General features: G+C 50.9%; 8 protein-coding genes across 19 annotated transcripts; 4 read left to right on the forward strand and 4 right to left on the reverse strand.

Annotated features, from left to right (window-relative positions):
* Nucleotides 1-5137: 5137 nt before the first annotated feature.
* MAGIX (MAGI family member, X-linked) lies at nt 5138-8929 on the forward strand. 5 transcript variants are annotated; one of them, XM_027054069.2, is made up of 6 exons: nt 5138-5276; nt 6124-6270; nt 7052-7134; nt 7211-7447; nt 7557-7728; nt 8372-8929. In XM_027054069.2, the coding sequence occupies exons 1-6, from the start codon at nt 5228-5230 to the stop codon at nt 8677-8679; spliced, it is 996 nt and encodes a 331-aa protein (XP_026909870.1). In that variant the 5' UTR covers nt 5138-5227; the 3' UTR covers nt 8680-8929. The 5 variants fall into 5 exon arrangements, with proteins under 5 accessions (XP_026909870.1, XP_053058283.1, XP_053058282.1 ...); XM_053202310.1 differs by lacking the exons at nt 5138-5276; nt 6124-6270 and adding an exon at nt 6493-6517; XM_053202308.1 differs by lacking the exons at nt 5138-5276; nt 6124-6270 and adding an exon at nt 6375-6496 and having other exon boundaries at nt 7052-7447.
* Nucleotides 8930-12436: 3507 nt separating this feature from the next.
* PLP2 (proteolipid protein 2) lies at nt 12437-15387 on the forward strand. Its single transcript, XM_027053895.2, has 5 exons — nt 12437-12714; nt 13802-13954; nt 14060-14155; nt 14692-14782; nt 14982-15387. The coding sequence occupies exons 1-5, from the start codon at nt 12619-12621 to the stop codon at nt 15002-15004; spliced, it is 459 nt and encodes a 152-aa protein (XP_026909696.1). The 5' UTR covers nt 12437-12618; the 3' UTR covers nt 15005-15387.
* A 2-nt stretch (nt 15388-15389) lies between these two features.
* Nucleotides 15390-24421, reverse strand: PRICKLE3 (prickle planar cell polarity protein 3). Of its 3 annotated transcripts, none has more exons than XM_053202306.1 (9): nt 24165-24421; nt 22934-23019; nt 21911-22094; nt 19869-19982; nt 19159-19296; nt 18179-18403; nt 17892-18078; nt 16824-17123; nt 15390-16235 (listed from the first exon to the last, which is right to left on the reverse strand). In XM_053202306.1, the coding sequence occupies exons 1-9, from the start codon at nt 24204-24206 to the stop codon at nt 15631-15633; spliced, it is 1881 nt and encodes a 626-aa protein (XP_053058281.1). In that variant the 5' UTR covers nt 24207-24421; the 3' UTR covers nt 15390-15630. The 3 variants fall into 3 exon arrangements, with proteins under 3 accessions (XP_053058281.1, XP_026909691.1, XP_026909693.1); XM_027053890.2 differs by having other exon boundaries at nt 15390-16241; nt 24165-24418; XM_027053892.2 differs by having other exon boundaries at nt 15390-16241; nt 18179-18382; nt 24165-24413.
* Nucleotides 24422-25822: 1401 nt separating this feature from the next.
* Nucleotides 25823-37849, reverse strand: SYP (synaptophysin). Its single transcript, XM_027053894.2, has 7 exons — nt 37734-37849; nt 36498-36563; nt 35250-35374; nt 32097-32292; nt 31167-31358; nt 29679-30006; nt 25823-27364 (listed from the first exon to the last, which is right to left on the reverse strand). The coding sequence occupies exons 1-6, from the start codon at nt 37767-37769 to the stop codon at nt 29683-29685; spliced, it is 939 nt and encodes a 312-aa protein (XP_026909695.1). The 5' UTR covers nt 37770-37849; the 3' UTR covers nt 25823-27364; nt 29679-29682.
* Nucleotides 37850-41265: 3416 nt separating this feature from the next.
* On the reverse strand, nt 41266-66254 carry CACNA1F (calcium voltage-gated channel subunit alpha1 F). The gene is made up of 48 exons (XM_053202312.1): nt 66230-66254; nt 64276-64528; nt 63550-63655; nt 63187-63326; nt 62801-62943; nt 62565-62717; nt 61732-61928; nt 61529-61632; nt 60633-60823; nt 60274-60366; nt 60067-60160; nt 59869-59895; nt 59570-59730; nt 58216-58441; nt 57113-57320; nt 56901-57021; nt 56702-56783; nt 55744-55789; nt 55490-55559; nt 54937-55090; nt 54622-54751; nt 54090-54149; nt 53835-53941; nt 53656-53743; nt 53099-53206; nt 52959-53011; nt 51834-51980; nt 50854-51055; nt 50602-50760; nt 49680-49790; nt 49347-49430; nt 48513-48533; nt 48178-48306; nt 47783-47848; nt 47432-47523; nt 46589-46748; nt 46234-46361; nt 45858-45954; nt 45568-45670; nt 45203-45304; nt 44906-45036; nt 44527-44661; nt 44067-44236; nt 42953-43056; nt 42702-42833; nt 42483-42595; nt 41890-42087; nt 41266-41610 (listed from the first exon to the last, which is right to left on the reverse strand). The coding sequence occupies exons 1-48, from the start codon at nt 66252-66254 to the stop codon at nt 41380-41382; spliced, it is 5955 nt and encodes a 1984-aa protein (XP_053058287.1). The 3' UTR covers nt 41266-41379.
* Nucleotides 66255-67657: 1403 nt separating this feature from the next.
* On the forward strand, nt 67658-81018 carry CCDC22 (coiled-coil domain containing 22). Its single transcript, XM_027054140.2, has 17 exons — nt 67658-67860; nt 68966-69143; nt 74037-74169; nt 74936-75042; nt 75187-75253; nt 75362-75540; nt 77128-77322; nt 77861-77923; nt 78008-78127; nt 78662-78781; nt 78872-78988; nt 79096-79197; nt 79283-79390; nt 79668-79763; nt 80010-80069; nt 80149-80223; nt 80660-81018. The coding sequence occupies exons 1-17, from the start codon at nt 67811-67813 to the stop codon at nt 80771-80773; spliced, it is 1884 nt and encodes a 627-aa protein (XP_026909941.1). The 5' UTR covers nt 67658-67810; the 3' UTR covers nt 80774-81018.
* A 134-nt stretch (nt 81019-81152) lies between these two features.
* On the reverse strand, nt 81153-95965 carry FOXP3 (forkhead box P3). 6 transcript variants are annotated; one of them, XM_027054143.2, is made up of 12 exons: nt 94368-95965; nt 87438-87666; nt 86802-86906; nt 86576-86714; nt 86101-86188; nt 85926-86030; nt 84946-85033; nt 84677-84757; nt 83799-83949; nt 83049-83125; nt 82208-82309; nt 81153-81998 (listed from the first exon to the last, which is right to left on the reverse strand). In XM_027054143.2, the coding sequence occupies exons 2-12, from the start codon at nt 87642-87644 to the stop codon at nt 81849-81851; spliced, it is 1293 nt and encodes a 430-aa protein (XP_026909944.1). In that variant the 5' UTR covers nt 87645-87666; nt 94368-95965; the 3' UTR covers nt 81153-81848. The 6 variants fall into 6 exon arrangements, with proteins under 6 accessions (XP_026909944.1, XP_053058292.1, XP_053058291.1 ...); XM_053202317.1 differs by having other exon boundaries at nt 81153-82309; nt 95329-95965; XM_053202316.1 differs by having other exon boundaries at nt 81153-82309.
* A 3563-nt stretch (nt 95966-99528) lies between these two features.
* Nucleotides 99529-116070, forward strand: PPP1R3F (protein phosphatase 1 regulatory subunit 3F). The gene is made up of 4 exons (XM_027054139.2): nt 99529-100620; nt 110110-110165; nt 110613-110692; nt 113769-116070. The coding sequence occupies exons 1-4, from the start codon at nt 99614-99616 to the stop codon at nt 115062-115064; spliced, it is 2439 nt and encodes an 812-aa protein (XP_026909940.1). The 5' UTR covers nt 99529-99613; the 3' UTR covers nt 115065-116070.
* Nucleotides 116071-122991: the final 6921 nt, after the last annotated feature.

Raw genomic sequence — 122991 nt, forward strand, 5'->3', positions numbered from 1 at the left:
CTGTGTACAGTTAAAAAGTCTGATCATACCAACTGTTGGAGAATATATGGAGGAAATGGAGCTCTCATATGTTGCTGATAGAAATGTAAAATGATATAGCATCTCTAGAAAACAGTTTGGCAGTATCTTAAGTTAAACATATACATGACCCAGCCATTCTCTTTGCAGATATTTACCTAAAAGAAATGGAAGAATGTATCTATACAAAGACTTGTATATGAATATTCAAAGCAGCTTTATTTGTTGTCTTAAGTCATCTCAGGCTGGCATAACAAAATACTATACACTAGGTGGCTTAAACTACAGATACTAATTTCTTGAAGTTCTGGAGGCTCTGAAGTCCAAGATCAAAGTGCTAGCCAATAAAAGCTCTCTTCCTGGCTTGCAAATGACCACCTTCTACCTATATCTTCACATGGAGAGTGGGGGGGGGGGGAGGGAGAGACAGGGAAAGAGAGAGAGAGAGGCTCTCTCCCTCTTCTTTTTAAAAAAATTTTAATGTTTATTTTTGAGAGAGACAGAGAGCAAGCAAGGAAAGGTCAGAGATAGAGGGAGACACAGAATCTGAAGCAGGTTCCAGGCTCTGAGCTGTCAGCACAGAGCCTGACAAGGGGCTCAAACTCACGAACCACGAGATCATGACCTGAGCTGAAGTTGGATGCTCAACCAACTGAGCCACCCAGGCTCCCCTCTCTCCCTCTTCTTATAAGGCCTCAATCCTATCATATTAGAACCTCACTGTTATGATATCATTTAACCTTAATCACCTCCTAAAGACTATCTCCAGATACAATCACATTGGGGGGTTAAGGCTTCAACATATGAATTTTGGGGCAATACGATTCAGCCCATAATATTCATTAATAGCCAAAAACTGAAAACAACCCAAATATCCATCAACAGATGAGTGGATCAACAAACTGTGGAATATTTACGTAGTGGAATATTACTCTGCAATAAAAAAGAATGAAAAATTTTGATGGATCTGTTAGAATAAAAACCAAACAGGGAACAGCTTAGAAAATTTGCAGAGGAAACAAAACCAGTTTGGTCATACAAACAAAGTTTAACTTTTCTTGCAAGGCTAATTTGACTTGGGTCATTTCTTGCTTATGCTTCTGGAAATCATAAACAAAAAAAATTGTTTCCCAAGGTTGATATGCAGTAACCACTGACCAATTCCCTATCACTGAAGAAAATTCTAATATTATAGCAAATCGTTGTGAAGAATAAACAGTCACCACTTTCTTACTGTATAAACTGCTTTATAACTATATACCCCTGAGCTTCATTCCATGTTTTGATCTGAGTGCTCCTTGTTTACCAATTATTTTCTTGGTGTGTGCACAATAAGATTTTACTAGGGGCACCTGGGTGGCTCAGTTGGTTAAGCCGCCAACTGCGGCTCAGTTCATGATCTTTTGGTTCTTGAATTCAAGCCCCATATCGGGCTCTGTACTGACAGCTCAGAGCCTGGAGCCTGCTTCAGATTCTGTGTCTCCCTCTCTTTCTGCCCCTCCCCCCCCCCTCTCTCTCTCAAAAAATAAATAAACATTACATTTTTAAAAAATAAAGTTTTACGGGGCGCCTGGGTGGCTCAGTCGGTTGGGCGGCTGACTTCGGCTCAGGTCATGATCTCACGGTCCGTGAGTTCGAGCCCCGCGTCGGGCTCTGTGCTGACAGCTCGGAGCCTGGAGCCTGTTTCAGATTCTGTGTCTCCCTCTCTCTGACCCTCCCCCGTTCATGCTCTGTCTCTCCCTGTCTCAAAAATAAATAAACGTTAAAAAAATTAAAAAAAATAAAGTTTTACTAATTACTACTTTCGTGATTGGTTTTACTTGTTATTTCTGAACTTAAAAAATTAATGTTTATTTATTTTTGAGAGAGAGACAGTGAAAGAGAGAGAGTGCAAGTGGGGGAAGGGCAGAGAGAGGGGGACAGAGGATCCCAAGCAGGCTCTGCACTGACATCAGTGAGCCCAATGCAGAGCTCCAACTCACCAACCAGGAGATCATGACCTGAACTGAAGTCGGATGCTCAACTGACTGAGCCGCCCAGGTGCCTCTATTTCTGCACTTTTGAAATATCTCAAAGTAACCCAGCTAAGTGAAAGAAGCCAGATATACTCCCAAAAAAGAGTACATACTATATTATTTCATTATATAGAAATCTAGATTCCAGTTATATGTGGAATCTAAAAAACAAAACAAAACAAATGAACAAACACAAAAAGCAGAAACAGACCCATAAAAACAGAGAACAAGCTGGTGGTTGCTTGAGGGGATGGGGTGGGGGGATGGGCAAAATAGGCGAAGGGCAGTGGAAGATACAGGCTTCCAGTTACGGAACAAAGTCATGGGGTGAAAGGTACAGCATAGGGAATACAGTCAATGGTGTTGTAATAGTGTTCTATGGTGACAGATGGTTGCTACTCTTGTGGTAAGCAATCACTATGTTGTATACCTGAAACTAATGGAATATTGTATGTCAGCTATTCTTTAATTTAAAAAATCTAGGGCTGCCTGGGTGCCTCCATCAGTCAAGCATTTGACTTTTGATCTCAGCTCAGGTCTTGATCTCAGGGTAATGAGTTCAAGTCCCACGTTGGGCTCCATGCTGTACACGAAGCCTACTTAAAAAGAAAAAAAAAATAAAGAAAACTCTAGAAAAAATGCAAACTGATGTACAGCGATAGAATAAATCAGTGGCTGGAAGAGCAGGACACAGGAAAGAGAATTACTAGGCAGCAAGAGATAACTTTTGGCAGTGAGGATTATGTTTACTATCTTGATTGTAATAGTATCAGAGATGTAAACATAGTTAAAAACTAATCACATTTTGTCAGTTAAACCTCAATCCACTAAAAAAAGAAAAAAAAGGCTTGATTAAATTGTTGAGAATTGGGTGGGGCTATGAGAAGAATTGACTTAAATCCATGAATGAGATGAGGTGAAAAGGGGCAATAGGTTTATATTCATGAGTGGACAAGGCTAGGAAAAGCATTGGTTTAAACCACATTGAAGCAGGACTGAGAAGGGGTTTGGCTCTGTCCACTCTGATTGATTAGGAGTGCCTGGGTGGCTCAGTTGGTTAAGCATCTGACTTTTGCTCAGGTCATGACCTCGTGGTTCCTGGGTTCGAGTCCCACATCGGGTGAGCTGATGAGCCCTCCCTCTCTCTCTCTCTCTCTCAAAAAAATCAATTTTGATTAAAGATAAGCACCAGGACTGCTACCACATAGCTTAGCTTGACACAGTGCAGGTGATTTGGAAGCTTTATTCCTAATCCCTTGAAAATGTTGCAATGCACATCTCATTACCCTCACTTCCCAGAGGGGTAAACTGAGGCTCTGGATGAAGCAGTCACTAGGGTTCCACCTTGTGTAACTAGGGTCAGCCTTCTGTCTGGATGCCCCCACCCCACAACCCTGCCAACATCCTCAATGACCTAAGAACTGTTGCTTCAACTCAATCTTTGACTGTGTCCCCAGATTTGTGGCCCTGCTGGCTTCAGCTCTCAGTGAACCCCCACTCAACACCCAGGGCCCCTGCCATTACAGTTAATCCCGGAGGCCTCCATGGACACCCATTCTTTTTTTAATGTTTACTTATTTATTTTGATTAGGGGAGGGGCAGAGAGAAGGACAGAATCTCAAGCAGACTCTGTACCATCAGCCCAGAGCTGGACGCCAGGCTCAAACTCCCGAACCGTGAGATCATGACCTGGATGCCCCTAGACATCCCATACTTTCCCACAGTCACCCAAAACTGAGCAACTCCTACTCTGGAAGCTTTTCTCATTTCTAGACCCTGGAACCCCCATCCACTTGGCAAGTTCCATGACCCATTTCCAAAGCATTGAGGCTATCAATGCCTGAAAGCCTCCCCTCATCACCCCCGCCCCCAGCATCGCCTTACAAGAGTGCACAAACCCTGAAAAACCTCCTGTCCACCAATCCACACAGCCTGAAGCTCTCTTTTTGCAGAATGTAATCACCCCTCTACACCAATCACCAGTTCCCAGAGCCATGAGCCCCATATTGAAAGCTGTGCTTTCTTTACTGCTTGAAGTTTCAACTAGAGCAGGGAAAGTCATTCAACAAGGTCCAGTGTATTTCCCTTCAGACAAGGTCAGATCAGAGGTGGGAGGGCCACAACATTCCAGGAGGAAGGAAAGCAGGGACCATTCCGCCCCTCTCACCTATGACACCACAGAGACCCTGAAAGCTGGCCCAGAGAGGCTGCCCGGCCACCCAGAATGAGCATCAGGACACAGTGTGTCCACAGCTTACAGTGAAAGTCACAGAAACAGTGCATGTTGGGGGTAAGCTTCTTGAGACTGGCCGGCTGTAGGGCCCTGGACAGGTGTCTGAGCCCCTGTGCCCCTCAGTTTCTTCCTCCACAAAGTGGTTGTCACAGACTGTCTCTCATTGCACCCCATTCCTCCTTCCACTACAGTAGCACTGTGCCCAAGTCCCCCCCCCCGCCGGGACCTCTGTCCCCAGGCTGCCCCCACTTTTAATACCTAAGAGAGGCCTCATTTCTCACCTCTCATTGGCTGGTGTCCCCTCCCAACAGGGGGGCCTTCAAAGCCTCCTCAAGTTCAGGCCCCTACCACCCCTCCACTCTCCAGGGCACCTGCCCTTCCCGGCTTCTTGAGTCTCCCAGCCCTATCATGCTCAGGGCCCCAAACCCTCCCGTGGTACCCAAGTCTCCTCAAGGGCTACCCCCTGCCCAGCTCAACAGACTCTTCCAGTTCCTAAGTAGGTCCTGGCTCAGGCCAACGTTCACTGCAAATGTACCGAGTAACTACCAGGAGCAAAGCTCTGCTGGAGGCTGCAGAGGTCCCTGGTAAACGTGGGTTCCACTTCTGCACCCCCGTGTTTAGTTGTCAGAGCTGGGGCGGGGACCTTAACTTTTCTGGGCCTCGACTTCCCCTTCTCGCTCACGGAATAAAGGCTCTCCTGGGTGGGAAAAGGAGCACAGCCCAGGGTCCTGGGAGAGCAGAGGGGGCGCCTGAGGTAGAGGGAGGCCAAGCGCTCACGCTGCCTCCCACAGCCAGGCCTCCTTGCCTGTCGCCAGGTAGGTGACTGCGCGGGTCAGGTCGCCGGGCACGGGACCAGCCGGCTACAGCGGCGCCCAGGCTCGGGCAGGCCGCCAGGTGAGCGCGCCCAGGAGCTCCAAACGCGTCGCTGGCGGCCGTGCGTCCACCCGACAGACTTCGGGTCATGGAGCCGCACGCGGGGGGCGTCACGGACCCTAGGGGGAGCAGAGGAGGTACGGGAGGGTGAGGAGGGACTGGGCGCGTCCTGCCACCCCTCGCCCCGCCTGTCTGCTCCTCACCTTTTCCTTCCGACAGGTAGTAAACAAAGCAGCCCAGGCGCCCTAGTAGCGGTGGCGGTGGCGGTGGCGGTGGCGGCGAACAGGGGGGCCCGGCGACCCGGGCTGGGCTCCAGGTCTCCGACCTGCACCCGTACCCGCACCCGCATCCGCACCGCGGGGCCGTGTACCAGACCCGGGGGCTCTCAGGAGTCTCCGGGGAGTTGTGCCACTGGGGTCTGCCCGGGTCACTGGGGACACCTGGGCCCTCAGGGTCTGTAGTGAATTGCGGGGGTGGGGGCGTTAGGCGGGAAGCCTCTGGGATAAATGGAGGGGCAATTTGGGACTACGTGGGCCATCAGGGTATCTGGATACCTGGATATCTGGAAGGGGAATCGGGGGTGCCGGGGCCGCAGCGGCGGCCGACCCTGTTCTGTCGGGGCACCTGGAGAAATCGGGGTCCCTCTCGATATCGTGCGGAAAGAGTTTGGAATCTGGGCTTATGAAGGGGCAGTCGGAGACCTCCAGAGATAGTCCCAAGATGTTCGGAAGGGTCCGGGAATAATTCGGCCAAATAGCTGTCTCCAGGATTATGGTGGGGGCAGGCGGGGGTCCACCCGCATACTCGCGATGGTCTGGGGGTCGCGGGAGTTGAGAGGGGCAGTGGGCGACCTTCGGAACTATCGAGCGAGTGGTCGGGGGGCTCTGAAGATCTTGAGGGGCATTCTAGGTCTTCGGACGTCGGGGAGCGTGGGGGTTGGCCGAGGCTCCGGCGGGCGCTGACCTGTTCCTTTCACCCGCGCAGGCCGGGGCCTTTCCCTGCCCGCGGGACCCAGAGCCCGGCAGCTCTTGGCGCGGCTGGACGCGCGCCCCCTGGCGGCCCGAGCTGCGGCCGACGTGGCGGCGCTGGTACGCAGGACGGGCGCCACATTGCGCCTGCGCCCCAAGGCCGGTGCGTGTCGGGGGCGGGGCGGGGCCTCTCAGGGGGCGGGGTCTGACTGGAGCCGGATTCTGACGTAGCGGACCCGGGATGGTTGGTTGCTCCCCTGGGTGGGGCCAATGCTCCCCTGGGGGGGACTGGTGGGGCGGGGCTCGGAGGGAGCTGCGAGACGGGGGAGCCCTGACGTGATCCTAGAATATTCCTCCAGGAGGTGACACTGGGAAGGTTACTGCTATAGGTGAATGTTGCATGGCTAGTTGTGAGTGCGGGCCGGATTGGTTATCCCTGTCGGTGGGGCTTTGAATGGCATTTCTGAGAAGGTGGGTCCTGGAGAGCGTTGGGGGCGGGCACTTGGCTAAGGGGCGGTCCTGGAAGGCCACTCTAGGGGGTGGAGCCTACAAGCGCGAAGGGGCGGGACTCGAAATGTCAGGAATGGGTTGAAGTTTATAGGCCAGTTAGAGGGCGGAGCCTGGAAAGTTCAGGAGCCCAATCTTGGAATTGCACCCTCCAGGGAGGGCGTGAGGGTGTTAATATGAGGAGCGAGATCTTCGTGTGTATTAGAGGGCCGTAGGAAAGTCTGGAGGCTTATTCTGTTAGCTGGGCCCAGATTTATTACTTAAAAAGGCTGGGTCAAGTCAGTTATTCAGGTGTGCTGAGTTCAGTTAAATGAGTGCGTGTGTCTCTCTGCATTCCACAGGCAAGGAAATGAGGTGAGGCTAGAATGTTAAGTCAGGGGGTAGATCCTTGGTGGTTTCCATGGAGTACCCCTCTGATTGCCTTTTTCATCTTCCAGCCATTAGTGTGCTAGATTCTGCCGACATAGAGGTTACAGACAGTCGCCTGCCTAATGCCACTTTTGTGGATCACCGGCCCCAGGTACCATTTTGTCCTCTTAAAGAATGCCACCTGTTTTTATACTGGAAATGTATGTACACTTGTGTCTTTACTCCAGCATCACCGGTCAGAGACCTTGGGTACAGGTACCGCACCGCCCCAAGTGACCCAGAATAAGGCACGTTCTGCTTCGAAGCCGCTCCAGGCCTCTGGACGGTTCTATGTGGAACTGGTTCGCGGTTCCGCGGGCTTTGGCCTCACATTAAGCGGAGGCCAAGATTCAGCCGGGGATACTCCTCTGGCAGTGCGTGGGCTGCTGAAGGATGGGCCGGCACAGCGCTGTGGTCGCTTGCAGGTAAGGTATAAGACACCCGTCATTAAACAAGGCTAGCCCAATCCTTACCCTTTGTTGGGGTGTTCTCCATCTGTTCTTTTACAACACCCCTCACCTTGTACTCTTGCAGGCCGGGGACCTCGTGCTCCACATCAACGGAGAGCCAACGCAGGGCCTCACCCATGCGCAAGTGGTGGAGCGGATTCGCGCAGGCGGACCCCGTCTCCGCCTTGTATTAAGCAGGCCCCTTGAAACCCACCCCGGCAAGCCTGAGGGGATGGGAGGGCCTCAGAAAGGAGATGGTGGGTTTCCCAAAGGAGAGGTGTCAGAGATTTGTGAGAGGAAGGAGAGGGTGGCAGAGTGGAGAGGCTGGGGTCCAGGGCATGAAGAGGTGGTGGTCTCAGTGGGCAGGGTCAGAATTCACTGCCTGTGACGGGTCATGGTATTACCAAAAGCAGGGTTGGGAAGGGCAGGGTCCCAGGATAGGAATAAAAGTAGATCTTAGAGTGGAGGCTTTTGAGGTACTGGGAGAGGAGTGGGGAGAACGGGTCTGGGGTAAAAGTGGATGTTCGGAAGGAAGAGTTGTGGTCCTCGCATGAGAAGGCAGAATGGGTCTCAGCAGGGAGAGCATGGGATGGTGTAGTGAGGGGGATACAGAGGGTAGGGGGTCTAGTTCCAAAGCTGAGGGATCCATTAGGGAAAAGGTTGGGAGTAGAGGGAGGTGGGTTAAGGAACGGGGGAGTCTAGGGTACTAGATAGGAGGGGTTTGGCATCTTGAGGTCAAGGTCAGGGTTTGATTTCCTTTGGGGATTGTAGGAAATTATAAGGATTGGGGTCTCTGTCTCCTTCAGCCCCTGGAGCCTCCCTGCCACGCTCCATTATGGGGCTCGGCTCTCAGTTCCCCATCCTATCGCCCAATCTAACCCACAGTTCTGCCATCCCCAGATCGCAGGCCAGATCCTGGTGGACCAGAGGTGATGAAGTCTCGCAGCGCCAGCGCTTCCCCACGTCAGCACCCGCTATCCCGTACTACGGCCCAAACCCAGGGCAGCCCAGAACCTAGCCCAGAGGGGCCAGCCGACTGCCCCGCGGTTCCTCCACCTGAGCGCCGCACAGAGGACCCTGATGACCGAACCCCAGGTTCCCCGGGACCCTGGCTGGTGCCGAGTGAGGAACGGCTCTCCCGGGCCCTAGGGGTCCCAGGGGCTGTGCAGCTTGCTCTCGAGATGGCAGCTGGGAGGCGGAGGCACTGAGCATGTAACAGAGGGTTCAGTGCTCCCTTGGTACAGCCCAACCTGTATCTGGCGTGCCCCGCCGGCCGCACACTAGCATCGCTATCATGGGCGGGGAGAGCTTCCTCTCTGTGTTGTCTCACCCTGCCTCCTGCTGAGCAGCAGACCAGCTCATGCTCCCCTCGAGGTGTCAGTGGTACAGCCCTCCGGACGGGCCAGACCAGCGCTTCTGGTTTCGAGCGGGGGTGGTAATAAAATGGTTCGACCCAGTCTTGACTTGCCAGGTGCTGTAGGCCGGGTGGGGCTCCTGAGTTCACCTGGTAAATGAGGGGGTGGGTCGATCTGGTTTCAAGGAGGGCTTCTTCTTGCAGCCTTTGACAAACTTACTTCGTGTTGTTTCACTCGTGCCTCTAGCGGGGTCTGCTTTTGCTGATCCTCAGCCGGGCGTGCTTTCTCCCCACTCGGTTTCTCTTCCCCAACTCTTGCTTCTCTCCGCATTCGTTTCTCTTTTGGGGAGGTGTGCAGGGCTCACAGATAATCTTTGCTTGTGGCACGGGGAATGCAGAGGTGGGCCCGTTGTAGCAGGAGTGCACCTATAAACCCACAGCTCCAGGCAGGAATCCTCCAGACCCTCAGCTGATGAGCAGATAGCAAGGCTAGAACCTGGGTGGCTTCTTTCGCCAGGAGCCTGTGGTCTCTCACTTCCGGCCTGGTTGACCAGCTTTTGCTGGCACGTAGACTGCCACCCTTAGGGCATTGGTTGGGGCCCTGGAGCCCCCTTTGGGGTGGAGTCGGGAAGGCGTGAGTCAGCGGGCTGGGCTAAAAAAAGGCTGTTAGAACCTTTGAGCCGTGCCCCCCTCTTCCATAGATGGTGAGGAACTGCAGCCAGGCTTGTATGCACACGCCACATGCTGGGCGTTCCGGTCCTGGGAGAGGCCAGAGTTTCCTCCATCCTGGGAGCAGAGCCCCAAAGCCAGGGCTTACATGGCCAGCGGGACTCCAACCGGGATAGCCCCAAAGCCAGCACTGGCTGAAGCCAGAAATGTCCAGTCACCTCCGCTTGTCACCACATCCTGAACACTTGGCCCCATACCCCAAATGAAGGAAGCTGTGGTCAGGCAGGAGTGGGCAACTCCCACCTCTACAGGGAGGGGTTGGAGAGGGGCGACAAATTGAAAGACCAGAGGTGAGTTTCCAGAGTGACACTGAGAGGAGAGAAGGACTGCAAATCCAGGCTGGGAGCCAGGGTATAAAGAGGTGACCCCTTGAATGGTCAGCACTGTGGACATTGTGGGAGAGTGCGCTGGGGCTTCCAGCTACCCTTGACTCAGAGCCTGGTGGAGGTGTGGCTCTATGGAAGTCAGGAGCCCCAGTCCTATAAACACAGTCACACCCAGGAGACTAATAATAGTAACCCAGCCACCATTTACTTAGCCTTGCCCCCCGCCCCCCCCCCCCCCCCCCGTTGGCTTTACTTGCACTATCTATTTTCATCTACTTACTCCTCTACTCAACAATCCTGTTATGTCCATTTCATGGGGGAGGGAAGTGAGCCCAGACAGTATAAATGACTTGAGGGAGGGTGTTGAAGCAAGATTTAATCAAAGCCAGAATGGGGTACCTGGATGGCTCAGTAGGTGAAGTATGCAACTCTTGATCTGGGGGTTTTATTCAGCCCAGCCCGCTGACTCACGCCTGTGAGTTTGAGCCCTATGTTGGGTGTAGAGATTACTTTTAAAAAATCTTTTTAAAAAAATCTTTTTGGGGGCACCTGGGTGGCTCAGTTGGTTAAGCATCCGACTTCGGCTCAGGTCATGTTCTCATAGTTGGTGAGTTCAAACCCTGGATAAGGCTCTCTGCTGTCATCAGGGAGCCCGCTTTGGATCTTTTGTACCCCCCTCCCCTGCCCTTCCCCTGCTTGCTCTCTCTCTTGCTCTCAAAAACAAACATTAAAAAATCTTTTTTTTTTTTGAGAGAGAGAGAAAAAAAAGAGTGCAAGTGGGAGAGAGGGAGAGAGAGAATCTTAAGCAGGCTCCATGAGATCATGGAGATCATGGAGATCCATGAGATCAACCGTGGGATCAGGACCTGAGCCAAAAATTAAGAGTCAGACACTTGACTGACTGAGCCACCCAGGTGCCCCCTAAAAAATCTTAAGGCCAGATTCCCAAGACTGTCCTCTTAATCTCACCTGCATCTGACAAAATAATTGCACTAGGGAGACGCCGGTGGAATGAAAAACATAAAGATTTCTAACCTTGTGTAGATTTATGTCAGAAAAGAAAAGACAAGAAAATGAATAAATAAAGGATAGCTTCAGAGCCCAGAATCATAAAAATAGCAAAAGGAGGTTATGTTGGTGGGGGTGATGATGGTGGGCTGCTGGTCTCTTTGGAGACATAACATTTCAGCTGGGACCTGAATGACCAGAAGCCAAATGTATGAAGAGCTTGAGGAAGGGCATTGACAGCCATGGGAACAGCAAGTGCAAAGGCCCTGAGGTGGAGCAGAGTTTGTTTTGTTCTAGAATCTCAGACATGTCCTCACAAAGTTGAAAGCACACACTCAGGGGTGGGAGAAATGTGCTTCATTCCTTCCACCACCCAACCACTCTCAGCAATTTGGGCTGGCAGAGGGGTGCCCCTTCCTTGGTTTTGAGGGGCCCCAGGTTGGGGGTACAGGCAGGTCCTTGTGTTGAACTGTCCTGGCCTTCCAGCCACAACTCTTCCCTCCTAAAATGAGGTGAGAATAAAACCAAGTCCAGTCTGGATAGTGTGATCCTCAGCACATCTCCATGGATATCCAGATTCCTGTGACCAGGTGCATGTCTCAGATGCAGAAATCAAGGCTGAGTCAGGAGAAATTGCTCACTTAGGATGACACACTTCAAATGTCATCAGCATTGTCACCCAGACTGGCACCCCAGGAGCCTTCCTCTCATCTTGTCAAACTTCCAGCAATAAAGAAATCCATGCTCCTTCCCCATTCCTCATCAAGGGCTGTGCTGGTGGCTGCTCTCCTTAGAACCAGGAAATGGAGGCCCAGCACTTAGGGCCAGGGCTTCCCTAGGATTGCAGAACAGAGAATCAGACCCTGGGCTGTGACACTGTTAATAATATCTGTCCCGATTTACTGAGCAGCTTGATGCTCACCAAGCCCTGTTCTCTTTTAGCCGGTGCGCTAGCACAGTCTCATTTCCATCACTGCTAAGAGGTTTATTGCACCAACCATGATCTTTTATCCGAAATTCCGAAGTCCAAAAAGCACATGTTGGGAACCATTTGGTTACAAAACCTGACCTGACTTAATGAGGCACAATTTTCAGTTCTGACTTATCCCACTTACTGTAAACGACATCCACACCTTTTCTTGAAGAAATATTAAGGTGTTGTTTTTTTTTTTTAACGGAGCAGCCTCAAACCTCGCTGAGAGTGTCAAGAAACACAACTAAGATCCGAAATATTCAGAATTCTGGAAACACACATGGGTTTAACCATGCCCTCAGTCATTTTTACAGCTAAGGAAACGGAGTCATACCTCCCCCTCCCCTCCTCCCACCAAAACCAGATCCCCGCGGTTCCGAATTGAGTCAGCACCGAAAGCATTCCTATTCTGAAAGCGCGAAAGGTCTCGCCATTACCTCCATTACCGCACTTGGTACCCCGCACTGCCAAGTCTCAAAGGCTGGCGCCTCTGGAGGTGGGGCGCCCTGGGGGCTATGAGCCAGGCGAGGAGTATCCTTGGCAGGCGGGGCAAAGGGGCTTCCGGGGCGGCAGCCACCTGGCCCGGCCCCCTCCGGCCCCGCCCGCTTCTGCTCTGCGAGGTGATTCACTCCCTCCTTCGCCTCGGGGGCCCCCTTCCCGTCCAGACGGCGGGCAAGACGGCAGGGTGTGCAGCGTCCCCCAATCCACGGGCAAGCAAGTAGATACTCTGCGCCCCTAGGGACTCCAGCGAACCCCCATGGCGGATTCCGAGCGCCTCTCGGCTCCCGGCTGCTGGGCCGCCTGCACCAACTTTTCGCGCACCCGAAAAGGAATTCTCCTGTTGGCTGAGATTGTGAGCGTCCCGGGATAGGCGGGTGGGCAAAGGCGGGGTGGGGTGGCTGGACCACGCGTAGCCCGGCGACCCCAGGTGAGGCAGACGTGGGCCCGGAGGCGCTCCCCAGTGAGGCGAGGGTGGGTGACTTAGTGGCAGAGGCCCGAAACTGGGGGCTCTGGGCGAGTCCGTGGGGTTTGGAGAAGGTGGTCAGGAGCTGCTGGGCCACGGGGTGACGCAGGGGGTCCATAGAGCATATGTGGGGCCCTGTGGAGGGAGACCGCGTGGACACATCGGTGGGCTCAACCGAGGGATCCTAGGGGGCTGGGAGGTGGGGGGCCTCCCGTGGCAGGGCGTGGCGCGGCCTGGGCACAGGCGGGCGGGCTGGCCGGGAGCCCAGGGGCGGGGCCTGTTGGGGTGGGGCCCTGAGAGCTGGTCCTTTGGGGTAGGGCGGTCCGCCTTTTACCAGTTCTTCCTCACCCTTCTGTGGTCGGGTCGGAGGTCTTTAGCTATTCCGGCCGCTCAGGAGCCTGGGTTTCCTACCTCCCTCAAAGTGGGCGCCGCCTTTGATTCACTTGTAAAAGGGGTGCGACGCCTTTAACACAGCCCTGCCCCTCCGGTGTCATTCTCACCGCTTCCCAAAAGGGTTGCCGAGGGAACCGCAGGTCCCGCCCCTGTCAAGGCCCTGAAGCTGGCGCCAGCAGTACTCACAAAACACCTGGCTGCACCACTCCCAGCAGCCCGCCCCTATGCTGGAAGGGAAAAGGGGCGAAATTGAGGCACCCAACGCTACCCCTTACTAGCTAGGTGACCCTGGGCAAGTCACTTAACCTCTCTGGAGCTCACTTTTCTCACCTGTAAAATAAAGATACTAATAGTACCCAGCTCATTAGGTTGTCGTGATAATTAAGTAAATTAATATTTGTACAGCTCTTAGAAGAAGAACCTTTGAGACACAATGAGCACACAATAAATGTTTAGCGATTATTATTTGTCATCTTTCCAGTCCTGGTAGGCATCTGAGTTTGAGACCTTCAGTTTAAATCAATCCCCTCAGCCCTGATGGGCACTGATCATATAGGCCCCCTTTCCCCTGTCATCCTTCCAGATATTTTGCCTGGTGATTCTGATCTGCTTCAGTGCCTCCACACCGGGATACTCCTCCCTGTCGGTGGTTGAAATGATCCTTGCTACTATCTTCTTTGTCATCTACATGTGTGACCTGCACACTAAGATACAGATCATCAACTGGCCTTGGAGTGTGAGAAGGGGGCTGAAAATGGCGTGGTTAGGGAGGGACCTGGGCAGGTGGGATGGTCCCAGTAACTCTGGATGCTGACTTCCCTCTTCTCGTTACACCTCACAGGATTTCTTCCGAACCCTCATAGCGGCCATCCTCTACCTGATCACCTCCATTGTTGTCCTGGTTGAGAGAGGAAATGCCTCCAAAATCATCGCAGGGGTAAAAGCTGCAGGGGCAGCTCTAAAGTAAAGAGAGAGGGGTTTGAGAATCCAGGGGCCATTTCTGCCCCTGTTTTTGCTAGAAAGCGTGTGACCCCTGGCAGGCCACACTTGTCCTCAGAGCCTACAGGAAAGTCTGGCCAGGCCCTGGTTTTCCTCCCAAGATCACCATTTGCTGTGAGAGGCCATACTTTGTCCAACACAGGGACCTTTGTGGGAAGAGCAAAGAGGAGGCCCCTTTGTCAATACATTAGACTATCATCTGCTAGAACTTTGTCTCAAATGTACAGTGTGAATGGTGCCACCAACATGTGGGGCCACCATGTGGTTTCCCTGTGTTGGGATGGTCTAGGAGGAGGGAGGGTAGGGTAGATTCCAGTCTCCTGGTCTTTCCCTGGGGCTCTCTGGCTTCCTGATCTGGGTTTTAGTCACCATCCCTGTGTTGGGCAGTCATTGGAGGTGGTGGACAAAGAAGCAAAAGCCTGAGTAGGCTGACCAACCTAATCCAACCTCACTTACTCCCATCTCCACCCTCAGGTACTGGGCCTAATTGTCTCATGCCTCTTTGGCTATGATGCCTACATCACTTTCCCCTTGCAGCAGCAAAGACATACAGCAGCCCCTACTGGTAAGTGTGTGTGTGTGTGTCGGGGGGAGTGTTGCTTAGGGGGCTGAGGAGAGAAGGAAAGGGGTCTCCCAAGGGCATGAATGCTCCTTATTGGTACTGATGGCTTTAGTGCCAGTAAGTACCATAAGCTTCAGTATTCTTGTCTGTAAATAGGTGTATGAATCCAGCCAATGCTTTCCTCTCTTTTCCTCACTTGCAGACCCTGCAGATGGCCCGGTGTAGGTGAACTCCCTTCATTTCTCTCTGCAACCTGCAAATAACACTTCCATGGAAATAACTCCCTCCTGCTCCTACAGCACTCCCAGCCAACTCCCAGTCCCTTATTTGAAGTAAAAGTGCCTTTATCGGGAGAATCTATTTTCCTACCTGCCAATCCCTCCTGGGTGTGGCCATTTTTATGGGTGTGCCTATGTCCCCCTTCCTTCTGCAGTATCCAAAAGGAGACACCTGTTCTGCCTGGACTATGGACCCACTTAAGCCACAAAATGAGGGAGGAGGGAGCCTCAGATTTGAGATTTTAGGTCCCAGGTTGTGACCCACACCAAAAAAACTCCTCAGTGTGGGTGGTTCTGTGGAGGGATAAATAAAGAGATTGTTAGAACATATGGTAATGAATAAATTAATCCTTTGATCAAATGTGGATAAATCTCAAGCATCAGGAGGGGCAAAATTGGGGAGGAGGACAGCTGGAGCAAGGAGGTAAAGAAGCCACACCTGTTTTACAACAAATATTAAATTACTCCATTAACAAAAAACAGATGAAGGAGGAAGGGGATTTATGATTTAGGTTGGGGGATGGGATCATCTACTTGGACTTGAGAATGGAGTCCTCCAGGACTACACTGCCTTCAAGCCACGATGCAGTTCTTGTCTCTGGCCTGGCGAGGCATCCCTGGGCGCGAGTTCCCGGAGAGCTGTGGAGATGGGGATTTAGGGGTTCCAGTTGCATTGTCCTGAGCAGGCTGGGGCCTGCACAGATGCGGGGGCAGCGGGATGCGTTCCCCTAGGAAGAAGCCATCCTCCTCTGAGGACTCAGAACTGGGGCTAGAAGGTGAGCTGGAACAAGATCCTGAGTCCGATCTTGATCCCAAGTCACATTGGTGGTGGCGATATCTGCCAGATTGGCGGCGGTGATAGTGGTGGTTGTGGTGGTGGTGGTGGTGGTGGTGGTGGCGGCGGCGACGACGGGTGGGGGCCCTGGGTGGGGGACTGCGTGGCCTGCGACGCTGGGCTGGGGGCGCACTCAGGGTCCGCCGCGGGCCTCCCTCGGACACCAGAGGGTCACGGAAGCTGACACGAGGGGTGCTCTGGCGACCAAAGGCACCATCTTCCGGGCTCGGGTCTGGCTGTCTGGGGGGTCCTGGGGATGGCTCGGGGGGACTGCGGAGCCCCAGCTCTGGCATGGAGTGGCGGTGGGGGGCCCCTCTCAGAAAGCGGGCTGGCTCCTCGGGGCCTGTAACTGAAAAGAGAGATGGAGCAACTCCCTGTTATCTCCCCCGCCCCCAACCACCCAGGGGAGGCCTGTGGAAAGGCTTTCTCTGCTTTCCCCCATCGGGACTGGGAAAGTGGGGACAGGGGTCGGAGAGGGGCAGCATGGTGGGGAATTTGGGCAATATGAGGCCTAGGGCAGGCTATGGGTGGAGGGAATGGGAGCTAGGCTTCTGATAGAAGGGGCGTGGCATGGGCTAAAGCCGACCAAATTTGCCTTAGGATAGGGGCGGGGCCTGGGCGTGGAGGGTGGAGGGTCGAGGGTTTGGAAGGAAGGAGGAACAACTCGGGCTCGAGAAGGAACAAGTTGAGGCTAGGGGACTGGCCTTGTAACTGAGCGGGGAGGAACCAGGGTTCACGAGGGGGTGTAGTTTGGGCTGGAGACGAGACCTAGTTTGGGGATGGAACAAGGGTTGATATGGGGGCGGTGCTGGGGATGCCCCAGGTGAAGGGCCTGGGTGAATCGAGCTCAGGGGGCCAGGGTTGAGGCGGAGGGACGAGTAGAGGCTGGGCGTGGCTCTAGAGGCTGGGCGTGGCTCGAGGGTTAGCTCACCAGGCTCCGGCTCCGTGCTGGTGCCTTTGGTGGAGGTCTCGGACGCCTCCTCCGCAGCAGAGAAAGAGGCCGTGGATGCTGCAAGAGGCGCGGGGACCGTGCCCGCGCTCCAGCTACGGCGGCCGGACCCAGAAGCCGTGGGCTCCGACCCCAGGCTGCAGGCTCTGGAGCAGAAGATTAGGCCGCGGCGTGGCAGGAAGGGGCGGCCCAGCAGGGCTCGCCCGCAGCGACTACAGCAGAAGCAGCGGTCTGAGGCGTGCCAGTGCTGGCCCTCATAAGCCATCTGCCCCTGGTCCAGGCCTGCAGAGACCGAAGAAGGGGGAAGCTGAGGCAGGGTCATCAGGCATATCCCCACCCGTTCTGAATGGGCCCTTCTTGGGAAGAGGCAGGGAATCTGAGGCAGGGTGTCCCAAGACTCCCTCCTTCTCCCAACTCTTCAGAATGGGGCTCTTCTCTGGAGAAAGCGGGAAACCCGAGCTTTGGGCTTTGCTCTGAGTTTCGTCATCCCTTCTTTTCTGGAAACTGTTTCCTCCTTCCCTTGCTTTCCTAGGGTGCTCCCTCCCAGAGTTGGGGCTTGGCATTGGACTCTTAAGATGTGGGTCAGGCTTCAACTTTAAGAAGTGGCTTCTGGTGCATGGAGTGCAGAAGGCAGACCTGATGAAAAGACCAGGGTGGTGGGCTTTGAAGGTAGGGCGGGGCCTTGGTAGGAAAGGAGTGGGTCTTAGACGGTAGGGTGTGGTTTAGAAGGTAGGAGGAATCTTTACAGAATAGGGCACAGCTTGGGGGAGTTGGGCTTTGGATGAGGGACTAAAGGAGGGGGGAGGGGCTGGGAATTAGAGGGACCTCTGGAAGTGGGCCTAGATGTGTCGTGATGCCTAGTGTTGTGCAGGTGGGGTTTAGAAAGTACGGCATAACGGGGGATACCGGTGAGAGATTTGCAGTGAAGGGTATAGGGCTTTGGTCCTGGCACTAGACTGAAAGCATGGAATATTAACGGAGGATCCTGCTGGGGTGGTGCTGTGGCCCAGCTGTCCATCTGTCCCCTTGTTCAATGTCACGTTCACCCACCAATGTGCTCCCCACAGCCATCACAGTACTCCGCGTGGCGGGCCTCGTAGCAGGCACAGCAGTGGGGGCGGCTCTGACGCATGACGTAGCGCTGCCCTCCTAGCGATGCTTCACATTCAAAGCAGCAGAAGTGACCCATGTGCCAGTGCCGGCCCTCAGCCTCGGTGCACTCAGGGGAGAAGATGATCTGGGGGGGGGGGGGAACACAGGCCACCTTGGCCATCAGAGGGGCCTGCCCGTGGCCCTGCCCACTCTCCACTCCCACCCCTGGGTAGAGAGGCACGAACCTCATCACAGGCTTGGCAGCGCGGGCGCAGGCGTTCAGCATGGTGACGACCACAGTAGACTTTGCCAGCATGATAGAAGTAGATGAGGTCCACCAGCAGCTCCCGGCACGTGGAGCACACAAAACACTGTGGGTGCCAGCAGGCACCCAGGCCTGCCCTGCTGGCAAACACTGCGATGTCCCCACCTCTAATCTGCTTCCCGCACTGCCAAATGACAGATAGACACTGCCACCAAGATGGTCAGATGGATGGGGTCAGCCAAGTCATGCAGGTCGCACTTGGGCCATCCCCATGGCAGACCTCTGTGACTGGTTCCACCAGTGGGGTAACTTTGAAACAGGTCCTGCCTACAGGGGAGGGTACCTTAGAGACTGACCCTGCTCCTGGGGGAAACCATAGAGACAGGCCCTTCTAATCATGGGTGGCCTTAAAGGCAAATCTTGGCTTTAGGGAGCTGGGGAAATCAAAGAGATAGGCCTGGCCCAGTGGGGGAAATTTAGTGACAAACCTCACTTTAGATCCTAACAGTAGGATTTAGGGTCAGGCTCTACCTACCAGGAGGGGCCTTGAAGATAAATTTGACCCACCACTGGGCCCTACAGACAGGTCCTGCTACTGGGGGTCAGTTCTTAAGGACATGTTGCAACCACAAGAGGACCAGAGAGTCAGCCCACACCTCACATCCACTGCGCGGAGGGAACTAATAGAGAAGGTCCACTAGAGCCTCCCGAGAGACAGACCACACTCAACAGTGAGATGGGAGGAACAGGCCCTGTCCACCAGGGGGTCCTACAGACAGACCTTGCTGGCCAGGGAGGTGGCAAGGGATGGTCCATGCCTAACAGTGGGATAGGAGGAAAAGACCCCATCCACCAGAGGGGACATTAGAGACAGACCACTAGGGCTTAAGTGGCAGGCCTCATCTTACCAGGGCCTGGAACAAAGGCACTACTCACTCACCCAGGCCCTCCCTTGCTCACCTCCTCACAGATGGCTCCAGTGATGGTCACGGGGAAGATGCGCACAGTGCCACGCCCCAGATTCTCTCGTTTCCGCTGCTGGCTGAAGGCTCTGAGCTCTTTCTTCTCTTCCTCTTCCAGTGCTGTGCAGTACTGTGCCTGGGGTAGGAAGGTCTTCCAGGCACCTCCCACGATGCCTGCCCCTCCCCACCTTCCAGAATTCATCCCAGCTCAGAGTTCACTTCTAGGTCTTTCTATAGATGTTACTTCCTGCCTGAAATTCCCACCCCTTACCTCTTCTCCCGAGGCTCAGCTGTGGTTTTGCCAAGGAATGTCCTGATTGTCCCTGTCTGTCCAGACCTCAGATCAGCTTACCTTTCCTCCTCTGACCCTGTCCATTTCTTTTTTAAAAAATGTTTTATTATTTATTTATTTTGAGAGAGACAGAGACAGTGTGAGCAGGGAAGGGATAGAGAGACAGGGAGAGAGGGAGAGAGAGAGAGAGAGAATCCCAGGCAGGCTCCGCAGTGTCAGCGCAGAGCCCAACACGGGGCTGGAACTCACAAAATTGTGAGATCATGACCTGAGTTGAAGTTAGATACTTAACCGGCTGAGCCACTCAGGTGCCCCTGGCCCTGTCCATTTCTTTCTAGCTGCTTAGCATTTGCTCAGGCTGTGCCCCCCACCCCCACCCCGACCTGGCATGCCCTTCCTGTCTTTTCTCTCCTCACCTCACTGTCGTGTGGGGGCAGCTGGTGCAGCAGCTGCTTGATCCTGTATTTCTCCCCAGGACTGTTGACATAGGGGACCTTGTCCTCTGGGAGGCAGCTGAAAAACTGGTATACCTGGGAGGACACGGGGAATGGGAGACAATGATTGAGACTAGGGGTGAGTTGTGATACAGTGAGATGGTGGGACCCTACTTCTCTGAGAAAATTAAAGTCATCACAAGGGAATGTCTAGTGACACTTTCCATCTCCCCTTCCTACAGTCTGGATCATTTCCATCACCCCCCAAATACACTGTAAGTTCTTTCAGGTCTTGACCCCACTTTCCTTTCCACCATTCTCTTTCTTTTTACAGCTGTTGGGTGCATTCACTGTGTCCACTTCCTCTCCTCCCATTGTCTCCAGAGCCGACCTCAGTCAGGCTTCCCCACCCCTTCCATCCCTGCCCCTCTTCCAAAGCTGTTCCTGTCATGGTCATTGACAAGGTGCACACCATTAAAATCATTGTTCAGGTCTCAGGCCCTATAACAACTGGACTCTTCAGTAGCACTGGACACAGTTGATCGCTCCCTTATCCTGGAAACACTTTGTTCCCTTGGCTTCTAGAACACCACACTGTCTTGGGTTTCCTCTACCTTATTGGCTGATCCTTCTCTGTCTCCCTTTTGGTTCCTCCTCAAATAGCTGAGCCCCAAATGTGGGAGGGTTCTCAGGCTCATCCTTGGGTTTCTTGACTCTCTCTACATTCAGTCCCTTGGGAATCATGTCCAACCTCATGGCTATGAATACCACGTCATGGCTAATGCCTCACAAATGCATACCTCCAGCCCTGTGACTTCTCCCCTGAGATCCCAGCAACATGGCCACTCAAACCTTTAACAGGCACCTCAAACTCCAGATGGCCAAACCCAAATTTATGTTCTTACTCCTCAACTTGCTCTGGCCTTGGCCGGTCCCACATTAGTCAATCCATCCATCCTTGAGGTCATTTTTGACTCCTCTCGCTCACATATTCACAAGCAAATCCTCTTAGCTCTGCTTGTGAAACATCTGCAATCTGATCACCACTTGCTACTTATATTGCCAATATTGTCATCAGTCACAGGACTACTCCAGTAGCCTCTCCCTCACTGCACCCCCCCCCCCACTTCCAGCCTTACTCCTTGTTTGTTCTACACGCAGCAGTCAGAGGGATCCTGCTAATCCTAAAACAAACCACATCCCTTTCTGCTCACAACACTTTTGTGGCTTCCCCCTCACTCAGAGTAGAGGTCCAAGTCTTCTCCATGACCCCCCTCTACCTCTTGGACTTCACCTCCCCCCCACTTTCCCAGTCACTCACTGTTCTAGCTACACTTGTCTCCTCACTGTTCCTCACACGTGCCAAGAATGCTGCTGTCTCAGGGCCTTTGCATCAACTCTTCCTTTTGCCTGGATAGCTCTACCCTTGGGTATCTGCATGGCTTACTTCTTTACCTCCTTCAGGAAGCCCAAACATCATATTCTCACAGAGGTTGACTTGGGCACCCTATTTACAGTTCTAACTTTCTCTCTACTCCTTCCCTGCTTTTTTTATTGCATAGTCCTTACACCATCTGACATATTTTTATAGGTTTGTTTATATTGGCTGTTGTTCACTTTAGGAATCTAACTTCCATGTGGGTGGATGTATTTTTTTTGTGTTTTGTTCACTGCTGTGTCCTCAGTGCCTAGAACAGTGTCTGGGATGCAGTAGGTGTTCAATAACTATTTGTTGAATGAATTAATTAATGGTGATGTGGTGAATGAAGTGCTGGGATAAGACCTGAGTTAAGAGATAGAATAGGAGTGGGGTGAACATGCCCTAATTAACCCACTCAATGATCACTCAGGGTTCCCTGAGAATTGTGGGGGGCCGACCACTGTGAGATTACATAGGGGTCAGAAGGATACATGCAATTTGACCACACACCCTAGTGTGGTCCCACAAATAGGTTTGTATATGTGTGTGCCTGCATGTGTGTGCATCCACCGGAGAACAGGAGCAGGTGGCAGCCTCTGGTCACCTGCTCTGGCTTGAGACCAGGGGGCACCCAGGCATACTCCTCCGAGGCACAGCCAGAGTCATCATCGGAGATGGAGTGGTGCTGGAAGTCTGAGATTAGCCGACACATGATGCGTTCCAGATCCACAGGCACCATGTGCACAGCATGCTCTTCCCTCGGGCATTTGCAGTGCTGACAGATCTTTCTGAGGGAGAGGCAAGGGTGTCAATTACTAAGGCGTAGTAGCTCACTTGGACCCTTTGGCAGCCCCAAGGAAGTACAAATAAGGGGCAGGGACATACAGATTATCGTTACCCAAGGACTCTAAGCCAGGACAGGGCTCTGGGCCCAGGGGTGGGACTGCTGTGGGTGAGAGAGGAGCAGAGGGAGTGGCTGTGAACTGCAGGTGGGGCTGTGGCCCCTGACTATCATCTCTGGGACTCGGTCAGACTGTCCTGGCAGTGAGCCTGAATAAAGGTGGGGCTCTGAGTCTGAGATTGGAGTTACATATTCAGAGGTTTCTTTCCAGGACTGGCTTTGGATATTGTGGGGGAACTTTTCCTAGAGGCAGGCTCTAGCCTGTGCTGGGTCTGAACTTGTGGGCGGGCGGGGTCTCTGAGCCTGTGGGTAGGGCCTGAGTGTGCCGGCTGTGGGTTCTGAGGGATTTCACGAGACGTTTTGGGTACAGGGCTCCAGGTGGAGGATAGGACACTGGGTCTGGGAGAAAAGTTCTGAGTCTGAGAGGGGCTGGATGTCAGTGGATGCTGCTCAGCCCCTGGGACTGAGGACTTCCCTAGGGATGGACTGGCAGCCAGGCGAGAACACTTCTGGGGGGCGGGGCTATGTAGTGGGTGGAGTTTTCCTGGGAACTGGACAATTGGGAATGAGTCAGGGGGTGGGGCCCTGAGTCTGAGCGTACGGCTATTGCCCCAACTGAGCTGCTTCCATGGACTAAGCTCAAGCCTACGGGTGTGGCCTGAGCTTCTGGGGGTTCCCCTGAGGACGGGGCCCTGACAAAGACAAGGCCCTCAGATGGTCACCTACCTCCAGCCGTGCAGCAGGAAGCCGGGGCACTGTTCCCTGCAGGAGTTGCAGGGCTGGCCGCGGTCTGGGTCCTCCGCCTCCGGAGGCTGAAGTGGGTGAGGGCAGATGCGGTACCAGACGAGGTGCGGGGGCGGGGAGAGAGAAGTCAATGCCCGCCTCTCCACTCCCAGGCCCGCGCGACCGCACGCCAGGGCCTGTCCCACCAGGGCAGCGGTGGGCAGGCTGGGACAGCGCCGGGAGTGCAGGAGAGGAGGACATAACTGAGGTAGAGGAGGGGAAGTTGAGGCCACCTTCCTATATACCCCTTTTCAGGGAATTCCCTTCCCCCTCACCCAGCCTTGGACACCTCCCACCAGCCTCTGACTCCTGCAGGCCTCAAACACCTCCCCCAGAACTCAGAACACTCTCCACACCACAGCACCGAGACTCTAATCTGGGTGTCCCTCCCAGGCCTCATCTTGGCCCCTTCTCCATCCAGGAGGCCAGCAGCACTCCAATTCCACAGGGTAGGAGTCTGAGGCCCCATCCTCACTTGGGATCCCCACATGAACCCTGTCCCTCTTTTCCGAAGCCCTTCCCCCAAACCCTGGCTTCCCCCCTTTCATACCTAAGGAACTGGATCAGGATCTCAGGAGGCCCATGATCCATTCAATAATCCCCACCCCAAGAAGTCTTGGCCTTTGGTCCTTTGGACCACCAAACCCAGACCCCACTTAAAGACCCCCTCCAAAGGAAGAGCAGTCCAACTATCTAGGAGGTCAAAAAAGCTCCTGGCTCAGGTAGAAGCCTGGAAGCCCTCTAACTCCAAATCCCAATCCCTGGACCCTTAGTATTTAGGCACCTCAGGAGTGTAGGACCTCACCCCTAAGATCACTTTCTGCCAAGGTACAAGATTCCCTCAGATGCTCAGGAGGTCCTTACTCAATTCAGGACTCCATGATCCAGTCTTTTGGCCCTCAGAATCCCCTCCCAGAATTCACACGAGAGGACCACCAGGTCCTGGGGTGCTGATGGAAGTGTGCAGAGAGGCGATTAGGGAGCATCTGCCACCAGATCTCCACGTTCCTTCATCCACACGTTTCCAGCAACCCCAGCCTGTCTGTTCTGGGAATCTGGAGATGGGGATTCCCAAACCCTCAGTGGCGCGCCTCCTCGCTATCCCTATCCTCTGCCCCCTCTCCTGGGCCTCAGTTTACCCCTGACTCCCACCGCTGCCCCGAGTATCGCTCACCGCGCGACCGGAGCGGCGCCTCCGGGACCCACGCGCGAACATGGCGCGCCCGGGCAGGGTCAAGCCGGGCAGGGTCAGGCCGATGGAATCCTCACGGGCCGTCAGGCCACCGCGCGTCCGGCCTGGGAGATCTGTTCCGTATATCTGACACCGGCATGGGAGGAGCGCGCCAAGCACCGCCCGCTCCTGGGCCTGCACTCACTCCTGGGCCAAGGCGCCCCCTGCCTAGAGGTGAGGGGCACGCAGCCCAGGAGCGCCGTACAGGAGAGCTCCCCAGCTTTCCCGCCCCGAGCCAAAACCAGGCCTCAGAAGGCACGCCTCCCAGAACCTCAGGGTAACACATGGCCTCTCACGGAATATTTTAGGGCCTGAAGAGGCGGGGGGGGGGGGGGGGGGGGGGGGGGGGGGGGGAATGCGGGGGAGGGGAACTTGGAAGTGGCCACCTGGCTGCAAGGAGTGGTGCGCTAGGGTACTTGTACTGGCGTTTCAAGTTCATTTATCTTGGATGTTATTGGGAGGAGGGGTTAAAGCCACCTCTTGGCCCCCTCCCCACTGGTGATCTTCTGAGGGTCTCTTTCTCCCCAGTGAATGCTGCAAGTGTGATCCCCAAGCCCATCGCAGTCCCAGCTGGTGCTCCCTCACCACCATCAGAGAACTAACTCTTATTCACCCCCATATCCCCCACACCAAAACTCTATCAGAGCCAGGACCATTTGATATTTATGGGGAGAAGGTTAAAGTCACAGGCCAGGTTTGGAGGCCCTACTCCCCGCTCCCTCCCCTTCCTTACAGGCCCAGCTGTCTTGTCCCCTAAATCCTGAGAAATAGATACTAAAGCCTTCCCTCCCTGGCTCCCATTTTTCTCTCCCCAGTTAGATATCCCTTTCCCTGAGTTCAGTCCATAGCTGGGAGTCTCTCCTTCACATGTCAGGCTTCACGGCCCCTCAGGGCTGGGAGGAGGGGGTCCCTGACCCGGCAGTCAGGACTCAGGTACCAGGCAGGGGTTTCTAATTAGGCAAGGTGGCGGTGGCAGCTGGGTCTTTTATTATGGGCACAGGGGACCTCATCCATACCCAGCTCCAATATGCACATCCCAGTCACTTCCCGTCCCTCCCTGCCCCATGGAGTAGCCAGGGAATGAGTGAATGAATGAACTAATGAGTCACCCCAGTGCCCTGCCTCCTGGCCTTGCAGCCCATTGGGTCTCCCAGTTCTCCATCTGGGGCAGAGGAAGAAAATGTCAAGAAAGCAGAGTCTGAAGAATATGAGGTGGGTTAGGTAGAGAGAAGTCTCCCTATTAAGTGTAGGGGTTCTATTCAGACCATTTGGGGTTTGAAGACAGGGTTCCACAGAGTCTGGGAAGGAGAGTGGCTAGTGGACCAGAATTAGAACTGAACCATAGAAAGAGCATTCAGCCGGTTGCCAGTAGTGGGACATTGGGCAGGACTACTTAGAGTGTGACTTAAAGTGATCAACAGGAGAGGCTTCACAGAGGATGTGGCTTGGCATAGCACTGCTGGAGGGACCTAAAATGATGGGGTGACTTGAATGGCAGGTCCAGCAGGTCAGGGGCGGAGCTTCCTCTTTCTACCTCTCCCCCATCTGTCCTTCTCATCCCCCACCACTGCCCCCCCAAAAAGACACACTGAGAAATCAGAGCCGGGTGGACTAGGTGGTTGAGGAGTTTATTTAGGGGAGGAGAATTAATCCTATTTGTTCTTCCTTGGGGAGGTCTTCAAACAATACTGAAGGGCAAGGAAAAGGGTGGGTGTCTGGAGGAGAGGGGGAGGGACCACAGCCAGACAAAGTGGCAACACACAATCACAGGCACTACCAACGTCACAGACACAGCAGTGGGTGCAGGATAGGGACTCCAGACCGGGTCTCCAACCACCCCAGGATGGGTGGGGGTATGGAAGGAGGGAGGAGGCAAGGAAAGGGGAAGAAGGGTGGGCTGGCCCCACAGACCTGTTGGCTCTGTCCTCTGATTACCTAGCTGTCCCATCATGGGGGTGGGCAAGGGTGTGGAGGATGCTTCTCTCTGGGTCCCACCCCTTACCCTCCAAGCTATACCTCTTAGCTCCTCCCAGGCCAGTTCAGTCCCCAGCTTTGGCCAGGGATATTCCTGCCCCCCCCCAACTGCCAAACTTGCCCACTCTAAAACATATTTTTTCACTGCTCCATTAGGGTGGGCTGCCCCTTCTGAAACCACCATGAACACCCACTCTAAGCCCTGCCCTGCCTAGAACCCAGACCATGACCTCACCTCAAGCTTAGCCCATTCCTGAATCCCACTTCTTCCCTTGCACAAGATCTATCCCCTTTAGAATCAAACTCATTCTCTTGAATGTTCCTAGTTACACCCCTTCCATAGACCGGTCCCAACACAAGACCTGCCCACTTTGGAGCCTTCCCCATTACCTGATTCAGGCCCCACCCCTCTAGAACCATGCCCTCAATGATCTTCCAAATGCAGTCTCCAGGTTCCAAGTCACACCCCTTACACAAAATCCTGTCCTACTCCAAACCCTGCCCACTCTTGGGGCCCAACCCCTGCCTCACTCAAGGCTCCACCCATTCTAGAACAGTGCCCTCAGCCTCCTTCCAAGACCCACTCCAGAATGCCCTAGGGCATCCCTCTTCTGACTCCAGATCCAGTATGGCTGACTAGTCCTCTCCACCCCAGAGCTCCTCTCCAAGTCCACCTTGCATCTCAAGTCCACCAGTCTACCTTTATCCCCTCTCAGGTTTGAATTTCCCCTAATGGCCCCTGTCCAGGCATTGCTGGAGGAATCCAGGCCAAGTTGGGAGAAGGGAAGGGAGAGAGGGGAGAGAATCTGAAGTCACACCCACCCTCCCCACATAGCTGAGATCTGTTTTTTCCCTGTCCCCCTTTCAGAGTCCCCCAACCTCAGGGCACAGGGCCAGAGAACAGAGAGGGGCCAAGGGATGCAAGGGAAGCAGTGGGGGTAGGAGAGGGGCCCACTCAAGGTCAGGCCCCTAATGCATGAGGGGTGTGGAGTGGGGGCAGGGCTCAGACAGATAAATAGATATTTATATATAATATATATATATATAAACAGCAAAGAGAGTTAGAGTCTCCTGGCTTGAGGGGCGGAGACCTGGGGTGTAGGGGTGGGAAGGGGGGCAGGGCTTCTGAGCTCTTGCCCACCCATGGGGTCCTCCCGGGCTGCACTGACCTGTGGAGACAAAAGACACAGAAAGAAGAGGGGGTCCAGACTTAGGTTGTACCCTTAGGGAGGGGGGCTGGGCTTCTATGCCTCCACCTTGGCTTTACTCTCTGTCTGCCATGCTTTTTCTTCCTTCTTCCTTCACTCATAGTCCCCTAGCTGCTCCTATTGGGAAGATATACCTTGCGCCCACTAGGTTAAGTATCAAAGACATTATGGTCACCCCTCCCCCAACCCCCAAAAGTCCATTTACAGGTAATGTTCTAGCCATTGGTGATCAACTGTATTGGGCAAAACAAAAATCCTTATCTTTGTGGTGCTTGCATTGTGGCAGAGGAGACAGACTTCAAACAATAACGAAAATGTATAAGTGAGTTGTAGGATGACATAAGGAGATAATAAGGGAAATGTAAAAACAAAAAGTAGACCAGGGTGAGGGGGATTAGGAGTACCAACAGGGGAAGAAATGTTGCTGTAGTAAGTAGGGTAGTCAGAGAAGACTTCATTTAAGAAGTGATATTGGAATAAAGAATTAAGGAGGTGAAGGAATTTGCCATGCAGATAACTGGAATGAAGAGCATTTCAGGCAGGGGGAACACCCAGTGCAAAGTCCCTGGAGTGGAACCATGTCTAGTGTGTTTGAGGAACAGCAAGGAGGTCCGTGGGGCTCGAGTGGTATGAGCATGGGAGGAGGTGATGTCAGAGAGGTAGGTAATGGGGTCATATAGGGCCTTGTGGACTAGGTTGGGAGGACATTAGTTTTGACTCTGGATGAGGTGTAAGTCATGGGAAGATTTTGAGCAGAGAAGCATAAAATGAGAGTAAAATATCTCATGTCGTTTCTATTATTTCCTCAATAAATGTTTCTTAACATTAGTAGGGCTCTGATATATGTACAGCATAAATAAGTCATGGTGACATCCCCTAGTTTAGTGGAAGAGATAGTCAATAAACATATTAACTAATAATCATGGACTGTGATAAAGAAAAGCACGGGATACTAAAACAGAGATAAGAAAGGGGACTTGGGGCGCCTGGGTGGCTCAGTTGGTTAAGTGTCCGGCTTCGGCTCAGGTCATGATCTCCCGGTTTGTGAGTCTGAGCCCCTCATTGGGCTCTGTGCTGACAGCTCAGAGCCTGGAGCCTGCTTTGGATTCTGTGTCTCATTCTCTCTCTGCCCCTCCCCTACTTGTGCTCTGTCTCTCTCTGTCTCTCAAAAATAAATAAATGTAAAAAAACTTAGAAAGGGGACTAGTAAGCCGCTGGCCAGGTAAGGTTATCAGGGTATGTGGGTGCAAAACTCCAGGGGGAGAGCAAGTACCACGGTCCTGAAGTTGGATTGTGCCTGGAACAGAGTTGGGGGTGGGGAGTGGTAGGAAGCAGGAGGTCAGAGAAGTGATGGGTAAGGCTTTGTGTAGACCCTGGTGAGGGCATTGGCTTTTAATGTGAGATGGGAGCCCAGGCAGAGCTCTGAGCACAGGAGGGCAGTGTCCTGATTTAGAATTTAACAGGATCCCTCCCAATGCTGTGAGTAGAACAGAATGGGAATGTGGGTGGAAAGCTATGAAGATGTCCAGGCTCGGAGAGGACAGTGAGAAGTGGAAGATTATGGATATATTTTGAAGGTAGAGTCAACAGGGTTTTTTGATGAATTAGATGTGAGGTATCTAATAAACTCTTCCCTATCCTTTCCATACTGGCCAAGTGCAAGAAGCTACCTCCACCCACGTGTTGCCATCCCCCTGCCTCTTCTCCCCATTTCCTTCCCTCCTACGTGAGGAAATCACACTTCCCTTTTCAGGCCCAGCAAAAAGGCCCGCAAGCTTTCGCATTGCCTTCGCCGCCCCCTTTTCCTTCTGTGAAATTCCACACCACCTCCCTCACCACTAGGGTTGGGGAGAAGTGGCAGATCTGTCACTTCCTCTGGGATTGGTGGGCTTGTCTGACCTTCATGACCCAAGCCTGTTTACCGTCACCATCTACCTGCCTTATCCTAACATATTGGCTTATCAAGTAGTTCTAAGGCCCACCTCCTCTTTCCACCGTAGCTCCTACACTATGCAAATCTCCCTGCCATTCCCTTCAGAGAGGCACTTCTACTTCTCTCCCATTGGTTCTTCATTCTGCCCATCTTCAAGCACCACTCTCTTGCTCTTCATTTATTGGCTAGTTTTTCGTCCTTAGCATGTAGCTCCGCCTCTCTGTTGGCTCTTCCAACTCCCCTGCATCTACGAATCACTTATTCTTGACTCTTATTGGTTTACTGACCCGCCCGTCTCCTTTCCTATACCCTCCTTGGCCGCACCGCCCGCCAGTCACTCACCAGACTACATCTGATTGGAGAAGGAGGTGGGCGCACCCTGAGGGCCATAGCCTTGCTGCCCGTAGTCTCCCTGTGGGTAGCCGCCGCCACCGCCGCCGGTGGGCTGCCCGTAGTCGGGCTGGTAGCCACCCTGGGGTCCGTAGGAGTCCTGGGGCCCGTACCCGCCGGGGCCCTGCCCGTAGCCCGCCTCGCCATAGGCGTCCCCGGGCGCTGGCTGCTTCTCAGGGGCGCCAGGGGGTGCGCGCATGAATGGGGCGGCCCAGCCTGTCTCCTTGAACACGAACCACAGGTTGCCGACCCAGAGCACCAGATTCAGGAAGCCGAATACCTACGGGGAGACAAAGCCCTGCTGTCGCACCGCGCGTCCGTTGACTTGGCCCTGGGGAACATCGAGACTGCGCGTGTTGGGCCTCCCGAAGGGTGGTGGTTTCTAAAACTCGGACCCTGTAGAGTCCTGGGGCATGAACGTAAATGTGGAGAAAAGTCACCTGGGGTGCGGGGGCATGAGACGTGTTAGAATTCAGATTCTCGGGGATGTTGACATCACTGTTACATATATATATTTATACATGTATAAAATATGGTAAACAATATAAATTTGTAATATGGTAAAATGCTAAGTATAAATTTTTATTAAATATGTAGGTATACCACTAATAGATACATATACACACATAGGTATGTATATGCAAATATATGTATATACACATACAACATATATAAATATGTACTTTTATATTAAAACACATATATAGAACTTAAATATATGTAATATAATTCAATTTTGGGGCAGGAAGTAATATCTCCTCCTTATAGTTGAAACTGGGGCCCAGCTCTAGAGGCTAAGATGCTCAAGGTCTCACACCCAGCAAGCAACAGAAAAAAGTTGGAATCTTAGCATCTGTAACACTTGTACACAACTTACCACGTGCCAGGCCCTTTTCTAAACACTTTGTTATTAGTTCGCTAAATACTCAACTTTGGAGCAGGACCTCGTACTAGTTTTCAATTTACATGCTCAGACTGAGGCTGAGATGCTGAGTAACTAGTTTTGAGCTCACAGGTGGCAGAGCTGGGATTGAAACTCAGACAGTTTGACTCCGGCCAGTAGGGGGCGTCGAAGTGCGAAACATTTCAAGTTACTCTCATTCTGCATACTGTGTAAGGACACTGAGGTCCCAAGGCCGTCTTGAGTCGTCAGAGATTCTACATGACTAGGCTGGGCCTGGGATCCAGATCTCCCTAACTAATCGGTCAGAAGGTCTTATAGTCCCCTCTTGGGGATTATTTGGGGTATCGCAGTGGTTAAAATTTCTATCTCATCCTTTAAGGCACTGTTGTTGGCATGCTTCCTCCAGGGAGCCCTCTTGGATCTCCTCTGAATTCTCCTCTCATACTCTCTCTCCACCACTCCCCATGCCAGACAGTGGGTTTCCCAGCCTCCTTCCCCAGCTGGCCCACCATCCCAGTAACCTTCCCAGGGCTTACCACTGAAGTGTTGAGGCCAGAGGTCACAGGGTCCCTCAGCTCCTTGCATGTATTCCCTGTCTGATGGCAGACAGACATCCCCTTAATAATGTTCTCTGGGTCAGTGGCCATCTTCACATCTGACAGCCCCTTGGCCCATGCTGATGAGCTAACCAGCCACATGAAGGCGAACACTGCCGTGGCCAGAAAGTCCTAGGACAGACAGAGGAGAGGCAGACAACGCTGTGAGTGGGCTGCTTCATGTCATGCTGTGGGGCCTCCTCAGATCACAGGCTTTCTTGGGGAGGGGGAGGTGTCCTTCAGAAAAGCCCTGTCTCTCCTCTACCTTTTGAGCTCTGAAGCCACCAATACTCACTTGAAGGTGAGCATTCCTAGCTTGGGCTTGTGTGTGTGTGTGTGTGTGTGTGTGTGTGTGTGTGTGTGTGACACAGAGGATGTGGGAGTGTAATTGTGATGTGTGGGTGTGGGTGTAGGGGGATTTTGTGGGATGGTTTCCGAATCTGTGGAAAGTAGTGTGTCTTCATGCTTTTGTCTGAATGTGGGAATCTGTGTCATTTTGTGTCTGGGATGAGGGTGTATGAGTACAGCTGTGTAGGAATCAGTGTGTCTGGTGGCACAGTGACAGGCATGACTGTCACAGTGAACCTCTGTGCACCTTTCTTTGATCTAGACTGTGTGGTTGTGTGTGAGGTGGCGGGTTTCCAGGTGTAGGCCTGTCTGGGATTTTGTGTGGGCTATGAGTGTGTCCCTGTCACTCTATGATTTGGTTTCTTTTATGCTCACAGCCTCAGCAGCAGTAACATCTGTGGCTGTTATGGTGACTGCTTGCATGTGGGACTGTCTGGGTTCGGTGTGGCCTGTGAACATGGTGGTGTCCCTGAGCCTTCATGTCCCCCTGGCCCCTGCATTTGAGTGGCGGTGTGGGCTTACCATCATGGGTCCTTTGTTATTCTCTCGGTACTTGTTCTGCAGGAAGATGTAGGTGGCCAGAGCCCCCATGGAGTAGAGGAAGGCAAACACGGCCACTGTGACAAAGAATTCGGCTGATGAGGAGTAGTCTCCCACCAGGAAGACTTTGTCAGTGTCCCCTCGGCAGGTGGGTGCATCAAAGTACACTTGGTGCAGCCTGTGGAGAGATGGCAGGTGTGGCCCAGACCCTAAGAACACTCTCATTCCCCCTACCCAGCCATGGGTTCCCCAGATTCTGACAAGGTCCCAGGAAGGAAGAGGAGGAAGTAACCAGTCACAGAGCACCTACTGTATTCCAGTCACATTTTACTGATTACTCACAGCATCCTGGTGAAATGGGTCTTACTCATCCCCTCCTCCAACCCAGGCACTTTGACCTCTTAATTATTTGTAAAACATACCAGGCACCCTTCCACCCCAGGATCTTTGCACTGGAATGTCCTTCTCCTAGATATCTTCATGTATTACTCCCTTCATGTCCTTCAGGTTTTGCTCAACTGTCACCTCAGTGAGGACTTCCCTGCTCTCACTAGTAAAATGAAATGGAGCCATTCCCTCCCAGTACTCCTTAGCCCCCTTCCTAGCTCCATTTTTCTCCATAGTAGGTGCTCAGTAAATGTGTATCAAATGAAACGTACAGAGGCTCAGAGAAGCGCATTAACTTGCCTAAAGTCACACAGCTGGAGAGAGAATGGTGCAGTTGGGATCTGAACGCTGTATTTTTCCCTACATCGTGTTGACTCTTCTCCCTACCTCACTTCAGGTCCCCAAGAGAAGAGGAACATGCATAGCAGAGGAAAGCTCAGAGACTACAAAGCAGGAGACAGACAGAAAGACAGGAGGGTGGAAGAGATCCTGGAACAAACAGAATGTATGTATGTGAGGTGGGGAGAGGCAGATTGGGAAGGTATCCTCTGGGACCTTTCCTGCGGTGTAATGGAGGAGGGGTCATAGGGAGAAAACGTGTTTAGGGAGAAGGTCTGAGGTATGGTTCCAGATCCTTGGTCTCAGACTGGGGGGCAGGATCCTGAGACTGAGCAAATGGTACTAGGCTCCTTGTGTAGCAAAGGTTCTGAGTGAAGGGGCTTGCACTTATTGATCACCTACAAGGCACTTTAGATAATTGACTCATTTAATGACCCTCCCCGCCCTCAATTCTCTAAAGCAGGCATTATTATACCCATTTTACAGATGAACAGAGGCTTAGCAAGGTTATGTTAAGTTGCCCAAGGTTGTATAATTGCTAAGTGACAGAGCTAAGAGTTGAATCTGGGTTGAGTTTCTGGGTTCCTAGTAGGCTGGGTTGGTAGAGGGGGGGTGTCCTGAGGGGTTCTTGGGGGATTATAAGGGAAGTGGGGGTCGGTTAGGGGGACCAGGGCAAAGACTTTTTTTCCAGGAGTCTTGTGGGTAAAAGGCATATCTTCAGGACTGGAGGTCCTAGGTGTGGGAGCAATCGGGGGGGGGGGGCACCAGTTTTTGTGGCCTTCTGGATTCCCAAAGGGCCTGCCCCCAGCAGTATCCCATGCTGCCAACTCCTCTTTCCCAAAACTCTCTTGCCTGGCTTCTGTGAACCAGTGGATTCCTGTTGCTCCCCTTTGCCCCTCGGGCTGCACCTCCCTGGTGCCTCTTTTTCTTTCAACCATTCCTCACAGCCTGTGCTGGGTTTCCTCTCTCCACTCTTCCCTCTCACCCTGGGTGATCCCCTGAGCCTACATTTATCCTTAGTGCTCAAAAAATGCCCAATTTCCAACTCAATCCCTGACCTCTGTCCTGAGTTCCTAATAAATAAATGTATTTATTTTCTTTATTTTAACAAACACTCATGGAGCAGGACACCTGGGTGACTCAGTCAGTTGAGCGTCTGACTCTTGGTTTCTGTTCAGATCATGATCCCAGAGTTGTAGGATCCAGCTCCGTATTGCGCACTGTGCTTAGCATGGAGCCTGCTTAAGATTCTCTCTCCCTCTCCCTCTCTCTCTCTTTCTCTGTGCATATCCCCTGCTCACGCACACACACACTCTCTCTCTCTCTCAAATAAAAAAATAAAAATAAAAAACACTCATGGAGCACTTATTGTATTCCCAGCACTGTGCTAAGCACTTTACAAGTATTAACTTACTTAATATTCATCATAACTTTGTAAGGTGGGTATTATTATCTGCTTTTGCAGACAAGGAAATTGAGACCCAAAGCAGTTATGTGATTTGTCTAAGTAGTAGAGGAGCCTCAAAAGTCTCTATTAAAGTTGTGTCTGTGGGTCTCTGTCTTCCCACCCACCCAGGAGGTAAGCAGCATCGCGAGGGCAGTGACTTTGCCTGCTTATGCTTGCCCTCATGTACCTAGCACCTGGTGCACACAACTCAGTAAATATCAGAATTGCTTAATTGGATTTAGTCATTTCCTATAGCTAATTAGCACCCACTCATCATTCTCTGTTATAAAACCCAGCACAAGGATTCCCTTCTTTGAATTTCTCCCAATCTGCAATCATCCCTTTCTAGCAATTTATTTGTTATAATTTGGCTCCATAAGGGTAGGAGGCTAGGTCTGTTTTTTCCCGTTAGGTCCCCAGCACTTTGAGCAGAAACTGGCATACAATAGGTTCTCAAAAATGTGTATGGAAAAAACGAATGGGAATTAAATAAGATTGGCTGACATTAATTGAGCACCTACTGCGTTAAGGCCATATATATATATGTATATATATATATATACATGTATATATATATATATACACATGTATATATATATATACATATATATATATGTATATATATATATGTATATATATATGTATATATATATATATATATATATATATATATATATATATATATGGGATCTTGTTTATTACCGGTCTCCTGCCCCTCCCTATTCACTAGAACATAGCCAGAGGGCAACAGTCTAGGCCTGTCTGGCTCACCACACATCTAGATGTCCAGAGCAGTGCCAGGCACAAAGTAGGTGCTCAGTGCATGCACAGTGACGTTAGCCAGTGTGGTACCCTGAGGTGGGGGCTGAACAGGAGCCACTGGGGAGGTGGTGTTGGCCAGTCCCACCCCACCCCCACCCTCTCTCTCGGGATTCCAGGGGTGGGGTAGGGTGGGGGCGCACCTGAAGGGGTATTCGAAGTCAACCTCGATGCTGAGATCACTCTCGGACTTGTTGGCACACTCTACGCTCAGCCGGAGCTTCCCGGTGTAACTGCCGCATGTGGCAAAGGCGAAGATGGCAAAGACCTTGGGCAGCAGGGATGGAGATGGCCATGGTTATCCTGTGTACACGTGGGATAGGGATGCCCTCCTCTGGACAGATCAGGGCCCAGCACAAGCAGCACCAGATGGACCAGTCTCCATCCCCACCCCCACCCCTTAATCAGGGCTCATCGGCTCCAAGGACAAGCTGATTACAGGGGTGTGGCCATCTCTTCCGTCTTTTTCTCAATGTCTCTCTCAGTCTCTACCTCTCCGTGCCCTGACCCCCCCCCTTCTGTTTCAGTCTATTTCTGTGTCTCTCTGTGTATTTCTGCCTGTCTCTTGTTCTCTATGTCTCTAGTTCTCTTGGTATCTGTCTGTTTCTCTTTCTCAGATGTCTCTGTATCTCTGTTTCTCTCTCTGCCTCTGACTTTCTAGCATCAATGTGTGTCTTTTTATGTCTCTTTTTTCTCTATCTCTGTGTAAATGTATGTCTCTCTCTATGTGTCTTTATGTCCTTGGTCTGTTTGTCTCTATCTTCCTGTTCCGTCTCTGACTTGGTCTCGGTATCATGCTCTCTCTGTCTCCCTTGTGGTATCTCTCTCTTTTCAGTTCCTCCTCTTCTCTTTCCTCTGAGTATCTCTTTTTCTCTGTTTCTATCTCTCCCCCATTCCATTTTTCTGCCACTTTCCCTGTGTCTATTTCTCTTTGCATCTCTGTCTCCCTTTTCTTTGTCTCTTTCTGTTTGTCTCCACTTTCTCTCATCTCTGTATCTTTTTTTTTTCTTGGTATTTCCACCTCTGTCTCCATCATTTCCTGCCTCTCATTCTCTTTCACTGTCCCTGGATTTCTCTGGCTTTGCATCTTTTCCGCAGCAACCAGCTTCAGGCTCCACCTCCCCTGCCCCTCTCTCACCTCAAGGGAGGAGGTAGGACGTCACATTCTTCCACTTTACAACGGGGGTACCCTTGGTCTTACATGACGTCACATCACAGCCCATTGATTCTCTAGCCCCAACCCCTTGGGACTTCACCCTGGAGCCCAATTCTTTTGTCCTTTTCCACCCCCCACCTACTCATCCATTCTGTGCTCACCACCCCTACTCCACCCTTGCTCTTCCAGACCCCATCACCTCCTTCTTTCTCCTCATGGCCCAGTCCACACTCACCCATTGCAGCACCTTCACAAAGCCAAGGGGCTCCTTGACCACCCGGAACTGACCCCCGGCCACCAGCTGAGGAGAGAAACGGTGGGGAGGGGGTGGGGTTGTTGGGCATGGAGAGGGAGGTGAGGGGCAAGGCCACCAGGCAATGACCCTTGGGGATAGGGCATGTGACCTCCAGGAGGGAGTGATGTTCGGAGAGGGAGTGAGAAGGAGAAAGTGACACTTAAGGGAAGGTTTGAGCACAGGGTCTCTAAGAGAAGACCCCTGGGGTTCAGGACTGGTGGGGGGGGGTTAGGGGAGATAGTGAGGTAGGTTGCAGAGGGTTGTCAGGGTGAGGAAGATGGGGATGGGGTCAGGACTAACTGGGGAAGGGGAAAAGGTCTGAAACGGTAAAGGTGAGTCAGATGGTGAAGAGGATCAGGTGGAGAGAGTGAGGAAGGAGTTGGGGTTCATTATGGTGGGGGATGGGGTCTTGGATGGTGAAGGTGAGTCATAACAGGGAGGGAATCAGGTTGGCTAGGGTGGGGGAGGGGTCTGCAGTGGTAAAGGTGAGTCAGATGGTGGTTGGGGGGTCTGAAGTGATGAGGATGGGGAGGGGTTGGTACTGGTTAGAGAGGGGGTGAGGTTCTGAGGTGGTGAAGAAGAGTGAGATGGCAGAGAGGGTCCCGGCTGATTAAGGTGGGGAGGGCTGGGACATGGCTTCACTGGATATGTGCTGGGGGAGGGGAAAGTAGGAGCTTTGGAGAGGCAAAATTGGATCGTCCCCCTTGGTCTGTTCTGGGGGAAAGGGTGGTCATTCACTGGGGTACCTTCTCTGGGAGGGGCAGGTGTCAGCTCCCCCCCCCAACCCCCGCCCCAACGCCTTCTGTCGCTCTATTTCCTAGCTCATCTACAGCAACCCCCATCTTCTTCCACTCCTCCTCCCCTCGCCCCCCTCCGCCCCTACCCTAGCCCCAAGACCCCTCTTCCTCTCCTCTCCTCACGGTTGCCAATAAGGAACCCAGCTTCTGGCGGACCCCGCTGCGGCTGAGAGGACGGCCCTCGCTGCGGCAAAGGGCTCACTCCTTTTCTCCACCTCCCCTTTCCTCCCTCGCCTGCCGCAGACCCCAGCCCCAGCTCCGGGACCGGGTGTCTGCTGCCAGGACCCTGGCCACCACCTCTCAGAGTCGCCTGATCCGCTGCATCCGGACGGGGAAGCCGGACAGCGGCGGGCTCTGTCCTCGGTGCTGGAACGCGTACCTGATTCACCACGTCCATGTCTGCCAGCAGCAGCATCAGCAATGCGGGGGGCGGGAGGCGCCTGCTAACAAGGGCGGGCGCGGGGCGCGGCGGGGGCGGCGCGCGATCGTCGGAACAGCCTAGGCGGTCGCGGCTCCGCCCCTCGCGCCCCCGCCCCACTCGTCGCGCGCGCCTGCATACAGCCGGCCGAACCTCAATCTCGCCAGGCGCCATTCCAGTCCTAAGGCTGGGGCCGCGAGAGCGCTCCGGGAAGATCGGTGTCTCTGAAAACACAGCCCAAGGTCTGGGGCGAGGAGGACCGGTCGGTCCTACGGTATGACGTTTTTGCCAGGCCTTTTACTGAGTTTGTTGAATGTGTTCACTCATTTAATCATTACAGCAGCCCTATGTGGTAGGAACTATTAGCCCCATTTTTACGGATGAGGAAAATGAGTCCCCAGAGAGGTGAAGCTATTTGCACAAGGTCGCCCAGCTAGTAATTGGCAGTGCCCAAAGTCCCTGCGATTTAAACATAGTGCAAGGTCTTAAAAACCACTCCCTCCCCCTCCAACCATCTCCCCTATTAATCTCTTTCCTTTTAGTCATATTTTTGTCTGCTCCTACTCTACCCTTTATATCCTGTTTATTCCTCAGCCCTCTTAATTGGACTATCCCTCTTTCATGCTACTAAAACTAGGCCTACAAGGTCAATGGCGATTGCCATGTTGCAAAATCCAGTGGATAAAATACAACTGCAATTTAAGATGTTCAGCCTCATTTATACTTAAAGAAATGCCTACAAAAACTACTAAGATACTGTTTTTTGTCTTTGAGGGTGGTGAATATAAAAAAAAAAGTTTGCTGAAGCTCAATATTGGCAGGTTGGCCAGAAACAGGCATTCCCATAAATTACCAGTGGAAGTTAAGTTGGTATAACCTCTAGAGTGGGCAATTTGGCAAAATCTAGCAAACTAACAAATCCATATATTGTTTGGCTCAGTATTTCTACTTCTAGGAATTTAGCTTACAGGTAGATTCATGCATGTGCTAAAAGGTGTATGTACAAGATGATTCACTGCAGCACTGTTTATAATATGAAAGAATGGACACTCCCTAAGTGCTCAATACTGGTGACTTGTTTAAGTAAACTCTGATACAACCACAAAATGGAGTACTATGTAGCTGTCATTAATAATAATATGGAGATATGGAATGATCACCAAGATAGTTAAAGAAGAAATGTAAGATGCCAAACTGTGTGGGAATAGTGTAGAAAGAAAAGGAAAGAATTATATCATAATTATATAGAGAATAGCTAACATCTTAAATTGTGGCTATTCTATGTCAAGCACTGTTGGGATAGCTTCAATATATCACTCATTCAAATACTTACAGCAACCCTATAAGGCAGGTACTAGTATCATCCTCATTTTACATCTTTATAGCTGAATAAACTAAGGTGTAGAGAAGTGAAGGAATTTTCCTAAACTCACACAACTAGTAAGTAATGGAATCAGGATCTGAACTGGGAAGCCTGGCTCTAGCACCTGTTATTCTTAACCACTGTGCTAAGTTAACAGTAAAGCATCCTATACCTGTATAAAACATCTGATAACACAGGTTGCCAATAGAGGGAAGGGAAATTTTCCACTTTGTACCCCTTTGTGCCTTTTGAATTTTTAAAAAATGTTTATTTTTGAGAGAGAGAGTGAGCCGGGGAGGGGCAGAAAGGGTGGGAGATAGGATCTAAACTGGGCTCTGAGCTGACAGTAGAGAGCCCCACTTGGGGCACAAACTCAAGAACCTTGAGATCATGACCTGAGCCAAGATAGGATGTTTAATCGACTGAGCCACCCAGGCGCCCCTGTGCCTTTTGATTTTCGAACCATCTGAATGTGTACCTATCTTTTAAACATCCTCCTCTCACAGTCAAATTCACACAAATATGTAATAGATACTTCCCATTTAGTGCCTTTTTTGGGGGAAAGAGCATGGGTTTTGGCATTTAATCGCTTCAATTTGAAGACCACTTTTAATATTTATTCCTGTATGACTTCAGACATGTGAAATAGTTTAAAATGGTACTTATAGTGTTGTTGCACTGATTAAACAAGGTAATCACTGTTATGCACTTAGCCCAGGGCCAAATAAATGGTTCATTCTGCTTCCTACACATCTCTGGAATCCACTAATTTCTCACCATCTCCTCTGCCACCTCCCCTGGCTAAGGCAACCATGGTTCCTGCCAATTTTAGCATCTCCAGTCTCTTCCCCCTCCCTTCTGTTTTCAGCACAGCCGTCAGAGCATCCATCTAAAATGCAGTTAACTATGTCACTACCCTGCTCATATCTCTCCCATGGCTCCTCACTGCTTTTAGGAAAACTCCCAGGGTTTAGAGATAGGCATTGAAGGGTCTGCATCGTCTGGCCTCAGGTGACCTCTTCCACCTTACCCCTCAACAGTCTCCTTTCACTCTCTATGTTCTGCCCATGACTTGCTGTGCCCACAATACCCCAGCCTAACCACTCCAAGCCTTGGTTTCAAGGCCTGGTGCAATCCTATATTCTGAGTCCCAGTCTCCAATTCTGGCTTCCCTCAAATTTCAGTCCTGGCTGGATTGACACAAATTATACAAATGAGAAATTACTGCTCTGAGAGCTGGGATGAAACCCTAGGTCAGATCCTCCCCAGTGGTGGCCCCATCCAGGACCTTTCCCACCACTGCCTCCAATTCCTTTGGAGTAGGGCTGACTACCACCTTGGACAAGCCCTGTGTCATGTCTAGGCCAGCTCAGTTTGGTCTGAGGGAAACCCAGAACAGTGAGTGCCTGGCACAAAGTAAATGTCTGATATAGCTTCACTTAGTTAATGAGACCCCAAAGGGTGGGTAATGACTACAGGCAGGGCAAGAAGCAGAAATAGGAGCTCTGGGATCCGGGTGGGAGGAGAGTGGGATACTCTTAGGTGGTCTCAGGAATACCTGGTGGGCCCTGAGTGGGTTCCCCCAGGGTAGGAGCCTCGCCATTTGCTGTCATCCATGTCTTCTGTTAGGGACTTAGATTTTCTTTCTCTTAGGCAGAAGGTAGGAAGTGGGAGACAGGGTAATCCTGATTTAGCTTCCCGGAAATTCCTGATGCTGTCAGAGGACCCCTCTGCCTGACATATTACATACCACACTAATTCCAACCTCCTGGCCTTTCTACTGGCAGGACTCCATTCTGAGTATTCTTATCCTTTCCATCCCATATGTCTGTCCTTCCTCAGTTTGACCTGCCTGACCCCTTGTGGCATCTCTGACTTCCCCCCACTCCTCATCTAAGCCCCCACACATCCTCTCTCCTCCTTCCTCCATCTCTGTCTGGTCCCCTTCCCCTCCCCCACCACCTCCACTCAGTCTCCAGCTTTTTTTGGCTTCTGTCTCTTCTTCCTCCTCCTCCCTCCTTCCCTGACGCTGAATAATCAGGCCTGGCTGTCCTGGTTTCTGGAAATACTCGTGTGTGGGCAGTGGCTCGGGGCTGAAGCAGGGGATGGATAGCTGGGGGGCCGCTGGATAGCCCCAGGCCCCCAGTGCAAAGACATCAAAATCCAGGGGTGTAGTCCATGCCTGTCTCCCTCTGGGGAAGGGAGAGCAGGAGGTTTATTGAGCAGTGGAGGACAGATGGGAATTCAGAGGGCATGGACACAGGCCATTTCGTCTCCCAGGTCCTCCTCATCTAAGCGAGAGAGGATGGATTCCTCATCACTATAGAGTGAGCTGGTCCCCTGTGCCAGCAGATCACTGGCAGCACTGTCCATCTCGTCCAGTGTCAGGCGACACGCATCTGCAATCTCCTGCTTGGCCAGGGCCACAAAGCGTGGGTCTCGGGCAAAGAGGCCCAGGCCCTCAGAGATGAGCACCTGGGGGCACAGATGGGATCAGAGTTGACAGAGAGCACAACATGGAGCCAAAGCAGTGTGCACAGAGGGGTCAGTGTAGATAGATGATGCATGCATGAAGGTGTGCAGGGTAGTCACTGGGGACGGTCACACACACATCATGCTGAGCAGTCACAGAGCAAGGGGATAGACAGTTACATGCATAACACAGAGACTGAGGGCCTCTATTCCCTCCTTCCCAAGCTCCCACTTCCTCCCCTTCTCCCCCATCCCTCTTGCCCACAGCCCTGCTGGACTCACAGCCTCCACCAGGCTGTCGGCACTGCCCCTCTTGCCATGGCTGGAGTCTGAGTGGGTTCCAGGCACATGCAGACAGGTGAAGGTGCGCAGTGGACCACTGGATTTGCCGAGGTACCCCTCCCCCGCTGCACCCTCCTCCACCAATAACAGTGGGGCATATAGGAGCCGACCCCGCTGAGGAGGGGTTGCCCAGGAACCCTGGACCAGAATAAACATCAGGGGGATAATTATAGATGGGTGACGTGTGAAAGTTTAGGACTCAGCCCTGTGCCTACATCTTACCACCCCCACCCCTGCAAATACAGCTGGAGTCAAACTGAATGCATATAAATCAGACTTGAGTTTATTTAAGAGCATAGAAGACCTGGGTTTAAATATGAGCTTTGCCACTTACTAGCTGTGTGATCTGGGGTAAACTTCTCTGAGCCTCAGTTTCCTCATCTTTAAACTGGAACTAACCTATGTCACAGGTACAGTGAGGGTTTTGTGAATTCATACATGCCCCATTCCTCAGAAGATGTAGTGTGTTTGATAAATTCAGCCTAGGATGACTCTACCCTTCCAGACCTTAGCACCCTATTCCCCCATCTCACCTGCGCCCTGCTGGGGCCCGAGTTGCGCCCACGATGATAGGTGCCTGGGATGGGTAAATCTTCACAACTGCCCTGGCGCCGCAGACACTGGATAGTGAAGGAAGGCTTCCGACCTGGGGGTAGGGGAAGGCAGAGGGGGCGAAGAAGAATTTCAATGCTACCCCAGCCCTCTGCCCTGCTGGCCCTTGTGGGGCCCCCAGCACCCATGCCCGCTCTCACCTGCAGGTGTGGGGGGCAGCAGACGGCGGCGTGGTGCGTTGTGGCCATCCACATATCTCTGGGGTCTGTGAGGTGGCAAAAGGATGGGGCGCAGGGGAGTCCCTGCCTGCTCATCTAGGTAGGAGAGCCTGTGCGGGAAAGAGGGCTGGGGGTGAGCTCAGGCTTAGGAATGGGTGATGAGGTTCCATTAGTTCTGCCCTCCTGCACATGGCTAATGGGCTCATCCTACATGTCATGGCCAGAGTCCTTGGCGGGGACTTCCTCTTCCTCGTTCTGATTCTCTTGCTCTTTGGTTCCCTTGGGCTGAGAACTTTCTTCTTCTGGAATGGTGAAAATGAACCCCCCAGAGCTTCTCCTGGGGAAAGTGAAGCAAGTTAGACCAGATCCACCACCCCCCCACCCCCCAGTATGTGGCCCTGCACTGCTGGTTCCTTCTTGTTCTGTACCCCATCCCTACAGTAGGATTTTATTTATTTATTTATTTATTTATTTATTTATTTAACGTTTATTTATTTTTGAGACAGAGAGAGACAGAGCATGAACGGGGGAGGGTCAGAGAGAGGGAGACACAGAATCTGAAACAGGCTCCGGGCTCTGAGCTGTCAGCACAGAGCCTGACGCGGGGCTTGAACTCACTGACTGCGAGATCATGACCTGAGCCAAAGTCGGCTGCTTAACCGACTGAGCCACCCAGGCGCCCCAGTTTTTTTTTTTTTTTTAATTGGGAAAACTCACATACCAGAAAATTAACCTGTCATCATTTTAAAATGACATGGGCTTTCTTTTAATACATATTTCTCATGGGAAGGACACAACATTTAAAAAAAAAATCAAAGTTGGCCTGTTGAAGAGACACCTTCAACACAAGAACTGGGGGTGTGTTGGGAGAGGTGAGGAGGAGGCTGTCAAAGTGACAGCTAGGTGTGACTTCATTTCATTCTTTCATTATCCCCATGAGATAAGTGCTATTATTATCCCCCTTTTACAGGTGACAAAACTGAGGACCATGGAAGTTCCACATTATGTGCTTCTTTTGTTTGTTTTTGTTTTTTTTTTAAGTAGGCTTTATGCCCAGTGTGAAGTCCAATGTGGGGCTTGAACTCATGACCCTGAGATCAAGACCCTAGCTGAGATCAAGAGTCAGATGCTGAACCACCCAGGCGCCCCTATGTGTTCTTTGTATTAAACCTTTGCATTGCCTTTCTCATATGAATCTCTTCTTATCCTCTATTCCCATCTGAGCCCTTGAGTCCCTTCCATCCTTCCCAAATTTCCATTCAAAGGCCCTCTTGCTCCTGAATTATCTCCATGTATTGGCTAGTCCCTGCCTTCCCTTACAATATCCCACCAGACCCTTGACCATACCTGTGGCCATGGGATCCAGCCTGGGGCACACTGGACTGTCTGGAATTGGGAGTCCCCCCATCATCGTCACTGGGCCCAAGGGAGAGTGAATCTGGAAGTCTGTCCCCGACAGGCAGAGATACAGAAATCACAGAACTCCGGTGAGATGGGGGCTGGGAGCCCGTTGGGGCCTGTGGAAGTCACAGGATTGAATGTTGCCATTCATGTTATCATATCTAAGTCACTTGGTCAGTGACACAAGTCACTTGGAGTTTATCTCCAATGACCTTACTAGGGGCTGAATCTGGGTCTCACCCTCCAACAGTGGATGGTAGGTATCAAATAATACCTGTTTGCCTGTTTCGGGGGGAGTACTTCTCTGGGGGCCTCCCTTCCCCCAGAGGCAGTGTCAAAGTTACCTAAGGAATTGAAGAACTATTTCTACAATCAAATTCCCAGGGGAGTGAAAACTTGTCCTCACTGTGTATGTTTCTGGATCCTTCTTATCTTCCTCTTCCTCTCCCTCCTGCCCCTCTTCCTCCTCCTCTTCATCTGTGTCACAGGTGAGGGCCTGCCGGATCTCAGGACCCAGGTTCTGTAGGCTCCTTAGACCAGCCTGTGGGGGTGAAAAAATGGGGAAGGAAGGCAGCCCAGGGTCTAAATTTCCCTGTCCATGAGCCTGCTTCCTGTGCAGGAGTGTGGGGTGGGGGAAGGGGTCCCTCAGCCACCACTGACCCTCTGAGACCTGGAGCCTCAGTTTCCTCATCTGTGACATGGGTTCCGCGAGATCAAGAGGGCAGTCATCCTTATCCACAGTCCTCCACATACTCCCACCCACGCACCCAGGCCCCTCTAAAGACCTGAAGAGCAGAGGAAGTGCTTGAGGGGGCCTCGCTCCCTAGTAGCCCCTTCTCCTTCCTCCGCCTGAATTTGCGGAAATAGTCCTGGATCAGAAATGTGGCGTAGAATTTGCCTACGGTGACCTCTTCCTCTGGGGGCAAGGGAGAAAAGTCAAGGTCACACAGGGGTCTCCTGTTACCCCCCTACCCAGAGCATAGGCTCCCCTTCGCCCCCCTCCATCCAGTGCTAGTTTTGTGATGGTGAGCAATCCTTTGACATTTGGGCGGGCTCAAGGAATTGGTGTGGAGCTAGCTCACCGTCAGCAGGGGGGATGACTTCATCTAGCAGCTTCTGCTTCATCCGCTTCCAGATCTTTTTGATGACAATCCGCAGCTCCTGATTGGCTTGTTCCAGGTTCCCTGCATTGGGAGAGGATGTGGGGCCTGAGCCAATAGGAAGAGCCCTTCACAGCCACTCCCTCCCTGTTGGAAGGGGCTTCACCAGCTTCTACCGCAGTCACACACCGCCCCCATTGAACTGGTGGGAAAACAGGCCTGGAGAAGCCAAAGTCACTCATTTCGAGGTTCAGAGACAGGAGCCAGGCCCATCACTCAATGAGTGATCCCTGCACCCTCCCCAGGGACTCTCCTGCTCTTGTCCTTTCTCCATCCCTCCCATGCACCTTCTGTCTTGATCTTCAAGGATGTCCGAACCAGGGCAAAGAGTGTGGCATTGAATGTCACTGTCCCATCTGAGTTGAGGGGCATGTTCATCGCCACAAGTCTCTACACACACCAGGGACGTAGAACTCACTTTGAGCAAATGCCAGGGATGAAGGCACTGGATGCCCAGGGGCAGAAACCTTTAAGGATAAAGCAAAACACACCCTCCCCACCCAAGGCACACCCCTGCCCACCCTTGCCATGTGATGGACAGCCCTCTCAGAGGTGGGGGGTGGGTGGGTACACAGACCTTGCAGGCCACTCGGTGTGGGCACAGCTTCCCAAATCCCAAGGGGGGCTGGATCCGTCTCAGCAGGGCAACCACGTCCAGGTGCTTGATGCGGCCCCTGGGGCAGGTGGGGTGGGTAGGAGGCACCGCTGGATTGGAGATAACCCCTCCAGCCCTTTCTGAAGACTCCACCAGCTTATAAATACCTCCCCCACCAACACCCCAGAGCCAACCCTATCTATGGTAGTTGGGGAAGACAGAGAACAGAGGCAGTGGAAACTTGGGGCATCTATTGACTAGGTAATGGGAGGTACAGGTCAGAGGTTCTGTGTCTGGGGGAATGGGTGGGGCAGCGCACTGTCCCCTGCAATCCCAGTTATGTGGATACATGTCATACTTGGCTCCAGGGTCATATTCAGACCAGATCCTCTTGAATTCATCGAGGTGATGTGGGCCCAGGATGGACCAATCTCTGGTTAGATAATCAAAGTTGTCCATGATGACAGCCACAAAGAGATTTATGATCTGTGGGCCAGTGAATAGTGGGGGTTAGGTGAAGGGCAGAGTAGGGTGTTGGGGGTTGGTGGGATGCTGAGGTAAACTTATGGTTACTGGGTCACGAGTTCCTGGGTTGATCTTGTCAGACCAGCCCTTTCACCTACTCTGAAGATCTGGGCTCCCCACCTCCTCCCCAGACCCCTCAGGGACAGCCCCCATGGCAATGGTGGTGGTTGTGGGGAAACAGTCCTCACCAGGAAGGCACAGAGCATGAAGAAACTGATAAAATAGGCGATGGCAAAATTGCTGCCACAGGTAAACTCCTCACCAGGGCTGATGTCAGACTCAGGGTCACACCGACTCCCAGGAAGGCTGGCAAGCATTATCTCCTGCCATGCCTCACCGGTGGCACACCTGGGGGGTCACACAAGGGGCCATCCTTGAGGGGAAGCTATGAAGTCATGGCAAGTGGCATTGTGGGGGCTGGAGGGGTGAGGAGATGATCCACTTCTTGCCAGGGGCTGTATCTGGCACAGATAGCATTTCAGTATTTTATTTTATTTTTTTAAGTTTTAAAAAAAAATTTATTTTTGAGAGAAAGAGCGAGAGAGATGAAAGAAAGAGAGCAAGTGCACGAAGCAGGGGATGGGCAGAGAGATAGAGAGGAAGAGAACAAATCCCAAGCAGGCTCTGCATTGTTAGCACGGAGCCCAATGTGGGGCTCAAACCCATGAACCATGAGATCATGACCTGAGCTGATGTCAGACACTTAACCGACTGAGACACCCAAGGGCCCCAGCATTTAGATATTTTAGAAGCTGGTGTGGCCAAGATGATGACAGTCATGTTCATGTTTTACTGATGGGGCACTGAGGCCTAAGAAAAGGATACATCTTACAGCCAGAAAAAGGATGGCTGAGGCTAGATTATTATACAAAATTCTTCAAATCACAGCCAGAAAAGACCTCAGGCAAAATGTAGCCCCATGCTGCCCTGTTATTTCTACATCTCAGGCAGTCCAGGGCCCAGACAAGGGTATGTGAACACCCAAGGGCATGCTGGGGACCAAGGTGGCAGTGGAGGGGGGTAGATGTCACCTGAACAAAAGTAGCACAGCCTGTGGAAAGGTCTGAAAATTGTTGTTTCGGTTGATCTGTGTGCCATCTTGAAGAGCCACTTTACCAAACATCTGTGGGCACACAGGGCATGTGTCAGAGGGGCGAACCCATGCCCCTACAAGTTGTCACTCATTTCACAACTTCTAATACTCAAAGGATCCTCACAACCCTGATGTGCAGTCACTGCACATCCCATTTCACAGGTGTGTGGACTGACTCAGCATCAACCAGCTTGTATTTCAACCCACCACCCTCATTGTGTATGAATTCTTACCCAACACCCCTCATCAGAAGTGTGCCTGAGGGATGCTACCTAGGGTCCCCACTTGCCTGCATCCCAATGACTGCATAAATAAAGAATATCATCGCGATGAGAAGAGCCACATAGGGCAAGGCCTATAGGGGTGGAGAGGAGGATAGATATTCAGGTCCAGGCAGAGAACTATAAGCCCCAGAATACACTGCTTCCTCAAGTCTGGGCTTGATGAGAGATGTGGCCCATCCCCAAAGTTCCCATGACTACCAGTGTCTCCCAAATGTGGACACGGTACTAAATACAATAGAATAAGGTTAGTGAGGCCAAGGTATGTTGGGAATTGGGAGCCTAGAAAAGAGAGAAAACCGGAAATGGTAAATTGCAGATGGATATGGCACACTGGGAGATGCAGTTCAGGTTGAGAGGTATGAGATGTGGGTGAGGGGTGGTCAAAGGGACGGGAGCTTACCTGGAAGGACTTGATGAATGTCCAGAGCAATGTGCGGATTCCTTCACCTTTACTGAGAAGCTTCACTAGCCGCATGACTCGGAAGAGGCGAAAGAAGGTGATGGAAATGCGAGAACTGTCTTCAGAGCTCTGAGGTTGAGGGTGTGGTGGGTATGATCAGTCTACAGTTTCCCCAGTCACCTCCCTATCTCATTCTTTGGCCCTCCCAGCCCCCAAATCCCTCAGAACTCAGGCCCCAGGGTAGTCAGAGAATATTTCTAAGGACTTTTAAGAAGCAAGGAAGGGCAGGTAGGTGTGGAAAGAAGCATAGAGTCCCTGTTGTGAGGTGGGGGTACCTCGCCAAGGTGGCCACCATTCTGAAGGGAGATACAGCCAAGACAGAGGTGACAGAGGATATGATGAGATCACAGGCCCAAACGAACATAGGAGAAATGATGTAGCAGATATAGGGGATAATGGATGGTAGAGTCATTATTCAAGGGATTATGGAGAAGGTTATGTGGCAGTGGGTCAAGATGGTTGTGGGAAAAGTTGGCAGTGAGGGTGGAAGGGAAAGAAGAAGGTACAGGAAATGATGGAAGAGAGACAATGGAGCCAATGGAGGAAATGATGGAGCCAGTGGTTTCATGAGATGATGGAGTTGAGAGAACCGATGGAAGACCCAATGGAGAAGCCAGCGATGAAGATATGGAACAAGCAGCATTGTCAATTGAGGTGATAGAACCATGGAGGAGATGATGGAGCCAATGGTACAGTCATTGGTGATGACAGAGCCGTGAAAGACCCAGTGTCGGAGACAATGGAGTCAGTGGTGGAAATGGAGCCAATGAAGTAGTCAGAAGAGATGGCAGGAGTTGGTGGAGATGATGGAGCCAATGGAGGGGAATGTAGAGGCAATAGAGGAAATAATATAAATAAAAAGAGAGTCATTTTAGGATATGACAGAGCCAGAGGATAGGTTGCAAATGGAATAAGGGAGTTGGTGGAGGGGGACTTTGGCTAAACCTGATAGGGACTCAGGAGATATAGAGCTAGAATGAAGAGCACTGAGTCTTCAGGAGTAGGATGGAGGTGAGTGAGGCACCTACTCATGTGAAAGAAAGACCTGGGGTTGAGGCAGGGGAAGGTTGGTAGGGGAAAGGTGGGTTAGTGGAGAGGCCAGTCCTTACATTGACTTCAGTGACGGCAATGTCCACTACGCTGCCCACCACAATAAGAGCATCAAATGTGTTCCAGGCATCAGCAAAGTAATGCTGTAGGCAGGAAAAAAGTAGAGCCCTGTCTTCTCAGAGCTAGCATAGGGGACCAATAGTGGTAGGGGACATTGGGGAAGCAGGGCCCAGCTTGGACCACATGATAGGCCTGCATATGGACCCCTCTCACACCATGGTCTCAAGAGTCCTTGGTTCCTGTTCCCTGCCACCTCCCCCAAGAGCTCTGCAATGAGCTCCACCCTAAGGAATTCACCCACTGCAGGAGATTCTAAGGCTCGCAGGAGGCACCTTGGGTTTGAAGGCAATGATTTTGAGCACCATCTCAACAGTGAAAAGGCCAGTGAAGACCATGTTGAGGATGTCCATGGCGTAGTTAAAGGGAGCAGTCTGTTCATAGTGCTGGAGGAGAAAGTCAGGTGTGAGTACAGAGCCTGAGACAGAGACCTCCCCACCCACAACAAAATATTTTCTGGCTTGGACTGAGGTGAGTCTGGAGATGAGATAGCATGATGGGTTGGCCAAATCCCTCACACTGTCTGTTTCTCAATAAGGATATTGGAAAGCCCAGTTCTTGATCTCCTGGCTTTCCTTGCATCTACTTCTGACTAAGAAAGAAACAGAAGTCTGCTGCTAAGTAGTTTCCATGAAAACTATTTTTGCTTTCCAATAAAAGGCTCAAATGAGGAGAGCCCCGGGTACAACCTTCCCTCATTTTTCCTGCCTTGAATGTGGTTTTGATGTCTAGAGCTGTGGCAGTTATCTTGTGATAATGAAGCAACAATCATGAGAATGAAAGCCAACTTGCTAAGAATGGTGGAGGAGAAAGAGCCTGGATACCTGATGAACCATAATCAAACAGCCCACCTCTACACTTCTTGTTATGTGAGGTAGCTATCATATATTGTTGACTCCACTATGCACATCTTTTCACATTTAGAACCTCTGACACTGGGGTACATTTCACAATCAATGGCAACTTACAATGGCCATCTGCCATTTCCCCTATATTCTTACATCTCTTAAGTCAGGATGCAACTGACAATTATTGGCCTTAGATGTGAAGAAATGTGGCAAATATTTTTATAGCTTAATCTCTGTCAGCTGGGGGTTTTGCACTTGCAGCCTAAAGCATTCCTAATGTTTCCCAGGGGGCTGTGTGGACAGAATAGTGTCCAGTGTCTGGCAGGAGTCAGGGTGGGGGAGATCAGACCTGCATGGCTAGAGCAACGGTGTTGAGCAGGATGAGCAGGAACATGAGATACTCGAAGGCAGCAGAGTTCACAGCTGCCCACACGCGATACTGATGTGGGTTCTTGGGGATGTAGCGGCGGAGTGGCTGGGCCTTGAGGGCATACTCCACACACTGGCGCTGCATATGGGTGCAGGGCATGAGTGAGCTTGGTATCTCAAGGCAAGGAGGTGGGGAGGGGTTGGTGGCCATAGGTCAGGGGTCAGAGGTCACCTGGTTCTTGTCCAGCTCACAGTTTTGGTACTCTTGCTCGCCCTGGGCACGGAAAGTAATGATGACAAAGCCCACAAAGATGTTCATCATGAAGAATGCAATGATGATGATGTAGACAATGAAGAACACTGAAATCTCCACGTGGTAATTATAGATAGGGCCCTTGTCCTCTGCGTTTGCATCGATGGCCTTGTATAGTAGACTGGGGAGCCAATGGCGGTAGATGAGGAGATATCCCAGCCCCCTTCCAGACATGCCCCCAGATACCTCATAACAAACACTCCAGAATCTCCTGCTTGGCATCCCAAAGACCCCCAAATCCCATGACCTAACCACCTTAGACCTCCACACATACCCCAAGAGACCCCCACCTGACCTCAAAGACCCCCAATTCCCTGTCTCAGCCCTCCAGAGACCTAGAGATCCCCATACAACCCTCTAGAGAATCCCTACCCTGGTCCTCCAAGACCCCCAAGTCCCTTAAGTTCCCACATATCCCTAAATATCCTTCTCCAGCCACCAGGAAATCCCCATGCAGCTCCCCAGAACTCCTCCACAAGCCCCCAAAGATCTCTAAATCCTGCCCCATAAACTTGGATTCCTTGCCCCATCTCCCCCAAAGATCTTCAACTAGTACCCCTAAAGACTTGTACATCTCTCTGGAAACCCCTGAATCTCCAGCTCCATCTCCTCTGAGACCTCCCCCAGTGTCCCCTCCAGACCTCTACGTAGTCCCCCCCAAAATCCCACACCCAGTCCTCTCTAGACTTCCACCTAGCTCCTCAGAGACCTATACCCAACAGCCAACTTCTGGAGGACCCCCAGCCAGTTCTTTGATATGCCCACCAGTCCCCCCAAAACCCTATCCAGTCTCAAGAGACCTTTATCACATCCCAAGGTACCTTCCCACCCATCCCAAGAAGACCCTAGCATAGACTCCTGCCCTGTTCCCTGCCCATTCCTGGGGCCCTGCTCCTCACGCAGGCCAGCCTTCGAAGGTGGAGACAGTGAACAAGGCCATCATGGCTGAAAGGACATTGTCAAAGTTGAAATCGCTGTTGACCCAAAGCCGCTCCCGGACGAGGGGCCGTGATACATCTCCATCAGGGTAGACCAGGAAGGAGCCCCTGTGGATGTTGCAGACAGGCTGGGTGGGTGAGGAGGGGTGGGGATCTGGGGAAAGGGGACTGAGGTGTAGAGCATGGAAGTAACAGGGCAGAGTGGTAGAGTTGGATATCCTGTCCCCCATTGACTGGCTGGGTGACCTTGGGTATTTAACCTCTCTGTGCTTCAGTTTTCCCTATCTATGAATTAAGGATAATACAACATATTTCCTGACTTGTTACAAGGATTAATTAAGTCACTCAATGAGAATAGTGTCTGGCATTAGTTGGTACCATATATATTAGCTATCATCACCATTATAATCATCACCACCCCCAAGAAAAAGTAATACTAATAATCAACATTTATCAGCACTAAGTATATGCCAGGCACTGTGCTTGGCTTTACATGTAGTAACTTTACATTGTAGTACACTCTCCATGTAGTAACTCACTTACTCCTCACCACCACCTTGTGAGATCTGCACTCTTTTTATCCCCATTTTTCAGTTAATTAAAATGGGATTCACCAAGGCTGAGAAATGTACCCATGTCTCATGAGATGAATTTGAACCAGGAATGCCTGACTTCAAAGCCCATGCTTTTAACCACTACCCTCTACAGTAATCTGGAGATGGAAGCCTGGGATTTGGTGGCAGTGATGGTGGGTGGGGGGAGTATTTGGAGATTTCTGGGGAGTCTGGAGTAGAATGTAGGTAACTCTGGAGAATATGGAGAGGAGTTTGGGGGAGGTATTAGGGGGTTTCTTAGGGGTTGGTGAGATATGAGGGCCTCTTCAGCTCTTGGGAAAGTTCTGGGGGTATATCTTGGGGCCTTGGGGAATTCACGGTGTTTGGGGGGCCTTGATAAAACTTGAGGGAGTCTCTGCAGTTCTTATGAGGAAGCTCTAAGGATTCCAGGGGCCTTGGTGAGATCTAGGGGCCTCTTTGGCTTTTAGTAGGGGTCAAGAGCTCCACAAAAGGCAAGGTTTTGAGCACTCACTTGCATTCTTGGGGGGTGTGTTTGGCTTCATCAGTGCAACTGTAGAATTTCCCCTGTATGGAAGATATTTGTCAGGCAGGTTCACCCTTTACTCCCCACCTTGACCCATGCCTGGGCCTCCTTCCAGTGTTTCCTCCCACCTTGAAGAGCTGCACGCCAATGCAGGCAAACATGAATTGCAGGAGTGTGGTCACAATCATGATATTCCCGATGGTCCGGATAGCCACGAACACACACTGCACCACGTGCTGCAGGCACCCACAAATATGGCTAACAAACACTGCGGGCCACAGCAGCCTGGGGTAGGGATTCTGGGTGTAGATGGGGCTCAGGGACTTGGGCCGGGGACATCTGGTCATGGATCAGGGATGTGTGGTCAGGGACATATGGTCAAGGGGCAGTGCTACTGGCCAGGGACGTGTGGGCACCAACGAGGAATAAGTGTTTACCAGGAAGGGATATGTGGTCACATTTCAGGAACTTGTATCAGAGAAATGTGGCCATTGGTAAGGGATTTATAGTCACTTGTAAGGGACATGGGTGAGGCCACATGATCAGTGGTCAGGGATGTGTGGTTACATATTGGGTCCAGGCTGTGCGGTCATGCACCAGTGCAAACGGTCAGTCTGATTAGAGATCTTGGCCCTTGCAGTGGGGCAGGGCATGGGTCCTGTGGATTTGGGTGGGGCTGGGTTACCTTGAGTCCCTTGGCCCTGTTGATGGCTCGGAGAGGCCTCAGTACTCGGAGGACTCTCAGAATCTTCACCACTGAGATGGCACTGGAGCTGGGGAGGGGTCAGTCCTCAGGCCCTGGCCCAGGCTTAGCTTCCGTTCTGGGAGGACTGGAGTGGGCAGGGGGTAGGGAGAGTCACTCACTGGATACCAAAGGAGATGAGGGACACGCTGACCACCAGCAGATCCAACAGGTTGAACCAGCTACGGCAGAAAGAGCCTCGGTGCAGGAAGGCCCCAAACACTGTCATCTGTGGAAGGGTAGAGAGACATCAGGCTAGATTCCAGGTGTGGGGATAGAGAGGGGAGGAGGGTATGGAAACAGGAGAGGTGGGCTGCAGGGGTGGGTGCAGAGTGGATTGGGGCAACTGGGGGTACGACTGGGGGCTTGTTAGTTACCTTTAGTAAAATCTCCACAGTGAAAATGGAGGTGAAAGCATAATCGAAGTACCCTAGAATCTGGCGGGCAAGAGAGAGGCAAAGCCACTGAGTCATAACTGGGGGGAATCCTAGGTGTGTGTGTGTGTGTGTCTGTGTGCACCTCTCTGTAAGTTTTCCTGTCCCTCCCTCCCCCTCTCCTTCCTCTCTCATCATCATCAAGGACTTCGCTATAAGGCAAAAGTCTTGGCCACCAGAAAGACTGGGGTTCAGATTTGGGCAGATTTGGGCTCTTCTACCTCTGCTCATCTATATCGGTGCCATTGGCCTGCTCAACCTCTCTGAGCCCAAGCTTCCTCCTCAGCCAAATACTGATTTCCCTGGTGTTTCCCCAAGTGTGCACAGTAAGGGCTGGCACCTGCAGCAGCTGCCATTATCACTCTTCTCTTTCTGCCCAACTAGGATCTTCTCTGTGTCTCCAGCCTGGCCCCAGCTTGTGCCCAGCAGGACCCCCCTAGGAGTGTCCCCCCCCAGCCCCCAGCCAAAGGCTCACGTGGTTGCGGAAGGAGTGGGCTCGGATGGGGTCCTCAGCGGCCAGGGATACGCTGCTGAGGATGATGAACACCAGGATAAGATTGGTGAAGATATGATGGTGGATGAGGGTGTGGCAGGCCTTCCTCAGCCTGGGGAGTAGGGAATGGGTTTTGGTCAGAGCCCAGGACCCCAGAGTTGGTTGGGAGAGCCCAAGGGACACAGTTCAGGCTCTGTTGAATCAGGCCATGCACCTGCCAGAGCCCTGGCTGCTTCCTGGCCCTCCACCTGCCCTATCCCCTCCTGCCTTGGCCCCCTACCCACTCCCAGCACTCACGGGTTCGTTTGGCTGAGACAGAAGAAGGCACTGCCCTCAGGGATGGGTACCACCTTCTCCTTGGGTACAACTTCTTGCAGGAGTTCCACATGCCCTGCACCTTCTTCCTCCTCTTCTTCCTCTTCCTCCTCCTCCTCCTCTTCTTCCTCTATGCCTGGCACCAGAAGAAGATCAAAATACAGACAATTAATTGAGAAAATGTATATAAAGCACCTACAACAGTGCTTGTCATGTGGCAAACTCACTGTTGTGTCTCCAGCACTTAGAACAGTGCCTGGGGCACAGTAGAAGCTGAGGAAATGTGTGTTGAATGAACATCACTATCCTCACAGTCAAATACACACTATTTTATAATAAAGGCTCTGAGAAGTTCTGCAGTAAAACAAAATGTCTGTTTCTCTTCTTTAATCTCAACATCCCAAATGATGTTGGCCAAACCCCAAGCCCATTATTTTCAAGATGATTTCAGAAAAGGCTTCTGCTCAGAGAGAGGGGTCTCAGGGGTCAAGAGCTCTGCCCGGGTGCTGTCTCTAAGGTCCCACACCTCCTCCACCTGCCCCTGCCCACTTGCCTGCTCCTTCATTCTTTCTGCCCTCCTCTTCCTCATTCTCCCCACCAGGTGCCTGGGGACAGAAATATGGGGGTCACTGATGGTGGGGGAGGCACTATAGGATGGACCCAGGGGAGGCACGGAAGGAACACAATAATGGAGGAATGCACAGGCAGAAGATGGGAGTTAAAGATATACACATATACAGGTATTGATGGTAATGGGAGGTATAGACAATGCCCAGGCTTCTAACTCACCAATACTCCATTTTCCTGTGGGGGATTCCCCTCAGCACTCTTCTCCCTGTGTGAGGAAAGGGGGAGTGATTGCTAAGGTTTGCAGTAGATAGGCAAAGCTTAGGGGGAGTCAATGTAGTCAGAACAGACCTTTCTGAGGTCCCATAGAACCTCCCTGCTTCCGCCCTCATCCTCACAGTCTGTCCTTTTCACAGCAGCCAAAGGGGTCTTGTTAAATCTTAAGTCTGGCACATTCTTCGTCTGATCACACCTCTCCCATGGCTCCCACTCACTTAGAGCAAAAACTGAAGTCCTTGCCATGCCCAGAATGCCCCTAGTATGGCCTTCTTATTCTCCCATTTGAGCTCACCTCCTACCACTCTCCTCCTTGCTCACCCCACTCCAGACTCACTGATTTCCTTGGTGGTTTTTGTGAATGTGCTGAATGTGCACCTCAGGACCTTTGCACTTCCTTTCCTTTTGCCTTGAGCACTCTTTCCCCAGATATTTTCATGGCTCACTCCCTCACTTCACTTGGGTCTCTGTTCAGCGGTCACCTCCACATAGAGGCCTTCCTTGACTACCCTAACCAAAATAGCAATCTTCATTTCTCTCTATTCTTTTATTACATTTTCTTTGCTTCATTACATATTATTAATATATATTTAATTAACTTACGTTATATATTCATTTGTTTGTGTTTTGTTTGCCTTCCCTAACTTCATGAACATGTTAGCTTCATGAAGGTGAAGACTTTGTCTACCTTGACCCCTCTTGTCTCCTCAGTGTCTAGAATATGGCCTGGCACAAAGTAGGTGCTCAATGAATGCATGTTGAATGAATGGGGACTGGCAGATTGGATCTGGGGATATGGATTGCCAGGGTGGCTGAGGCATCTCTGATGGTGTGGGATGTATGTGTGGGGACCCAGTCAGGGATCCCAGGGAGAGACTGTCTTGATGGCAGAGCCAGACATCACCTGCTCTTGTCTTTGGCAGTTCCTGTGTCTCCACTGGCCAGGTTATCCACAGCAATGGCGAGAAACACGTTCAAAAGGATATCTGGGGTGAGTTCAGGCTGCAAAGGTTGAAGAAGCAGCCTGACTGTGGGCCATCAACAACCCCGCTATCTTACCCCATGTTCTACCAACATCCAGCCCCCCAAAGCTCCAAGGATACAGTTGCCGCAGATGAAGAGGATGATGAAGTAGACGCAGACCAGCATTCCTGGGAAAAAGGGGCCACCATAGGCCATGATACCATCGTACATGACCACGTTCCAATCCTCACCTGTCAGGATCTGAGGGTGGGAGTTCACTGTGAATCTCTTTGGACCCCCCACTGTATGGTCCCCCCCCAGATCCACCTATTCCATGTTTTCCAGGCCCCACCTGAAAGACAGTGAGGAGGGCCTGGGGGAAGGTATCGAAGGTGCTTCGCTTGGTGTGGGTCTGATCAAAGTTGAACTTGCCCCCAAACAGCTGCATGCCAAGCAGGGAGAAGATTATGATAAAGAGGAAGAGAAGAAGCAGCAACGATGCGATGGATTTCATTGAATTGAGCAGGGATGCCACCAAATTGCTCAGAGATGCCCAGTGCCTAGAATAGAGATGGAGGGTGGACATGTCCAGTGGTGAGTCAGGGGCAAGGGCAGGATGCCAGCTTGGGATGTACTAGGGGTGGGCTGGGTTAAAATGAACTTTGGAGTTGGGTTGAGGTGAAAATAAGAAGTGAGGGGAAGATTGAGTTTGGGGTTAGGGTTGGTGTTAAGGGTGTGATGACAGATGAAGTTAGGATGGAGGTTATATGGAAGTTCATGAAGTTAGAATTGGGTTCAGGTTGGGACTGGGGCTGGGATTGGGGTTAGGAACTATAGCTGGGGTTGGGGTTGGGGTTAGGGGTTAAGAGAGTATTTGGTGTTTTAGATGGCTGAGTTGGGGATAAAGTTGTGTTTGAGAGTTGGATAGAGGAGGGGATAGGGATGAGATAGAGTCTGGGGCTGGAGTTGCAGCTGGAGATAGGTTGCTGGTTAGGAGCTAGGGACATGGAGGTTGTGGTTAGTGATGGGGCTGGGGCTGCAAGTTAGGGATGAGATTGGAGATGGGGCTGGCTTTGGGATTGGGTGTTGGGGCTGTAAATGAGTTTGGTATAATGAGTGGCTGGGGGTTGGAGTTAGAGATGGTGTAGGGTTAGGGATGAGTATGGAGTTGAGTTCAGAGATGGTGCTGGGAATAATGTTTTAGCTGGAGCTGAGGTTGAGGAAGGGGATGGAAATGGAGTAGACACCCTCCCCAATGGACTTTAATTTCCATGAGGCAGGAACTTGTGTCTGCTCTGATTCCTGGGGTTTCCCAGGACCTGGAAGGGTGTCTGGCCCACAGTATGCCCTCAATGGATATTTGCTAAATGAACAGTGATGCAGATAGTCACTGGAACTGGGGAGGGAGCTGTTGGGGCTGTGCTTGGGGCCCCAGTCTTCTCCCGCCACACACACCTAGTGACCTTAAAGATCCTGAGGAGGCGCACACATCGGAGCACTGAGATGCCCAGGGGCTGCATGGCGCCCACCTCCACCAGGGTGGTCTCCAGGATGCCCCCACAGACCACAAAGCAGTCAAAGCGGTTGAAGAAAGAAGAAACATAAGCAGAGGGGCCAAGACCGTACAACTTGAGAAGCATCTCCACCGTGAACAGACAGAGCAACACTTTGTTGGCATACTCTGTGGGGAGAAGGACAGAGGTGACCGAACTGGCCAATTTCCTTGGAGATGTGCAGGGACGTAGGGGCCACAGGGCGATCTGAGGTAGCTGGTATCAGGCAAGACACAGGTTGGTGGTAGCACTAGGGTTAGGAATTGGGGTGAATTTATAGGTCAGAGTGGGTGAGGTTTTGAGGGGCTCGGAACTGGGGTGAGGGGCAGAATTGGGGTGGGGGCCTTGGTGAGCCTCCATGAGTTCAGGAAAACTCCAACTCAAAGGTAGCATTGGAGTCTGGGGTTTAGTTGGGACTGAGGCTGGTTTGAGGCTTGCAGTGAGAAGTGTGTTCAGTATTCAGGTTGGGGTTGAGGTGAAAACAAGTAATAGTAAGAGCTAATACTTAATAGCACTCTATGTGGGTCCAGCAATGTTCTAAGCACCTTTCACTTCAACTCACTTAATCCCCCCCACCCATCCCATGAAGCAGATAAAATTACTGTCCCCATTTAAAAAAATGTTTTATTTATTTATTTTTGAGAAAGAGAGATGGAGAGTGAGCAGGGGAAGGGCAGAGAGAGAGGGAGACAGAATCCCAAGCAGGCTCTGCGCTGTCAGCGCAGAGCCCTATGTGGGGCTCGAAATCATGAACCCTGAGATCATGACCTGGGCTGAAGTCGGATGCTTAACCTACTGAGCCACCCAGGTGCCCCATATTGTCCACATTTTGTAGATGGGGAAACAGAGACATGGAGGGGTTAACCCATCCAGACAGTGTGGAGTTAAGATTCTGGACTCTGGAGCCACCTGCCTGACTCACTTACTAGCTGAGTCCTGGGATTAATCAGTGAACTCTTCACTACCTCAGTGCTCAGTACTCTGTGCCTTAGCACTTAATTCACACAAGGTTTTGGTGAAGAGAAATTGAGTTAATACATGTAAAGTGCTGAGAATGGAGCTTGATGCACACAAGTGCTACATAAGTGTAAGCTACAACGTGGGGTGGGACAAGCTAAGGTTTCTGCATTTATTAGGGCAGGAATGCAATGTCTGGGGGTCTAAGGAACCCTAGAGATCCTGGACTTGGGTTTCTAGGGTGGAGGGAATTGGGGACTGGGGAAGAGGGCTGGCAGTCCGCGAGGGGAGGTACGCACCCTGGATCTGCGTGAGCCATACGGGCTGTCCGTGGTGCTCTGAGGCGATGGTCAGTGTGTTGAGGAAGACGAGCAGCAGCACGGCCCAGTAACAGGCATTGGACTTCACCGCCCGCCGGCAGCGCGCCCGAAGGCCCCGATTGGCTCTGCGGAGGTGGCGGCTGAGGGGAAATGCGAGCCCACTGATGAAATCACCTACCTAAACCAGGCCTGGGGGTGCTCAGTTGGGTAGCCCGGTGGTCATGGGGGACTCGGAGGTGGGGTTTACAAAGTCATGGGGTCCAAGGATCCTAACTCACCAGACCCTGGTTTTCATGATCTTGTTTCTGGAAAAGAGGAGGATGGGAGGTGGGCGTCATAAAGGACCAAGGGGCAGTCAGTGGCTGGGGTTGGAGGTGGGGGGCTGGGATCAAGGTTTGAGGGTAAAGTAAGGACTGGGGTCAGGGTCTAGATGGGGTTCTGGGCTGGGTCAGGGGTTAAGGGCTGCGGGCCCTCACAGGCAGCGTGTACAACCGGCCAGAGCCCCCTCCTCCTCTTCCTCATCGCCTGGGGTCTCTGTCATCGAACCAGTGTCACTGGCTGGGAGGCTGGCTGTGGTCGGGGTGGGAATAGAGGTCAGTCCGTGAAGACCCAAAGGCTCCACACTTGGCTTTCTTCTCTGTCTACCCATCCCATCCCCCTCCCCAACCTGGATGGACTCTCACCGTGGCTGCTGGTGGAGTGTGTGGAGCGGGTGGAGTGACTGAACCAGCGCAGACGTCCACGTCTCCTAGTGGTTAGCTCTGCCAGTTGTGGCCCTGCAGGGTGGGGAGGACATTTGGGGAGCATGGCCTGAGGCTGGGTTAGGGCCAGGCGTGTGTGTATGGCAAGGGGGCTGTTATTTGGAATCTTTGTTCTGGGTATAGTCTGGGAAGGGTATTGGGGTCTGCGTCTGGATCTGTATTCTAGGTCAGAACTGGGGGCTGGGCCTGGAATCGTTGCCGGTTGGGGCTGGGTCTCAGGAGGGTAGCCCACATCTGAGGCATGCGTGGGGCAGGGAATGGGCCAGACTGGGATTGCCTACGGTGGCCAGCCCGGCCCTCTTCAGCCATAGAACCAAAGTTGCCATCAGCTGAGGACTCTTCGATGTCCAGCTCCTCTGCCTGCATGATCCAGTCCAGGTAGCCCCGGAGGTCCTCCTCCAACTGCTGCTTCTCCCGAAGCTTCTGGAAGTCCCCTCGTGCTTTTGCCTTCTCCCTCTCCTTGGAGAACTCTCTGAGGGAGGAAGATAGAGGGCTGGGAGGGGGGACCACCCTGGCTCCCATGCCTTTACCATTCCAGCCTCACCAGCCTCCTTGCTGTTCTTTGAATAGGTCAAGCACATTCTAGCTTTGCAGAAGCAAAGGCTGTTCCCTTTGCTTGGAACACTTTCCTCAGACATCCACATGGCCCATTATCTCATCTGTGTCACATTTCTACTCAGATAACACCTTCTCAAGGAGGTCTGTCCTGATTGTCCCTATTTATAATTGCAAGATTTGCCCATTTCTATTTTTATCCATCCTTTCTTTCCATAGCACAGATTCCATACGAAACACTACATATGTGAGTCGCCTGGCTGACTCAGTTGGTAGAGCACACGAGTGTCAGGGTTGTCAGTTCAAGCCCCATGTTGGGCGTGGAGTCTACTTAAAATAAAAAACAAAAATAAAAATAAACCACTATGGGTGTGCACGCATGGGTGTATATACAATCTACTGTGTATGTTGCTATTCTCTCCACCACAGTGTAATATCCAAGAAGACAGGGATTTTTGTCTTTTATTCCATTCCTAAAATGGTGCTTGCACACAGATGTTCAATGTTGACTGACTGCATGAAGGGGTATTTCAGATGGGTTCTGAAAGAGTGCCTAGGAGTGTGCTAGGAACAAAAAAAAAATGGGAAAGGGACTATTGGCGAAGGTGTCTAAGCTTCTCACCCACTCAGGACACCAAGCACAAGGTTGAGGACGAAGAAGGACCCAAAGATGACGAGACTCACGAAATATAGCCAGGGCAGCTCATACCCCATGGCATCCTGCATCTGGGGAGAGAGAGGGCATGCATCTCTCAGGATATGCAGACACTCTCGGAGGAAAGGCAGGTACAGTCTCGCGCTGTGCGCGCCCGCCATCCACCTCACCCAGTAGAGCACATCTGTCCAGCCTTCCATGGTGACGCACTGGAAGACCGTCAGCATGGCAAAGAAGAAGTTGTCGAAATTGGTGATGCCTCCGTTGGGCCCTGCCCAGCGCCCGCGGCACTCGGTCTGGTTCAGTGTGCATGCACGCCCGGAGCCAGAAGACGCACAGGGCGACGGGTCCTCCTCCGCTTCCACGTCTGTGGGGAGATCAGTTCAGATTTTGAAGCATGTCCCGCCCCCCCCCCCCCCCCCGCCAGTCACGGCTACCTTGTAGCCCCGCCCACCTGGGAAGTTCGGTATGGGGTTCGACATTTTTCTAAATCAAGGGCAAGGTTAAGCTCCTAACTCTGCTAGGTCAGGATTCTGAACCACTGGAAAGTTGTGAGTCCCAGCTACAGGTATCCGGGTAGTGGAACTGTAAAATTTAGGGTGGAATCTTGTAAATAACAGTGAGACTTGAGCCTGGGGGAGGAGTCCTGTGAATTGGGAAGGGTCTCTTGAAAATGGAGTGGGGGCAAGGCTCGGGCTGAGGTCTGGATGAAGGGCCTGAGTATATGGGGTCAGTCCTGGAGGATGGTGTCGAGTGCAGGGTAGGGCCTTGGCCTGTGAGTGGAGACTCGTGATAGAGGGAGGAGCTATTAGCAAAGGGGCGGTTGTAGTCTGGGATTGAGGGCAGAGTCTTGAGTAAAGGGATAGGGCTTGCTTATCTGGAGGTGGAGCCTAAGGTTGGGGGCGGAGTCTCGTAGATTTGAGTGGGTTTCAAGGAGAAGTGGGTGGGGCCTAGTAGTCAGTGGAGGACAGTGTCTTGTCCGGGGAGGGGTGGAATGGCTGACCAGATCCCAGGAAGTAACATGTCTTGTGCATTCGTCCAAGGAACAGTTCGAGTCCGATGATGGCATAAATGATGATGACGAACAGCACGAGCAGTGCGATGTGCAGTAGTGGCACCAGCGCCTTCATGATGGAATTAAGCACGATGTGCAGGCCTGTGGGGACCGAGGGGCGGGGTCAGCTTAACCCTCTCCTGCTCCTCTCCCCCACCTCCAACCCCCGGGGGCATGCCACTCACTTGGGACCCCAGACACCAGCCTCAGTGGCCGCAGCACCCGAAAAGCCCTCAACGCCTTCACATCGAAGCCCCCCGGCTTCCCCCCGGTATGTGGGGTGTCTCTCGGCCGACCAGGGCCCTGCTCCAGTAGCACGCTAAACAGCCTGGTGGGGTAGCACGGAATTAGGAGGCAGAGGTCCAGCCTTGGGCCCTCCCTCCACCCCTCTCTTCTCGGAAAAGCACAAGTCCCTGTAACTGGAAATGCAAACAAGTTTAAAACGTTAATATTCTTGATTCTGGCTGCCAGATGGAGGCAGTCGGAAGCAGACTTTCCCCTGAGTCTCGAATTCAGCGGGCCTGGGGTAGGAAGTTGAACTAAGGTGGGGGTGTCCCTCGCAGACGCGTACCCGACCACAACGATGATGAAGTCGAGTAGGTTCCAGCCATTGCGGATGTAGGCGCTGGGATGGAGCACCAGCCCATAGGCCACGATCTTGAGCACAGTCTCCACAGTGAAAATCACCAGGAATACGTACTCCACTTGCTCCTGAGGGCGGAGCCGGGGGTGAGGTGGGAGAGCAGGGAGTTATTTGGGGGTGGGGCTTGAGGGGGGCCGGGGAAGGGAAGCTTAGTCCGGGACCTAGGGTGGGGCTGGATGGGGGCGGGCCATCTGGGTCAGAGAGGAACGGGTGTGGGGAGGATTGAAAGGTTGTGGTGTGGTTCTACTGGGGCTGTATCTGGCTGGGGGTGGCGGGGGTGGTGAGCCTCACCAGGTTGTGGTTGGCAGTATTGGAGTCATCCTCTGGGAAGGGGATGTAGACCCCCAGGGCTACACAGTTGGCAAAGATGGTCAGCAGGATGAGGATGTCGAAAGGCCTCAGGTGGATAGTCAAGGACCCAGGCAGATAGGCCTCAGAATATCCCCACATTCCCTTGGGGCCCTCCCCACCCAACGCTGACGCTTGACCCAAGGTAACCAGCCCTGACATTCCCAACCCCTGCCTTGACCAAGGCTTTGACTTTGAACCCCCTGGAAACTTTGACATCCCCAACTCTTGCTGTGATTTAGTCTTTCACCCTTGACACTCCCCCTCCCCGCAGTGACCTTCACCTTTCTCAACTCACCCTCTAATCCAATTCTTGGCTCTTTTTTTTTTTTTTGAGGGAGAGAGAGAGAAACAGAGAGACAGAGAGGGAGAGAGAGAGAGACAAAGTGCAAGCAGGGAAGGGAAAGAGAGTGAGGAGGACAGAGGATCTGAAGCAGTTCTGCACTGATAGCACAGAGCCCATGTGGGGCTTGAACTCACGAACTGTGAGATCGTGATCTGAGCCAAACTTGGATGCTTAACTGACTGAGCCACCCAAGCACCCCCAATTCTTGACTCTTGATCCCTAGTGACCTCAGCCCTCCTCCATTCCAGCCCTGGCCTAATCCTTGATTCTTGGTACCCTGGTGACCCTCACCCCTGAGCGCTGCCCCTGGTTTCCAAGGATGCTTCCACTCCACAATGCTGATGCAGGACTGCCGCAGGGGGTTGGCCAGAGTGAGGCAGAAGAGCGCTCGGGGTGACCGCTGGGCACTGGGCACTGCCACTGTCTTGTGCTTACTGTGCTGAGTCCTTCGCTTAGGGGTCCCCAGGCCTGATGCCCCGCTGATTTCTTCACCCCCTGATGCTGGAGGCCCAGGGCACAGCCCCCATTCAGGACCAGGGCCTGTCCCATTGGCTGGACTGGGCTCTGGGATGGTGTCTGTGTGGAGAAACCAAGTCAGGGAGGGACTGGGTATTAGGGCAATCATGGCTACCTCCTTCCTGATCCCATCCCAGTGTGTGGGGGAAGAAGAGCTTGTAAAATTAGGGAAAGTTGGGGGGTGCCTGAGTTAAAAATTGAGGGGTGAGAATTGGTGTTGGAATTGATTGGGGGTTGAGAGAGTTTATGGAGAACGGAGGGTGATGTTACATTTCCAAGTAGGATTTGCTGTTAGACTTGGTAGGGAGTTTAAATTGGCTTGGGGTAGGATTAAGTTTATAGCTGGAGGCAAATTTAGGGTTAAATTCGAGTGGTGGACATCTGGGTTGGGTTTAAATACCGGTGGGAGTGGAGTGTGCTTGAGATAGGATTTAGAGTTAGGACTGGGTGTTTGAATGAGTTGGGATTAGAATTAGGATCAAGATTAGGGTTAAAATTAAATTTGAATGGGATTTGAATTTGGCATTGGGGTTTTCAGCTAAGGCCATTCCCAATTCCCATGGCCTTGTTTCAGCCTCTGTGAGGCAGTAGGTTGGCTTGGTTAAGATCCCAAGCTTTGGAGAAAACAAGCTGTCTGAGTTTAAATCCTAACTCTGCCACTTGGTAGCTGTGTGTAGTCTTGGGAAAAATTGCACAACCTTTCTGAGCCTCAATTTCCTTATCTGTGTAATGGAGTGATAAGAGTACCTACATTTTAGAGTTGTTGTAAGGATTAATGAGTTTAGCATTCAGAACAATGTCTAGCACCAACTATTATTCCTATTTTGTAGGTAAGGAAATTGATGCAAAAAGAGATTAAGTGATTTGGTGAAGTGGCTGAATTGGGATTCAAATCTATGCAATTTCTTTTTTTTTTAATTTTTTAAATGTTTTTATTTATTTTTGAGAGAGACAGAGAGAGACAGAGCATGAACAGGGGAGGAGCAGAGAGAGAGGGAGACAGAATCTGAAGCAGGCTCCAGGCTCTGAGCTGTCAGCACAGAGCTGGGCGCAGGACTCAAACTAACAAGCCATGGTATCATGACCTAAGCAGAAGTCGGATGCTTACATGACTAAGCCACCCAGGCACCCCAAACCTATGCAATTTCTGACTCCAAGCCTTCATGACTTACTACCACCAAGAGTGTTCATTCTCTCTCCTCTCTCTCTCTCTCTCTCTCTCTCTCTCTCTCTCTCTCTCTCCCCTTAAAAATGGATCTGCATTCTTTTTGGAAAGTCAGAGACCTACTCACTAACAGTATTGATATCCAGACATTGGGGCTGAGGTTAGGTGAATTTAGAGCTCATAGTAAGGGCTGTATCTATGTTGGCGTTTAGACTCTAACAGGAGTTTGCCCTCTGGTTGATAAGGTTTGTGTTGGGATTAAGCTTGGGGCTGGCTTTGGAATTGGACTCAGGGTGGGCACTAAAATAGAGGTTGGGGCCAGGATTAGGGTCGGGATTCAGCTGGGAACTAAAGCTGTGGATGGGGCTGGGAGGCCATAGGTGCAGGGTCTAGGTCAGGCTGAGAGTCAGGGTTCAGGTGGTGGTAAGGCTATGTTTGTTGCTGGATGGGATGGAAACAGGGTGATGTGGTTCTGATCCCCTGGTGGCTCTCCGGGAGTGGGGTCCTGCTGGGCAGGAGATGGGTCAGAGGGACAGAGGGTAGAGCAGAGCCCAGGCTTGCTCCAAGGGTCTATAGGGGTGGAAGGCTGCTCTCACCTTTCCCGCCTTCAGATGCCGACATCCTCCTTTCGAGGTTGAAGAGCCATCTGCACACAGCCTCCCTCTCTTCCCCCAGCTTTAGAGAGATTAAGGTCACAGGGCGGGGCCATAGCAGGGTTGGATGGGAGGGTGAGTAGGGGCAAAGATAGGATATTTATGGGCCAGGGCTTGGCAACAGAAATGGCACTGATTTTTAAAAAATATTTTTGTAAAATACATACCAGCACCAGTCAGAAATTAAAATAAGAAAAAGGATATCACTTCCCAACAGTATCTGAACTTTGAAGTACATAGAGATAGACCTAACACAATATGCGTATGGGCAAGATCTCCATGGGAAAAAATGATCAAATATTATCAAGTGATTAAAGGGGACCTAACCAAATGGAGAGACATGTTAAATTTACTAATAGAAATAGTCAAGGTTGTGAACATGTCAATTCTTCCCAAAGTGATCTAGAGATTCAGTGTAGTCCGGAACGAAATCCTAAAAGATTTTTCCATGGAATTTGACTAATTGATTCTAAAATGTATATCGATACACAAAGGACTTAGAAAAGCCAAAATCCTTTGAAAAAGTACAAGATGGGAGGACATTCCAGATCACTGTTTACTGTTATAAAGCTACAGTAATTAAGAACAGAACAGAGTTCAGAAACTGAGCCCCACATATATGTCCACATGATTTATGACAAATGTGGCTCACATTTGGCTCACACCCTGACAAATGTGACAAATGTGGCTCACACCCTGCTCAGTAGAGACAGGGTAGTCTTTTTAATGAATGGGGATTTCATGAATGTTTACTGTGTAATTATTCTTTGGAGTGTACACATATGTAAACAAATTGAAAAAAAGCATTACAGAATGCATGAATACTAGTGACTACAATGTATGTAATGCTTTGCTACTGTATTATGTGTCAGGTACACGGTAACAATGCTTTACATGAATTAATTGTTTTAATCCTAGGAAGCAGGTATAGTGATAGTTCTATTTTAGATGAAGAAACTAAGACACAGGGAAGTTATGTAACCTGCCCACCGTTGCACCTTTAGCTACTTGAGCTAAAGACTTGAGCTAAAAAGCTAAGATTCAACCGTAGCCGCTTTACGCTAAAGCCCCAGCCCTTAACTTGTACACTTTTACAATGGTAAGATGAATGCCGCCTTGAACGTGCGTGTCAGGAAGCCGCTCTCAGGCTGGTCCCTTTTTTGAACAATGCGCACGGGCACGCGCGTACAAAGGCACACACGCTCGCGCTCTCGCTCTCGCTCAAGGTATATTTCTTTGCCTCCTTGGAAGAACCCCCCCCCCCCCACCGCCCCCGGACTGCAAGAGGAAGAACTACAAGTCCCAGCAGCCATTGCACACTCAAGCCTACATACGTACCTTTGCACCAGGACGCCAGGCGTCCGGCGTGCGCCACACTCACTCTCGGAACTACACTTCCCGTCTGTCCCCGCGCAGCCTGTGACACTCCTTGGACCGCGAGTGCCGAGCGGGGTTTCTACAGCCGCGCCTCTCTTGCTCGGACCCGGCCCTGGACCCGGCCTCAGACTCGAACACGGCTCCATCATGGAGGAGGCGGACCGAATCCTCATCCATTCCCTTCGCCAGGCCGGCACGTAAGGACACAGCCCCCGCCCACCCCTAAATACCCACATCCGGGGCTACAAAACTCTGGACCCAGTCACCCGGGAACCTTAAAACCCTGGACGTTGATATCCAGGGTGCCAACTTCCAGGACCCTAAGACACCCCTGGTCCCTTTCACAGACACATACGTGTGTGTGTGCGCGCGCGCGCGCGCACACACACACACACACACACACACACACACGCAGACACTGTGACACCAGGGGCTTCCCAAACCCTTTGACCCCGACACTTGGTAAACACTAAACTCCGGGATCCAGACATCTCGAGACCTTAAAACCTTGGAACCTCAAGACCCAGTACCCTGAAATCTGTGGATCTTGATATCAATACCTTGGGACCCTGATACCGGGAAAATCTAAGCCACCTGTATTTTGAGTACCAGGGAATTTAAACACCCAGGACCCCGGCACTCAAAAACCCTGGGCCTGGATACTTGGGAACCTTCAAACCCTGTTCCCCAACACCTGGGCTTTTTAAATCCCCAGATCCTAAAATCTGGCGATCTCAACACTTAGTGACCCTGACGCACAAGGACTTCTGTATTCGAGGCCCCTAAAACCCCAGGGTGCCAATATCTAGGGAGCCTTATGTCTGGATTGCTTGAAACTAGAAGGTCTTATTATCCAGGGATCTTGACATCTAGGGACCCTGACGTTTGGAAGTCCTGAAAACCCGGGCCTCCCAATATCTAGTCTCAAAACTCCAGGAGCTCAATATCTAGGGGCCCCTGACATGCAGGGAACATGATACCTGGGAATCCAGAAACCCAGAGAGCATGCCGCCTGGGTTCCTTGCCCTTCCCAGACCCCAGAAATTTAAGACTTTTAATCATAAGGAAATTTGAGATTTTTTTGAATTGAGATCCCTTCCGTCCACCATTAGGACCTAAGGACTTCCCCAGTTCTTAGTTTTCCAAATGGAAGTCGCAGTCACCAACACCTAGGACCTGTTTGAAATGTGGCCATCCTCCCTACTCCCACCTGATACTAATGCTTCCAGAAGGCAGCAGGGCCCAGCATGATCCCCGTTTCCTGGCTACTTCCTACACTGAGCCTGCTCCCTTCTTTTTCAGGGCAGTTCCTCCAGATGTGCAGACCCTGCGAGCCTTCACCACTGAGTTGGTTGTAGAAGCTGTGGTCCGTTGTCTGCGTGTGATCAATCCTGCTGTGGGCTCTGGCCTCAGTCCTCTGCTGCCTCTGGCCATGTCCGCCCGGTTCCGCCTGGCCATGAGCCTGGCTCAGGCCTGCATGGTGAGTGCCCTCCTCGCAATACACACAGCCTCTTCCTTCCTCCTTCACAAAGTTACTAAGTTCCTTTGAAACTCTTGCCTTTCCTCTCTGACACCTCCCCTGGTGACTTAGTGTTCATTAGTGGTTAAGGATGTTGGGTCTATGGTCAAACCGTCCAAGTTGCTCAGACCCTCACTATACCGCTTGTGAACTGTTTTACCGTAACCCTTCTGGGCTTCAGTTTCCTTATTTGTGAAACTGAGATGATAAAAGTAGAGTCCTTATGGGCATTAAATGAGTTGATCTAGTTTGTGATGCTTAGCACCAAGAGGCTCTGAGTAATGTCATTTCTCCTAGCTTGCTGGCTCTGCGACTTTGGGTTAGTCTCTTAATATCTTTGGGCTTCAGTTTCCTCACTTGCAAAATGGACGTAAGAATTGTACCCACCACATAGGGTTGCTATGAGCATTAAAAATGAGCTGATATGTAAAAAGCTGGATATAATAAGCTTTGTGCAAGTGGTTTTACTCTTCTTAGATAGGCCCGATCTGGCTGCTTGCATCCCAGCAACCTATGGCTTTTAATGAATGTAAACATGGCCAAACAGACCTAGTATATGGTGGTAGGGTGAAAATTTCCATTTAGCCTCTGGGGACAGGGCGGTCAAGTTTCTTGAGTTTGTACCTTGCTTACGTAGTGTCTATCTCTTAACAGTAGGCTGTGGGGCTCTGTCCTTCCCTTAGATCTCAGGTTCACTTTGCTCTTGGGGGTTCTCAGGTTCTTCTCTCTGGGGCCCTTGGTGCCCTCTCGAGCCCGGCAATCTATCCCCTGGCCTGGAGCTGTTTTCTCGAGGATGACACTTTTTAAGGGAGAAGTTCTGTTCTCTTAGACCAAGGACAGTACACAGTGATGTTGAGGAGGAGTTGGGGATCTGGCTTCCCGCGTTTCTCTGTTCCTCTCTTCTGTTTGTGTGGCCTCTCACTGGATCTGGTGTTGGCTTACCTGTGCTTACACTCTCTCTAGCGTGGGGCAGAGAGTGTGGCCAAGAGGGACCCTCGATTGGCCCCAGAATCTCCATTTGCCTGCAGTAGGCAGAAAAGGTCTCTTCTAACCCAGCTGGATGCTTCCATGTTCAGCTGTCTGCCTCTTCGTGTGCCCCATGCCTGGAACCACTTTCTGCCACTCAGCCACCTCCATAGTTTGGTGTCTATCACTTCACACACCTGACTCCTGGAATGAGTTTCTATATCAGTCACAACTCTTTGATCGCAGGTGTCGGAAAGAACCCAAAGTAAGGTAGCTTAAAAGCCAGTGGTTTTCACACTCTTTTGACTGTGACCTTATGTTGTGACTTAATACACACACATGTAGGTAATAATGATGTTTTCTGAGTGTATGCCCTGTGTTGGGCACTGTGGTGACATGATGTTAACTTACTTAATTCTTGCGACAACTTTCAGAAGTAGATACCATTGGTATCCCTTTTTTCAGATGAGGAAAGCAAAGCACCAAGAAATTAAGTGATTTGCCTGAGGTCACAAGGTTGGGAAGAGGCAAAACTTGGATTTGGATCCAGGAAGTCTGCTTTCAGAGCCCATGCAGCTCCAGACCAACAGCAACTCTGGCAGAGAAAAAGGCTTTCTGGGCCGGTGTCTCAGTCCTCACCCAGAACCCCGATGGGGCCTTTGATCTCTTAAGGCAGACACATAGGGAAAGTACTATCAGCCCCATTTTACAGCTAGGAAACTTGAGTTTCCAAGTGGTTAAATAACTGGCCCAAGGCTTTATAGCCAGTAAGTAGCAGTGGATGGATTTTAACTCCGATCTTTTTATACCAAAGCCTGGAAAATTATTTCTAAAATAAAAATAAAAATTTCTAAAAAATTATTGTTTTGAGTAGGTCATTTTATTAGACAGGGTCCAGTCTGGAGATAGAAACCCCAGCAGTAGTTGGAACAGGGAAATTTTGATATAAAGAATTGTTAACCAAGGGACGCCTGGGTGGCTCAGTTGGTTAAGTGTCCGACTTCAGCTGGAGTCATGATCTCACGGTTTGTGGGTTTGAGCCCTGTGTCAGGCTGTGTGCTGACTCTTAGAGCCTGAAGCCTGCTTTGGATTCTGTGTCTCCCTCTGCCCCTCCCCTGCTCATTCTCTGTCTCTCTCTGTCTCTCAAAAATAAACGTTAAAAAATTTTTTTAAAGAAGTGTTAACCAAGTAAAAGGTGGTTAGCTATTAAAGGGGTAAAAGGGATCTCCAAGGTATGACAGAAGGAACATGATACCTGGCTGAGGCTCCCATTCCAGACTGTTCACCCCATTACCCTGCCTGTCTGCTGTAAGGGAGTTACTTTGATTGGTTTCTTGTGTGTCTTTCTGGTTCTTCTTCTTTTTTTTAATGCAGATATAAGCAAATGTGAATATACTTCTTTCCCCTTTCTTTTTCATTTCTTTCTTTCTTTTCGTATTAAAGAGATTTTAATTGCCCAGTTTCTGGTTATAAGCAATGGTTCATGACTCATACTAAAAGTCCTTTCCACCTAACTTAATAACTGTCTAAGGTACATAACAAACCATGAAGCAAGTCGAGAGCATATTTCTTTGAAATAGTCTAAAACACCTGTATCAGAAAGTGATCCACTCGGAGCATTTTATTTAACCTGATTAGACAGCCTGTCCTTCCTTTTCGTGGCATTTCATATTCTCTGTTTCCTGGTGGTTTTTCTCCAGAGAGCACATCTATATACTCTGCAGAGTCTGGAAGGGAAAAAGCAAAACCAAAAGCCTGCTTCCTGGTTTGAAGCTGGGGAGAAAAGGCCCTTTTATAACTGTCAGGAGGGTCGACTTGAGGTCATCTTTGAACCACGTGAAGTTTTTTTTTTTTCAGAGCCCTTCACTTTCCAGGTCTCTGCCCCTTTTTATTTCTTCTTTATCAGCTTTTTCATTAGTTTGGCTGTTGTGTTGAGGAAAGTTTCTATGAGTTACTGGCGCTACGTTGTAAATTAATCAAGTGTGTTGTTTTGTTAGACTTTGCCAAATTGCCCTCCCTGGGCTTTGTTTAATTTTGGCCTTCCCAACAGCAGTGTAGGAGAGAGCACCTGTTTCTCCACAGCCTTGTCCACTGATTTTTGCCTGTTCAGTAGGTGAGGAATGGCATCTCAGTATAGTTTTTCTCCTCAGCTTTGTACTTTGACAAACTTTCAAATTTAAAGAAAAACAAAAGTGGAATGATAACCCCTGTATAACCCTTGTATACCCTTCTCCTAGTTTCCTATAGTGTTAACATTTTGCTCCATTCTTGTCTCTGTATATAGATGCGCGCGCGCGCGCACACACACACACACACACACACACAACACACACTTTTTTTGCTGAGCCATTTGAAAGTGGAAGACAGCATGACACTAAAATTTTCAGCATGCCTCTCCTAAGTAGAAGGATATTTGCCAGCATAACCACAATGTTGTGATCACACCCGTGAAATGTAATATTGATAGTATATATTAGTATTGACAGTATATATTAGAATACCAGTATCTAATACCTAGTGCGTGGCCAAATATCCCCCGTTGTCCCCAAAAATATCCTTTGTAGCGTTTTTTTTTTTAAACCTGTAGAATCTAATCGAGGATCACACATTTTATTTCACTGTTGCGTCTCTAATCAGACACATCCTACAGTCCTCCCTTGTTTTTGTTTCTTTGTTTCTTTTGTGATGAGGAATGTTTCTGAAGAGTCTAAGCCAGCTGTTGGATGGAATGCCCTATGATTCGAGTTGGTCAGAGTGTTTTCTGATGATTAGATGCAGGTTTTGGGCAGGAACACTGCCAGAGCAATGGGGGCTCCCTCCCAGCGTGCACCTGGAGAAGAGAATGTCAGGTGGTCCTGGGTCGGTGATGCTTGTGTGAGATCTCTCAATGTGCTTTCAGTTTGTGTCTTTCTTATAAGCAAGGTTGGATATATTTGCCTATGTTTAAGGGCCATTTTCATTTCTTTTTCTGTGAACTGCCTGTTCCTATCTTTTGCCAACTTTTCTCTTGTATTACCAGTCTTTTATTGCTTCAGGTTTTTGTTTTCTTTTTTTTGAGATTTATGTATAGAGAGAAAGCATGAGTCAGGGAGAGGGGCAGAGGGAAAGGGAGGGAGAATCCCAAGCAGAGCCCGATGTGGGGCTCGATGCCATGACCTGGGGATCATGACCTGAGCCAAAACCAAGAGTTAGATGCTCAACCCACTGAACCACCCAGGCCCCTGCTTGTTTACTCTTAATATACTAGGTCGATTTATTCTTTGTGTGTGATAGGAACTCCAAATATTTTTTTTCCATCTTGTCATCACTGTTTCACTTTGTAATTATATTCTTTAAAATTTTTGTTTCGGACACGAGGGTGGTTCAGTTGGTTAAATGTCTGACTCTTGATTTCAGCTCAGGTCATGAACTTATGATTCGTGAGTTCAAGCTCCTCATCAGGCTCTGCACTGGCAGCAAGGAGCCTTCTTGGGCTTTTCTTTCACCCTCTCTCTCTCTTCCCCTCCCCTGCTCTTGTTCTCTCTCTTTCCTTCCCTCTCTCTCTCTCTCTCTCTCTCTCTCTCTCTCTTTCTCTCTCAAAAACAAATAAATAAACATTAAAAACTTTTGTTTCTTTTCATGTATTCAGAAATATTCATTTTCTCTTTTATGGCCTCTGGATTTTGGCTCATAGTTAGGCCAGAGCTTTAATCTTATTTCTTGCTCTCTGTAGCATTGACTATAATCACTCTGTGGCTTCCCTCAGAGGTCTGGAAGCCTTGGGGAGCCAAGGGGAAGTTCAGAGAGTAGTGGTTGGTGAGAGAGTGGGAGCATTTGTGGTCTAGGCCCAGGGCTCCCAGGGCAGGAGGATTCTGGCTGCCTAATAGAGGCTACCTCCCCAACCCCCAGGACCTGGGCTATCCGCTGGAGCTTGGCTATCAGAACTTCCTTTACCCCAGTGAGCCTGATCTCCGGGATCTACTTCTCTTCTTGGCTGAGCGTCTGCCATCCGATGCCTCTGAGGATGCAGATCAGCCTGCAGGTATGGGGTGCCCAGGGCATGGTGGGGTGAAGAAGAGTGTGGCAGAGGGGCTGAGAGAGGTAGAGGTGGTAAAAAGGTTGGGGGTGTGTGTGGGATGTGTCTTTGGGAGAGCTGGGTAGGAGAGGAAGATTGGGGCTGGGGGAGGGGAGGCAGTGCAGGGGGAAGGGGGTCTGGGCTTGGGCTGCCCCAGGTGGGGAGTTTGTTCTGGGAGGGTCCTCTCTGCCTCACCTCCTCCTTGCCCCCCGCCCCTGCCAACCACATGGGCCTCCTTGGTGCTTCTCAGCCACTTCAGGCATCAGGGCCTTTGTATTTGCCAGATTATTCTTCCCCTGGATATCCTCCTGGTTCACTCCCTTACCTTTTAGAGGTTTTGTTCACATTTCCCCTTGGGGAGGCCCTCCTCAGACTGCCTTGTTTAAAATGACATGCTCCTCTCTGCAGTCTTTACTCTCCTCTTGGATCACCATCCGACAGTTTTCTGTATCGTACTCATGACCTTTGTCATGTTCTCCTCTACCAGCATGCTGGTTCCATGAGGGCAGGGATGTTTATCAGCTTATTCACTGAAGGATCCCAAGAGTCTAGAACAGTGACTGGTCCATAGTAGGTGCTCAGTAAGTGTTGAATGGCCAAGTGTGAGAACCACAGCTAGACAGATCTGCATCTCTGGGACGGGGTCAGGGAGCCACGGCTGCTTTCCTGGCATATGCATTTTTGGAACTGTGGCACTGTCACCTGATTGATACTCCTTCCCCACTCTTCATAGGTGACTCAGCTATCCTTCTCCGGGCCATCGGGAGCCAAATCCGGGACCAGCTGGCCCTGCCCTGGGTCCCTCCCCTCCTTCGCACTCCCAAGCTACAGTACCTCCAGGTGGGACCCCCCCCCAACTCATATCGATGTTGCTCATCCCTAGCTTGCCCCCCCACCCCAGGGGGCTCAGGTTTTTGACCCCCCCTCCCACCAGTGCCCCTATCACAGTTCATCATGGAGGCTCTGATTCTGCTGTCCCACCAGGGCTCTGCCTCCCAGAAGCCTTTCCACACTACCAGGCTGGCCATGTCTGAGTTGAGTTCCAGAGGAGGTAAGTGTGAAGCTGCAGAGAGGGGCTGGAGAGAAGGGTAGAGGTGGGCCTGACCGTATGGCCAGGTGGCCAGGCAGGAGGGCTAGCTGACTATGTTCCTGCCTCCAGAGTCCCGGGAGTTCCAGGCGAGTCCTCTGCTGCTACCAGCCCCCACCCAGGTGCCCCAACCCACTGGGAGGGTGGCCTCACTCCTCGAATGCCATGCCATCCAGCTCTGCCAGCACATGGGCCGGGACCACCCTGGGGATGAGGACTGGGTCCACCGGGCACCACGCCATCCCACCCAGGTACTGCCCGATGCTTGGCTCCCCACTGCCAGGGCTCCTGCTCATGGCTGCTTCCTGCTGCTCCCGTCTCAGCTTCCCTTGGTCCTCTGCCCCCTCCTTTCCCCACTTTGTCCTTCATCATCCCCCCTCTGCATGCATGCACCTCCCTGGCTCCTCCCCTGAGAGAACACTGGAGCCAGAAAGACTGTGGGCCTCGGACAAGTCAGTATCCCTCCCCAGAGCCTTGGTTTCCAATTCTGAGATACAGAAGCTGATAGTACACCCCCCCCCCCCAGCTCAGGCTAGTGCTTGACTGAACCACGTGTAGGCTCCCAACAACCAGAATGGTCAGGACTTGCCCCCTTCCTTCCTGTTTCTACTACCTTTTTCCCACCCCTGAGTGTCTCATTCTTTCTCTGTCTCTGCCACTGTCACCAATACTCATTTTTTTCTGTCCCTAGATCTCTGCACTGTCTTTTCTGGTCACTGTCTTTCTTGTTCTGTGGCTTTGCCACCCCTCCTTCCCACCCTTCTGTCTGTCTCCTCATGTCTGTACTGCGTCTCTCCCCTTCCCGTCTGTTCACCTCTGTAACTGTCTGTTCTGTTTGCCCCTTGCCTCCCCCACTGCCACTTGTTCCATCTTTACTTCTGTCCATCTTTTTGAAACTTACAGAGATTTTCGAACACAGAAATAGAATATTCTCATGAATCTTATGGAGCTGTAATCCACCTTCAACTATAAGCGTCTCACCAATCTTTCTTCATCTGTTCTCCCCCGATTTTTTTTCACTATTATTTTATTTTAAGAAAATGTTTATTTATTTTGAGAGAGTGAGTGAGAGCATGGGTGCAGGGCAGAGAGAGAGAGAGAGAGAGAGAGAGAGAGAGAGAGAGAGGGAGAGAGAGAGAGAGGGAGAGAGGGAATATATCCCAAGCAGGCTCCACACTCAGTGCAGAGCCCGACACAGGGCTCGACCTCATGACCAGGAGATCACGATCTGAGCTGATATCAAGAGTCAGTTGCTTAACTGACTGAGCCACCCAGGTGCCCCCTTTCAGTATTACTTTAAAGCAAATCCCAGTATTCATGCCATTTCAACTCTAAATACTGCAGTATACATCCCTTAACTCATAAGGGCATTCACTTTTTAAAGTAACCACTGGGTCTTTTTCACACTGAGTAATATTAACAATGATCTTTTAATACTGTCACTGAGTTTGTAATCAGATTTCCTCAGTTGTCTCAAAACTACCTCTGTCCCCCACCCCATTCCACTCTGCGTCTACCTGCTTCTCTGCCCAGCACCTCTGGCTCTCTGTCTCTGCCCTGTCCCCACATAGCCTTTAATGTTCCTCTCTTATTTGGGAGCTACTGATTTGCTCTTCTGGTGTGGAGAGAAGTGTGGCTGTGAGGAGAGGACCCTGTCCTTGGGGAGCTCCCAGACCGGTGGGTCAGGAGAGGGGGACTGGGCCCCCTCGGTGGGAGAGGCTACTGGGTGGCCATGACTGGTTGGTAGCACTTTGTCAGGCAGCTCCCTGGAGGAGACAGGGCCTTGGGTGCCTAGTGGGCCTCTATGCCCTCCTGTCTGCCCTGGCATCTGTTTCCAGGAGGACACACGGGCTCAGCGGCAGCGGCTACAGAAGCACCTGGCTGAGCATCTGCGCCACACCTGGGGCCGGCCAGGGGCCCCTCCACAAGCCCGAGACCTGGGGGAGCTGCTGCAGGCCTGGGGTGCTGGAGCCAGGACTGGTGCTTCCAAGGGCTCCCGCTTCACACACTCAGAGAAGTTCACCTTCCATCCCGTGAGTGTGTCTCAATGGACACCGGCGTGCTGACGGGGCCGAGGCAGGCTCACAGGGTTGCTCTGTGTACAGACAGCACACTTTGTCCACACAGGTTTCTCTGTTCCCACTGGGCATGCCCTCTCCGCACTGGGGTGGATACCCAGAGGGGTCCCCTGGGTTCTCAGGGGCTTCAGTGGAGAGAGGGTGGAGGGCAGGAGACCATGTAAGGGTGTTGGAGTGCTCTTTGTGCAAACCACAGCTTCCCCCAGTCTCCTCTGGAGATATCTTCTGTCCTTTACCCAGAAGGGTGCTGATCCTTCTCATGGGCAGGTGGGCGGGAGCTGTCAGGGTCAGGGAGGTTTCTTTATGAGCAAATGCTTCCAGCCTATGGTCTCAGAGAGTGCCTGGGTCCTTATACACTCAGTCTGACAGCTGTCGGTGGTTGAGTGGACATGAGGATGGTGCAGGGAGGGCACTTGGAGGGGGTGCTAAGGCTGGGTTGGGAGGGGCAGGGCCTTTCCTCAACAGTCAAGATACTCCCTTCTCACTCCCCCAGGAGCCTGAGGCCCAGGCAGCCCAGGTGTCTGATGTGCCGGCCACCTCCCAGCGGCCTGAACAGGTAAGCAGAGCAGTGGCGGGGGTTCTGGGCCCTTGCCTGCCTGCTGGGCCCGACACCCCCATCCAATTGGCCTGTGCCTCCCAGGACACACGGGCAGCTCAAGAGCAGGAGCTGGAGTCTCTTCGGGAACAACTGGAGGGAGTGAAGCATAACATTGAAGAGGTTGAAGCCAACATGAAGACCCTGGGAATCAGCCTCGTGCAGGTGGGAGGTGGGGTTGGGTCACAGTGGGGCCTAGAGGGAGTTGAAGGGGCTGAGAGGACTCTGTAGGGGTCTGCAGATGTTAGAAGGGTTCACAGGCGACCTTGGGGACCTGTGGGCTCTTGATGATTCAGGAAAACCAGTGGGGGTGAGAGAGGGATGTAGGGTCGGGGGGTTGGACCTATGGGGTTGGGTCACCTGTGGGCATCAGTCAGGCCATGTGTGTGTCTATGAGAATCAGGAGGGGTGCGAGCATCTGTGTGGGCATGACGGATCTGTGTGGGCAGGGGCTGGTGGGCCTTGTCAGGGTTCCTGGGGGTCATTGTGGACGTGGAGGGGTCAGAGGGGACTATGGGTGTCTCTCACCGCTTGTAGGTTTCTGTGGCAATCAGGACGGGCCAGGGGGCCAATAGAGGGTAAAGGGATGTGTTGTCATCTGTGGGGGCTCAGGCTAGGCTAGGGCTTTCCAGGCTCAGTGGGGGATGTGGTGTGTGGCTGGGCTCCTGCAATGATGGCAGTGGGGGTCACGGGTGCCAGGTGGAGACCGAGTGTCGGCAGAGCGAGCTGAGCACGGCGGAGCATGAGCAGGCCCTGCGCTTGAAGAGCCGGGCTGTGGAGCTGCTGCCTGACGGTGCTGCCAACCTCGCCAAGCTGCAGGTGGGGCTGGTGCCATGGCTGGGTGGGAGGGTTGGAGTCGGAAGGGTCCAGCCTGTGTGACGGGTATCCCCTACCACCACCCCCACCTAGCTCGTGGTAGAGAGTAGTGCCCAGCGGGTGATCCACTTGGCGGGTCAGTGGGAAAAGCACCGGGTCCCTCTCCTGGCTGAGTACCGCCACCTCCGAAAGCTCCAGGACTGCAGAGAGGTAGGTTGTGGGGTCCTGGGCTGTATGTGGGGGGCAGGTTCAGTCCCTCCCTAGGGGGCCATCCCTGTGCTCTGCTCACTGTCCCTCTGCCCATGGGGTCCTGGCAGCTGGAATCTTCTCGGCGGCTGGCAGAGATCCAGGAGCTGCACCAGAGTGTACGGGCAGCTGCCGAAGAGGCCCGCAGAAAGGAGGAGGTCTATAAGCAGCTGGTAAGGCCTGCATGGGGAGCCCTGGGTGGTTCGGAGTGGGTGGGGATGGGGGTCCCAGGGGAATGTCTGCTGTGTCCCCACCTAGGTATCAGAGCTGGAGACCCTGCCTCGAGACGTGTCCCGGCTGGCCTATACCCAGCGCATCTTGGAGATTGTGGGCAACATCCGAAAGCAGAAGGAAGAGATCACTAAGGTGCACCATCATGGCTGTGGAGGGTTGGGGCACACGGGCAGGCACACCCAAGGGGCAGATGTGTGTAGCATGGCCACATGGACACCCCACTCCCTCTGAAAGGCAGAGCTGTGTAGCCATACCCCAACAGAGAGCGGTCCTACCCAGTCCACTCCAGCCACGCCCGATGCAGTGACTCACACCCTGTCTGGATGTGAGAGCATGCGCACAAATGCCCTCAGCTGGCCGGCTAGTCTGTGCCAGACATGGGCTTATTGGCTACACTGTTCTCCACCAGATCTTATCGGACACAAAGGAACTTCAGAAGGAAATCAACTCCTTGTCTGGGAAGCTGGACCGGACATTTGCAGTGACTGATGAGCTTGTTTTCAAGGTGTGGGACAGGCTGGGCCAGGTGGAGGGGTGGGGGGCGGTGCTAGGCTACTGCCTGCCTGTCTGCTCACAGGCTGGCTTGGGTCTAGGCCCTGTGTGAGCCTTGTAGGTGCACTGCTGCTTGGGCCTGGCTGTGCGCCATGGAGGATGAAGTCAGGGGAGTGGGAGAGGGTGGCCTTGTGGGGTCCTGGAGGTGGTAGATGTGGGGAGCGTGGGGGAGGCCCACTGATCCCTTCTGTCCGGTCAGGATGCCAAGAAGGATGATGCCGTTCGGAAGGCATACAAGTATCTAGCTGCTTTGCATGAGGTGAGTGGAGAAGCGTGCCTGGGGCTGCCTGGGGTGGGGCATGGTTGGGGTGCAAGCCTTCTGCTCCTGCCATCCCCAGAACTGCAGCCAGCTCATCCAGACCATCGAGGACACAGGCACAATCATGCGGGAGGTTCGAGACCTTGAGGAGCAGGTGAGGCTTGGGGTAGGAGGGGAAACCAAGACAGGCCAGTGGACAGCAGCTTGGTTAACATCACGAGAGGCTGTGGGACCGGACACAGCCTGTGGCTGGACTCTCAGCCATGCCCCTTAGTAGCTGTGTGTGTGTAAGCTGGCATAGGCCAGTGGCCTTCTCTGAGCCTCAGTTTCCACCCCAGAGGTCTTCACACCTGCCTCCCAGGGCTTCAGCTTGAGTATGCAGTGGCTAATCCTGCCATATAGCAAATGATGCTTTAGGTGAACAGATGACACGTGCAGAGGCCTGTCGGTGGGACACAGCAGGCTACTGTTGGAGGAGGGTGGGGGGAGCACGGGAGGGGCCTTGAGTGGCCTCCGTGGAGGCAGGGTGGCGAACAGGAGCTGGAAAGGGGGCCCGGCCCACTGAAGGGATGCGATTCGCGTTGCCTTAGATCGAGACGGAGATGGGAAAGAAGACCCTCAGCAACCTGGAGAAGATCCGCGAGGACTACCGAGCCCTTCGCCAGGAGAACGCTGGCCTCCTGGGGCGGGTCCGTGAGGCCTGAGGAGCCCCCAGCATAGGTCTCCTCCTCGCCTTAGGCAGGAATTTGGGATGTTGGGGGCCATGGCTAAGCGCTTGCCCTAGCCATTCCCTCTGTTGGCTGTGCAATTCCTCCTGCTATGGCCTTAGCTCCAGACCCCTGCCCACCTGACCCCAACCCTTATCTGGGGTGATCATCCAGAGTGTGGGAATTTGGCTACAGTTTATTGGGGTTAGGGCCTTGGATCCTGAATAAATGAGGGGCTCTGACTGCAGTCTAAGCTGAGGCATGGATGGGGACGTAAGGCACAGAATGGGGGAGGTGGGGTGGGTGACAGGAGAGGCATGGGGTATATTTGGTGATTCAGTGTGTGTGTGGCTGTGAAAGCCCATGTGGGACTCAGGAAATCCACTGTGGCGCTGTGTGGGTGTGCGCACATGTGAGATGCACAGGTGTGTTCTGATGGGCTGTGTGACCAAGAGGATTTGTTCCGAGCTGCCGGAGGATGTGTGTGACTGGTATGTGTCTGTGTGGTTCTTTGGGTCCTGAGATCCTGAAGCTACCAAGGCTGCTTGGGCACACCCCGTGTGGCCCTGTACCTGTGGGCCTGGAGGATGGTTGTGGGTGTGTGCTTTGGGGTATGTGGGCTGACAGAACTGTGCTCAGGTGCGATCGTCTGCGTGATTGCAGATTTGAGGTTGCCTGGGTGTGCTGTGGCAGGCTCTATGTGTTTTGGTGCTTGTATTGCATCCGAGGGACAGGACTGTGACTGCCTGTGTGTCTTTTTGAGCCCCCAGGGTCATCTGGGAGAGTGACTGAGGCAGGCCATGTGTGTGGTTGGTTGCAAAGGCTCAGTTTGGCTAAAGAGCTTGTAGGAAGCCAGGCCTCTGTGAGCAGCCTTGGTGCAGAGCATATGATCTAGGAGGGTAGTCAGCTGAGGATCAGGGTCCCTGGCAGGCAAGACTGCGCACCCCTCACTTCTTGGTCCCTGTGGGCACATCTGGGGCCTGCCACCCCTGCCCCAGGCCACTTCCACCACCCCCACCCTGTCCCCCGTTTCGGCCCCTGTCCTTCCTTCCTCCTTTCCTTGGTCTTGAGATTAGGGGCCAGGTGTGGGGTTGGAACACCTGCTGGGCCTCTGGCTCCTCTTCTTGCGGAACTCGAATTCATCCACGGTCCACACGGCCCCCTTCTCACTCTCCACCCGCACAAAGCATTTGTGTAGGCTCAGGTTGTGGCGGATGGCATTCTGTGGAAGGAAGGCCGGGCAGGCCAGGGGCAGGGGAGATGGGTAGGCAACCATCCTCCAAGGTCAGCACTACTCACCAAAAACCGGCCTCCTGCCCCTTTCCAGCATGCCTGCAAGCCCAGCCTCAGGCCCTCCCACTCCTGAACTTGGTGCAGCACCACGGTGGCATTTGAGGCCCTCCCAGCCACCGCCACCCCAAAGGACCTCACCTTCCAGGTGGCGGGGTGGTTTCTGAAGAATGCAAACATGCGTGTGAACCAGTGGTAGATCTCGTTGAGGGTCCGCTGCTTTTCGGGAGCCTCCAGGATGGCCTGGGGGTAAGGGGGTGTGGGGGTAAGGGAGCCACTCCCTCATAGTTGGGCTGAGGGTGGCAGTGTCTGACATGGGTAGAACTGTGGGAGCTTGATTTGTTTGGATTTAGGAATGGGTTTAAGGGTCAGAGATGATGGCTACAGTGAGGTTCTGGGTCAGGATGTCAGGATGGGGCTAGGGATAGGTAGGGGAATGTGTGATGTTGTGTAGGGATTAGGTGTGGGCCTAGGATGAAGGTCTAGGCAGGCCCTGATGAAAGTTCTGGGAAGGCATTAGGGAGATTCAGATGAAGGGGTTGGGATGGGGTGAGGACAAGGGTCAGACAGGTGTCACAAGGAAGTGGTTAGAGGCAGGGTCCAGGTGGGGGATATGTGGGCACATTGGGATATGTGAGGACTAGGGAAGGAGTTAGGATAATATCTGGGGTGGGTTTAGGGCCAGGGGCAAAGATCAGGTTGGTTTGGGGGCTATTTTACAGGTCCAGGAGGGGGTTAAGTATGGGGTTGAGATGGGCATAAGGGAAGGGGTGGGTCAAGGGCCTGAATCTGGCCTGGGTAGTGGTTAGGTTTGGGCTTGGGGCAGGTCTGGGGTGAAGCCAGCGTGGGGGTCGCATCTGAGACATGGGTTTGTTCGTGCAGGAGCCTGTACTGGGGGCACTCAAGAGGAAGGCTGGGACTGTGGGAGGCTTGTCCCCACCCCGTTTCTTTTCCTTCTCCATGGTCTCTGCTGCCTGCTTACCCAGCGGATGAGGGTGGCGTAGGTGAACGGTGGCCGCATGTCGTGGAACTTGAAGTAATCCATGTTGTGGAAGAACTCTGTAGGAATGGGGGAGAGTCAGGTCCCATTCCAGGGCTCCTCGCCCCCTCTCCCATCCTCCAGTCTACAAGCAGAGTCTACGCAGCTAAAATCCTAAAATCCCTTGCTAACAGCACCAGGCTTCACCATCACAGTTCTTGTGCTGAGCACCGGACATCAAATGTATCATTTACTGTTTGTACCACTCCCACCTCAATGGGCCTTATTGTTTCCAAAGTTTAAAGGAAGTGGAGTATGCACACAAAGGGATGTAACTGGCCACGTGGCAGAGCCAGGATGACACTCAAGGGCCCTGATCCCTGATAAGCTCCTGGCCCCAGACCTTGTGGGTAGTAGGGGATTCGTGAGCTTGGGAGAAGGGAAAAGGAGAGTCCCTGGGAGTTGCTTAGCTAGTTCCCTCCCTTCTGATGACCAAATGGAGTAGCTGAAGCCCAGAATGAGGGCTTCTCTCCCAGTCCCCAGGAGAGATGGGGCTAGAAATTAAAAACCATAGTGGGGGGCTTGCAGGCCTTGGAAATGCTGAGAGACAGCTTTTGTAAGCAGTTGTGTTTTCCCAAAGGCTGGGTGGCAGTGCTGGGGAAGAGCACTATTGGGGCTCCTGTCTGCCACCCAGTGCCAGTCAGGGGCATTAGGGGTTCAAGGGGCACCAAGTATGGCATGGGACATCCTTGCCTGGGAATGTGCTATTTCCATGGCTGCCCCAGAGGTGCCTCCGCACAGCAAACAGGCCGTCAGGGGCCTCCTGGGGGCTGGGCCAGGCTGGGCCAGTGGCGGCTGGGGTGCCAGTGGCCACGATGCAGCAGGAGCCCTTGTCGGATGACGCCTGCAGGAGGAGGGAGAGGCTGGTGATTCAGAGCCTTAAACTTTCCACTTGAATTTTAAATAAGTGTTTTTTAAAAGCAAGGGAGCTCTCTTCTCAATTCGTCTGGTGTGGAATCCCATGAAGCAGTGTGAGCTGTATTTATTAGAGTGTGCGTGTGGACCTGTGTGTGTGTGTGTGTGTGTGTAGAACACCAAAGCTGGGGCCTCGAGCTGGGGTTGAATCAGGCTTCTCTTCTCCCCAACTGTGACCTGTGACCTTAGGGATGATGGTAATACCTATTGAGGATTAAATCAATATGCTCTAGCAACGTTCTCAGAAACGGTGCCTGGCACCCGGGGCCTGCTTCATGGGTGTGTGACCTGTTTAATCACATAGATCCCTGCACTTTGTTTACTCCTCTGTGGTTATCATCTTGAAATCTGAGCCCCGTGTTGTTATCTTGCACTGGACCCTGCGAGTTACATAGCCAATCCTGCCAGTATCACGGGGTCTGTATTCAGTCGGTGTCTGGCTATTTGCTGTTGCTTTGAAAACTCAAGAGCATGATGTTTTGGGATCTTAGGGTCAGAGGCTTTGTAGTTGGAGGGGACAGATTTCCAGGTCTGGGAATGTTTGGAGCTGGGGACAGGGGCCCAGATGTCCTGGGGCCTGGGTGCAAGGACAAGTCCCCATCCCCGCCCCCCCCCCCCAAGCAGTCTGTGCCGCCTATGGGCCTGGCGTGGCTCACCGTGGATGGAGCTTTGGTCAGAGCCATCTTCCCAGCCAGGTGGGCCTGCATAGCACCCAGCTTCTCCTTCTCCAGCACCAGCTGTGAGGATGGGCACAAAGTGAGGCCTCACCTTGGCCATTCTCCACCACACCTTTTTGCTCAGGTTCCCTGGGAGTGCTCCACCCCCTCCCTTTATGCCAGCCCCCATCCTGGGTGAACTTGGCTCCTGGCACAGGGTGGACATAAGGCTTGCCCATCATCGCCCAACCACCCCTCCCCTACATCACCTGCTGTTCCAAAGACTGCACCACTTCCCTCTGGAGGAGACACTGTGCCCTGCCCTTCTCATCCAGGAGATGGTCCGCCTGGCAGTGCCTGGGTCGGGAGGAGATTCCATGTGGGTGACCATGGTGGACCTGGCTTCCTGGCTCAAATATTCCAAGTGAGGAGGGCCAGACACTCTGGGAGTTCTCTCTTTGGAGTCTCAGCCTCCCTCCCCTCTCTATACCTCAGTCTTCCTCTTATACCTGCTATTCCTTCAACACACGCTACTTGGCACCTCCTGGTGCCAGGCCTGAGCTCACCAGCTGAGCCTGGCCAGGGTGCTGGAGATGATGTTGGAAGGCTGCTAAACTGAGAGCAGGCCAGGTAGGTGAGGGCAGGAGGGGCACCCCAGGTGGAGGGGACAGCCTGTGTAAAGGCCTGGTCGTGAAGAAGACAGGGTGCAGAGTCGCCACTGATAGTTGGGTTTGGTTGGAGAAGGGGTATGTGCGTGTGTGATGGGGCTGAGGGAGGCAGCAACAGCCACTGTGAGAATCTAGGACTTTAGGGATCAATAAAATCAGGCTGGTGTGTTGGTATCAGGGGTAGCAGGGCAAAGCAGTTAGGAGTGTGGTTTCTGGAGCCTGGAACCTTCTGCCTGGGTTCAAACCACAGCTCTGTCACTTAGGAACTGGGTGATCTTGATCAAGACACTTAACTTTTTTTGGCCTTAGTTTCTGTATCTGTAAAATGGAGGTAAATAATAGTATGTACCTCTATTATGATGCCCCATTACACAGATGAGGAAACCAAGGCCCAGAGAAGCTAAGTAACTTGCCCAAGGTCACACAGCCAGTGAGTGATAGAGCTGGGATTTGAACCTACAGTCTCAGCCTTTGCCTTTTGCCTCTTCGCTACCTATGAGGCCTGAGCTGAGACCTGTACCACAGGCCTCCTCCTACAAACTGGGGGCCCTCCCAGACAGGATAGGGCCTGGGTCACTCACTTGAGGAAATCCTCTGGCTCCTCGAAGACCTTCTCACATCCAGGCCACTTGCAGACACCATTTGCCAGCAGTGAATAGGAGCCCTGGGGCACGGTTGAAAGGGTGCTGGGGGAACAGAGGGTGTTCAGGGGAGGGAATGCCAGGGCAGGGGTCCTTCCCAGCCTTGTCCACTGACCTGTCTTTCCGGGGTGTGCTGGGGCTTGGGAAGGTGCAGAGCAGTGCCGGCTCCCTGGACACCCATTCCAGGCTGGCCACGTTGATTCCTGTAGGTCAGGACAGGGCACCTTTGGGGACTGAGAGCTCAGCCCACAGAGACTCTCATTTTGAGCTTCCCACCCTCCTGAGCTTCGCAGGCCCTGACTCCCAATGGGTTCTGTTGTCCCTCACGTCCAAGGCTTCTGGTGGAGCCGCTCAAAGACTGCCATTTGCAAGTGCTGACATTTTGACTATGCAAAGATCTGCAGTTCCATGATTCTGACATTCTGCGTCTTTAAGGTTCTGAGCCTGACATTTTTTTGGAGGTTGGAGTTTCCAATATGATAAGGCCTGATACCTCTGCCCTCCTGAGGGCTACCATTCAGCAGCCTACACTGCTCACGTTCAAGGACTTGGGGGCTCGGGTTCTGTAGAGCCGTGGGGTGGGGTGTTACCAGGTGGCAGGCCGGGCCGGGCCTTGAGGGAGAAGACACCAGTGGCAGCAGTGGGTGGTGGGAGGCTGATCATAGCTGGGCTGTCCAGTGGGCGCACCTGCAGCACAGGGGTCCGAGCGTGGGTATCCACCGTTGAGAGCTGGGGGCACATATGGGCTGTGGTTTAGCCTGCCCCCACCCAGTTCTCCTCCCTGCTCCCTCCTCCCTGCCCAGTCCGGGTCAGTACCTGGTGCATGAAGTGTGGCCTGTCCTGGAGGAGTGCCTGCAAGTGGGGCGAGGGGCCCAGCCGTGTCCCAGAGGGTGCCACCATGACTAGGGGCACTGTAGGCAGCTGGGGGGGGGGGGAGAAGGCAGGCAGGTGAGATGTCATCCTTCTTCTCATTGGCCTACATGTCTAATTCACACGCTCCTCACCACAAGCCTACATGGCAGGGACTCTGACCATCCCCTTTGCACATACGAGGAAACTGAGGCTCAGGGAGAGTGAATGACTTTTTCAAGATCAAGCAGCTAATAAGTGGCAGAGCTGGCCTCAATCCTATCGCCTCAACTCTTTGGGCTCCAGCCCTCCCCTCTGTCGCATGGGGATGGGGTCACATGGCCATGCCTGTGGGACCATGATAGGATCTCCTCTCCTGAGACAAGGATTGGGAGGTTGGGGAGAGCCTCGAATCTCTGAGACCTGCTAACTGGGGACTTTCTTGGCCCTGTGACATCTGCATAAGTCACAGACTTGCCTGGGACCCAGAAAACCACTTCCTGTGCCCCAGCTGGGCCCCCCGCCCAGTGCCACAGTAAAGGTCGGCACCTGTAGCCCCAGGTACCCCACCCTGCCTGCCCCATTCTGGGCCCTGGGCCTCACCTGCAGCTGTGATGGTGGCATGGGGTTCAAAGAGGAGGAGGCATGGGCCCCGCCTCGGAGGTCCCGGCCCTGGAAGGTTGCCCCTGGGCCCTTGGCCCCCAGCGGGTCTGAAGTCTTGGGTCCAGCCCTCCAGCTGGGTGAGGCTCCTGGGGATGGGCCAAGTGCCAAGGAAGGGGCCGAGGGCTTGGCTGGCCTGGGGTTGGGCATTGGGTCCTTGTCCGAGGGCAGGCTGTGGGGACATATGGGGAAGGAGTTACACATGTCCCTTGTGGGGTGTGTGTGTGTGAACTGCTCAACCACCTGAACCACGTGGGCACCTCCGTTGGTCAGAGCAGGCATTGGCTGGGGCATGTCCCCAAAGGCTCCCCAGCTGAACCCCAGCACCGGTCACGTGTACATGTGGCACACACCACACACACATTGGTGTCAGGAATACAGGTATGTGTGTGTCTCCACACATGCCCCGTGTGCAGATGTGCACTGGTCCAGCACTCGGCTTGCCTGTGCATGCTGGCACAGCCCTGGTGGCGATATGTCCTCCACAAGGGAGATGGGGGATTTGGGGTGGTTTGTGGGGCCTCAGCCAGGGCAGGTCTCAGCTTTTTTCCACAACCATTTGAGGCTTGTCTCCAGGCCTCAGCCACCTGGGCCTCTCTGCACTCTGCACAGGCCACGTGACCTTTGCTGATCCTGCTGGGACTGGTCCATGACTCTCCTGGTGGCATTATTTTATCCCAGTGACCTGGCATACACAAGAGTGGAGGGGGGCATGGACTCAAGATCCCTCTGGCTGCTGTGAGAGGGACAGACTCTAGGAAGGTGAAAACAGGAGTACTGGTGAGGAGGCTCCTGTGATAATCCAAGCAAGTGACAGCTGGGGCACAGACCAGGGTGGTGGCAGTGGAGATGGTAAGAAGTAGGTGGATTTTGAGTGTTTTGAAGGTGGAGTCAGGAGAATTTGCTGGCAGCTTGGATGTGGTGGGGGGTGGTGAGAAAGGGAGGGTCAAGGTGACCTCCAGGTATTTGCCTGAGCAGCTGGAAGGACAGAGCGGACATCACCTGAGATAGGGACAATGGGGAAAGCAAGGTTGGGGGTGAGGACACCAGGTGTGGATAGACACAAAGGGTCTGGTGTTAGACATGCCAGTGGAAATACTGAGCGGCAGCTGAGTACAGGAGTCTGGGGCCCAGGCAGGGGCGGGGTCTGATCATCTCTGGGCTCTTGCCCCAAACGGAGCTGACATGGCAGGTGCCAGAGAGGAGAGACCGGCTCTCTTGAGCCAAGGCCTGTGGGAGCATCTTGACTCGGCCCCCACCAGAGTTTATCCCAACTCTGCTGTCCAAGCCTGCACTCGTGCTATATGCCCTGCCTGGAAAGTCTGCTCTTCCTCCATATGCCCTATCTGAACCCTATCCAGAAAGTCCTCCATAATGGCTCCAGGCACCTTTGCTGAGCCCCAGAACCTTACACTCTGCAACAGGCAGGGCTTCAGTTTCTCGGAATCCCAGTCTAAGAGGAAGCCAGAGCTGGAAGGGACTGCCTAGTCCAGCCTCCGTTTTACTGAAGGGGACACCCAGGTGCAGCGTTTCACAGTCCCATGGCAACTTGAGAGCTCCATATATTTCTCCAGAAAGTGTGCATGTGTGCACATTTCACAAGGCCCCTGATGTGGGGCTGTGTGTGTGTGTGTGAGAGAGAGAGAGAGAGAGAGAATCCCCACCCCGCAGCACTGGGTTAGGCACACAGCTGCCGATAGTAGCCTAGGCCAGCACAAGGAGGGTTTATGGGAACAGTCGCTCCTTCCTTTCTTTACTGTGAGCTCACAGGGGTTGACAGAGCTCTAGTGCAGAGGGAGGTTGGAAGTGAGAAACCAGGTACTAAATTCTTAGGCTCTCGGGGTTAGAACATTACTGAGTGAGAATCAAGAGCCTGGGTCTACGGAGGCTCAGAACTCAGTGACCATGAGGAGGTGAACAAATGCATGAGGGCAGAGATTGAGGTGATGCTTCTAGAAGCCAAGGCATGTCAAAGACTGCCAAGAATCCACCAGTAGCTAGGAGAGCGGCATGGACAGATTCTCCCTCGCAGCGTCAGAAGGAACCAACCCTACCTGCACCTTGATCTCGGACTCCTGGCCTCCAGAACTGTGAGACAATAAATTTCTGTTGTTTAAGCCCCCTGGTTTGTGGTAATTTGTTACAGAAAACTGAGTAAATGAATACCGATTTTTGGTCAGTTTATAGATGGTTTCTACCACTCTGGCCTGGCCCACATCGCTGGCCTGTGGTCACTTCTGAAGCTGCCTGGACACTTGGCTGGGGCTTATAAGAAATCTCCTCCCCAAACACATCTGGAATGGCCAGACTCAGGGAAGCATCAATACATTCTCAGAAAGGGGACATAGATAGGGTCTGTCTGGTGGTGGGGAACCTGGAGGGCCGGGCTGGGCAGCCGGCTTCCTGCATCGTCTGTTGGGGCGTCCCTTTCTGACTGTTTCTCAGAAGCTGCATGGAGGATGTTTCTGGGACACAGAGTGTGTTTTCATATCGGGGTCTGCATCTGGGCCCTGTTGTCACTTCCCCAGATTTTCCGCCATTGACGTCATGGCGGCCGGATGCACTGGGCTTCATCGGCACCAAGGAGGAAGAGAAGGGGGCAGATACCCCACCCCACGGGTTTCGTTCCGAGAATTGGCTGGCCCATCCTGCAGCTGGCTTGGCCCAGGTGGGGGTGATGTGGGTGCTTGCGGATGTGGTGAGTGACGTCCATCTGGCCACCATGACAAGCCCTGGGCCCTGTAGACCTGGCCCTTCTTGGGCCATGGAGAGGCCCAAGGTTTGATGCTTGGGGAGTACCATGTAGAGCCTACAGGTATTGGGACCCTGGGGATCTTCAAATGGTACTATGCCAGAATCACAGAACCTCAGAATCACTATACTTCAGAATCACAGAACATCATTTCTTAGGTTCAAAGGATCTCAGAATCTCAAACCCACTCTATGGGGTTCAGGGGTCCAACCTCTCAATACGGGAAGGCCAATGTCAATGGTGTCCAAACTCACTAGAACTCCCTGAAGGACAGGAAGGTCACTACTTCATAGGGTCTCTGGCTTACCAGGCTTGGAATTGTAGCAAGTCTCCTCTTAGCCTCCCTCCTAAGTTCTGTGAAGGCAGGAGGGTCAGAATCATCTCCTCTCCTTCCCCCAGCCTGGGGCTGGGCTATGCCACTAACTAGCTATAACTCTCCTCAGGCTCATATGTAAAGTGGGACAGTAATAGTACCCCTCTTCTAAAGTTAATGCACATGAAATGCTTAACAAAATGTCAGCTCGGTAAATGAACATGTACAGGGCCTCAGTCTCCCTGTCCATTCTGGGATGATGTTCCCACACTCATAGCCATTCCATGAGGGATAGGGAAGGAGGCAGGGAGGTAGAGGCCAGCGTGCCTTCAGCTAGGGCCTGCCTCATGGCATGGAGCAGGAAAAGCCTCGGCCTTTGCCAGTAGAGAGCCCACTGCCAGGCTCTATGGAGGGGCTCCAGGATGGAAGTTACCAGGGGCCAGGGTCAACTCTCGGGACATGGCTAAGCTCTATTCATAGCTAGACACAGATACATTGACTGACTTATGTCCCTCCAGTATCACCACCCTCTGGCCAAAAGGCCTCTGAACCCATGGGACTATGGGACCCCACCCAGACTAGCTCTTGTGAGGCTGGGCCCTACACTGGCCCATGTGGCCACAGAGCCTCCTGCCTGAGTAAGGGCCCAAGTCATGAGAAGGCAGAAGGAGGAATGGCAGCAGCTGGCAGGCAGCTCAGCTCCCCCTCCTCCCCTCATGGGTGCTGAGAAGTAAACTGAGGCCCATGGTGGGGGCAGACAGAACCAGGGTCTCACTGAGAATCCCATGGTCTGAGCTTGGGTCTCAACTTTGCCTCTGCTTCTCTGTGAGGCCTTGGGAGAAGCCCTCCTGCCCATCTCTGGGCCTCAATTTGCCCCTTTGTACACTGGGTGGGGAGAGGCATGGAGTAGATGAGGGCCAGGGCCCTTCTACTTTGTGTCTGGGTGAGTTGTTCATCTGTCTGCAGGGCATCAAGTTGACAGCTGCCCCTCTGTCCAGGGGACTGAGAGACAGGGATACATAGAGACAGAAACAGAAAGAGACAGACAGATAGACATAGGGGAACAGAAAGACCCAGAGAACAAGAGATACAGAGAGATGGGAGAAACATGAGGTGGGACAGAGATAAACAGAGAGTGTGAGATGCTGAGAGAAAGAGAGACAGAGTGACAGAGATGGGGGAGGGGAACTCATAGGAGCAGAAAGTCATAGAAGTACACACAAAAAGGGAGACAGAAAATGAGAGAAACAAAAAGGACAAGAGACAGAAACAACAGCACATAGAGATGGAGAGAGACAGAGAGAGAGAGAGACAGAGACAGAGACAGTGACAGAGACAGAGAGGGATGCCCCAGATAAGAACAGTTACTGTTAGCTGGTTTTTGGCTGGAGGAACTGAGGCTGCATCAAATAACAAGGAATAAGGAAGGGCAAGATGCTGGGGACCTATGGCCAGGGAATATATTGTACTGCAAAGCAACAATCAGCAAATCAGGATGGCCCAGGTATAAGAACAGACACTGAGGAACAGAACAAAATGGGAAGCTCAATCACAGACCAATATCTAGAGGGAATCGAGTTTGTGATGAATGTGGCATTTCAAACTGGGAGACAGGGGAGAATATATTGTTTAACAAGTGTTTCTGGGACAATTAAGGGGAAAATAAAGTTATTCAATGAATAATCAGTCCATTTTCCCACCAATTCCTCTCTGCCCAGTTTGAAATGTCATGATCATGGACCCTGCAATAAAATCCAGATCTATTAAAGAGATAAATGATAATATCTAATGCTGCCTTTGGGTTTACTGAATGCCAGACTCTATGCTAAGCACTTAACATGGTTAAGATATTTAATCCTTATAACAACTCTTTGAGGTAGGTACTACTAGAATCATCACAGTACATATGAGGAAATGAAGGTACAGACAAGTTAAATGCCTAGCTAAAAATCACACAGATGACTTGGTGTGAGGCTGGGTTTGTCCCAGACAGTCTGGCTCCAGTACCCACACTCTTAACCTCCACAGCAAATGGAAAAAATGAAGCCATAAAAGAGACTAGAAGCCAACACAGGCGAACATTTATCTCATTTTCAAGGACTTTCTAAGCATAAAACCAGAGACAGTAACCACAGAAGAAAAGAGTAACCCATTTGACTATATAAAAACATCATAGCATCACAAAACTCCATAAACAAATATAAAAAGTGATAAATTGGGGGAAAATATTTGCTACATATGTATGGCTATTGGAAGGTTAATATCCTTTCTAAATAAAAAGCTGTGACAAATCAATAAGAAAAAATGATGAACACTCTATTAGGACTAGGGATATGACCAGATGACTTAAGAAAAAGTACGAATGATCAACAGTATAAGTAATCAAAGAATGCAAATTTCAACAATGTGGTAATATTTTTTCTTACCTGTTATGCTGAGAAAGGACTTAAAAATGATAATACCCACCCAGGGGCTAGCTCGAGTACAAGGAGCATAAAACAGGACAACCTTTTGGAAGAACAATTTGCAGAGAGGGTCGGAAACCTTAAAAACGCACACACATCTTGCCCTGGCAACTCCATTTTCAGGAATCCAAGGAACTAATCAGGGATGATTCTGGGGAAAATCTAGAAATAACCTGAACGTCTAATAATTGGCACTTGGTCAATTCATGGTTCATACCAATGTGAGGACAGTCTTGACAGCCATGAAAGATCGTCTGTTGGAACAATTTTTAGTGATCTACAAAAATGCTCCTGTTCTTTGAATAAAGCAGGAACAATACCAACAGAGAGAGTGGTTCTAACTTGGTTTAAAAAAAAAAATACTAACAGTGAAGAGTCAGCACTTGCTAAGCCTGCAGAGATGAGCTCGCCCCAGCGCTGAACGACTGCTTGGTTCCTGGACATGGACTCTGGACACACACACACACACACACACACACACACAGTCCTGGGGTAGGACCACAGAGCTAAATCACGGTTGCCAGTGACTCAAAGTGCCCCCCAGGAGGGTCTTTCATACCATGCAAGCACAAGTTCAATGAAATGCTCAGCCTGACTTGACAGCTCACAACCCTCCTTCGATCGGGGCAAACAAAACTGATGCTCACTCTTGTAAAATGTAAATGTCTTCATCAACGTTACTCAATACACTATTATTAAGCACCAACAGTCCAAAGCTCTGTGCTGGATGGTGGGTGGGAAGGCAGGTGGGGGAGGCTAGACAAGAGAGCAGGAGAGACAGTGGGAGATAGACGGACAGAGACAGGGAAGCTGGGCAGAGCCAGAGAAAGACAGAGTGGTGGAGAGTCTGAGTACCTGGGAAAAAGACAGAAAGAGAGGGGCAGAGCAACATGGATAGAGGGAGACAGGATAGACAGGATAGACAGCAGACAGAGAGGGATGGGAGCTATCAGGAGTCAAGAGACAAAGAGGAGGGAGAGGTGTAGTTGAAATTTTCAGTTACACCTGGGCAGTGTTTCAGGTTGTTCAAGGCTCGGGAATTCATAAAGACGGGCAGTTGGCATATTTTAAAAGTCCTGCCCATCTATATATCAGTTTATTTATCTTTGCCTCTGCCCACACATTGATTAAGTACTTTACCTATCAGTCTTCTGGCATTGATTATTACTATTATTATTGTCAAAAATATCTTACCTGACTGGAACCACAGTAGTTGTGTGCGTCTTGATGGTACCGGAGGGCCCCTGCCTGCACCGCGCCCCCCCCCCCCCCCGCCAGTGCCTACCTCTGTGCCATCTCTTTCACTGGACCTGCATCTGATGGGGGAGAGCAGGGACACTCACCTTCTTGAAGTGGACTCACAGAAAAGGATCAGCCAGGCTTGTGGGAAACTGTCGCATATCAAAAACAACTTTGCTTTTATACCGAGAAGAAAAACCACGGTGTGGAAGCCACAGACCTCTCTCTTCTAATAATCCAATTTTTTTTCGATGAGTATGTGTGCTGATAATCACAGGGTGGGGGGGGTTCTCATAGTTTTTTCTCTCTCTTGCTCTCTCTCTCTCTCACTCACTCTGTTTCTCCTCTTCTTGATTATGAGACTTAAACGGAAATTTTGAAATTTTGGGTTTTTTCTTTGCCCTTTACGAGTCATCTGAAAATATGATTTCTTCCCCTCACCACAGAGGTGAGAGGTATCAATGAGATAACAGGGCTCATGAGAAACCACAGTTTTTTAAACAAAAGTGTGTAGAGTTAGAAAAAAAAAAAACAAGGGAAAAAAACTCAAATAAATCACAGAGGCGTCCCAAGCAGGTAGAGACATCACTCTGTGTGTGTGATGGAACGGGAAACACCAGGGAAAGAAACTGAATAGGACTGGGTTTCCAGAAGCTTTGCTTTGCTCTATGCCTCAGTTTCTCCTTAGGGAGAATTGATACGGTCAGCACTGCTCTTACTGCCCAGGGAGGGGGAGCTCTGCATCCTGTCTTCCCACAGAGGGTGAGGGGCATGGAAGTTATTTCACGGAGAAAAATGCAGGGAGTCCGTCTCTACCCCCCACCACCACAATTCACAGAATCTAAGAATCTGAGAATCACTGGCTCCTAGAATCCACTTAGCATCACTGAGTAAGGAAAGGGAGAAAAGTCTTGCCTCATCATGTCGTAGAGCCTGAGAACTCAGACCTGGAGGGTATCCTACAGGGAAGGTCCTGGCAAGACCCCTGGTGTTAATGCATCCATTCTCATGATGGCCAGAGGCCCCCTGGGACCCCAATCCCCTCATAGTCAGGGATACCATGACCTGATGCTTCTGAGGTCCTCAGCCTTTGCAATTTTCTACTTTGACAAATCCCAGCTTCCAAGGTTTTAGGATTCTAGATTACCGCCATCATCCCCATAGCTGACATTGATCTCCAGTTTTCCAGGTGCCAGACATAGTGCTGAATGATTCTCACAAATGATCACATTCAGTCCTCACTGCAGCCTGTTGCGGTCCATCTTGTCATCACAGCCATCCTACAGATGGGGAAAACGGAGGTGCCGAGTTGTTGAGCAACTTGCCCAAGATGACAGAGCTGGCAAGTGGGGGCTCTGCCTTCTTAAGGTGCCGGGCTTAAAAATCCCCAGGTTTCCTTGAGCCCAAAAGTCTTGGGTTTTAAATTCTAGGATGCAGTGACAGCGAAGTTCTGAGATTTGGAGATTCTTCTGTGGGCTTGAAGCTTGTGAGGTTTTATGGTTGTCCAAGTATTGGTAGCTGCATTTCCTTACTTCAGCAGTGACCCCCTCTAACCAATGGTTAACAGGGGAGACCAGGCCCCAGGGGCTTCTACTGATAGGCTGTGGCTGAGGATCCCAGCCCCCATTTCCTCAGCGCCCTGCATGGCCCAGGGTTCTGTCATCCAATGTCTACTCCAACTCCTCTGCAAGACTGGCTTCGGGCCTGGGGAAGAGAAATTGGAAACGGCTTTTTATTCACATGATACAAACCCAGGGGCCAAGAACCACTCCTTCGCCCCTTCACCTTTTTTCTTCCCCTCACCACCTCCCAAGTCCTGAAAAAAAGGAGAGCCTCTTTCCTTAACTCAGACTCACCTTTCTGGAAAAGCCTAGAGGGGGCCTGATGGCCTGGCTTTGTGAAGATAAGAAAAAAAAAAAAAGGTGAATAGAAAAAAAAAAGGCCTAAAAAAAATCAGCCAACAACAACAATTAAAAAAAATAAGAAACCAACCCTCCCTACCATTAGTTCAAAACAAGACTTTCACTGGTTGAGGCTTCTGAGTTGGTGGGACACATCTGAAGCCCAAAGATGGCCTGTGTGCACAAGGCAGCCAGGGGAGGCACCAAAGTGGAATGAGGTTCTCAGATTGGAGGCCTGCAGGGACCTCATGTACGGCAGGGGCTTAACAGGTATGGCATGTGGTTGTGAGCAAGAGGGTGTGAGGAGCTTGTTCATCAGGAAGGAGTCCTGGGGAGCTGACTTTAAGGATTTTACCAAAGCTAATGACCCCTTGCTCCTCATGGACTTGGGTCTCAACATTCTTTATACTCCCTGTATAACTAACTGTAAACTAGACCAGTTCTAGAGGTCAAGGCCTCATTCCTTGCCCCAGGACCTGTCCCCTCTTGAGAGAGGAGGCTGGTTTTCTTTTACAGGGTCAGAGGTGTGGGCTGCATCCTTCTTATACCCTCCCTAGGCCATCTCTCCCTTATTGTCACTCACTCCATGAGATGAGTGGCCAGAGAAGTAGGGGGATAGCTGAATGAGGATGGTGGCCTAGAGTACTAGGAGGCCACTTGAGTGGGGCCTGGTGTGTCGGTGGGGTGATGCTACTGCTGCAGAGAGCCAGGACCCTTGCAGAGTGAGGGCTGGGGGGGTCAGCTGGGCAGAGAGGGGCAGGCAGAAGTCACCACCTCCTCTTTGTACTGGACTACATCCTCTTGTGTGGAAGACTTTAAAAAAATTTTTTTTCAGAGAGAGTGAGTAAGTGAGCAGGGGAGAGGGGTAGAGGGAGAGAGAGAGAGAGAGGATCTTAAGCAGGCACACTCAGCACAGAGCCCAATGTGGAGCTCAATCCCACGACCCTGGGATTGTGACCTGAGCCTAAATCAAGAGTCAGACGCTCAACTGACTGAGCCACCCAGGTGCCCCTTGTGTGGAAGGCTTCTGGGGGAGAGTACACAGGATTACAAAGGCACATCCATGAAAGTCCCCAGAGAAGGGGAGGCCTTTGACAAAGACTTGAAGGAGGTGAGGGATGGAGCCATGTAGACATCTAAGTGACTCCAGAGGAAACAGCCAGCTCAAAGGCCCTGAGGTGGGAGTGTGTGATTTTCTCGACGTCTAGGAAGGTGGTCAGTGTGGTTAGAGTGGTGTGAGCAAGAGGAAGATGGGTTGGAGGTGAGGTCAGAGAGGGGACTTCGGGGTTAGACCATGCAGGACCTTGTAGCTCGTGGTAAGGACTTTGGCTTTTACTCTGAGTAAGGAGGAAGCCACAGGAGGGTTGTGAGTACAGGAGAGACATGAACTGCTTTAGGATTTAACAGGATCTCTGACTGCTGAGTGTAGAACAGACTGTAGGAGTGAAGGTGGAAGCAGAGGCACCAGAGACGAGAAGACTACTGTAATAGTCCAGTGACTGATGATGGTGCTGGCAGTGGAGAGGGTGGATCTGGGAAATATTTTGAATGGAGGGCTGACAGAATTTGTTGAAGGGCAAGAGTCCTGGGGCCAGTCTAGGACACAGATAATACCCTAACAAGAAGTCAGGAAAAAAAATTCTATCTTGTGTAAGCCCCTATTCTTTTGTGATTGTTTTCCTGTTACTTGCGACTGAACATATTCCTTCCTGATCCATGACCTTACCGTGGACACTGAGACTTGAGAAAGGGAGGTGACTAGGGGGGTAACCTTCTCCTTCCTAGGGATGCTGTAAGTCAGAACCTTGCATACAGTAGGTGTTCAGAAAACCCTCCCAGGGTGGAGGGGGAAAGTATGAATGGCCATGCTCAGTGGGCAAAAGCTACATTTCAGTTTAAGGCAGGACCTTAAAGGGAGAGAGAAAGGATGAGGAAGCAGAAGGAGCAGTGCTTGTGGAAGAGGGAACAGCAGAGCAGAGATGGGGGACAGAAAGAGGGAAGTGAGGCCACTTTGGGGTGTGGAGTACGAGACAAGAAAGACGGGACTTTGGTTTGTGATTACATTAGTTGATGTCTGCCAACATGTCCAACAACCAACTCCTGGTGGCATGCAGTCAGGTTCAGTGTTTTGCTGAGCTCAAGTTAGAAAAAGCTCATTTTCCAGAAAAGGTCAACTTCTCATTTGGCCATTCATTCAACAATGGTGCCAAGTCCTGGAGAATGCTGAGGGTGACAATCAAGGACATTCTTGGCTAGTGACACTGCTCAAACAAAGGTTCCATGGTGGGCAGGGAAGACCCAGTAACTGTGACAGCCGAGTCCGTTTTGCTTTCTTAAACCTCACACTACGGAGCAGTCTAGGGGATTCATAGCCCTGGGGCAATGAGAAGTCACGAAGGGCTAAGGAGAAGGTAAATCCAACCACAAGACGAACACTCTCCCTAACGGCTGCGTGCATTCTACGGATCTGTGGCCCAAGCACCCTACAGCCCAGACCGTCTACGCACCGTCCCCTCATCTGGCCTCCTTATTATTGGCTGTTCATCCCCCGCCTTCACACAACCTACAATATCCCGGTTGGCTCTGCTCTTTCTCGTCCCGCCTCCGAGTCCTGCGGTCCAGCTACGCTTTCTAGCCTTGGCATTGGTTTATTTCATGCTAGCACCGCCCTTTGAGGCCTTAACTGCCTTCAGTCTGGCTCTCTCATTGGCTATCCGCCATCAATATCTTCCTGGCTCCCGCCTCCATGGTCCACTTCCATTGGGCCTGCCTCTCCAGTCCCGCCTCCGAGGCCGCTCTAACACCGCCCCTTGGTATCTTTCTAGCCTTTGCATTAGCTAGTTCAGCCCTGTCATCGCCTCCTGAAGGTATAGTGGAGGCTCACAAGACTCCCCATTGGCTCGCTGTAGCTATTATCTTATCGTCATCTCCTTTACGCAACAGGCGCATGGCTCCCCATTGGCTATTTGCAGTTTCTGTCTTCGCGTCCCATCGCCTACGCAACTAAGGGATTTCCTACTTTTCGGGCCTCTCCATTCGCTCCCCATTGCCCCCATCGCCTGTAATCATTCCATTTTCCCCGTCGCCCACATGCCGCTCCCGCTCCCACTCCCCCACTACCTCTCCTACTTTTGCTCTTTTCATCCCGGGCCTCGCACCACACCTATTTAGCGTCCCCCTCCATTGATTCCCGACCATCCCGCCTCCTGCACCGCCCACTCTCGGGCATTCTCATTGGCTGCGTGCTTCTCCTGCACTTGAGTCACCGCTACGTCATCCGGGCGCGGCTCCCCATTGGCTCTCTGCTATACCTGTCTCCATCTCACCGCCTACGCCCCCCGTGAGCCGTAACCCCCCCGCGTTGGCCTTCCCATTGGCTGCCCGCCCCTCCAGGCCCTGCCCCCGCCGGTCCCGCCACCCGTGCCGTCGGTGCCGCCGCCGCCGCCGATATGGCGCGCCCGGCCCCTGTGGAGCCCCCGCTGCGGCATCCCGCGCCCCCCTCGCCGGCTGCGGGTGAGCCCCGCACCTCAGTTGAGGCAGCGGTGGCCCCGCGGAGAGTGCTGTTCGCCGACGAGGCCCTGGGGCTGCCGCTGGCGCAGCTGCGCCGCTACCGGCCGTGGGGCGGGCCCGGGGCGGGCAAGATGGCGGCGGCGGCCGGGCAAGATGGCGACGGCGGCGGGGCTGACGAGGACGACGATGGCGAGGATGGGGATGAAGGGGAGGAGGAAGAGGAAGCTTGCCCTGAGCCCTCGCCGCTGTGCCCCGTCCCCGCTGGCGGGGGGTTTTACCTGGTGCCCACATTTTCGCTGCCGCCTGCGCCGGGCCGTCTGGAGCGCTTGGGGCGCGTCATGGTGGAGCTGGAGGCGCTGCTGCCGCCTCCTGGAGCGGTCCCCGGGGGTGCCGGGGTGTGGGTGCCTGGGGGACGCCCGCCGGTGCTGCGCGGGTTGGTACGCGTGCTGAACCGCTCCTTCGAGAAGGCGGTGCACGTGCGGGCCTCACACGACGGCTGGGCTTCCTTCTGCGACCATCCAGCGCGCTACGTCCCGCGCAGCCCACCGGGGGCAGGAGCGGGAGGACCAGGAGCAGGAGATCCCATCCTGGATCCCGGCCTGGGCCTGGGCTTGGGCCCTGGCCAGGCGTCCGCCTCCTCGCCCGACGATGGCGGCCGCACTGACCGCTTTGCCTTCCAGCTGCCCTTTGCTGAGGGCGCGGGCGATGGGGCGCGCCTGGACTTCGTGGTGCGCTATGAGACCCCCGAGGGCACTTTCTGGGCCAACAACCACGGCCGCAACTACACAGTCCTGCTCCGGATCGCACCCGCTCCCACACCCACTGATGCTGAAGGGCTGCCCCAGCAGCAGCAGCTGCAGCAGCTGGAGCCACAGCCCGAGTGCCAGGGTCCCGTGGAGGCTGAGGCCAGGCAGCTGAAGAGCTGCATGAAGCCGGTGAGGCGCAGGTAATGTCTGCCAGCGCCACCTCCGCTAACACAAGGCTGTGTCTGGGATGGAGGACGAGCATCCTGACCCAGGAACCCTGCAGGCCTGCTCTCCAGGACAGGGAGGAGGGCGCATTCAGTCAGTTAGTCAAAGAGTAATAGAGGCCAAACATATGCTAGGCTCTGTTTTAATTACTGGGGTTTCATTCATTCATTTATTGAATTCCACGGTAAAGCCCTGAACAAGACAGACCTCTTCCCTGCCCTCAAGGATCATACAGGCTCCTATTGGAGACGGTTTGAAGAAAAACAGGCCAGCAGATAAGATACATAGGGATAAGATTAGTTCCTGAGAGGAAAGTGAAAAAAGGGGATAGTTTGGAGGGAATAGCTGCTTTAGAGTGTTCAGGGAAGGCCTTTAAGGAGGTGAGTCTTTGATGATCATAAGAGTCCTGCACAGATATGGAGTGGAGGGGAGAAAGTTTGTAGAAAAGGGAACAGGGAGAGCTTTTACAAGGAGTTGACATTTCAACTGAGTCCTGAATGATAAAAGAGGAGTGGTTGTGCACACATATGGGAACAAGGGTGTTCCCAGGCAGAGGGAACAGTGAGTACAAAAGTCCTGAGTGAGAGTGAGCTTGGCGTGAATGATGAGCAGTGTGTGGGAGTGGACAGAACTTCAGTGACATGGTAGTGTGGACCAAGGGCCTTGCCAGTGCGGACAGGGAATCTGATCCCCATTTGACAGAGCAGCAAACCAGGGACCCAGAGGGAGAAACTGGTTGAGGAAGTGATGGCGCCTGGCTTTTCCAATTCTACCACTACTGACCTTGAAGCCTGTGCATCTCTTTACTGTTAAGTTCTAATCTAGTGTAAGGCCTCCTGGAGGATTGAGGGGCTGAGTCCATGCTCTCCCAGGGAGGCAGTGGCTCTGGCAGAGGCAGAACCAGGTGGGCCTGGACTTGAAGCTCTCCTCCTTCGTTTTTGCCTGTGGCCATTCAGAGCCTGGGAGAAGGAACCAGTTAATCCCAGGAGGCCCTGATAGGAGACTAGGTTTTCTCAAACTAAGAGTTCTTTGAGGGTATCAGCTAGGCCTGATTCTTTGGGGGGGGGGTCACCTAAGTCTAGCCTGGGGTAAGTAGTCTCTGTGCACCTGTGGGAAGTGCATGCATTTCCCTGCTTCTGGGAGGACTGGAAATGGGGATGGGAAAATGCGTTTGGGACCTTGTATATGCTTGATCAGAAGCCTCTGGTTGCAGCAAGATGTTTGTGGTCCTGGCAAGGCCTTAGGCTGTGAGTGAGTGGTTCAGAAAGGTCCAGCTTGGGGCTGGTGGGCAGATGTGTCTGGGTATGCGAGCAAGCAGGCAAGCACCCACTTACTGACCTGTGAACTCCATAGTAACCTGAGACTTAGTTTAAAGGGGGCAGGCAGCATGCCTTTCCTTACAGTGTTAAGAGAGTGGATTCTGACATCAGAGTGCTTCGGTTCAAATTGCAGCCCTGCCATCTATTGGCATTGTGAGCTTGGCTAACTCATTTGACTGCACTGTACCTCAATACCCTCATCTAGAAAACAGATAATTATAACCCCTACTTCACAGGAGATGAGTAAAAGCCCCCGGAACCGAATGTGGCTCATAGTCGTGCCAGAAAGTGTTAGCTAGTGTTTATATTTGTATTTAGGGAATCACACGTACAGTTCTTTGGATACCCCTCCCAAATGCTGCTCTGCCTATCACCTGCTGTGTGGCCTTGCCTCAGTTTCTTCATCTGTAAGCCTCAGTTTTCTTATCTGCTAAAGGGGAATGACAGTCACTTTGGTTGGATTGGATGCAGTGAACATGGGCAAGGTACTGAAGTGCGGTGGTAGCTGTGAAAGATAACAGTGGCCAGCATTTACTGATCTCTGAGCTGAGAGCTTCAAGTCTGTTCCCTCCTGAGCCCTGCTGTGCATGCTGTGTGGTATAGGTGCTATGATTATGCACGTTTAAGAAAGGAGACTGAGGTAGCTCAGGGAGGTGAGCCAGCTTGCTCAAGTCCACTCAGCTAGTGAGTGACAGGACCAGGGAGGACATGCTAGGGGCATTTTTTTCCTACTCTGGAAGGTCTGACCAGGTTCAGGGAAAATTCTGCATTTCACTCCCAGTGTTCCCAGCAGGTCATGCTTTCCTTTTAACTGTTCTCTCTGTCCCTGCCTCTGTCTCTCTTTCTCTCTTTGTCTCTCTCTTTGCTTTTTTGAGGCATACCTATACAAGGCATACTGCTCTTAAGTGTAGGGTTCAGTGGATTTTTGCGTATGTATGTTCTTGTGTAGAGATCACCCAGATCAAGGTTTCGAGTGGTTCCAGTGCCCCAGAATCATCTTAATTTCTATCATTTCCTAAGTTGTCTTCCCAGGTGGCTGTCATGGGAGCCCTGTCTGTAAGATGCAGCAGTTTGGGTAACAGTTTGGTCATCTTAGAGTGTAAGAGGAAGAGAACAGAGAAATCAAAAGCTCACAGGGCCAAGGTGGGTGGGGAGGGTGTTTTTCTTTTAAAATACATGGGTGGTTTTAAGGAGAAATTGAAGCAGCCCGTTCAGACAATTGTTTTGGTATCTGGCCCCAGGTCTGTGGTTCCTAACATGACTTGTGATATTATTTTAAGTGGGCAGATGGCTTTTGGATAGCTTCTTTATCTTTTGATCTCAGCTCTTGCAAAGGGGAGGTTGCTGCTCATTGCAAGATCAGCGGTAAGATTTTCTTTGTAGGTCGGTGGCTTCCTTGGCGAGTACATTTCAACTTATCATTTTAAAAGCCGTGTGCTTCTGGTGACTTGGAGCGCTGTTGAAGAACAGCTGCCCCCTGCGACCCAGCCCTCTTGGGAAATGGTAGCTGGTAGCCGATCTCAGGGGATAGGCTTAACCTGCAGGCGCTCCACAGTAGAGAGCTCCTAGTTCAGAAGTGTTGGCTACAGGCCCACTGTGTGGTGTGCACCAGGCACAGGGCAAGTCTTGGGTAGCCACTGGGAGACAGCTCAGAAACCAAAATGGCCACATTCTCTGGATCGCTGGACCAGGCTTTTGATAATCCTTCGGCTCGGAGATGATCCATCAACAAGCATTTGTTGAGGGCCTACTATGTGCTGGGCACAGTGCTAGGTTCAATCGGGGAAAAAGCTGCAGACTGACGCTAAGATGTCAAAGGATTTAATGGTAGAACTGGGTGGGAGAGGCAGGTACCGAGGGCTTGTATGAGTCTTGGAGTCGCTGCTCTATATTGGGCATTTTGCCAAGGGTTTGCATGCACAGTCCTCATCTAATCCTTTCAAAACATTCCCTGGGAGAGAGACTGTTTTTACCCCTCTTTCCTGGATGAGCAAACTGAGGCTCCCAGAGTCCAGAGTCCTAGGGCTGGGTCCGGAGGAGTCCTCCTGGTCTGCCTTGGCTTAGTACCCGTAGGGGTGTCCTATTCCTCTTAAAAATAAATACCAAGAAAGCTTTAGCATGACCTTCAAGAACCCCCTGCCCTGTCCCGCAGTCTGGCCCACACCGCTACTAGTCTCACACTGTCCTCTGCCTTCTGAGGTCCTGTCACTGCGGTCTTAACAAGGTACCTTACCCCTTCCTGCCTCAGGGCCTTTGCCCTTGCCGTTTCCATCACCAGGAATGTTGGTCCTGTGCTCCTTGTAGTCTCCTCATTTTGATACTTCAGTTCTAAGAGTACTTCCTCTGGGAAGCCTGTCCATCCCAACATCTTCAGGCCCCAAAGTTGTCATAGCACAGACAGCCAAATAGGCAAGTCCAGCTGGAGAATGTCAGTCACATGGCAGAACAGCTGTATGTTGCCACCAATTTAGGATCATTTCCTATCCTGCCTGGCAGTCCTATTATATTTTTCTGATCCACTCTTGTCTCCACCTTGATGTGACTCAAATGTTCTTTACCTTCAGAATTTGCTTCCTGCTTCAAGAAACAGAATGAGGTCATAAGAATGGAACTCCCCACAACTTGCAGCCCCCAAAGCCTGCAAACTAAGTTCCCTCCCTTGTGTTACAGGGGAGGAGGGTACCATTTTCCTCCCCTCAGGCCAGTTCCCCGACTTGTGCCCTGGCTTCTGTTTTCTGCCACTTGCTCCAGAACCTGACCCTTTCCCGGCAGCTTTTCACCGCCCTCCTCACTGATCCTCTATTTCAGCCTTTGTACATGCCAGTGTGTCTACTGTCTTAAAAACTTGTCCTTTGACCCCACCCCTGACCCTGCTACTCCCGGCCAGCACCTAATCACCTCCCTCCCCTTCATTGCTGACCCTCCTCTAAAGAGTTGCCTATGCTCTCCTCCATTTGCTTCAGCCCCCCCACATCTACCAGATTCCATAGGTGGTTTTTGACTTTCTTCTTGAAGTGGTTGAGCACTCCTACTTAAAACACTGTCTTCCTTTGCCTTGGGACCACGCTCTGCTGCTTTTCCTCTTAGCTTTCTGGCCCTTCTCCTTGCTCTTTCCTTCAGCCTCACACAGCCAAACTCCATGTCTCCACTTGGCTGACGTCCCAAAGGTGCCTCCCTTGTTTGAGACTGAATCCATCACCTCCCCAATGGTGTTCCTGAGTGGCCTCTCCCCTACCCATCCCTTGCTTATCTTCCTTCTATGCATCCTAAGCCCATCCTGACCCTGGAGTCTAGGCCAGGGCCCTTTGTTCTAGGGCATTCTTCCTTTCCTGAAGGCACTGACCTCAGTTTGTAGTTAGACCTTCATTAGGGGATTACTGGATGGCCCTCTCTGCCCTCTTAGACTGTAAGCTCCGTGAGGGGTAGGGACATGGTCTGCTTTTGTTCACCACTGTATTCCTGCAGGGCCTGCCACAGTGCCTGGCACTTAAAGGTGCTCAATAAATGTTTGTTGAAAGAATGAGTGTGAGTTATTTTTTTAAATGTCTTCCTCTACATGAAATTGTAAGCTTCCTAGTTGAGTGTGCTCACCATTGTGTCTCCAGGGTCTGTCACTGGGCTGATGTGCAGTGAGACCTCAAATGATTTTTAGGTCCCCCGTTGCTAAATGGATGGGGACCCAACTTGCTATCTGAGTTCGTAGTCTTAGGGGAAACCAGAACAATTACAGTTGAAACAGGACAGGCCAAGGGCCATCTTAGTTGTTTGGAAAGTGAGGGTTTAGTGAGAAAGTGATCATCTTTGACTCCACAGGAAATTGGTAGGCCATCATGGTTAAGGAAGTGGACTGAGGCCACACACTATAGAAGTGGAGGAGCCGGGATCTGAGCTAGGGCGGTCCCGCTCTAGTTCTCCAGTTCTTAACTGCTGTACCAGGCCGGGTGGTGCATCTTACCAGCCGGGCATTGCTGGGCAAGTTGCTTTCCTTTTCAGAGCCTCAGTTTCCCTTGGTGGAAATTTGGAGGGGATTACTGTTTGTTAGCACTTCATAGGCAATTTCCCACTATTTTCTCAATCCACCCAGCAGCCCTCTGAGGTAGGTATTACCATTATACCTTCTTCGCAGATGAGGAAACTGAGGTATAGAGAGGTTATATAACTTGCTCCAGGTCACACAGCTGGTAGGTGGCAGAGCTGAGGCTATTAAAAATTACATGTCTTGACTCCTTACTGAGATGGGAAATCCATTTCCTGGGTTCCAACAAATATTAAAGAAAAAGAACTAGTATAGGAAATAATCAATGTGCATCACAACATGTAGTGAAGGTAAGTGTTGTTTCATTCAAAGAACAACTTTTTCAGTTCTGTGTAAGTATGTATATTCACACATGTATGGGTATTGCTGGGTTACGATGTAAAATGTATTTCTTATTGTGGGTCACGGCCAAATGAATAAAGTCATTGCTGTAAAAGAAGCTCATAGCACAGATAAACTGCTCTCCCTCCACCCTGCTGGATGGGCTGTTAAGTCCCAGGGTTGACACCAGCACACAGTGTGGCTGGGGAAGGCAGAGCGGTGCCCCACATAATATGGTGGCTTTCACAGCCGCTCCAAACCCTGTTCTTTTCAGAAAGCAGATGGCTTGGAACCGGAATTCCAAGTATCGGGGGGGGGGCAGGTTTCTGAAGCCACCCGACCCCTGGAGAGTCAGCGTTCTCTTCTAGTTGACTGCATGGGAGCTGGGGTCTGCTGACTTTCCCTCTGGGTGTCAGCACATGACCCACTTTGGGCTGGCCAAGTTCTTTGAAAACCGCGTTGGGGTGCTCACAGAGGACTCGGGGAGGTGCTGGCAGAGATGTGACTGCTCATTGAAAGTCTGCTTTGCTCCTCTCCTTTGGGGGTTGTCAGCCCTCTCTTGCTCTCTGCCTCTGGCAATGCACTTTTTTTTGGTTGTGTCTCTGCTGGCCCAGGCTGGGGCCAATGGCACCTCTTTGTGAAATCTCACCTTCTGGTCTCCCTGGATGCCATCTGAGGTGAGTGGTCACTGAGTTTCCTGACTGCAGGAGGAATTTTCACCCCCAGGAGACTGGCATGCAGGCCCGGCGTGGCCCCTTCTAGGCTGTGCTGTCTTGACTAGTTCTCGAGAACAAAGGATGCATCCCAAGGGGTTCCCAGGCCTTTCCCTGGCCTGCTACTGCCCACTGCCCTTGAGCAGATACCACGTGGCATTTGTGGGGCTAGTGCCAAAAGAGCAGGTTTCCTTCTCGAAAATTAGCAAGCACCCTGGAGGTATAGTTTTGTTCTTAATCTCCTCCCTCCCCATTTTTCTGAGAAGCCCTCTTCTCTGTTACTGATCAATGAGTCAGTACACACTTGTACTCCATTTCTCTTACTATCCTCCTTTTGATTAAAGTCATAGCTGCCCCTGAATGTTTACTGTGAAAGACAGTTCAAAGATATTTAGTTTTTTTTTTTTTGTTTCAGCCCACAGTTTCAAACACTGTCTTCAAAATGGAGCCCTTTTTGGATTGTTATCAGCGTGGTGTGTAGTTAGTGGGTGTAGAGACACGGTTCCTTGAGCCTCAGTTTCCGCATTTGTAAAAAGGGAAGGGTGTTGCTTTGAAGGATAGATGTGATGGTTTTCAAATGACTTGGTGTATCAATGAAAAGGGCCCACGTTGGAGGAGATGAACAATAAAAGCTTGTGCCTTCTGCTTTCATGTCTCTGACTTCAGAGGTAGGGAGAGTGACCTATGTACTTCTGCTGACTTGGTGCATCTTGGGATCGGCTGAATTGCTTGACCTGATTTTTGGATGTTCCCCCTCTTCTCACGCTCCTCAGCTGCAGAAGAGATGCTCTGGGGGCTGAGGGATTTGTTTTGTATTTGTTTTTCTTCTCTCTCTTCTCCCTTCAACTGAACTGTGGAGTTCTTTCTTTTCCTCCCGCTTTTCTCTCTCACATACATCTAGGACGCCGGAGTGGTATTTAGAAGCCTGGTTGCTGTGCATGTCAGCACTGGGCCAGATGACAGGGGACAGCTTGCCTGGTCCTGCCCCTGGGAGGGAGAGCTGCCCTTCTGTGTGTCTGTGGGTCTTCTTGAAGAGGCTTGCTTTAGAAGATCCTAGGAAGATGACATTTTATCTAATGGAGGACGACACCAGCAAGTCAGTAGAAATTGTGTTGGGCCACAAGTCCAAAGACGTGGATTTTAAACTTACTGGGGGGACTGGTGTAGGACCAAGCTGGTTTGTTCCAAATCCCCCTTTTTTTTACCCGTGATGCTCAGGCGTTAGTGGCTGGGCTTCCAGAGTCACTCGCTCCAAGGCCTTGTAATATTCAGATTCAAATGCTTTTGGTGGGATGCATGAGCCCTAGTCCATGGAGAAAGACAGATGGTTCCTTCTGGAGCTTCCAGACTCTAGATCCATGTACCTGGTTCAGCTTTCCTCCCTGAGGCATCTTTCAGCCACTTCTGTGTCTGGTGGTCTCCTAGCCACATGTCCCAAGATGGCAGGGAAACTGGGAATGAATATATGGGCAAAAAACAGGTTCAAAGAAAAGCCTGAATGAAAGAAGAGGGAGAGATCTTGTCTATTATTGCTACCCCCCATCTACTTCTGGAAAGGATCAGAGATGGGGTTGAGGTAAGACCCCAGTTTCCCTCATCCAGGAAGTAGCAGTTGGTTGATCAAGAGCACAGATTTAGACATAGGAGCTGGAAGGCTTAGGTTTCAATCCTCGCAGCATGACCTTGAGCCGTTTACTCGGCTTTCTGCTTCATCATCTGTGAGGTGAAGATAATACTGCCTACTTCAGAGGATTAAAAGTACCTACCTCAGGATTGCTGTGAGGATTAAATTAACATATGTGAAGCACACAGAACAGTGCCTCACATAGTAAGTATTATATTCAGGTCAGTTAGTGGTACTTGGTTTTTGTGAGGTCACTGATTGTTTTCAAAAAGTTGCAACCATCTGCAGAAATGTCAACATCATCATATTACCTTTTAGAAGAAAAAGGTCGGAGCCATTGCCTCAGCTCCTCTCCGTCCCTGCACATGTTTTTGTTAATGCTTCCCTCTCATTTGCCTTAATGTATAAACATTTGATACTCATTTCTGAGAATGAGAACAGTGATTTCTCTGTGATCCCTGTAACCCACCCCCACCCCCCGGCAGAGGCTGGCTGAAATACACTTAGCTTATGCCACTTAGACCTCAGGCCTGACTGGCCTGGTGGAGGAGGACCAACACTAGTAGATAGCTATAGTTGATCCACCCCTGCTCTGTGCCAGGCCCTGGTGTCTGGCTTGATGTCTTCATTTCTCTTGACTGCCCTGTGCCTGGTGTGCACATCCTGGCTCTCCTGTGCTCTGTTTTAAGGTGAGGAGGTTGAGGCTCTGAGAGGTTAAGTGACCTGTGAGGCTGACATGGTGATGGGCAGAGGGTTGGTGGAGGGACCCGGGCCTTTGTGAGCCTGGGTTACTTCCTTTTTCTGCTGGCCTCCTTCCTGTTCTCCAGTTGCTTCCTTTCTCCCCTCTGCTGCTTTCCGAGTCTTACAGTCTTCACCTGCCCTTTCTTGGAAAAAGTGGGTTCATTTACAACTGGGAATATACCCTACAGAAACGATCCAACATGTTCATAAAGCTATGCCCAACAATGTCTGCTGTAGCCTGCTTTGTGAGAGCAAAATGAAGGAAACAAGTTAGTTGCTCAGTAGGATGGGAATGGGTACATACATTATGGTGAGCCTATATGATGGTAAACAGCCATTGCAAACGTTTGCAAAAGTGTATTAGTGATGCTTCTTACTGCTAAATGGACAAAGCCAGCTGTGAAATTATGTCTGCAGAATCTAAGGGATTTTGTCGACTCTGCAATGAAATTTTCCAAAATGGTAATCGCAGTTGCCTTTGGCTGATGTGTGACTCTTTCCCTGCTTCTTTCTGCTTTCCTGTGTTTCATAAAACTTCTACAGTGAGCACATAGGGCTTTTCTAATCAGGGGATACAAAGAGGTGGCAGAAGGGAAAACAGCCACTGTCACGTGAGGGTGGGCCACCGCAGAGGCTCAGAAGGTGCCAGTGGGTGGCAGGACTGGCCTCTGGGGACATCAGATCCATGCATTCTCCCTTTTGTCCCACAGGCCTAATGAGGAAGAGCTGAGGATGAAGAACACCGATGATAACCCCCCTGCTGTGGGTAAGCAATTGGCAGGCTGTGGGGGTTTTAGCCATTTCTTTCTTTTTGAAACATTTTTAAATGTTTACTTTTTGAGAGAGAGCGAGAGAGAGAGTATGAGCGGGGGAGGGCCACAGAGAGAGGGAGACACAGAATCCGAAGCAGGCTCCAGGCTCTGAGCTGTCAGCACAGAGTCTGACGTGGGGCTCGAACCCACGGACCATGAAATCGTGACCTGAGCCAAAATCGGACGCTCAACCGACTGAGCCACCCAGGCGCCCCTACCATTTCTTTCTTTCTCCCTGTTTTCTTTCTTACAAATTAAGAGGTGCTCTCTGCCTTAGACTAGCACAGAAAGCTTCAGAGGCAAAACTGCCAAGTGGCCAAAAGACCAGATTTACTTAACTAAACCGGGCCTGCTTGGACACCTGCCTCACCCCAATGCTGCCCTTCTCTTATCTCCAACAGAACGCCCTAATGTCCAGGAGTCAGTGGGTCCCCTGGTGGCCCCCACCCCTCTCCGTCCATGGCCTCAAATGACACTTCAGGTAAGTAGGCCCTGGCAGCCTGTGGATGGACAGCCCAATGGGAGACTGCGTGGTGGGGACTGACTTGCTCTAGGCCTATCCTAGGTCGGAGGGAGTCCCCCTTTGCAAATCAGAACCTGATGGCAGAGGAGTAGGGTGCAATTATTCACTTGAACTTATAGAAATGTCATTTGTTAATTTAGCAAATATTTATTGACTGCTTGCTCTGTGCCAAGCAGTTATGGATGCTGGGAATATGGTAGTGACCAAAAACGCTGTCTTCATGGGGCTTACTAGCATTTTAGTGGAGTGAGACATGACAAAACAAAATAATAGTTAAAATATATGGTATTTTATTTTATTTTATTTTTTAGAAGGTTAAAAATTCTTTTAGAGAGCAAGAATGGAGGAGAGGGGCAGGGGGGGGGGGAGAGAGAGAGAGAGAGAGAGAGAGAGAGAGAGAGAGAGAGAGAGAATCTTAAGCAGGCTCCATGCTCAGCACAGAGCCCGATGTGGGGGCCAATCCCATGACCCTGGGATCATGACCTGAACCAAAATCAAGAGTTAGATGCTCAACCCACTGAGCCACCCAGGTGCCCCAAAATATAGGGTATTTTAGATGATGATGAGTGCTAAGGAAAAAAAAATTAAGGGATGGGGAGTGTGTGTGTGTGTGTGTGTGTGTGTGTGTGTGTGTGTGTGTGGTATGTGCACGGGTGAGACACAGCCACACACACACGGGTGGAGGGAAGTTTTGTGAGTTTAGATCCAGTGGCCAGGGGAGTCCTTAGTGGTGAGATTTGAGCAAAGATCTGGAGAAGGTGAGAGTGAGCCATGTGGATAACTAGGGGAAGAACATCCTGGGCAGGTGCAAAGTCCCCTGGCAGGGCCGTGACGAATATGTGTGAGGAACAGCAAGGAGCAGTGGCCAGGAGGGGGGAGTAGCAGGGGGTGAGGTCAGACAGGTGGTGGGGGACAGATTGTGTAGGGTGTCATGGGCCATGGAGAGAGCTCTGACTTTTACTCTGAGTGATGGAAGAGCCACAGAAAGGTCGTGAGCAGAGGAGGGCCATGATCTAACAGGATTTAACAGGCTCCCTCTGGCTGCTGTGAGGGAAATAGGCTATAGGGGTGAGGGCAGGAGCAGGGGGACGGTGAGGGGGAGGCTACTGCAGTGATCCAGGCAAGCAGTGTGGTGCTGGCAGGGGTATATATAGAGAGATTCTGGAGATGTATGTTACTGTGTATGTGTGTGTGTGTGTTTTAACTTTTTAGTACAAAGATTTTCAAACATACAGAGAAGTAAAGAGACTAGTATAATGAACTCACATACATTCATCACCCAGGTTCAACAAATTTCAGCACTTGTCCATTCCTACTTTTTCCTTACTCCCTCTCCCCCATTTCCTATGGAATTATTTTGGAAAAAAATCCAGGCATTATCTTATCCATAAAGACTTCAGTTTGTATCTCAGAAAATTAAGCACTCATAAAAAAACCACATACACCTGATGCAACATCATGCCTCAGGAAATTAACAGTCAATCCTTAGTATCATGAAATATTTGATCAGTGTTCAAATTTCCTTATCTCATAGGCATTGTAAGACCCAAACCAGGTCAACACATTGCATTTAGTTGATGAGTCTTTTTAGATTTTTAAATCTCCCCCACTTTTTCTGGCAATTTGTTTGTTGAAGAAACCTTGTTTGTCCTTTAGAGTTTCCCACAGTCTGATTTTGGCTGATTGTATTCATGTGGAAACACCTTTCTTACTCTATTAATATATTAATTCCATTTAATTGGTATGCTCTATTAAATTGAATTAATTTATTTAACTATCAATTTTGTTCAATTGATTTATTAAATATAATCTATTATTATTAAACTAACTTAACTAGAATTGGGCTCTATTGAATTCTCTTATTCCCATTTCATTTATTAACTGGAATTCCTCTCTAAAAAAAACTTTCTCATATCAGCCATTTGGCTACCTTGAGGGTATATAGTTTATATTGAAAAAGCTGTATATATACTTAATTTTTTCCCTTTTGTTTACCAGTTTTCAGAAGTAATGAACTTCTCCAAGGGTGACCAATTAAAGGATTTTTGGTTTGGGGGTATTATTAACTCATGAATTTTAAACATATTTAATAAGTTTTAATCCATTGCATTTATTTGTTTTGATGCTTGAACTATCTCTGGTCAGTGTGAACTTACTTACATTGGTTCCAGATTCCTTGTGAACCCACTCCCCATCCTTCTTTGAATACTTCCTCACACGGTGGAATGACAGTATGGCCTAGACTCATCTTGGGCTTTCCCTGCCTCACACCTGGAAGCAGCCATTTATTTAAAAAAGCTCTGGTTCCTTTTAGTGGAGAATGGTATTTAGAAATCAAGATCTGGGTGCTAGATGTTTTTGTTGCTGCTAGATTGGTCATTGTTTCTAGGCCTTGTCAAAATAAATTTGTTTTAATTATTTTTTAAACATTTATTCAGTTTTGAGAGACAGAAAGAGAGCACAAGCAGGGGAGGGGCAGAGAGGGGGGGCAGAGCATGAGTGGGGGAGGGGCAAAGAGAGAGGGAGACATAGAATCTGAAGCGGGCTCTAGGCTCTGAGCTGTCAGCACAGAGCCTGACGTGGGGCTTGAACCCACGAACCGCAAGATCATGACCTGAGCCAAAGTCGGACACTTAACCCACTGAGCCACCCAGGCGCCCCAAAATAAATTTGCTTTAAAAGAGAAAACACATGAACACATGTGGATATTCTAGATATGTTTTGGACACCAACCAACAGTATTTACTGACAGCCATTCACCAAACATTGGTGCCCACGGAATTCCTTAGCTTTATGATCTGCAAGAAGCCCCCCTTTCCTACATCTGATTGTGTTATTTTAATACAGATGACATAGTCTTTCGAGTTTGGAGAATTATAGAGGGCTCCTTAAGGAGTGTTTATTTGGAAACACCCGTGGGGCTGGGTGTGGGCTGTCACCAGCTCTCACTGTCTCTGCTTGTCCCAACCCCTCCTCTACTTCTTTCCTTTCCCTTTCTCTCCCCTCCTGCCCTGCCCCCTCCCAATGGCTCTAGGTTCCTGAAGTTACAGTGACTGGCAAACCCCCAGAGGAAGGTGATGTTCCTAGAAGCAATCCGCCCGTGGCTTTCACAGAGGTCCCCCAGGCACCAGTCATCAGGATTCTCCCCTCTTCCTCTCACTCTGGTCTGGGTGGCTTCCCCAGGGACCAGGCCTCAGGGCCCGATGCAAGTGAGGGGGCAGCCGGGCCTCTCCTGGAACCCAGCCAGCAACAGGTGGAGGCCACGTGGGAAGTATCAAGCGAGAATGGAGGGGGCCGAAAGGACTCCGTCGTGGGGGCCATTATGGATGAACCCCCTGGGGGTCTGGAGGTCGTGAGTGGGTTGGAGGAGCTGCTTGGCGAGGACACCATTGACCAAGAGCTGGAGCAGCTCTACCTGTCTCACCTGAGCCGCCTGCGGGCTGCTGTGGCTGCAGGTGGGATAGGAGGTGGTGGGGAGGGCCCCACAGATGGGGGGGTGTCCCCCAGCCATCCCCTGGGCATACTCACGGACCGCGACCTGATCTTGAAGTGGCCTGGCCCTGAGCGGGCTCTGAACAGTGCCCTGGCTGAGGAGATCACACTGCACTATGCCCGGCTGGGGCGTGGTGTGGAGCTTATCAAGGACACTGAGGATCCTGATGAGGAGGGGGAGGGCGAAGAGGGGCTTTCCATTATACCCTCCAGTCCAGAAGGGGATACCCCCAAGGAATCACCTCCAGAAATCCTCTCTGGGGCCCATTCTGTGGTAGCCACTATGGGAGATGTGTGGCTCCCGTGGGCAGAGGGCTCGGGATGTGACAGCCCTGTGGTTCTAGGTACAGAGTGTCAGTTCGCTGGGGCTCCAGAAAAGGGGTTGGGCAAGGACACTGATTCTTTGCACATGAATAAAATGACAGCTGGGGTGACTAGGTCCCTGGGTGGGAAAGAAGGCTGCAAGGAGTTTACCACTGAGTGGGCAGGCAGCCTCATTCCTATATCTGGCAAGGAACCAGCTGCCCCAGCCCTATGGAGGCAAGGTCTCACCAACCTTAGTCCCTCGGGGGCTGAAGTCTGCCCTTCCAGTTTGGCCAGGCCTCACGTGAGCTCCCAGGATGAAAAGGGTTCAGGCCCAAGCCTTGAGCCCCTAAAGAGGTCACCCACCTTAGCAACTCCTACAGAATGTGTGTGTGTATTGCCTTCCCAGCTCTGGGGGCCCTTGACCCAGACTCTGGGGGTCCTGGCTGGGTTGGTAGTTGTCCCTGTGGCTCTGAACAGTGGTATGTCCCTCCTGGTGCTTGCACTGTGCCTCTCTCTGGCCTGGTTCTCGTAGGAGCTGCTTGTGGGGAGCAGCAGTAGGAGGCATTCCCCTCTCTTGGATCTGGGGAGAGGCAGTCCCTGCACCACCCCCAGGGGCTTCAGATGGTACATGTGGCCTATATAGTGAGGGGTCTTTTGCTTCTGAGGATGCTCTACTGAAGAGAGACCTTCCCGTCCCTGAGGTCTTGTTGGTACAGGGCTCCCTGTGGTGACACTAGTGGAGGGGAACAGGGCACGGTGGATGGTGTGAGATAACTTTCAGAAAGGAACTGGGCATGTCCTCCCTTCCCCCCCACCCCCAAGCCTGTATTTATTTTTGTATAATTCTCTGGATGAGGGAGAGTGGTCGTGAGCTGGTCTTGGGGCACAATTACCCAGAGATATATTTATTAACAGCCAACCTGTGCAACCTGCTGGAGCTTTATTTTTAATTTAATTTATATAGAGTACCTATTATTATATGCCACAATAGAGCTCTATGAGAAATGATGTGTCTTTCTGTGCCGTGTTCTCCTGTTTGGGCCTGAGCGTGTGGGGTGGTCGTGTTCTGTGGGAGGATGAGGGTGGGGAGGGGGGCATGGGACATGGTCATGCCTGCTGCTGCTGCTTCAGTGTATCCTTGAGGATCTGTGTCACCTCACCTCATGGGCCTACTCCGTGTGGTCCAGTGGTCTTGTGGGGGAGGCAGGTCCTTTGGTCTTTTCCATATTCTGCCAGGGAGGGAGGAAGAGTGGTTGCCACATGAGGGTTTGGTGTCAAACACGTGGCTGTGGTCCACCATAGATGTGGGGATACCAGTTGTGAATCAGCCACAGTTTTGACACCAGGAGGGAGACCCCTCTCCCCACCCCAACCCCCAAGATTGGGAAGGTCTCAGAAAGAACAGAGGAGTTAATGTGCTGTGAAGAATTCATACAGAGTTGCTGTCCACAGACATTGCATTTCTAACTCGAAACAGGAAACTCAGAAGCTTTGACAGAAAGGATAGATATATTTACTGCATGCAAATAAAAATCTCTACATAGCAAAATAAAACCATATATTTATTTACCTCCCCTCATAGCAAAATTTTATACCAGCTTTCTTCAGTTCTCTTCCAGGGCCCTGGTGCTTTTCTGAAACAGCTCCAATCAGATTGCTTGTCTGACCACGTCAGCAGAAGTGCTGAAGTCACTGGTGATATTCACATTGGTATATCAATGGCCACATCCCAGACTTCACCTTATTTGACCTATTGACAGCATTTAACACAGTTGGTCATCCCCTCAACCTTGAAAGCCTTCTTTACTTGGTTTCCAGGACAGCACATTTGCCTAGTTTTCCTCTTTCCTCATTGGCCACTCTTCTAGAATAGTGCTTGGCACATAGGAGGTACTCAGTACATACCTACTGAATGAAATAAATGAAGGAACAGATAAATCTATGTGGGGAAATACAGAGACATGGCTAGAGAGCTTAACTGGCCATTCAGTGGTCAAAAGCTCAGTACCGTTCCACTGACATTGACTGACCACCTTTGCTCTGGGGACGCAGAGGAAGAATCTCACAGTCTAGTGGAGGAGACAGATACAGAGAAAGGATTTTAGTGCAGTGTGGTTGGTGCATTTGCAGTGATGGGGGTCCCAGAACAGATGCTCAGCCCACTGTGGGGACTCTGGAAACCTTTTTGGAGGATATGGTGTCTTAACTGAGTTAAAATATGAGAAGGAATCCACCAGGTAGTGAAGGGAAGAGAGGGAAGTCCAGTCAGAAAGAATAGCATTTCAGAGGTCTGGAAGTGGAAAATAGCTACTGAAAACAAATTCAACACCCACTTATTTCACCTGCCTTTCAATGAGGATATTCTGACTTGGTCAAATACCAAATTCAGACATGTGTCCATCGTCTTCCATTGATGTGATAATTTGCTCAATGTCAAAAAAGGCAACTTTATGCTAACTGGATTGAAAAATTAGATTAAATGGACAAATCACTCAAATTACTACAGACCTTGACTTGCCAAAATTGTCTCGAAAAAGGAAAAGTTGAGCAGTCCTATGACCGTTAAAGGTAATAGAACCTATAGCCCAAAATCTTCTCACATGGAAACTCTGGGTCCAGATGGCTTCCCTGGTGAAATACTCAAGGAACAAATAATTCTGATTTTGCAAAAGCAATTTCAGAGGGCAGAAAGAGGGAGCATTTCTGATACTTTTTATGGGACTGATACAACCTTGATACCAAAACTTGATGAGTGAAAGAATATTACAGATCTCAAGAAAATATACAAATACCTTAAATAACTGCCTGTCTTAGTCTGTTTAGGCCACTGTAACAACATGGTGTAGACTAGGTGGCTAGAAAACAACATTTATTACAGTTTGGGAGGCTGGGAAGTTGAAGATCAAAGCACCTGCAGATTTGGTGTCTGATGAGGACCAACTTCCTGGTTCGTAGATGGCTGTCTTCTAGTGGTGTCCTCACATAGTGAAGGGGCAAGGTTGCCCTCTGCAGTCTCTTTTGTAAGGGCACTCATCCCATTCCTGAGGGCTTCACCTTTCATGATCTAATCACCTCCCAAACACACCCCCCCACCTCCTAATAACATCACATTGGGAATTAAGTTTCAACATATGACTTGTGAGGGGACACAGTCACTTAGTCTATAGCACTGCTTATGTCCAATATATTTAAAAAGTATAGTATAGTCAAGTTGGATTTATTCTAAAACTGCAATGTGGTTTAGCATTTGAACTCAATCAGCATAAGTTATTTCATTAACATATTAAAGGAGAAAAAACACAATAATATCAATAGATGTAGAGAAAGGGTTAGATAAACTTTGACATCTATTCATGATTGTAAAAACCTTAGCAAATTAGAATGGATAAGAAAACAAGATTCATCTATATGCTGTTTACAAGAGACCCACTTTAGACCTAAAGACACCTTCAGATTGAAAATAAGGGGATGGAGAACCATCTATCATGCTAATGGTCAACAAAAGAAAGCTGGAGTATCCATACTTAGATAATTTAGACTTTAAAATAAAGACTGTATCAAGAGATGCAGAAGGGCATTATATCATAATCAAGGGGTCTATAGACCAAGAAGACCTAACAATTGTAAACATTTATGCGCCAAATGTGGAAACACCCAAATATATAAATCAATCACAAACATAAAGAAACTCATTGATAGTAATACCATAATAGTAGGAGACTTCAACAAACCACTCACAGCAATGGACAGATCATGTAATCAAAAAATCAACAAGGAAACAATGGCTTTGAATGACACACTGGACCAGATGAACTTAACAGATATATTTAGAACATTTCATCCAAAAGCAGCAGAATATACATTCTTCTCCAGTGCACATGGAACGTTCTCCAGAATAGGCCATATACTGGGACACAAATCAGCCCTAAGTAAGTACAAAAAGATCGAGATCATACCGTGTATATTTTCAGACCACAACGCTATGAAACTCAAAATCAACCACAAGAAAAAAATTGGAAAGGTAACAAATACTTGGAGACTGAAGAACATCCTACTAAAGAATGAATGGGCTAACCAAGCAGTTAAAGAGGAAATTAAAAAGTATATGGAAGTCAATGAAAATGATAACACCACAACCCCAAACCTCTGGGACACAGCAAAGGCGGTCATAAGAGGAAAGTATATAGCAATCCAGGCCTTCCTAAAGAAGGAAGAAAGATCTCAGATACACAACCTAACCTTACGCCTTAAGGAGCTGGAAAAAGAACAGTAAATAAAACCCAAAACCAGCAGAATACAGGAAATAAAGAAGATTAGAGCACAAATTAATGCTATTTAAACCAAAAAAACAGTAGAACATATAAATGAAACCAGAAGCTAGTTCTTTGAAAGAATTAACAAAATTGATAAACCACTAGCCACTTTGATCAAAAAGAAAAAGGAAAGGACCCAAATAAGCAAAATCAAGAATGAAAGAGGAGAGATCACAACTAACAGAGCAGAAATAAAAACAATAATAAGAGAATATTATGAGCAATTATATGCCAATAAAATGGATACAATCTGGAAGAAATGTACAAATTCCTGGAAACATACACACTACCAAAACTGAAACAGGAAGAAATAGAAAATTTGAACAGATCCATAACCAGTAAGGAAATCGAATTAGTAATCAAAAATCTGCCAAAAAACAAGAGTCCAGGGCCAGATGGCTTTCCAGAGGAATTCTACCAAATATTTAAGGAAGAGTTAACACCTATTCTCTTGAAGCTGTTCCAAAAAATAGAAACGGAAGGAAAACTTCTAAACTCTTTCTATGAAGCCAGCATTACCTTGATTCCAAAACCAGACAGAGACACCACTAAAAAGGAAAACTATAGACCAATTTCCCTGATGAACATGGATGCAAAAATCCTCAACAAGATATTAGCCAACCGGCTCCAACAATACATTAAAAAAATTATTCACCACGACCAAGTGGGATTTACACCTGGGATGCAGGGCTGGTTCAATATCTACAAAACAATTAATGTGATTCACCACATCAGTAAAAGAAAGGACAAGAACCATATGATCCTCTCAATAGATGCAGAGAAAGCATTTGACAAAATACAGCATCCTTTCTTTATAAAAACCCTCAAGAAAGTAGGGATAGAAGGAGCATACCTCGAGATCATAAAAACCATATATGAACGACCCAACGCTAACATCATCCTCAATGGGGAAAAACTGAGAGCTTTCCCCCTAAGGTCAAGAACAAGACAGGGATGTCCACTCTCACCACTGTTATTCAACATAGTATTGGAAATCTTAGCCTCTGCAATCAGACAACACAAAGGAATAAAAGGCATCCAAATCGGCCAGGAGGAGGTCAAACTTTCACTCTTTGCAGATGACATGATACTCTATATGGAAAACCCAAAAGATTCCACCAAAAAACTGCTAGAACTGATTCACGAATTCAACAAAGTTGTAGGATATAAAATCAATGCATAGAAATTGGTTGCATTCCTATACACCAATAGTGAAGCAACAGAAAGAGAAATCAAGGAATCAATCCTATTTACAGTTGCACCAAAAACCATAAAATCTAACCAAAGAGGTGAAAAATCTATACACTGAAAACTATAGAAAGTTTATGAAAGAAATTGAAGAAGACACACAAAAAAATGGAAAAAGATTCCATGCTCCTGGATAGGAAGAACAAATATTGTTAAACTAAAAGGCAACTGAAAGAATGGGAGAAGATATTTGCAAATGACATATCAGATAAAGAGTTAGTATGTGAAATCTATAAAGAACTTATTAAATTCAACACCCAAAAAACAAAGAATCCAGTGAAGAAATGGGCAAAAGACATGACTAGACACTTCTCCAAGGAAGACATCCAGATGGCCAACCGACACATGAAAAAAGGCTCAACATCACTCATCATCAGGGAAATACAAATCAAAACCACAATGAGATACCACCTTACACCTGTCAGAATGGCTAACATTAACAGCTCAGGCAACAACAGATGTTGGCGAGGATGCGGAGAAAGAGTATCTCTTTTGCATTGTTGGTGGGAATGCAAGCTGGTGCAGCCACTCTGGAAAACAGTATGGAGGTTCCTCAAAAAACTAAAAATAGAACTACCCTACGACCCAGCAATTTCACTACTAGGCATTTATCCACGGGATACTGGTGTGCTGTTTCGAAGGGACACATGCACCCCATGTTTATAGCAGCACTATCAACAATAGCCAAAGTATGGAAAGAGCCCAAATGTCCCTTGATGGATGAATGGATAAAGAAGATGTGGTACACACACACACACACACACACACACACACAAACACAATGGAGTATTACTCGGCAATTAGAATGAAATCTTGCCATTTGTAACTACGTGGATGGAACTGGAGGGTATTAGGCTAAGTGAAATTAGTCAGAGAAAGACAAAAATCATATGACTTCACTCATATGAAGACTTTAAGAGACAAAACAGATGAACATAAGGGAAGGGAAACAAAAATAATATGAAAACAGGGAGGGGGACAAAACAGAAGAGACTCATAAATATGGAGAACAAACTGAGGGTTACTGGAGGGGTTGTGGGAGGGGTATGGGCTAAATGGGTAAGGGGCACTAAGGAATCTACTCCTGAAATCATTGTTGCACTATGTGCTAATTTGGATGTAAATTTAAAAAAATAAAAAATAAAATTAAAAAAAAAAACCTTAGCAAATTAGTTGAATAAATTTTCTTAAAAGGTATCTATCTGCAAGGAATTACAGTAAATGACATACTTCAAATGAAATTTTAAGAGCTCTGACATTTGGAACGTGGCAAGAATGTCTGCTATTGCCATTTCTACTCACCATTGTACTGGAGAGCCTAGCAAGCACAATAAGCCAAGGAAAAGAAATAAAAAATATTTAAAGACTGGAAATGAAGAACAGGATTGTCATTATTTGTAAATGATACTATTGTGTATATAGAAAATCCAAAAAATCCATGGACAAAGTATTAGAATTAATTATTAATAGTTTAAAAACTCTGATTTTCTGATACAAAATCCATATTCAAAAATCAATTGAGGGGCACCTGGGTGGCTCAGTCAGTTAAGCGTCTGACTTCTGCTCAGGTCATGATCTTGCGATCCGTGAGTTCGAGACCCGCTTCGGGATCTGTGCGGACAGCTCAGAGCCTGGAGCCTGCTTCACATTCTGTGTCTCCCTCTCTCTCTGCCCCTCCCCCCCACTCTCTCTCTCTCAAATATAAACACTTTAAAAAAATCAATTGCTTCTATATGCTAACAACAAACAGGCAATTTTAATAAAGATACCATTTATGAACTACTTAGAAATTATCAAAAGAAGGCAAGATCTTTCTTTTAAAGATTTTATTTTTAAGAAAGACATTTTAAAAGATTAGATAAATAGATACACATGTTCATCGAATTAAAGCATCCATGTCATAAATCTGTCAGTTCCCTCCAAGCTGTTTCATAGGTTCAATGTAAATCAGATCATGATTTCAATAGATGTGTGTGTGCATATCATAGCAAGTTAATTCTTAAATTTATGTGGAAGTGCCAACTAGCCAGAACACTCATACTTATTGTAAGACATAGCAATTAAGATGGTGCAATATTGCTGCGAAGGTAGACAAATAGACAATGAAAGACCAGTGGTCTCAGAAACAGACCCACTCATATATAGACACAGAGTAGGTGGCTGGGAAGGTATTATGAGACAGTGGGAAACAGTTGGGACTTCAAAAAATGGAACAATCCATTATCCAAATTGAAAAAAAATGAAATTGGATCCTTACCTCACAACACAAAAATAACTCTAGGCAGATTCAAAACCTAAACGTGAAAAGCAAAACCAAAGACCTTTAAGATTTTAATATAGAAAAATACTTTCATATACTCATGGTAGAAAAGTTTTTCTTTTTAAAAGAATTTTTAAACATTTATTCATTTTTGAGAGACAGAGAGAGACAGAGTGTGAGTGGGAGAGGGGCAGAGAGCGAGGGAGACACAGAATCTGAAGCAGGCTCCAGGCTCTGAGCTGTCAGCACAGAACCTGATGGAGGGCTCAAACCCACAAGCCATGAGATCATGACTTGAGTCAAAGTCGGATGCTTAACTGACTGAGTCACCCAGGCGCCCCTAAAAGTTTTTCTTAAGACACAAAACACTAAGCATAAATGACAATTATAAAACATTCAATTATGTTAAAATTTAGAATGTTTTTTGATTAAAAAAAACACCATTGGGGTGCCTGGGTGGCTCAGTCAGTTGAGCATTCGACTCTTGATTTCAGCTCAGGTCATGAGCCCAGGGTCATGGGGTCAGGCCCTGCATTGGACTCTGCACTGAGCGTGGAGCCTGCTTGGGATTCTCTCTCTCCCTCTGCTCCTCTCCCCCATTCGTGCTGTTTCTCTCTCTAAAATAAATAAACAAATAA

Source organism: Acinonyx jubatus, chromosome X (assembly GCF_027475565.1).
Source record: "Acinonyx jubatus isolate Ajub_Pintada_27869175 chromosome X, VMU_Ajub_asm_v1.0, whole genome shotgun sequence".
Lineage (NCBI taxonomy): Eukaryota > Metazoa > Chordata > Mammalia > Carnivora > Felidae > Acinonyx > Acinonyx jubatus.

Coding starts and splice junctions, on each gene's coding strand:
- MAGIX (XM_027054069.2), top strand. CDS start 5,228: ATGGAGCCGCACGCGGGGGGCGTCACGGACCCTAGGGGGAGCAGAGGA. Junction 5,277..6,123: donor CCCTAGGGGGAGCAGAGGAG/GTACGGGAGGGT, acceptor TCACCCGCGCAG/GCCGGGGCCTTTCCCTGCCC. Junction 7,135..7,210: donor TTGTGGATCACCGGCCCCAG/GTACCATTTTGT, acceptor TCTTTACTCCAG/CATCACCGGTCAGAGACCTT.
- PLP2 (XM_027053895.2), top strand. CDS start 12,619: ATGGCGGATTCCGAGCGCCTCTCGGCTCCCGGCTGCTGGGCCGCCTGC. Junction 12,715..13,801: donor TTCTCCTGTTGGCTGAGATT/GTGAGCGTCCCG, acceptor TCATCCTTCCAG/ATATTTTGCCTGGTGATTCT. Junction 13,955..14,059: donor TCATCAACTGGCCTTGGAGT/GTGAGAAGGGGG, acceptor TACACCTCACAG/GATTTCTTCCGAACCCTCAT.
- PRICKLE3 (XM_027053890.2), bottom strand. CDS start 24,206: ATGTTCGCGCGTGGGTCCCGGAGGCGCCGCTCCGGTCGCGCG. Junction 18,404..19,158: donor CTGGAGCCATCTGTGAGGAG/GTGAGCAAGGGA, acceptor TCTTGGTGGCAG/TGTCTATCTGTCATTTGGCA. Junction 16,242..16,823: donor CAGCACGGAGCCGGAGCCTG/GTGAGCTAACCC, acceptor CTCTCTTTTCAG/TTACAGGCCCCGAGGAGCCA.
- SYP (XM_027053894.2), bottom strand. CDS start 37,769: ATGCTGCTGCTGGCAGACATGGACGTGGTGAATCAG. Junction 32,293..35,249: donor GACTTCGAATACCCCTTCAG/GTGCGCCCCCAC, acceptor ATCTCTCCACAG/GCTGCACCAAGTGTACTTTG. Junction 31,359..32,096: donor ATAACAAAGGACCCATGATG/GTAAGCCCACAC, acceptor TGTCTGTCCTAG/GACTTTCTGGCCACGGCAGT.
- CACNA1F (XM_053202312.1), bottom strand. CDS start 66,254: ATGTCGGCATCTGAAGGCGGGAAAG. Junction 56,784..56,900: donor CCTCTTCATCTGCGGCAACT/GTATCCTTGGAG, acceptor AACTCACCCCAG/ATATCCTTTTGAACGTGTTT. Junction 55,091..55,489: donor AGGCAAGTGGGCAGGGGCAG/GTGGAGGAGGTG, acceptor TTCTGGTGCCAG/GCATAGAGGAAGAAGAGGAG.
- CCDC22 (XM_027054140.2), top strand. CDS start 67,811: ATGGAGGAGGCGGACCGAATCCTCATCCATTCCCTTCGCCAGGCCGGC. Junction 79,198..79,282: donor AGGAGGTCTATAAGCAGCTG/GTAAGGCCTGCA, acceptor GTCCCCACCTAG/GTATCAGAGCTGGAGACCCT. Junction 80,070..80,148: donor ATCTAGCTGCTTTGCATGAG/GTGAGTGGAGAA, acceptor TGCCATCCCCAG/AACTGCAGCCAGCTCATCCA.
- FOXP3 (XM_053202313.1), bottom strand. CDS start 87,788: ATGCCCCAGCCAATGCCTGCTCTGACCAACGGAGGTGCCCACGTGGTT. Junction 86,907..87,437: donor TGCCACCATCACAGCTGCAG/GTGAGGCCCAGG, acceptor CCCCCCCCCCAG/CTGCCTACAGTGCCCCTAGT. Junction 85,034..85,925: donor GAGCCAGAGGATTTCCTCAA/GTGAGTGACCCA, acceptor CTCCCGACCCAG/GCACTGCCAGGCGGACCATC.
- PPP1R3F (XM_027054139.2), top strand. CDS start 99,614: ATGGCGCGCCCGGCCCCTGTGGAGCCCCCGCTGCGGCATCCCGCGCCC. Junction 100,621..110,109: donor ATGAAGCCGGTGAGGCGCAG/GTAATGTCTGCC, acceptor TTTGTCCCACAG/GCCTAATGAGGAAGAGCTGA. Junction 110,166..110,612: donor TGATAACCCCCCTGCTGTGG/GTAAGCAATTGG, acceptor TATCTCCAACAG/AACGCCCTAATGTCCAGGAG.